General features: G+C 41.4%; 6 protein-coding genes across 8 annotated transcripts; 5 read left to right on the top strand and 1 right to left on the bottom strand.

The window, feature by feature from the left end:
• The first annotated feature begins 6,933 nt into the window (after positions 1-6,933).
• On the top strand, positions 6,934-8,255 carry LOC115785978 (immediate early response gene 5-like protein). Its single transcript, XM_030737945.1, has one exon. The coding sequence runs from the start codon at positions 6,950-6,952 to the stop codon at positions 7,826-7,828; it is 879 nt and encodes a 292-aa protein (XP_030593805.1). The 5' UTR covers positions 6,934-6,949; the 3' UTR covers positions 7,829-8,255.
• A 385-nt stretch (positions 8,256-8,640) lies between these two features.
• On the top strand, positions 8,641-14,585 carry LOC115785698 (carnitine O-acetyltransferase). The gene is made up of 14 exons (XM_030737497.1): positions 8,641-8,809; positions 9,919-10,188; positions 10,319-10,437; positions 11,061-11,114; positions 11,234-11,399; positions 11,547-11,721; positions 12,224-12,402; positions 12,500-12,600; positions 12,684-12,803; positions 12,890-13,012; positions 13,102-13,237; positions 13,326-13,388; positions 13,481-13,618; positions 13,733-14,585. Exons 1-14 carry the CDS (start codon positions 8,783-8,785, stop codon positions 13,946-13,948), a joined length of 1,887 nt encoding a protein of 628 aa, XP_030593357.1. The 5' UTR covers positions 8,641-8,782; the 3' UTR covers positions 13,949-14,585.
• adamts13 (ADAM metallopeptidase with thrombospondin type 1 motif, 13) lies at positions 14,579-26,271 on the bottom strand. Of its 2 annotated transcripts, XM_030737494.1 has the most exons (29): positions 25,919-26,271; positions 25,545-25,605; positions 25,284-25,417; positions 24,918-25,001; positions 24,577-24,701; positions 24,335-24,481; positions 22,479-22,613; positions 22,120-22,270; positions 21,935-22,039; positions 21,696-21,847; positions 21,538-21,601; positions 21,208-21,334; positions 20,970-21,118; positions 20,447-20,567; positions 20,189-20,269; positions 19,930-20,111; positions 19,668-19,824; positions 19,355-19,484; positions 19,098-19,277; positions 18,740-18,938; positions 18,558-18,660; positions 18,351-18,480; positions 18,082-18,258; positions 17,800-18,004; positions 17,227-17,536; positions 16,994-17,137; positions 16,731-16,910; positions 15,305-15,480; positions 14,579-15,203 (listed from the first exon to the last, which is right to left on the bottom strand). In XM_030737494.1, the coding sequence occupies exons 1-29, from the start codon at positions 25,991-25,993 to the stop codon at positions 15,048-15,050; spliced, it is 4,140 nt and encodes a 1,379-aa protein (XP_030593354.1). In that variant the 5' UTR covers positions 25,994-26,271; the 3' UTR covers positions 14,579-15,047. The 2 variants fall into 2 exon arrangements, with proteins under 2 accessions (XP_030593354.1, XP_030593356.1); XM_030737496.1 differs by lacking the exons at positions 22,479-22,613; positions 24,335-24,481; positions 24,577-24,701; ... (2 more) ...; positions 25,545-25,605; positions 25,919-26,271 and adding an exon at positions 22,366-22,470.
• A 6,859-nt stretch (positions 26,272-33,130) lies between these two features.
• Positions 33,131-49,452, top strand: ncs1b (neuronal calcium sensor 1b). 2 transcript variants are annotated; one of them, XM_030738315.1, is made up of 10 exons: positions 33,131-33,330; positions 33,995-34,116; positions 35,156-35,290; positions 38,423-38,447; positions 43,665-43,803; positions 46,472-46,550; positions 46,790-46,878; positions 46,970-47,047; positions 47,640-47,747; positions 47,861-49,452. In XM_030738315.1, the coding sequence occupies exons 2-9, from the start codon at positions 34,089-34,091 to the stop codon at positions 47,736-47,738; spliced, it is 672 nt and encodes a 223-aa protein (XP_030594175.1). In that variant the 5' UTR covers positions 33,131-33,330; positions 33,995-34,088; the 3' UTR covers positions 47,739-47,747; positions 47,861-49,452. The 2 variants fall into 2 exon arrangements, with proteins under 2 accessions (XP_030594175.1, XP_030594176.1); XM_030738316.1 differs by lacking the exons at positions 33,131-33,330; positions 33,995-34,116 and having other exon boundaries at positions 35,150-35,290.
• A 1,702-nt stretch (positions 49,453-51,154) lies between these two features.
• Positions 51,155-95,947, top strand: hmcn2 (hemicentin 2). The gene is made up of 81 exons (XM_030737981.1): positions 51,155-51,413; positions 52,937-53,007; positions 53,331-53,489; positions 54,013-54,135; positions 57,543-57,714; positions 57,834-57,940; positions 58,042-58,162; positions 58,257-58,520; positions 58,619-58,763; positions 59,163-59,284; positions 59,540-59,812; positions 60,248-60,389; positions 60,721-60,848; positions 61,530-61,643; positions 61,736-61,894; positions 61,991-62,185; positions 63,194-63,289; positions 63,425-63,552; positions 63,639-63,783; positions 64,458-64,570; positions 65,967-66,126; positions 66,227-66,386; positions 69,551-69,678; positions 69,885-70,136; positions 71,176-71,259; positions 73,082-73,273; positions 73,366-73,496; positions 73,670-73,814; positions 74,019-74,145; positions 74,258-74,415; positions 74,933-75,211; positions 75,302-75,444; positions 76,056-76,206; positions 76,307-76,525; positions 76,616-76,729; positions 76,810-76,997; positions 77,095-77,191; positions 77,287-77,448; positions 77,575-77,688; positions 77,886-78,082; positions 78,395-78,476; positions 78,590-78,721; positions 78,813-78,956; positions 79,036-79,195; positions 79,584-79,708; positions 79,785-79,968; positions 80,059-80,156; positions 80,237-80,515; positions 80,605-80,795; positions 81,116-81,197; positions 81,903-82,039; positions 82,147-82,288; positions 84,531-84,675; positions 84,786-84,913; positions 85,076-85,232; positions 85,343-85,464; positions 85,555-85,719; positions 85,812-85,919; positions 86,028-86,162; positions 86,409-86,543; positions 86,653-86,922; positions 87,000-87,190; positions 87,268-87,481; positions 87,594-87,728; positions 87,828-88,018; positions 88,654-88,735; positions 89,008-89,178; positions 89,392-89,544; positions 89,745-89,882; positions 90,279-90,400; positions 90,537-90,777; positions 90,871-90,930; positions 91,043-91,162; positions 91,315-91,449; positions 91,637-91,756; positions 91,913-92,038; positions 92,441-92,569; positions 92,659-92,952; positions 93,075-93,194; positions 93,280-93,406; positions 94,513-95,947. Exons 1-81 carry the CDS (start codon positions 51,155-51,157, stop codon positions 94,889-94,891), a joined length of 12,606 nt encoding a protein of 4,201 aa, XP_030593841.1. The 3' UTR covers positions 94,892-95,947.
• A 29,731-nt stretch (positions 95,948-125,678) lies between these two features.
• angptl2b (angiopoietin-like 2b) lies at positions 125,679-136,222 on the top strand. The gene is made up of 5 exons (XM_030738505.1): positions 125,679-126,144; positions 130,506-131,414; positions 133,145-133,338; positions 134,277-134,547; positions 134,639-136,222. The coding sequence occupies exons 2-5, from the start codon at positions 130,529-130,531 to the stop codon at positions 134,836-134,838; spliced, it is 1,551 nt and encodes a 516-aa protein (XP_030594365.1). The 5' UTR covers positions 125,679-126,144; positions 130,506-130,528; the 3' UTR covers positions 134,839-136,222.
• Positions 136,223-142,702: the final 6,480 nt, after the last annotated feature.

The following is a 142,702-nucleotide window of genomic DNA, read 5'->3' as shown; positions in this document are numbered from 1 at the left end:
AACATCCTATTTACAGCCTCTATTTCAGTCTGTAATAAATATACTTCTACTCATATGAGACAGTTGCATGTCTGTTCTATTGTCTGCCATAAATATGCTGGAAGGGTTGGTTAAATATTGATAACACCAATTTTCTGCCTCTCTCCTTACCCCGCACACCTTCTCTCCATCACCACCCCACACACACACACACACACACACACACACACACCACACACACAAAAAAAAAAACCCCAACCCCCCTCCTTCTTTCTCTCCCTCTATCTCGCGGTTATTTCACCCTCACAGTAACCTTGCTTATGCATATTGCATATGTAAATAAAGCACCCGCCTCTGAAGTAATTGTGTGCTTCTTCTACAGAGCCGCACATCTCAGCTAAGAGTTTAAGAGGAAGCACTGTGGAAAGACTGCATTCTCTTGTTTACTACTTTTCTGTTTGAGCCCATCCACCAGCTCAACACTAATCGTTTATCGATAAGCAAAGTATTTCAAGCGCAGTCCTATATCTGTCTTAGTTTTTCAAGATTAGTTATGGGTGGGGCTGAGTCCCTGTACACAGTCTGAAATTTAAAATAATCTTTTAATAGATTCTCAGTCAATGTAAAAAAAAAAAAAAAAAAAAAAAAATATATATATATATATATATATATATATATATATATATATATATACATTTTTTTTTTTTACAGGAACCATAGCAGTTCTAACATTGGTATGGCGATACAACATCTACTAACCAGAAATATAAAAATGCTTGTCTATGTCTATGTCTTGTTTATGTTTATTGTATTCTTGTCTGTGTTGACAAAAAAAAATAATTTTTTTTTGTAGTGCATCTGCGCTACCTGACACTGCATAGCAGGTATTTATAGTATTTTGTCCACACTGTGGGGAAATCTGGAAGAAAAATATCAGACCGTTACTGTTACAGTACACTAAAACCTAAAGTACAGTTGATGTAGTACTACATCACTACATCAACTACATCAACTTGTAAAAATACAAGATGAACTCACCATTTGATTTGGTGCTTTTGGTCTTCGGTGGTAAACTAGAATGCAGCTGTATGGAGTCACAACAAACCATTAATAAATAAAACAGCCTCACAATGTCACTTTATTATTTGCATATTTCCAGGTATAACTACTGTGCTTGAAAATGTCCCAAACATAAATGTGTATTTTTTTTGCTTTAGCACTTTTGTATTAAATCCAGTAAAACTGAGCAGTTTTCATTTTAAAATGACACGCCTAGTGCACAACAATGACATTTTATCAACACTAGGTGGTCTAATTTATCAGTATAAATGAAAAAAAAATTATGCAATGATATTGTACAGTTAGGTGCAAAATTTGTTAGACAAAGACACATTTTTTGCAGTTTTTGCCTCTGTACACAGCACAGTGGATTTTAATTCAAACAATCAAAATGTGATTGAAGTGCAGACTTTCAGCTTTAATTAATAAAGTATTTTACAAAAAAAAAAACTGCATTACCTGCATTAAACACTCACTCTTATTGAGAGACTTAAAGTAATTGGACAAACAAACACAAGTTTAAACGTAAGCATTGTTTTTAATACTTAATCCTGTGCAGGCTACCTGCTCGAGAGAGTTCTTCACTTGGTTAGATGTTGTAAAGTTGTTTTTCTTAACCATGTAAATAAGTGTCATCACCCACTTTAGCTGTCTTCTGTGCTCTTTCAGGACTTTGGGTGTTGCTGAGCTGGCCTGTGCATTCCTTCTTTTTTAAGAAGGTACCAGATTGTTGATTTGAGTACTCCTAAAGTTTTTGTTTACAGTGACAAGCTATAAAATACAAACTTTAAATTACCTTCAGATATTATATACTATATACTATACTATAGTTTGTGGTTGCCTGATTATGGCAAAAATAACTGAAAGTATGTTAATGTAACCCAATTGCTCAATGAGCTATTTTTAACATTTTTACGACTTTAATTTCAAACTTTTTGTCAGCAGCATTCCTTGAATTTAAATAAAGGAATTCCCCTGCTCTCAATAATTCAACTTAATAGAGTAAATAAATAAGAAAGAAAGAAAGAATGTGAACTGGGTCAGTTTGAGTTTGGGCGAGGGGAAATCACTATACTATACTATACTATACTATACTGGCTTGCACTAATATACTTCTTTAAGAGCCAACTTAGATGTGACCACATATACAGTGGATTTAAAGCACCTCTGTCCACAGTAAATTATGAATGTACAGTCTGACACTGACAATGATGTTATTAGGACTGCTTCTAATAGCAGATCTAGTGTGAATGAACTCTGATCTGTGTAAAAGCGCTTTGTAGAGAAATTATCTGACATCTGTGCCCCACATCTGTTTGTATGTACACATACACGCAGATGGCTGACATCATGCTGAACACCTGGATATGACTTTGATTTCCTGCCAAATAGGTGGATCAGGATGACAGGCACTATTATGGATATCATGCTCTGTTAATACTGTAAATTGGCTCAGGAATTCAGTTTAAGAGAAGAGGTTTAGATTGTGTTTTATGGTACAGAATGGAATGAGTTAATGTGGTACGGCATTGTGCTACACAGCGTTATATAATGGTGCAGGTGAGTGCTTTACAGTAAAGTGTAGAATGCCTTGTCAGATTGCATATACAATCATTGTATTGCATGTCTTCTGTGGCAGGAAAAAAACAACATATAATTATAGTTATATAGTATTTAGTTGTTGGTAAAACAGAAAAAAATTTCTTCACACTGATGTATAAAGTATAATCATATTCCATACTACAACCATTTCACCATCATTAAGAAACAAATAATATAAAATATAGATTCTTGACTGTTAGAGGTGCCTTACTTTAATCAGGGCATGGAAAATAAGTTTAGTACAAACTGTATTGATGTGAAATAAGAATAATCCTGTAGAGTGTAGCTTACTTCATAATGGGCAGTACAGTCTAGTGTACTGAAAAACAGAGTGAAAGTGGCTTTAGGCAAAATTGAGTGATCTGAAACCTGTACCCCCGAGTCTCTAAAAAAAAAAAATCACTGAGTACATTTGTAATTAATATACCTACACAAATAGCAACCAAACTAAATGTGCTGATGGGGTTTATGTGTTACAATCAGAGCAAAAATGAGGCAAGTGAACTCAATACAGTAATGTATATCAGGTTTTACAATATGTGTGTCTGGCTAAATGGCAATATGAGCTAAATGCTAGTGGGGGGGGGAAAGGAGGCACTTAAATGTCACAAAGGAAAAAAAAAATTGTAGAGGTGATTTTTATAGAGCATAAATGGAGAGAAACCATAATCTACACTGCCCGAGACTCAAAACCAAAGGTCAGATCAAATGTTAAATGGTCCTAGTATGAATTTGAAGGCATTTAGATATTTGCACAAACTTGTGTTTAGGGTAAAAATTCGCAAATGTATTGTCATATAGTTAGTTCCAGAATTTGTTGGACAAAGACACAGTTGTTGTAGTTTTGACTCTGTACATCGCTACAGTGGATTTTAATCAAACAACTAAATGAATGAAGTGCAGACTTTCAGCTTAAATTTGAAGGGTTTAACAAAAGTGATTAGGAATTACAGCCACCTAACCAAGTCCAGAATAGTCTTGAGGATGTAAGCGTATCATTGTCAGTGTCTACAATGAATAGAGGCCTTCGTGAATGGAATTACAGTGGATTTACAGCAAGATACAAACCACTGGTTACACTCATGAGCAAGAGGAACAGATTAGACTTTTGGAGGATACTGCACAGTTCTGGAAAAAGAAGTTATTTGAAAGGTGAAACCAAGATAAACTTCTACCAGAATGATGGAAAGAGAAATGTGTGGAAAATGAACAGCACATGATCTGAAGCATATCATACTTGTCAGACATGGTGGAGGCAATATTATGGTGTGGGCATGTATGGCTGCCAGTGGAACAGACTCAATAGTGTGTATTGATAGAAGTAGACTGCTGATAGAAGTCATATAATGAAGTGTGCTGAAGTGCACAGGGCTATCGTTACTGCTAGATTCGACCAAATGCTGCAAAACTGATCTGATTGCACTTGACAGTGCAAATGGATAATGAGCCAAAGCCGACTGCAAAAGAAACCCAAAAGTTTCTCAAGAAAAAGGAACGGGATATTCTTTACTGAGCAAATCAATCACTTGATCCCAACCCCATAGAGCATGTTTTTCAGTTATTAAATATAAAACTGAACGCAGAAAGACAAACAAACAAGTTGCAACTGAGTGTGGCTTCAGTAAAGACCTGGCAGAGCATCTCAAGGGAGCAAACGCAGCATTCGGTGATATCCATGAGTTCTACTTCAAGCAGTCATTGACTACAAAGGATTTTCACACAAGCATTAAAAACAGTTCTTATATTTAAAATTGTTGGTTTGTCCACTTGCCTTTGAGCCACTGAAAATGGGGGACTAAAAATACATAAAAATGGTTTAAATTCCCAAACAGTTAATGAAATACACTATATTGCCAAAAAGTATTCACTCAGTCATCCAAATCATTGAATTCAGGTGTTCCAATCACTTCGGTGGACACAGGTGTATAAAACCAAGTACGTAGGCATGCAGACTGCTTCTGCAAACATTTGTGAAAGAATGGGTCGCTCTCAGCTCAGTGAATTCCAGCGTGGTAGCATGATAGGATGCCACCTGTGCAAGAAATCAGTCATGAAATTTCCTCTCTATATTCCACAGTCAACTTTTAGTGGTATTATAACAAAGTGGAAGCAAATGGGAATGACTGCAAATCAGCTACGATGTGATAGGCCACATAAAATCACAGAGCAGGGTCAGTGGATGCTGAAGTGCATAGTGTGCAGAGGTCACCAACATTCTGCAGTTGCTCACTACAGACCTCCAAACTTCATGTGGCCTTCAGATTAGCTCCAGAACAGTGCATAGAGAGCTTCATGGAATGGGTTTCCATGGCCGAGCAGCTGCATCCAAGCTTTACTTCACCGAGTGCAATGCAAATGGTTGGATGCTGTGGTGTAAAGCACGCTGCCAATGGACTCTAGAGCAGTGGAGACGTGTACTCTGGAGTGACAAATAACACTTCTCCATCTGGCAATCCGATGGATGTGTCTGGGTGTGGTGGTTGCCAGGAGAACTGTGCTTGTCTGACTGCATTGTGCCAAATGTAAAGTTTAGTGTAGGGAGGATTATGGTGTGGGGTTGCCTTTCAGGAGTTGGGCTCAGCCCCTTAGTTCCAGTGTAAGGAACTCTTAGTGCTTCAGCATACTAAGACATTTTGGACAATTCATGCTCCCAATTTTGTGGGAACAGTTTGGGGATGACCCCTTCCTGTTCCAACATGACTGCACACAAGTGCACAAAGCAAGGACCATAAAGACATGGATGAGTGAGATGTGGAAGAACTTGACTGGCCTGCACAGAGTCCTGACCTCAAATCAGTAGAACACCTTCTTGTCCAACATCAGTGTCTAACCTCACAAATGTGCTTCTGGAAGAATGGTGAAAAATTCCCACAAACAAACTCCTAAAGCTTGTGGAAAGCCTTCCCAGAAGAGATGAAGCTGTTATAGCTGCAAAGGGTTGGCATATCATATGGAGACGAGTGAATACTTTTGGCAGTATAGTGTCACTTTTGTTAAAGCCCTTGAATTAAAGCTGAAAGTCTGCACTTCAATCACATTTTTCATTTAAAATCCATGATAGTGGTGTACAGGGGCAAATTTATAAAAATTGCATCTGTGTCCAAAAACATATGGACCGAACTTTGGTGTTAAATACTATAATATAGTATAGCATAACATAGTACAGTGCAGTATCATGTTTAATGATTTCATATATTGCTATGTCATATTGTATTGTAGCATATTGTATAGTATTTTGATTTTGTTCCTTCCCATAACCCAAACTTTCTTAGTTCACGTTTGAATTTTTTAAAATTGTATCTCTTTAGTTCAATTAGTTGGACTGGAGTAGTTTCTTGAATTAAGTTTAAGGAATATATATATATATATATATATATATATATATATATATATATATATATATATATATATATATATATATATATATATATATATATATATATATATATATATATATAAGCATTGGGTATTTTACACTATTGGATTAAATAATTATAATCTCAGTTTTGACCAGGTTAAGTGTGAAAATTATTTTTGCCATCAAGCAGTCATACAGTATAGTATAGTATACGTTGTATTGTGGTATAACATGGTAATATCAAATGCAAGTATACATTACATACAGAATATTCAGGATATAGACTAATAAGTTAATTTGCTGCAGATAGAAGAGGCTGTAAATAGAAGCTGAAGCTTTCTGGAACTGGCACTGAGTAAAGTGGAAAATGTTGATATTCTCAGGCGCAAGCTCCAAGCTTAACCTGGGGTTTACCCTGTTTTCTTGTCTCATCATCTCCATCATCTGTTTTAATGTTTGTTTGTTTTTTGTTATTATATGTTAACATATATATTTACACGTAAATTATCTTGCATTCTACTATTTTTGCGACCCTGCTACATCTGTTTGTTCTTACACCGTTCTTGCCTTCTCGGTTAAATTCCAGTTTCTATTTTTTTCTGTTTTAGCGTGGACTCTAAAATATCTTACTTGTCTGCACTGAGATTTAAAAAGATCAGATTTAGTGAAATCCAGCATGCCTGCTCCTACGTGCATTTTGAATGAGGCTAGTAGTGATATTTGCGTATAACAGAGGCACCTCCTCCCTCCCATTGGACAATGTGTACGTGAGGGCGTGGCAAGGAAAGATGAGAGTTGCAAATCCATGCCCTTACTGGGAAGACATGGAGCGCTATGGACACAGTCTACACGAATCTGATAGGAATCTCAACTAAAGACATCAATATTTCTCCAGTTTGGAAACAAACGATTTGAGAGACTGAGAGGAAAGAAAGGGTGGCCCGATTGAGGATGGAGTGTGCATTTGACGCACAGAATCTGATCTCCATTTCTTTGAGGAAAATCCAAAGCTCCAGGACGCAGAGAGGAGGCATCAAGCTCCACAAGAACTTACTGGTAACGTACGTACTGAGAAACGCCAGGCAGTTTTACATGAGCAAAAACTTGTCGCAGATGCAGAGGACGAATCCGTACGAGGATGTAGCTGTTGTCCATGAAAGGCAAGAATATCTTGAACTGACGGGGAGCTTCACGGAGTTGGCTGATGACTTCTACTGCAACTTTACTGGGGGTGAGTCGGACACTTGGCACTGCGGAGCGCACCAGCCCAACGGTCAGCCTGCAGAGGTGGCGCACCAAGGCGCATCTGCCTGCGCAATGGATTCACCAAGTGACTCTGACCTCATGGTTTCGGACGCCTGTTGGAGCTGTGCGGACAAATCCACCTGGGAGTTATCTATCCCGAACACACAAGCCAACCAAAAGACTGTCCTGGACTTGGACACCCATGTGGTGACTACTGTCACGAATGGATACTTCCACACAGACTGTTGCGCGCAGCCAAAACAGCCGCAGGGCGCGCAGTGCTACACTAAGAAGCGAAAGATAGACATAAGTTATCATATTGTTGATCCAGAGTTTTATTTGCCAGACTTTGCGCCAGTACCATGTAAAAGAATGAGGAATGATGATGATTCACATTCAGACTCTGACCAGTTGGACAGCACAAACATCTCCAACCTGATCTCGGTGCTGGGCTCAGGTGGACTATCTGAGTTTGTGAGTTGGCAGCAGACGGACCTTGAGCAAATATTCGCCACTCAAACAATTTGTTTAAAACACACGCTGTTAACGGGCAGCGGCTGGACCAGAGCAATCGAAGCATTTTGATATGTATGACTTATTTTCCCTTTGTATCGTTTTATTTTGTTGCTTTTAAATAAATCATGACACGACTGCAATTCTCTGACTTTTTATACAAAATTAGCGCTGAAATGATATAGAATGGCCACATGCATTTTTATTACTTTTGCACACTGACAGTTATCGTGCCAGTTGATATCATTTGTTCACGGTATGAATTAATTGTACCATTTATTTAAATATTATTTTGTGGTGATATTTTATTTTCGTTTTGCGGGGAAACCGGAGTCATTGATTTGTATTTCCTGGAGAAATAAGTGAACGCTGTTTCTCCGGAAAGATGTTGGACGACTACCACCATGTGGCCACAGAAGATCTGTGCAGCCCGGTGCAACAGCTCAACGAGAAATATACTTATTATGTAAATATATTATTTATATCAGGGCCTGCTTTGATTGATCAATAAAATTAACAGTCTAAAAACACAAATGCATTGGCTTGAAATTATAATTTCTGATCCCGATGACTTAGAAAGAGTGCGCAGCCTTCAGCTTAGAAGTACAGATTTTTGTTTTTTTATTCCTTTTATTATTTTCTTACATTTATCATAATTTTACTAACCTTTTGGTTTAGAATATGTAATTTCCTAACATATTAACCGGAAGTAAAAGATAAATGCTTAACAGTAGCTCTTATGGAGCATTAGAATCAACTTTCTCATAAAAAATGAATGAACTGAGGAAGTTTTGATGTGCGGAAAGGTATTGTGTAATTACTTGTTTTGAAACAGCAGCCTCGCGTGTGCCAAACTCCACCTAGAAAAACACTTTTCGTGGAGAGAGAGCGCTTGTTTTGCCTGGTGTATCCGAGGGGGGGCGGACAGCTGAGCACAGTGAGCTTGTCCTTGAGACATGACTGCCCGAGGGTTTCCCATCTATATTCCCGGGACAGTCCGAGTCTTTAGCGCGACCGTCTGACAAGATGCTGGGTGTTTTTGTCAGAGCCGCGGTGAGTCTTTTTTTTTAAACGTGTATTTTATGTGCGTGATAAGAAGCGCAGTAGCGCTACGTTTAGTTTTACGACCTCTGGTCGTGCGAAGAGGGAGGGGCGCTATGCAGGATAGCAACAATGTGGTAATAGTAGGTTAAAATTTTACTTAGGCTCACCCGACGTGTGCTTTCAAATTGTGCCTTACGGCGGAACATAACGGAGTGTTTCTAGTTTACATAATGTTAGCTTAGCGTAGCATACAGTAACTTCGTGTTAGCTCAGTGGCTATGCTGCAAACATCAGAAACAGCGACATAACGGCAGTTTTAATAGATTCAGATCCCTCCCCCCTTCATCCCCCCTCTCCCCCTCCTCCAGTATTATCCGCAATCATGTATGTTTTCTGTCGTGGTGTGCAGTAATTACATTTTTTTTTAAAGTCACTTTATTTTGATAGCGCTAACCGGAAGTTTGTTATTGTTTTCCAGCTTCACACGAGTATGTCTATATTTTCCAACCATTACGTATTTATTCATCCTTATTTAGAGTCATATTAAATCATATCGGATCCCATCTATTTTTTTTTTAATCTGGTCAGTAAATCACGTAAAGACGTAATATTGATGTTTTTGTTGTAGCTCCCATCCGAAGGTTCAACTGTGGCGACCTATTTTTAAACCGGCAGAGACTAACACCAGTTAGCTTCAGTCGGTTGTTTTGGTGTCCGTTTTCATGCACCAAATCATCATCTCACTGTAAAGCACAAGCCTGTCTAAATAATTTAACGTTGTTCACCTGAAACTGGTTCTTGCTTAAACCTGATTGCACCAAGTTATTTATGTTTGCAGTCTTCGGTTGCATACACTTAACAACATGTTGACACTTGAGGTTAAAGAGATTCAATTAATCTGCAGGTTTAACAAGCTCCAGAGAGATTATCAGTAAGATTACATTTCAGCATTCACACACGTGTATGACTGTATTGAGCTATTTATATATTTAACAGTCTGTTAGGCTACAAAATTGAGCCACTTAAAACAGCTGGCACTTTCTGGATTTCCTTTTCTAATACTCTGCATTTGTTATGTGTAATAACAGAAGTGCTTAACTTAAGTTGTTGTCTTATAGCTGCGGCCAGGTATGGTGAAGCCATGTCGCCTAGTCAGACCAGTAACGCAGATCCTAGCAAGGCCCCTGACGCACCAAGAGGGTTTGCCTAAACTACCTGTGCCACCCTTGAAGCAAACGTGTGAGCGCTACCTCGCAGCTCTGGAGCCCATCGTCAGTGAGGAGGAGATGGAACACACCAGGCAGGTGGTACAAGAGTTCCTCAAGGGTGGTGTAGGAGAAAGGCTTCAAAAGGGACTGGAACGACGGGCACGCAAGACGGATAACTGGGTAGATATTTGGATTTGATAGAAGCAGTCCGCACTGAGTCTTTTGTAGTTACATACACAAAAATGAATTTGACTGCAAATTAAAGCAATCCTTTTGTTGTATTCGTCTGACTACGGCTGTGTTTATGTAGTTGTCAGAATGGTGGATGCAGATGGCCTACCTGGATTGCCGTATGCCGGTGGCAGTTTATACCAGCCCTGGAGTGGTCCTGCCCCAAATGCATTTTCAAGATCGTCAAGGACAAATGAGGTGAGAAACCAGTATGCGCTCACAGTATCAAAACTGCTTATCACAATGATCACAGGTCTGCAAACACTTAGAAGACAAGCCAGTACTTGTAATGAGTGCTGTAAATTTGCAGTGCACCAGCTGTACCAGTTATAAAACTTAATTGTCTGAATATAAGCGCAGCCATTAAGCTGTTTTCAAAAGTGATTTACTTTGTGTTGAAGTTACAGTACAAGCTCATTTTAAGCTGACCTTTGCACAGTCTTCCCTCCACATGCTGGCTATTTAAAGCCCCAGGGCTGCTCATACCATTGCTCAGCTGTTTTTGACTACGGTGACCCATGGGATATGCAGTGAACATAGTGGCACCATAGAGATGTAGTGAATAATGATGATGATGATAAAAATATAGATGAGACTCTAGTAAAGCCAGTGCTTATTTTTACTTTCAGGGAACAAGGACTGGCATTTTCCTGCGTTTGTCTCCTTTCATAGTTGATGACTCATTTTGTTCCACCTTGTGATTTTGTGCCCTTTATATGAACACTAGCTTTGGAGCATTGATACAAAATAAAGCACAGGCTGTTTATTATGTATAGTAATATGCAATATTATTTTTTTTTATTTTTTATTTTTTTTTGCAGGTTTGCTGCCAAACTAATTTCAGGAGTTTTGGACTTTAAAAAAATGATTGACACGTGAGTTTGCCTGAACTCAATACAAACATTATACTGTTGTGGCAATAAGCTCATTATCACCATGACTTGCAGTTTGTTTTTAAAACTGCAAATGAATAATATTAGGTCCTGTGCTGTAGTCAGACTCTGCCTGTAGAGTATTTGAGTGGGAAGCCGCTGTGTATGGACCAGTATTACCAGATCCTGTCCTCCTGTCGTATTCCTGGACCAAAGAGAGATACTGTTGTAAATCACGCCAGAGGAAAAACACCTCCGACTCACATCACCGTGGTCCACAACTTCCAGGTACTCTAGATTGGATTGCTGTTCTTCCTTTTTGCACTTCTTTGCATTTCTAAAGCACCTGATATTTTTTTTTTGTTTTTTATGTCATTATGGAGAAAAAAAAAACCCTTAATCTGTTACTAAATCAGCTTGGCTTTTTTTTCACAGTTTTTTGTCCTAGATGTGTACAACAGCGATGGCACACCACTAACAGTGGATCAGATTTACATGCAGTTGGAGAAGATCTGGAACTCCTCTTTGCAGACTAACAAAGAACCGGTTGGCATCCTTACATCGCAGCACCGCAACACCTGGGGAAAAGCCTATAATAACCTGATTAAGGGTGAGCAAAAGCCGCAGTATCAGCCAGATGTATTCTCTAGAGAGAAAGCATTTTTTTTAATACCCCCTGTCGAAAGACGGGACTTATTATGTGATCACCCATGCTGGGCGGGCGTCCGGGCGGTGTCCATTGAAGTGTCTGCTCAGTAACTTGAGAACCATTTGGCCTGCACTTACCAGACTTCATGGGTAGATAGCTTATGGCCAAACAAGGTTGGGATTATGTATGGGGGTCACTGTGTCAGGGTCATATGGCTAAATCAGGTTTAGGAAATGGTTTGAAGGATTTTGATGAAACCTTGCATGATTATTCTCCATATCGGGGTTATGCAGATATCAGCTCCTGGAGGTCAATGTCAAAAGTCAAGGTCACATAATTTAAAATCTTTGTTTTTTATGCAATGACAGGGTTAGTACAGTGCGATGAGCGCATTTTTCCCAGCTAGGTGGCGCTCTTGTTAGAAAATTTGTGATTCACAGGTTTGTTGTTTGGTTCTGCTCAGACAGGACGAATAAGGAGTCGGTCCGTGCCATCCAGAAAAGTATTTTTACAGTTTGTTTGGATGCTCCAATGCTGCGGGTGTCTGATGAGCTATATCTGAGCCGTGTGGCTGCCCAGATGCTGCATGGAGGAGGAGCTCGCTGGAACAGCGGCAACCGCTGGTTTGATAAGACATTACAGGTCAGTTTAAGAGAACATAATGAGTTGAGGATCTAAAGTAATAAGCAGGACTCTGGCACTGGTTGAGAATTTGAATGTACTTGCAAATTGTCCTCAGTTCATTGTTGGTGAAGACGGTACATGTGGACTGGTGTATGAGCATGCACCTGCTGAGGGTCCACCCATTGTGTTTCTCATCGATTACGTTGTTAAATACATGTAAGTTTGTTTCAGATTTTAGACGAGTGTTTTTCTCATTTATAATGAGCTCACTCTGACTCGGTGTCACATTTTCTCAACAGGCAGAGGACTGAATTCATTCGCTCTCCCATGGTTCCCCTGGCCATGCCCCAGAAGCTGCGTTTCAACATTACACCGGAGGTCAAGAGAGATATTGAGAAGGCCAAACAAAATATGAACATGTATGTCATGCTGTGCAGTCAGAATGCACATTTTTGTTGTTTAGGCTTTGATTTTCTTTAACTCCGTCTTATCTTGGTTTCATTAGAATGGTGCAGGACTTGGATGTGAAAGTGCTTGTGTTTTCTCACTTTGGAAAAAATGTGCCAAAGCAACATAAGCTCAGTCCAGATGCCTTTGTGCAAATGGCTCTCCAGCTTGCGTACTTCAGGTAAGAAGTCCCCTCATGTAGTGGAAAATATCCCGTGAGACACAGACACCACTTTATGATACACTTTTTTCCTACATTTTTCAACCCAGGATCTATAATATTTGCTGCTCTACTTATGAGAGTGCTTCCTTAAGAATGTTCAAATATGGGCGAACAGATGCGATCCGCTCAACTACTGTAGACTCCTTTAAATTTGTCCAGGCAATGCAAGACCCAGCTAAACAGGTACTATTAAAAATAATTGGGATTTTATAACAGATATGACGTGTACAACATGTGAGACTTAAAACTGAGCGGTAAATGTTCCCAGCAGAGCTCGGAGACGCTGGCACTGCTGCAGAAGGCCGTTGAGACGCATAAAGAAAACACGTACAATGTGAGTGCCGGAGGTGATCAGTTTATAAAAAAATAAAAATAAAAAATCACTTGATAAATATCAGTGTAATGTGTTTACCTTTTCTTTTTCAGGCAATTCATGGGCAGGCCATTGACAGACACCTCCTCGGTCTCAAGAGGCAGAGTATAGAAGACCTGACCTCTATACCTGAGATATTTATGGACACCTCTTATGCTGTGGCTAATCATTATAATCTCTCCACCAGCCAGGTATATTTGCCTCTTAAGAAAACCCACATTCTGTTATTACTTAGCAAATGATAATGTGTTGTAATATTTGTTTACTTGCCTATTTGCCCTCATCCCTCCTGTCTCGGCATCCAGGTTGGCTCCAAGACAGACTGCGTGATGTGCTTTGGTCCAATGGTGCCAGATGGCTATGGAGTGTGTTACAATCCCATGGATGAGCACATCAACATCGCCATCACAGCCTTTAACAGCTGCGAGGAGACAAATGCTGCCAACTTTGCCGAGGCTGTAGAGGAAGCACTGTTGGACATGAGAGCTCTCTTGGAAGACACAGCTACAGCCAAGCAGTGATCCCATACAGGAACCTGGCATGGTGTTTTTGTGCCCCGCTGGGGTGGTATGGAGAGCTGGAACTGAACTTGGAACAATGCCACACTGACACAGACATGCAGTGTACTGAGTGTGTTGGAGCTAAAGGGGAAAACCTGTTTTCAAAGGGATTGTGGGAAGTGTAATGTGTGACTGTCAATGTACTGCCTTCAAGATATATATATAGATGTGTGTGTGTGTGTGTGTGAACTTTACATGAGCATCGTTTGCTAGTTGTAATGGTATAAATATGTTATGCTTTTTTATACTTATACAGCAGTTCGGTGTGCTATCTTCCACATGACTGTCCTTGCTTAATTTAAAAGATTTTGCGTGCTTTGGTTTGTTTGTTTATTTCAGGTCAAAATAATTTGCATATAGTTACAACAGTCAAAAACCAATATTATTTAAAGATCCTTTTTCATTTGACCCTCATTTGAAGGTATAATATGCAGTTACGAATCACAAGAACTGTGTGGTGGCGAGTAAATGTGCAGGGACGCAGCCTTCTACCTGTAATTTCTTACTTCAGGGGTGTAACCGTTGCACAGAGGGTGCGCGGTCTCTGACCATCAGCTCCGAATCTGAGGGTAGGCCTCTATAAAAACGCAGAACAAGGGGTGTTACTGTTGCTGTCTTTTTTCTCTGCTCTCTGTGTCATGGATACGTAAAGAAGCCTGTTTGACGGTGGGCCTGAGTGGAGCCAGAGGCAACAGCAGCCATCGTGGAGCATGCGCTTCAGGTGCATTCACACGAAACCCAGCAATGCAGCACCTCCCTTCACAGTAGTGCTTTAGAGGAAAAGTGCAGTGAAACCATCACGTTATCACAAATAACATTTCATTTCACAGCTATTTGATTCACAGCTTTGTTCTCGTTAACGCCGCTCCTTTTCACCTTTTCACCTTTTTAGCTCGCTTGAACGCCGCTGCTCCCTCAGGTTTTGTGGAGCCAGGGAGGAGGGGCCAAATATAAGTGTTGTGTTTATGAAGATAACCAATAACTGCTGCATATTATACCTTTAACTCTTTCTTCTCAACAGAGCAGAAGTAAACCGTGTCGAAGCAGTTAATATCTGACATCAAAGACGCATAAATGAATATTGAGCTCTGAAGCTCCCTTTGGAATGCAGGTAGTCTCCATGAAATTCAACCTCAGCCATATTTCCAGACGAGTGCCACTGAAACAGCTGGTTGCCTTTAAACACGTTGGTCTTTAACACATCCATGTCTCGGATCTGAACAACACAAGAACATTGCAGTAGTTACACTTGTGCACTTTTTTCCCCTATGAAATATGCAGCGTATTGAATCGACATGTTAGAGAGCTTGTTCGCACCATAATGTATGTAGACTGGGAGTTTGTGGTGTTGAATACTAATCCTATGTGTACTGCTTGGATTCTGATCTTCACTGAGGGAGGGGCATTGACGAGCACTCGACAGGTGTGGTTAGTGCTGGATGTTATTGGATTCTCAAACACACCGCTGGGGGAGAACAGCTGAATGTCGCAATCTGAGGGGCAAATATGAAGCAGATTGGATCTTTGGTTAACAAGTTATCAGTGGTGAAGTCTATATGCAGTGACAATTGAATTTACAATTGCCTAACAAGTAGTATTGCAGCTGTGAATTGATTATTCATAGCTACAATTTCACATCCTTACCACCTACATGGGTATTACAAAACAGCACCAGCTGAAAATCTAAAACAGTCTCAGTCCATCAAAAGCAAAAACAAAGACATGCAGTATTCTCATCTGAAGTTATTTATTTGCAGGGTCTTTGTGTTTGATTGCATTAGAATGCGGAAGTATTCTCACAACTTCATACAATACTGCGCAAAAGTCTTGAGCCACTCCTTATATATATATATATATATATATATATATATATATATATATATATATATATATATATAGCTAGGACAACAGGAAATAGGCGCAACAATTTATTGAAGATGTGCAAAATTACATACAAATACAGCATATAAGGCAAAAACAGAGTTTGTACATTTCTAACAAGTTTTGGTGTGACCACCTTTGTTCTTCAACACAGCCTGAACTCTTTTAGGCAGCTTTCTTGTAATTTCTTTTAGTCTTCAGGCTTTTTGAAGGAGATTCAAAACTCTTTGGATGTCGGCTCCACCATGTTTTACAGATGGCTGCAGACACTCACTGTTGTACCTCTTCCGATGACTTCTCTACATATTGACAATGATTTGAACTAAAAATGTCTGATTTGGATTCATCACTCCATCAGACCTCTTGCCACTGATTTTCAGTCCAATTCTTGTGTAATTTGGCGTACCTCAGGCTTTTCTCCCTGTTTCCCTTCCTTAAGAATGGTTTCTTCACAGTCACCCTTCCACTGAGTCCATTTCTGATGAGACATCTCTCAGGTATTAAGTAGCATAACAACAAAACCATTCCTCTGAAAATGGTCAGGTACATGGACTTAAATGAGTGACATAGCAGCAAATAGCCAAAGAAAAACATTAGAAGACCTCCAGAAAGCCTGGAGAACGATTGCTTATACCACTTCAAAAAATTACAAGAAAGTCTTTGGAAGCAAAATATAAAGAAATAAGGGGTGGCTCAAAGCTTTTGTACAGTCCTGAAAATTCAGTTTTGAACCCTGATGTCACAGTAGGCTCCAACACTCAGAGCCTCAGTGGTTGCTGCATCCATTCAAACAGCAAATGAAGGATTCTCTTTCATACATCATATTCCTGTCATGCTGTGCGACAAATTCGAGCTGTCTTACCTTGATGGTGGCTCCTCTTCTTATTTTTCTGTGAACTGTACGTAAACACAACCCCGTTCCCTGGACTGAGCAGATTTTGCCGCACCAGAAGGACATTTGTTCTGGTGGTCAGTTCACTACCTGCCACATGTGTGCACTTCCTCACAAATGCCAGTCGGTCAAAAAATGCCACATACTCCTCTGTAAACACACGTGCAGCTATGTTTACTTTTCTGTAGCAGCCTTAAGAAGTAGAATTAGTTACATAATTTAATATAACCTACTTTTTCTGCAGTCCAGGGAGCTGGCTACCACTCTAATGTGAATGACCTCATCCAGGGGTCGACCTATAGATACCGTGCAGCGATTTGTCACATTGGTCAAATCCACTGTTCCTGATTCCTCCAGCAGTAGCTGTCCACATGCACCTGGACAGGAGAAGATGCTGTTAGAATAATAATAATAATGTTCTACCTTCAGTTCTTGATGAGCTCTTAAAGTATTTATGCCTGCTAACTTGATTTATGGGTTGGAGTGAGCATTGTGGTAGTCATTTGAGTCACTGGGATGGCAATGGCCTCTGTTGGACTGGGAGGTAGTTGGCCCATTCCACTCTGGGCCATGTTTTTATGGCTCAGAGGGGAATGCAGGAGAGTGGGTGTGTCTGATGTGGATGGCACATCTCTGCAGCTGCCCATGTAGCAGACCTGGATGGTGATTGGCTTGGGCATGTGCATGCAAAGCAGTGGGCTGAGGGGCTCTGGCTTAGAGGGGCCCATGCAGGACACAGCTCTGGATTGGATACCATATCCACAGGATACTGAACACTTGAGAGGAACACAAAATGAATAAGACAAGGGCATGTGACAATGTTAACAACATCATGCTTAAAGAGATGTTAATATTAGTGTACAATAATCAGTATTCAGCAAAGTAGTGGACAGGGGAGCAAAAAAAAAACATGGGCACAAAAGATAAAAATGGACTTGCACACTGATAGCTTAAATATTTTATCCCACATCTGTCTATTAACCATTCACATCTACTCTCTTCATAATCCATTTCATTCTTTTCTTCTTATGATTTGTACCTGGCTCCATGGCTTCACCTCCCACCTGAAGGTACACACTTGCACCAAGCAGGGCACTGTGATGGCTGGTTTGACAGTTGTCTGGCAGTTTTCCTCTGCCACCACACTCTCTTTCCCATGTATGAATTGGACACAAGACACAATCCTCTGAGCTACACCCAGGTCACAGGAGACAGAGCAGGGCGAAGTCCTGATTACCTTCCACCTGGACAAGCGACAGAGGTGGTGAGATGATTTTGCCGTCACTAAACTGGATTTCAGATGTGCATTTGTGCGACTTACCTTGCTGGGCAGCTGTGAGTGTTACATGATACCACTGCTGTGGGTTTGTTAAAGTCACTGCACTCTGAATCTTCCACAACCTCCTCCTCCCCTTCTGCTTCTCGAGCACAGTACAGCACCCTGTTTGCCACCCCTCCTCCACATGTAACACTGCAGACTCCTTGCTTAGAGCGCCACCTGGTTGTTATAAGAAATATAGAGCTGTAATTTTAAAATGCTTATTTTAAATAGCTGTATCGTACTTATGCATTGTTAATATAGTGTCTCACATAGGAGGGCAGGGTGAAGTGCTGCATATCTCAGACTTAGGATGAGGTTTAGTAGAAGCATCGCAGTGGAAGTCAGGCACTCCCAGTGTGGTTTGATGGTCCACACAAGAAAACCACACCTGCAGGGTTCCTACATCACATAACCAGTGGGCTTTGAGCTACTATATAAGAGTAGACAGTGTTCCTTATGAGTTAAGGAGGACTTACCATTACCGCAGGTCTTTGAACACTGGCTAATAACGGGGCTCCACACATAAACACGAGGCTGACTAGAGCGTGGTAACAAACCAGACTTTAGGATGGGTTGTTCCTGGTCAAAAAAGACAATGTTTGTAGGGATGCTTCACATTTTTAAAAGACAGCGGGACTGAAGTTATTGTTGATTTTACCTTTCGCTCAGATTCCCACCCAATGGGACACACGTCTACCACGCAGGGCACAGAATCAGGTGGTTTAATCAGCTTTGAACATAAGCTTTGATCGACTTCAACAATCACGCCATCTTCAGGTCGGACACACGATATGATCCGTTTGGCTTCTCCTGGCCCACAGATTGCTGAACAATCCCCTGGCTCTGACACGTGCCATCTGTAAACACGCGTAAGAAGGATTTCACATAAAAACTCCATTTGAGACAGAAGAATTACAGTGCAAAACCTTCATACTGTGTGATCAGAGGATCAGCCGCACCCTTAATATTAAATAACTTTGAATCTAATGATCAGCATTACAATGCAGACATCATACCTGGCAGGGCAGTGCTGGAGATTACATTTTTCAACAGTTTGCGGAGCCGTATCAGGTGGGCATTCGGAATCCGAAACCTTTACCACATCAGATCCATGTTTCTGAACACACCTCACAGGACGCACTCTTTCTCCCCCACCACAGGAAGCGCTACAAGGCCCAAACTTCCCTGCAGTCCATCTGTAAAATAGTACGTTTCTCATGTACTGGTTTGTGCTGAGCTGTGTATGTCAAAGGAAGTTGAGCATGAACCCAACCTGGGGGGACAGGGTGCAAGATGGCAGGCTGTGTAGAGTGCTGTGGTCGGAGGAGGTGTCACACAGTCATGCTCCTCCAAAGGTTTGTTGGTATCTTCATCTACACAGACATAAACATGCCTCTGAGCACCTGTTGAGCAGTGAAAGGTAGAAGAGTCAAATGTTTTACATGACCTTGGATTCAAGTTGTAAAATCCATCTGCTCTCCAAACAAGAAATCGAACACTATAAGGTCTCTCAAGGTATCTAATGATCCCTGTCATCCCGGATATATTTTGTGACTTTCATTATGACTCTTCATTGAGTTATTTACCTGAGCCACAAGAGACAGAGCAGGGTGTTGTGAAATTGGACCATTTGCCTTTAGGTATGACATCCGTTAGGCTGCTGTTTCTCTCAGGCACGTAGAACTGGTAGCTGATGTTTGGATTTGTTTTTTCCCCATATTCTTTTCCATATTTGCGATAGATCTACAGTAAGAAAAAAAATCATTATAAATGCCTTAAGTTGCATGAATGGTTACAATGTTACAAGAATTCTTGAATAACATTGAATAATGTTTCATTTCTCCACACCTGTATTTTTATCTCCTGTTGCAGAGGCCCAGGCACGAACAGCTCTTCCATCTCAGGCAAAAGGTCAGGTGTCAGATGGATTCGGTACTCAAGGCGGTTTTCATCCAGCGGGGAAGGGTGGGTTGTATTCAGAGCCAAGCTGCCCGTTCCGGATACAATGTACTTTTCTCCAGCCTTTACAGCTGTGGGTGCAAAGTTTTAGTTCGTGTTAATGTGATCTTATAGAAATGTAAATCTCGCATCCAGTGATGCTACTCACCCATGTGAGTGAAGAGAGGCGCCTTGTTAACAATATGAACCTGTGTGGAATTCACTGGCACAGAGAGAAAGGTGGTGTACTCTGAAACACAAAACACTGATTTATAATGCATGGAGGACAATACAAAAAAAAAAAACATCCACACCCCAAAGGCACTTAATTTCCTGTCATATAAGATTTTAAAAAGCAGGAAAGCATCATATTTGCTTTACAAATTTGTTAAATGAACGTGTTCAACAGTTGCACTCCATTAGTTACCTCTGGCCTGACCACCACTGTAGGAGTCAGATATTAATCTGCAGGATGATCCATTTCCACCACACACCCCACAGATATCCCTTACTTTCCCAGAGTGCAGGACACCATCACAGCCAAACAGCTGATCAGAGACAAAAGAGCACAAAAAGAAGAAGAAGAAGAAGAAGAAGAAGAAGAAGAAAGAGCTTTATTTGTCACATACATTTACATGCAGTGAAATTCATTCTCTGCATTTAACCCATCACACACATGGAGTATGTAGTACACACAGCACAGCATGGAGCAGGGGGCAGCCAAAGGGCGCCCGGGGAGCAACCTGGGGGGGTGGGCTTGCTCAGGGACCCACAGTGATGCCAGCCCGAGGATTTGAACCAGGGTCCTCTCAGTGACGAACCCTCTTCTTCTCCCCTAGGCCACCACTCCTTTTTTTTTTTTTTTTTTTTTTTTTTTTTTTTTTTTTTTAGAAAAAGTGTGATATGGCATCTGATCGTTGATATATTTAGTCCCGTTAACCCATCCCTACCTGGCATTTGCCTCTTAGACAAGCAGCCGCAGCACCAAAGGGAGGTGGGCTGTCTGTCTCACAGCGAGTGCCATCCACAAACTGAGAGCCACGGCTCACTATGAAGTTTTCTCCATCTGACTGGCACATATATCTGCACTGTTCATCCCCTGGTTATAAGAAGAAGAAGAAATGTTAGCTGTACATTTTTTTTCCCCTTTACATCTAAAGAAAAAAAATCAAGTTTTCTTAGACCCACCCTGCGTAAAGCCTAATGCAGGGATCCATGTGTAGAAGGAGGCCCTGTTTGTCAGCAAGTAGAGGGGATGGGTATCTGTTTGGGAACACTGCTCTGCCATGAAATCCAGCTGAGTGCTCTCACAAGGCTACAATAAGGTAGATAGTAAGAAAAGTGTTATTATCTCCTAATAATCTATTGACAGGTTTGTACCTCCAAGCCCAAATTACAGTAGGAAAAACACAGGTTGTAAACTAATAATAAAACTCTTTCAAAAGTGGGTACAATGTTCCATTGATTAAACAATATTGACCTACTGTATGTGGGCCCCTTGCAAACATAAGCACTTACTTGCTGGTTACAAAGTTCAGCCTCAATATCTGGGCCCTCACAATCATTCCCTCCAAACGCAGGTCTAAAAATTAGACACGAAAGACCAAAAATCACACATGTTCTTAAGAAGAAGTTCAGCACCGTGTTTGACTGATGCTTGCAATGCATTTTTTAACCTTGGGTTGTTGCATTGCCGTGTATGAAGTGTGACTCCACCACCACATGTCCTCGAGCAGGAAGAAAACTCAGACCAGCTGGACCAGGAGCCGTGAACCACATCAGGAGAGCTGAGATCATCTGGATGCACACAGTGCCCCTTCAGACACCACTAGAAAAGAGGATAGCGTCTCGTGAAAAGCATGCTACGGTTTTTGAAAATAATGAGTCTCTGGGTAAAGTGCCTGCAGAGCAGTACCTGATTAGGAGCACACTCTGTCCCATCCAGCAGTGGGACTAGGAGGCGTTTGCAGGAGCTATCATCATCAGGATTGATGTGACAAGACAAAAAACGACAAGCTGGCTGATGGAAAAGGAAAACAATATTAACAAACTGAAAAGGCGGCTATGTGAATTTCTTGTTGTTTCAAGCTGGTGACGTACCAGGTCAGGATTGGAGAAAGAGCAGGCTCTTGCACTGCTACCAAAAGCTATACGACACTGGTCATCCACACCGTAGTAGAGCCCAGGCTTCCAGTCTTGTAAGGGGCCTTCCATTGCAGGGAGATCTTTGACACATTCAGCCTTCCCTTCACTGGGAATACCAATGCACGAGAAAGCCCATTCCCAAACTGCTGACATTACATTACACTGAAAGACTTACCATAAAATTAAGTTTTAAGGACTGACCTCTGTGGCAGATATAAAGACATGACTGACAGATGAAATATTCAATAGTGCCAGGTGTGCATGATGAATGGAAGATATTTTCTTGCACAGCTGCTCTGAACAGGTCGGCCCACCTGAAGAATGTAAGAAGCTGCTGTCTGCTGCAGGGAGACCAGGTCAAATCCACACTGTTGTAGCCTCCGTCAGAGGCCATCATGAAGCCACTCCTGCTGCAGGTGTTTCCTACTCCGTCATGGTTGATTCCAAAGCTGGGTGAAATACAATCAAGCATAAAAGATGTTAAAGTAACCATATTATAGGGTGCTCTTAGCATCCAGTTGTGAAGAGATGACATTTCCCCGAAGGTGACATTTAAAGGTATTTTCAAATTGCCAGGAATACCAGTGAAAACAATTATGGTAAAACAGTCATGAAGCACGTAAAGCATCATTCAAACTGTCAATCACAGTCCAGTATAGTGACTGTTACGAGATGAATTAAACTGCACGGTACCATTAAAGCTTTTTAATGGGTCTGTGATTTCTGAACAATTTCTTGGAAACACTGAAAACATTTCCTGGAAATACACAAATTGATCTTTGACTGAAAACTGAAAGAAACGCTCACTTAAAGAAAAAAAAAAGAAATTGAATTACATAGTTTTGATCATTTGAAAATTACAGAAGCAATAAGACATTGCCTCAATTGGCCAAATCTATAAACTAAAACATACACTATATTGCCAAATGCATTTGCTTGTCATAACTTCACATGCATATGAACTTGAGTGACATCCCATTCTTAATCCATAGGGTTTAATATGATATCAGCCCACCCCTTGCAGCTATAACAGCTTCATCTCTTCTAGGAATGCTTTCCACAAACTTTAGGAGTGTGTTTATGGGAATTTTTGACCATTCTTCCAGAAGCATATTTGTGAGGTTAGACACTGATGTTGGAGGAGAAGGCCTGGCTCACAGTCTCTGCCCTAATTCATCCCAAAGGTGTTCTATCGGGTTGAAGTCAGGAGAGGCCAGTCAAGTTCTTCCAAACCAAACTCGCTCATCCATGTCTTTATGGTGTGCAGTCATGTTGGAACAGGAAGGGGTCATCCCCAAACTGTTCCCACAAAATTTTGAGCATGAAATTGTCCAAACTGTCTTGGTATGTTGAAGCATTAAGAGTTCCTTTCATTAGAACTAAGGGCCGAGCCCAACTCCTGAAAGGCAATCCCACACCATCATCCCCCCCTCCACCAAACTTTACACTTGGCACAGTGCAGTCAGACAAGTACCATTCTCCTGGCATTACCAAACACAGAATCATCCATTGGATTGCCAGATGGAGAAGCATGATTCATCACTTCAGAGAACACGTCTCCACTGCTCTAGAGTCCAGTGGCAGCCTGCCTTAAATGTCTGCATCCGACACTTTGCATTGCACTTGGTGATGTAAGGCTTGGATGCAGCTGCTCGGCCATGGAAACCCATTCCATGAAGCTCTCTATGCACTGTTCTTGAGCTAATCTGAAGGCCACATGAAGTTTGGAGGTATGAAGTGATTGACTCTGCAGAAAGTTGGTGACCTCTGCACACTATGTGCCTCAGCATCCACTGACACTGCTCTCTGATTTTATGTGGCCTAACACTTCGTGGCTGAGTTGCTGTCGTTCCCAATCACTTCTACTTTGTTATAATACTACTAATATCTGACTGCGGAGTGAGAAGTGAGGAAATTTCATGACTGGACATGTTGCACAGGTGGCATCCTATCATGGTACCACACTGGAATTCACTGAGCTCCTGAGAGTGACCCATCCTTTCACAAATGTTTGTAGAAGCATTCTGCATGCCTAGGTGCTTGGGTTTATACACCTGTGGCCATAGAAGTGATTGAAACACTTGAATTAAATAATTTGGATGGTTGAGTGAATACTTTTGGTAATATAGTGTATATTATAGGTCCTGTAGATTATCTGACTCTCTTTTACCTGTGGCCAATTTCATGAGCGATGGTGATTCCCAGGTCGAAGCCTGTGTCCTCTGTGATCACACAACTCCATTCACTGGAGCAAGCCCCACCAAGCTGTGCTACTCCCCTGACCTGCTTGTTTCCATCAGGCAGCACCAGGTCATACCTGATTGCGATGGTAAAGTAAAAAAACAGTTTACTTATCTGAAAGATAATAAAACATCCACTTATAAAGCAGCCAGATACACATAGATAACATACCTTGTAATGTACAGCAGAAGATCTGCATGTAGTGGGTCTGTGTCATTTGAAGGGTTAATCCTTCTGCCCCAGTCACACACACTTCTTAGAGAAGAGGTGATATTGGTAGACAGTTGGATCTCTGGCTAGAAGAGGGCAAAAAGTAGCCAAAGAAGTAGGCCACACTCAGGTGAAATTACAGTTATAATAATGTTGCTCACATTTAGAGTCAATATGGAAAACAGCAGCAACTTAATAGCTATACATGTACACTAAGTTACACAAACACTGTAGGACTACACCTAATATTTAGCCATTTGTGACTCTATAATGAGCTGGAGGTTTAACAGGAAGCCACTTACCTCTGGCTCTGACAGGATGATCATGCGGACCAGGTGCACCCTCATGTTGGCGCCCAGGGTCATGTCTCTCAACAGCTCTGAGGCCTGGATGGAAATTTCTAATATAAGTCAAATTATTATATCTCATCATGTTGAGTGTAATGGGGCTATAGCGTTGCAGAGCACTTATACCAGACCACACTATGAAAAGAGTTCAGGTATATCTTCAAAACAGATTTCTCTCTATGACTTGTTGGTTTTAACACCTCTTTCATTACTTGTTGGTTCCTCCTTATAACATCCTCACAGTTCCATTCACAGATTGTCCTAGGAACCATTCCCATCCTTTAGCTGTAACTTTGTGTGCATATTTGTGACCAGACTTACAATGTTGAGGTTGGTGAGGATGTATCTTTCTGTGTCCTGCCTGTGGACCTGCTGGACATCAGGCCCCACCACTACCAGTAGTTCCAGATGGGTGATATCAGGTATCACAGCTGACCGACGCAGCCGCTCACTCACTGCGAGCAAGAAGAAAACAGTGCAGACACAGAATGATAACTTGACTATGCGCCAGCAGTTATACGTGAAAATGAAAAAGTTCTCATTGCATTATATGTGTTTTCAAACTTCCACTGACACCCATACCTGAGGAATCAGAAGAACCAGGATAGGAAACTACTCTCAGATTGGCGGAGTGATGAAAAGGCTTTTAAAAAGAACAACAACAACAACAAAAAAACATTTAAACTTTGTTTACATTTAGTATTTTTAATCCTGTGTAACTAAATTTAGATATGTGGGTCAAATACTAAAAGAACACGGAACTACTTTAAGGATTTTTGCTTGTTAGTGGTCATCATGTAAATCCAGTAAACCGTAGTTATGGCTCTCTGCACCTTGTGGGTTTTCACAGGATGATAAACAGCTTAAAGTTGAAGAGTTCAATGGACTCTGCAGAAGTTCCGAGCAGTGGAATGACTAACCGCAGTGCTCCTGCTCACCCGCAGCTTTCCACCTACCTTTTCCAGTGGAGAAATCATTAGAGCGCTCAAGCCAGGCCGCAGCAGCAGACAGAACAGAGTCATAAAAAACATGTTTCCCTTCTTCCTGTGTGTCTGCCTACTCTGCTTTAACACCAGGACAATATGTGATCCTCCTACTCAGGCAGGAGCGAGCCAAGAGCCTCTGAGTATCTGTTTATGTAAACAGTAGGGACAAAGTTGATGAGTGTCACACGTCATTTTCTGTTTTTTTCTTTTTTTCTTTTTAGAGACCAGGAGGACAGCTCTTATTGGTTGGCTTTTTTAGTGTGTGCTATGACTAATATGTGTCATTTCTTGCCTTTTGTCACTGACTGATAAAAGCTATGACAACCCACTGACACTTTTGTTTTTGTAGTGATGGTAGCTTCCATGCTTTATTTAGTAACCAAAATCTACCTTTAGACCCCCCCCACCCCACACACACAAACACACACAGAAACACACATACACCGATATTCATAGGCCAGACATTAACTTAATTCTGCTGCATTTATTATAAATAATCGTGCAGGTTGTTACCTGTTGTAGCCATTAGAGGGCACACATGATCCTGTGGATGAAATGAAACTAACTGGAAGGGAACAGGAGCATAAGGGATACTCCGCAGGAATGTAACAAAATAACATCCCTCATGTCCATGACAGAGATAAAAACCAGTGTTAAGCTGCTTATTTGGAGGGCAGAAGATTCACAGTGTAAGCAATAAAACAACTAAATCTAAGCAACACTAGACAATCTATTAACGGTGGTCCATGGCTATAATTAATTTCCTTTACAGTTTAAATTGGGTCAGATGAAAGACTTTCTTCACTCCAACTATTATTGGTGCTTTTTTAAATACTTGGTGCAGGAAAGCCATTTTAAATATAGCTTCATACTTTGCTATTCCTTTGATGATATGAATACAGTAACAATGAACCTATCAGATTCCATGCTGGTTTGCTCTGCTGATTAATGTTTTTCATCCTGCTATGAAAATGATACAAGTATAACCAGAATCTATTCCACATTTTACATAAACTCTAAAATGTTGTTTCACTGCCCTGCAAATACTGTTTGACCCCCTTCCTATCTCTGTCCGTCTCTCTCTCTCTCTCTCTCTGCTCCTCTCCATCCCCTTCCTTCCTCAGGGGGTATAGTTTATCTCTGCAAAGCTAGGATTCAAGCCCCATCTGCCATTAGTCGGCCAGATATCTGCCTGTTGTCAGTCTGAATTAACAGCTGGGTGTCACAAGCATTACACCATCATCGCTGCTCCACTAAAACCTCAATGCCATGCTAGATTTGCCGAGCACAACAGACTGTGATAAGCACTGTCGGATTCTCATGTCTGCTCACTCTGAGGAGGGCATGTATTGTATATTCATGATGTCCTAAATTATATATATCTAGCCATATGGGATACACAAGTGGGCAAAGCAGATGAAGCCTCGGGAAAATGTTGTTTGGTTGCAATTACTGAAGAAGGAGGAAGCAGTTTATGGCTTGAAGAATGATCAGAGAAAGCAATCTATGTTAGAACACTTTTTCTTTTTTTGCCCTGTTTCTAGTAATTTTATTGCTAGAAACTACATTAAAATCATTTTTGAATTACATGTCACGCATTACAACAGTCTGGAAAAAACATTTGGTTAACGGAGTTTGTCACTGTGAAGTCCAGCCTGGCAGTGTTTAATTTTGAGATGCATTTAAGCAGAGTGGCTCTGGCTTGTACATAAAGGGATTGTCATTCATCTGCCACTCTTTGTCATTCCATCCATCTGTCACAGAGTTGCAAAGATTTCATGTGCGTATCGCAACAACAGAAATGTTCACCTGCCTCTTTGTGACGCTCCATCGCCTAAACTTTGTGTTGAGGAAAAGCAGATCAAGTGTGTTAGTTTTAGTGGCTGGCACGGGAAGAAGGCTCATTGAACAGAATCTTCTGGCGTGACTTTTTCTGCAAGTTATCAGCTGCTACTATAAGCAGAAGTCCTTGGCTAAATATAGCACACCTTTCATGTCTGACTCAGTAAAGCTGCGTTTCTGTTCAGAGTTAAGTTCTGGACTATTTATAAAATTGTCACAGTGATGGATCAGATGTTGAATCAAAGTTGCCTCCATATGTAAAAGTGCCACCAGAACGGCCCCATAACATCTGCTTTTCAAACATATTGATGTTCCTCTCTAATTTATGCATGGGTGTCTGTCTGTCTGTCTCTCTTCAAGCTGTAATACTGGAAAATCTGTAAACCCGAGAATATTTCCTCCTGCTGGTGGAGTTTCTCCTCCCTTTTTATGTTCCATCTGCTAATGAAGACAAATATTGTGTTGATACTATATTGTCAGCCCTGATATGATAACTTTCCAGCGTTTGTAAGACAGCACAGAGGGTGCTGAAACTTGAAATATACAGACACTTTCCTTGCTGTGGCATTTATTCCAGGACCCCCCCATATGTTTTAGCATATGTCAGCATATCACAGTGATGCTGACGTTGCAGCTGCATTTAATGATGCCACTGCTCTGCTGATGGTGATGATTTAACGATCATGGTGTGTGGTTTCTGATAAGTGGCAATAATCTGCAAGAAATTATGAAGAATCATTTGCATTTTCATAACTCTGGAAGTCGAGAATTCTACAAACCACGCGTGGCCCGTGGCTTCCATCAATAACACAGCGATACACAAAAAGGAATATAATACATGCCTGAAAGTAACAGCAAAGACACCCATTTAAAAGTATATGACATCACAGAGCAGCTATGTGTGAACATACAGCTGGGTGGTGCAATGGTAATGTAATTGCCTTTCAAGCAGATCCAGACAATTCAACCCTTACCTTATTACCTACTGTAATACCTGCTGACGTTAACTTAAACACAGAAGCAGATTTGACAGATAATCTAAAATCTGACAAATATAAGATAGCATTAGATTGAACTTGATCCAAGACAGCTGAGTAAACTCATTGAGGCGATGCAGCTAGGGTTATAAAGTTCTAAACTATCCAGAAAGATAAAAAAAAATCTTAGAGCAATTTGCCCCATTTTTTTGCCATGGCCTCTTTCTCTATTTCTCAGCCTTGTTCTCTCTATTCCTACGGGGCTACTGTAACTGCAGTTGACTGCAATAAGGGACTGCAGGGAAGGGCACTGAATACTAAGCTGGCCAAGTCAGACAGCCTACATTTTGATCCAACCCTCCCATGAATTATCAGAAAGCTCCTATCAGGCTCTAGAATGATGGTGTAGCAGTTGTTAATGAACAAATCCAATAGCTGAACATCTGTTTACATGCTGCTAGAGGGAGTTCAGTTTTAATAAGCTACACATGGAAATGTCTGACTACAAAGTTTGCACTCAAGCATGAGTAAGACGGATCAGCAACAAACATACAAATTAGTCATCTGGTTACATGACTTGTCCTTGCATCCTTCAGTATAAAAATCAATACATGAAAACTGCAGAGCATTAATCTTTTTCTTCAGACCAATTAAAATTCCTTTCCCCATCTTATAGCAAGTAGAGTAAGGTATCTGAAATTATTTTTCCCTTATTCCTAACTTTTGCTCTTTCCCAGCTGGCCCTGCAATCGCCAGATCAGTAATTATAGTAGCCTATGTTTGGATACGCCTAACATGAAGTTTGCTACTATGTTGTCTCAATTTACAAGCCCGCTCTCAAGCTTTTAGTTTTATTTTACTTCTGCCATGGAGCTTATGTTTCCATTGTGATTTGTTTGTCTTTTGGCAGGACTGTGCATGAGCTAGAAGACACTTCCATGAATTTTGGTGATAAGGATAAGGGGAAGAGAAGGAAGACTGAGGAAAGGAAAGAAGGTGGAAAATACAATTTTAAATTAAAAAAATAGGGCAGATCATGCAATAATTTTTATAATATAAACTAATCACATACACAGACTGTACATAAAAGATGGACATAGCCACTGGGAATTCACCTATTGGTTGATGAAGTCTCATCCCAAAGGCTGAGCTGAAAGTTGCATTGTTAGCATTTTCAAACCAGTCTTGGTTAAATGTAGCCACTAACAGGCCCACTCACAGGGTGGAAAATTACCAGTCACAAGGTAGGCTTGACCCAAGGCACATCCTGCCTTTAGTGCTCTGTTTTTACACTAACAGGGAGCATCATTTATAAAATTAACATCGTGCTGTGTTCAATAAACTAGGCATTGAGACCATAAAACCCATTAAGAAAGTATTTGTTGGCTATAGATCAAGTGAGCTGAAGGATTATTTTCCCATAGACTTCTATACTATCACTTTTTTTTTTTTTTTGCCAAGAAGAGAAGTCACCCAATACTGGCCATTAGAAAGAATACAGGTTTAAGGCACTTTCATGTTTTCAGTCTCCTTTTTCAGACCTGGAAGTCAAGTTTATCTTTTAAATACAGTCTATGTTCACACCAGCAGCTTATGAACAGCTTTGGGCCCCATCACATAAGAAGGGATGGGGCTTCAGCTCCCCCGCATCCCTGAAAAGGTTAAGTGGAAGAGGATGGATGGATGGATGGATGGATGATATTCAGTTTTAACTTGGTACCAATCAACTTTTTTTTTAGCTTATTGACTATTTGAATATTAGAAATCATGTGCACTCCATGTTACCCCCAAGGCTAACAAACTTTACTCTCTAAACAACTAATGGATATCTCCAATGACATCTCACTAAAAAAAAATTCCCTACACGCCAACTTTTTCAGGCTGTGAGTGCATTACAGAGTTCTAATAAGCACCACAAGCTTTGATGTGTATATTAAGTTTTGTGAATGTATACAAAAACCAGCAAATCTGTGATTAGAGTCTGTGTGTGCACAGTTAGATTTGAAAATGCGTGACAAAAAAATCTCAATCTGTAAATTAATCTGTAGAAGCAGACACAAATCTGTAAACGTGTAGAAAAATCTATAAATGCTTTTCTAGAAATTAATTTGAGTATTTTTGGTTTAATTGCTGAGAAAAGCAGACAATTCAGGCCATCCTCTCAGTTGGCTGTAGCAGATGCATGTGTTGGATAAAGTTGCCTGCAATTACATTTTCTTTTTGCCCTAAAATTATAGTTTTAACGAACATTATTAAGCATAATTCATTATATTTTGAACCGAGATTGTCTCTGTAAAGGTCACAACTCATAAGTGATATACATGCGTGCAGATAGCTTATCCAGCAGATCAGAGATCAGTATAAGTATAAACTTGCTCACTTTTGATATTTGGCCCCTACACACGAGCAGTGTCCTTGGTCAAGAAAATGAACTATGTTGCTCCCGATGCCAGCCAGGCTACTTGGAATGCAGCTCCACGGCTGAGTGTGTGTGTGTGTCTGTGTATGGGAAATTCATTATAAAGCACTTATAGAACCCTCAGTGGCCCTTTACACATCTCACAGTAAAAGAGATGAAAGGAATACACAACAATACTGCCCTGCAATAGACTGGTGACCCCTCCAGAGTGCACCCTGCCTCTCACCATGACAGCTGGGATAGGCTCCAGCCCCAATGCGACCCTGAATTGGGTAAATGGAAAAAAAATGGATGGATGGATGAATGACCATTAGAGTACTTGGATTAACTGAACAGCTACTGGATAGTCTGGGTCCTGAGGAGAGAGCAAGTGAAAAGCAGTAGGTGCACACATTTTTCTTCTTAAAAAAACATATTATAACATAAACAGTTTCAGCGTCACTCATGGTTTTATGTTTAGAGAATGTGTGGACTTGCATACCTATCAAACAGTGAACTATGGCATCAGTAACATATTAACCAACAGGGGAACACACAGCATTCCCTCTCATGTTCTCATGGTGGGTCACGCTTTAGCTCGTGTTCTGATTGTGTCTAAAGCCCTCTAGTGAAGTTATTTTAATTTTGACCAAAGGCCTGTGAGTGCTAAAGTTCATACTCAGCAGTGATTCAGCAGCCTTTTGCCGAGATTGTAACGACCCACTTACACACATCATTTATTCACACCCCATTGTTTGAATGGCTTGCTGCCCTAGGGAGGCTTTGAGACTGTAGATGGGCTTTTTAACAAGCCAGAGGATCAGTCTCTTCAAACATGATTTGATGTTATCGTTTTGTAACCAAGCTTTAAAAAAATAGCACCAAACACACAAACTGTTTCAATGTGTAACTCGGCTACCTGTCGTGCTAGCAACCATTAACATTAAGTGTGATAATTCACTTTTATGGAAGAAAGAGCAAAGAAAGAGAGGGCGAAAGAGGCAGATGATATTTTAAGGGTATGCGCTGTGCTGCGCTGCTGCTGACATTTGAAAACCTTGAAAATAGCTTGCATAAATAATGCCATTCAGTTTAGTTTTTTTTTTTTTTTCTTTTTTCAAATAAGGCATTTAATATGTATGATGTGCTGATGAGGATGAGAAATGTCTTTAACAAATGTTAATCATTTTTGTGTTATTAAAGGTTGTGTGAGAATACTGGAAGTGCAGATATGGAACCGGATACTTTGCAGCTTCTTCTTCTTCTTTTTTAACATAGCCTAAAAATAAAATAAAATAAAATAAAATGATTTATTAGATTTAGATTATTTAGATTTAAACTTCACTTACAAAAAGTGATCTTTTTACAAACCATTGATGTTATTGGTGTTATATCCACTTGGGCTTAACACTTCTAGTGAAGTTATTTTAATGTAACTGTATCGCAGGACTCCATTCAGTGGCATTGTGGGAATTGTAGTGTTGCTCAAACTTAACCCAGACTGAGGACTAAAGCTTTTAGCCCCTTTACTTAATGAACTTTGGCACTTAGGCTGCAGATGTAGCTTAGAGCCACTAATATAGACCTTCGCCACAATTAACGTTTGCCCGTCTGAACAACAAGCTCAGAATTCACAACTTACAAAGGCTAACTTTGAATCCAGTGCAGTGATTAGGCAATAAAAAATAAGTCGCTGATTTGAGACTTATCATCAAGAAAAACAAAAGCCCCCCCGCCAAATAAATAAAATAAAATAAAATAAAATAAATAAATCTGCACCGTCTCAGTAGTTTTTTATAAAACTAGGCAAACAGACTACCTGTAAACACCGTTACATAAAATATGAATGTGAGTCGAAAAAGTTAACCTCTCACTGTGTGCCCAGTGACACGTGTAAAGGCTCTAAAAGCACACAAAGAGTCAGTGTGTGTCCAGCAGTGGTACCGCGACGTCAGTGTCTCTGGCACTGAGCTGAGTTGGTCGGGGCCATGCAGCAGCAACGTCACTCCCTGACGGCGGCGGCATCAGAGCAGCACGGACGGCCATCCGCGCAGCAGCGACTCGCTCGCTCCGGAACTCGGCGAAGGAACACAACGCTGGACTTCGGCTTTCCGCTCTGGGGCAAATTATTTGTTTCACCGCGACTTTCCGCTTTTGTGCCCAAGGTAACCAGAAACCGGTTTTTATGGGAACGTTTTTTTAAAAAATTCATTTAAAGGTGTGTTTTCCGTTGTTTTCTGTTATTTTATTTTTTTTGTCAACTAGCTACACGGAACAGCATGGGTACCAAACGTTTCGAGTACAATGACTAGCTTCCCGCACTGTAGCCATAAACTGAGGGTTGCTATGGTACTGCCAGGCAACATCCCACCTGCTGCTGCCGCGACTGTATGTATTTCTCACTGCTGTCAATCAAAACATGTTCAAATTAATGAAACAAAGCGCTTTTCGCGTGTTTTAATTAGGCTATACGTCTGTTAAGAACGTGTGCCTGTGTATATTAGTTGTGCTGTGTTGTCTTAGCCAGGCATTTCTCAACCTGACTTCATTTTCTGGTCCTTCAGGCTATGCTGATTTAACGCAGAATACTTTAATGCCAGCACCTACAGTTAATTTGACAACACTCTTCTAGCTGCATATTGTCTGATGCCTGCTGGCGGCACTCAGCAGTTTAGGCAGACAGCAGAAAGGTCGCCTGTTTTGGGTGTTTTTCCAGTCAAGTGCCCATGTGTCTGTGGCTCTAGGTGACAACCCAGTCCATTTCCACTGAAACACAGCACATGCCTGTCATTCCCTTTGTAACTGCTGTCTGTTTGTTTATTTTCATAGTGTCTAAGTAATACCCAGGACCACAAGGCTCGAGCAAACGCAAAAATGGTGATTACCAGCGTGACATCCCTCGGAAAGACATCGCTGGCTTTGGATGCAGAGTACAGATGTTTGCAGTGAAGGTGCATAGTGCGTACAGTAGTCTTCTATTCTGTGGCTCAGACAGCTGCTCTGGTTAACCGTCAGTGAGTGCCAACGCCCGGCCCACGGTACAAAGAAATTCCATTATCCCCATCTCTGTGACAGAGAGGAAGAAATCACCATGCCATGTTGTCATGAGGCCAGAAAAGGAGGGAGAATTATGAGTCAGAATGGAAGAGGGAAAAAAAAAGAAAACTGTCACTCTTCAAATCCACATCTAAACTTGGTAGACAGCTCACATGCTTATTTTAAGTGCGGCACCGGATATCTTTTGTGCTGTTCAGTTGGCATCAGAGCTGTAGAACTATGAACAGACCTGGCATCTTTCTGGTATCTTTTTTTTTTTCCCTCCTAGAAATGATTACTGAAACCTTTTAAACTGTTTCTTTACACTGTGATGTCTGTGTAAATTCCAAGGATTAGAGCTAATGTTTTGAGTGAGCGCAAAGTGCAGCGGGGTGCATCCAAGTCGAGCTCTGTTCATTGTATTTTAGTTTACACACCTCCTTATCTCAGCTGTCAAGAGGGAGGACTCTTTTCTACAGTAACTTACCCTGAGCAATAGAGATAGTGGTGGGAAAGGAGGGGTGGGAGGAGTGAGAAGAACAGAGAATGACTGTGAGGGAGTGAGCGTGCTTAACCCAGCCACTGAGTGACTCTTGTATCCAAGGACGAAGGTAGCAACGCATCCAAACGCCACTCTTCGCCCACGGGCTGCTGTGAAGAAATGAGGCGGACACATAGGCACTCAGCAGCGCTCATATAGATTCAACAACCTGCTGGGTCCTCTTCACAAGGCCCCTGGGGTTTGACTCGTCTGTGTGGAGTGCTGATGGCTGAGCAGATCATGACCACAGTCAGAGTGAAATACACAGAACGATAGAGTCAATTAGCTTGAATGGGAATGTTTATTTATTTTTGTCAAAGCAAACTCAAATAAAAGTGACTTTCTTTTATTTCACTCCTTTTCTTTGCACCTAAACTGGCCCACTTCTGTTGCGTGTTTTGGCAGAGGAGCAGACCAGAGAGGACGTAGTAACAGGTGGTACGTGCCAGCGTGGATTTGGAGGTGTGGAAGAGAGCTGAAGATCATGGGTAAATCCAACAGCAAGCTCAAGCCAGAAGTGGTAGAGGAGCTGACAAGGAAAACCTACTGTGAGTACCTTAAAGTGTTTCTCTCGCTCAGAGAAAACTTTGCAGCCACTCTTCTGTCACAGCCTGTTGGCCCTAGGTTAAAGTACATACATCATGCAATAGGAATATATAATAGAGTTTATTGCTGCAGTTTGCTAATCTTATTTTCCACCCACTGTGCACCACACAGGCTTTACAGTAAATAACCCTGCCTGCTGGGATGCATTGGGATGCTGTACATTTTTCATCACTGACAGAGCAGATGTCAGTTGTAAATGAGCTCCTCGTTTGTTTTAAATTTCTATTTGAATGGAGTGTAAATTGCGATGGGCTAAGGCCGATGGATGGATGGAAGGATGGATGGAGAAGCAGAGTTTGTGGCAGCTACAATGATAGCTTTTCTTTACTGATGAGCATGTGGTTTTATATGCTGCGTATATAAATGTGCTGCATGCTCTACATTTAATGTGACAGACTTTGATAAATATAAATGTACAAAGTGTAAATTGAGTCATTCTTGCTACACTTACAAACTGCATTCCTGCGTAGAGATTGACAGATAGGGAGGGCTCCCAGAAAGGGAATGACCCTTCAATCAAAACTGGAGTAAGGGTGTTACATTGGAAATATATCTTCTATCGTTGTTCCTGTTGATGTATTAGGGTGTAAACTGAGTGTATTTCTACCATCTTACCAGCAGTTACTTATTGATGTCTTCTGCTAAAAGAAAAAAAGCTGCAAGCTTTCATGGGAGCTCATATTTCTAATTACCACCAGCAGCGTCCGCACGGTATCCACTATATTAGCCACTTGTGTGTTATTTCTGGAGCACAGTGTTGTTGTTATTATTATTATTATTATTATTATTTGAGCACCGTGGTGTGCAGGTGTGGGTGGGAGTTGACATCCATTGGCTGCTTAATGACAGTGTTATTTGTGTGGTGGGTCTCTCCACAGCAGAACCAAGGAAGGCTGTTGTAGCAGGAAATTGCTGTGGAGGAAGATTAGACTTCATGCTGGGCTGGACTGCTTGCTGCTGTCCCTTTCTCTCTCTCCCTCCCTCCCTCACTGAGTGGCTTTCTCATTCTCTCTTAACCTTTCACCCTGTCTCTTTTGCTTTCCCCCTAACCGCCCTCTTTGAGCAGGGAATGGAATAGTATAATTAGGATCTTATCTGGTTAGCATCGCTCAGAGGGGCTCCAAGCTTTGTCTCCCAGTGTGATCATTCTCTCGTTGCTTCTGCTGTTGCTTGACTTGAGACTATCATTTCTGCTTTCCTTCATCCTGTTGCCTCTTTTTCTTGCTCTCCCATGAGAAGTGTAGTCTGCCATTTTAGTCAATGCTTTCTTTTGGTCTTTGACAGATTGGGGACTCAGTAAATTTCCCTGTGTGTGTGTGTGTGTGTGTGTGTGTGTGTGTGTGTGTGTGTGTGTGTGTGTGTGTGTGTGTGTGTGTGCACGTGTGTCTTTTTTTTCCAGCGGTAAAAGATGCAGGATGTTTTGCCCAGAAACTAATGTATGTTAAAGGGTAAACAACAAGGCCAGGCCAGAATTAAGGCCTGTTTATTTAAGAGGAATATATGCTGACATCTGGCTTTATTTTATGTTTCAGAATTCCTCACAAGCACATTTTTATCACCTTTTTATTTTCAATAAACTACTTTCAAAAACCGTATTAGGCTGTGCAGCAGCTCTGGCTAGAGAGTGATTTTTCTGCTCTTTGTGAAAACAGTGGGAAATGGTTGCAATCTTGCGTGTAATTTTAAAGAACTAGCCCCCCCCCCCCCCATAAATGCTTTCCTGAATGACTGTTCTGGTATTACATGCAAGGACCAGCAATCCTATTAAAATATCTGCAGGATGTAGTTCAGGGCCATGTAGCAGCATGAAGATTTTTATTTATTTATTTTTTTGTGAGAAGAGACTATGACACTCACAGTGATGGAGTCACGAGCTGAATGCGTTCTAGCAGACCCTGCAGGGCCAACGACTGAGTGGGCCCTGCACCCTCCTGCAACTGGCTGATTGCATTATTGCTCATTGTCGCTGACTGAGTTATGTAACACCTTATTTTATGAAATCGTAGCCATGCTAAATTGCCTCAATTTTTGACTGCAATGCCTTTTGAGGCCAGTTTAATGCTAGCTTGGCTTGGCTAAAAGTAGCGAGACTGACCCTGACATTTATTGACCAGAAAATGGTCAGAGGAGGAGTTTCTTGATTAAAATGCTGAGCAGAACAAATTGAGATGGAGATATATGCAGACCTCCTTATCAGTAGTCTCTGTATTGTTTTGCGGTAGAACTGCAGTAGTCACATTATCACATACATTGGGTAAATTTCATGTTTTGTGCTTCAAGTGTTTCCTTTTTTTGGCAAAAGAATGTCTGGCTTTGCTTACTCTATGCCCCCCCCCTCCCCCCTCCTCTGTGTTTTACCTAGCTAGTAACCATGACTATGAGTTACTCAAGGTTAAACATTATAGTAGATGAAATTAGCGATTAAGTTACTGTCTCTTTGTTGTGATTAAAAGCCTCTTACTTTGCCCCTGGCCAAACAGAAGTGGCGGTCGACGGCATCTATTGTCAGCTTGCTGCAGCAGCAGCAACATGAATTCAGAGAGCCTCTCAAAAGACCACCTGGTTAAACTAATGCTATTGATTTTTCAGCCCTTTTTTTTCATTAGTAATCCCAGGGGCCAAGAGGCCGAAAATTGCTTTGGTTACTTGAGAGAAAGTAAAGAGACCAGGCAAAGCCGTGTGGGAATGGTTGATTAGATACTGGCAGATAGTAGTGCTTGTGTGGGCATGATAACACATCCTGCCACATAAACAGTTCTTTTTCTTAAATCAGTGGCTGACCTTCATTCCCTCTGCTTTCCTCTGCTTTTTTTGTGGCTCTCTGGGGTTTACTCCCACTTGTCTACTGCTATACAGGACATACTAGAATTAATGAATTCTGCTCTCAGCAAAACAGAGGTATTTTCCAGTAATTGCATGTTGACATTTTTTTTTTTTCCCCAGAAACTGTGTTTGAAAATCATAGAAAAAAGTAGCGTGACAGACACAACAGAGGAGCCTGGAAGCCAATCATTTTGTTCCAATGTGTTCAATGTTTTTCATCCGGCTAATGTCACTCTTTATTTCTCTTACAGTTACAGAGAAGGAGGTGCAGCAATGGTAAGTGTGTGCATTCATTTTTAATGATTTTTTTCTTTGCTGATTGGGGGGGTAGTTAAATATTAGCAATTAGCAATGTCTTTGCCAACAAAGCTGGCCGGAGTCAGAAGCCCCTTTCAGATATACCCCTTTCCATTAATCTGGCAGCATCTGAATGTGCTGGTTTCATGTGTGAATGAGCATACTCTCATGTGAAAGCTGTGAAAGTAATCTTACTACATCAGACTTGGTAGGATTTCTGTATCATTTTTAACAGATTGGTGAGCACAAAATTATGACTCCCCATGTCTCTCCGTGAATTTTCTCAGCTCACTAATTGCACGATCGTTTTTGAGAATGCCTTTAATGGCAATAATAATAATAACGTTTCTCTCACCATCCATGTTTTTAATTCGCAAAAGACATTTGCCTGCGATGCACTCCTGATATTCTCCATCCAGAAGAGATCTCACTCTCGATCTCTCTGGGCCTTTGTGCGAGGGGCACGGGCAGCAATGTGCAGCATACATAAACAGACAAAAACATACACAGAGGCTGTCTTGTTGTTCTTATTGAGAATGGTATTCACTTAGTTAGAGTTGATGTTGAGTTGTCATTGCCACAAGTCAAACAAGTCTTTTGCACATAAAGTAAAAGTTGTGCATCGCCATCAATTAAACACGGTGACTTTGACCGACTGATGAGGTCAGCATTGTTACATATCCCATGTCTGAAAAGGGTCAGAGAGTCTTACCTTGGCTCACTTGGGAAAGCCGTTTTGATATAGTCTTTCTTAGGATTCGGTTTCTTGAGTCAGCAAACGGTGTAGCTGCGTTTGGTTTGGTAGTCGATTTGGAGCCATCTCCCTCACACTTCCCTGAAGGCAGATGAGTTCTGAAAATAGAATGACTTTGAAGCCTAACTGAGACAGAATGACTTTGAAGGCTGATAATACTGATACAAACATTTCCATGATGCATTCCTCCACAACCTTTTTGCTCTGTTTGCAAAAGGGATGTCTGATAACAGGCATAGCAGGGGGTGCAAGGTTGTTTCACTTTCAGGCAGTCATGACTGCTTGGCCACAGAACCTCCTCAAGGTTGCTCATTAGTAATCCTTCCCGTCAGATTTTGTACCTGTTAGTCAGTGTGACCCGCGCCAGGATCAGCTTGCAGAGGTCTAGTCTTTGTCTGATCCCAGTCTGTTTTAACAGTGTTAACACTTAAACTAAGTATGTCAAAATGAAACAAATTCGTAAAAGAGAAACACTTTAAGCCAGGATATGGCATGAAAGTGGGCCCAGAGCAGTCTGTTTTTATTGTTAAAGTGTGAATTTATGCATCTTTGTGAAGGGACAGTTTGACAGCTGCTGGAACGTGGACAGGAAACAATGCTTTCTTCATTAACATAGATGATTCAAGCATGAGCATAGTCATCTCCTTTGTTTGCTGCATAGTGCTATTGGGCTCTTATTTCTTTGAAAATCAAAAGTAGACTGTAAATCAGAAGAAAGAGCATCATAATAAAGTTGCCACTCCTCTGTGTTCACATTTTTAGTTCTCCTCCTTTTGCTTTTGCATTTCATGACCTAATGCACATGCATGAAAAGAGCTTTGCCTTTAGAGCTTGTTGCTCTCCATGTTTCCTGTTTGCAGGGGAAAGGAGCCAGGGTACATTTGCAGCCACACAGCAGTAGTACAGCAGCATTAGATATCACTGGACATTGGCAGGTCCAGAGCCCTCGAGCTGGCCTGTCTCTGGGGCTGCCTGAACGCACTGGGGCGGAAAACCCCCTCACCCCTCCCCTTTAAACCTCCACCCCGCCGGCTGTGCAGCCAGCTAGCTCACCATCACTCTCACTGTCTTTCACAGGAAAGTTTGCACGAGCCCTCACTTGAAGATCAGTAGCAATCAACACGGCTGAGTGTGAGGGATGAGAGGGAATTTTACCAGGGGGAATGCCAGATGGCGTGTAATTAGAGCACAGGCACAGACACAGAAGAATTAGCAGGGTTAGATAAATGCCTGTGTTGTGCATTAAATTTCTTCTCCTTTCTAATTCTCCTCTAAGGGAACATCATTAGTATGCCTGCGGCCTACCTGAAATCAATAACTAAATGCCATAGCTCAGTGATGTCCCCTGCCAGCTACGCAGGGGCAAAAGAAACATCATGCACAGTTCTGAAGCAAGCCACCATGGTAGATGCCAAAGAAAGGAACCAGTGCCAGAAAATGAATATCTTATCTTCATGCCGACACCCAAGTGTGGTCTGAGCTACAATGTCACGTCCCCACAAGTACAGTGCGTAGTTGCATTATTACACTGCTTCAAGTACAGGCTGAACGTGTATGTGTCTTAGCGCTAGTGTCACCAAGTGGGATCTCTTGTACGTGACGTGTTCCTGGCAAATGAAAGTGATTCTTATTATGAGACTGTTGAGCAGCTGACACTGCAAACATGTTTACACATTGGTGAAGCGCTTACTGTATCCACTGTATGCATTTGTTGTAGTATGGTAAATGGGCATCCCTGTTTGGGATGCTGTGTTAAGATGTCAATAAATTTGCAAGGAAATTATGCAAAGACAACATTTCAAGTTTTCTGTAAAATATTAATCAAAATGTTTTTTATGAAAGTTAAGAGTAGGATTAGTAGTCAGCCATATGCTTGCACATAACGTCTTATAAAGCAAATTAATGTTAGAGCTGAGTGGCTGTCTGGTCGATGCACAGTTGATTGCATTTGAAATCAATTAATTATTTAAATATTCAGCCATTAAAACTTAAACACTGTGTAGCTGTAATAATAATCATGAGATGAAATGCAGTACTGCATCATTAGAGCTTTATTTTACAATGTGTATGAAATAGTTTTTTAATAGTACACAGTTCAAATAACCTGCTTGCATTAACTATTTAAAGGTCAGCTGTACTAGTTTTGCATATGAGTACATTTACAGGACTAAGGGAATGCTACCACACACACATCTGTGAGAGACATGTACTGTATGTGTGCATGCCAGGCTTTCTATCATTTTGATACCTTGAAAATGTTGTAAATGTGCTAAATTACTGAAAGATGTTGAGTCTTTTCTAAGACAATAATTCCTTAAGATTTGCAAAAGGAAGAAAACACAACCTTGTTCAGGCTGCAGAGGGGTACTCGAGTGATTTTAGCATTGGATAGGATAAAAAAAAAAAAAAAAAAGAGTGACTCATCTGAAAGAGAAAAAATTTAAAACGCGTTCAAAATTAAAGCAGCAGAGACCGGCGTATCCTTTTATCCATCTCCCATAATGCAACTCAAAATTACCTTCCATTAGACTGCACTTGCATCTTAAATGCTTTCTTCTCTTAAATGCCATACCTCCTGCTTGCAGCCTGGGTTTTCTCTTAAATTTTAAGACTCAAGCCCAAGTCATGAAAACCCCAATTACATCATCAGGGTTATTTTTCTACAAAGTTTCTTTTAAACCACACAGGATGTGTTTTCAATGCTCCTGATGGATACACTGAACTTTTTAGTGGGCTGCCCTTCATTTTGCCATGCATAATGGCTCAAAACGCAGACCAACAGAGCTTCTGGATGACATTATTTTTGCTCATCTCTGAATTCATCTCAGTGAATTCATTCACCCTCTGGTCACTGCAAAGAAAAATATATTAAAAGAAAAAAAAAAAAAAAAAGCTTCTTGCCACGATTCTTAACACATTTCCAAACTGTGATTTCTGCTATGCAGTGTCTTGCTACATATTAGAAAACAGATGCTACTGTATCTTTATGCCCATATATCTAATATGGGAGTGATAATTTAGTGTTAGTGGTTTGTGATAAACTCAAATTTGCTGATGTTTGACCCACCTGATCTGACATTATTTAAAAAAAAAAGAGCAAACTAGATATATTTACAGAATAAAAATATTTATTTTAGATCGATTTTTCATTAATTCACATTTTTTATACACTGATACAGTCTTTAGTGCCTAAAAGATGTAAACTGAGAATCTGAATGGAAATGTACTGCTGTATGTTGGGGCTTTTTTTTACATATTAAACTGTACCCTTAGTGCTCTACACTTGAACACTGTATGTACAGTATGATGCTGCACATCAGTGTCTTCAGTCTTTTCCCTGTCAGGCATTAAAAATGACAAAAGAATTCAGGTGAAATAGGTCGGCTGTGGATTATGATATGCATTGTGCGTTCGGCTCTTTGAATACCAATTAGGTTATAGCCTGTATTACAGTTAAGCTAAGCTTCCATTTCTCTTCGTGTATCTCCAGATAATTCATATATGAGAATTACATGGTTCTGCTCTCTTCTCGCTTCTCTTCTCGCCGAACTTTTTCCCAGCTGCTCGTCAAAGCATCTTCCCTATTTCTTTGACTATAAGGAGCTGGCTTCATTATCTCCCAGGCAGATTAAAAGTAAAAGAGTTTAAGAGGAGTGAGGAGTCAGAGTGTGAGTGGAAAAGATTGGCCCTGGCCTTCATTCTTCATCAGAATGCGCTCTCTCTGGCCTTAATTATAGGCCAGTCTTATTATGAACAGCCTGAACCGAAGAAGAGACGAACGTGCAGTGCTCCCTTGTGTGAACTTATGTCATTTTTGCTGTTGATTAAGAGGAAAAGCTTTTTGCAATGCTTTTTATAACTAGAGTGTTATTATTTCCCTGTCATGTCCTCCTCCTCCTACTATTCATCTAACATTTATTTTTGTAAAGGCTAACACTCGCTTCCTTGCTCTCTAACCTGTTCCTGTGTAGATAGACTCTGTGGATGCAGTGTTCCCTTATGAAGACATACAAGAAAACTGCCTACCTTTGAGTGATTGCACTTGAAATTGCTTATGAAATGCTTCTATATTTAGGCTAATAGAGATGTTAAGTCCCTCTCCAGATATGGTATTTCCAGGGGCAAGCGGAAGCTCTGACTTATCTATCAGCTACGCATATTATCAAAAGAGGAGCAGAGAGTAATTTGATTAGAGTTAACCACCCTGGGCTTGCTATTGGATTAAGGCGATCGTCTTATCTGTGAATGAGACAAATAGCTTTGCACTTTACCTTTTTGATCTCGCACACTCTTTCAGACTGAATCAGTAATGCCTATTGTGAGAATGAGGAGGTGACTTCAGTCTACCACTGCTGGACGTTCTTGTCTTCATTCTGAATTCTCATTGCAGTAAATAAGGATGTATTACCTTTTAAATGATCTCCCTTTATTTTTCTTTTTAGGTACAAAGGCTTCATCAAGGACTGCCCAAGTGGGCAGTTGGACGCTGTGGGCTTTCAGAAGATCTATAAGCAGTTTTTTCCTTTCGGAGATCCCACAAAGTTCGCCTCCTTTGTCTTCAATGTGTTTGATGAAAATAAGGTTTGTAGATAAATTCATGTGTTTTTATTAGCCTATTAGCGAGCAGAAAAAAGATATTTAAAAACCCCCTATGTTACTTCAGAGGAAAATAATAGTTTTGGGGCTGGCATTGCTGCTAGATGAAGAGTCTAAGGGAAGAGCTGATCTGTAGGTTTGTATTCAGATCATGTCAGTTTGTGAGAACAGCATCTTTTTCCTTGTGAGCATCTAGGGACTGCTGAACAGAATAAAAGGGAAGCATCACATGGAAATCTTTCATTTGAATTATTATTCCAGGACCCTTCTTGTTGCTTTTTTTTTTCCCCATTAGAGCTCCAGTTGCTCAGATTTGTATACATGCAGTTTTTTTTCCTCCTTTTGAATGAGAGTTTGTTTTGGACATTGTCATGAAAATTCTTGGCCAAAGTGTAATTAAGCTATTCCCTAATAGGGACACGTACTATTATATACAGTTGAAAAGTCTTGCAGTGTCAGTGCAGAAAGTGTACTGATTGCTCAAATTATGTATTTTTGGCAACATTAACACAAACAGAAAGTTGATATATTTTACACTTATTACCTCCGCCAAGGAAGTAATGTTTTTGGTGGCAGTTTCATGCGTAACTGTGTGCGTGTCATTCTGCCTGTAAACACGATAGAAAGAATTCTGATAAAACTTTGTAGGGGTGCAGAGCGGGGTCATGTTAACAATCCGTTTTAAATTTGGCTTACATCCACCGAGGTCTTCAAGGCCAACTAAATGAGTGATTGGTCGAAAATGGACAAAAAGCTTTAGAACTTAGAAACTATGATTTGTACAAGTGTGGCGTGCATTGTCAACATATAGAAAGCAGCATATAAAATTTTAAATGTGTCACATTTGACCTCTGACCTCTGCTTCAAGGTCAGTATATTTATCTGAAGGTCAAAGTGATGATAATGTTATATAGAGCCAGTTGATGCCATGTTTCTTACTGATGTTTTTATTGACAACATATAGGCATATAGAAAATGATATATGGTGATTCTAAATATCATGTTACTTTGGACCTTTGACCTTTTCTTCAAGGTCAAATAAGGTCAAACCTTTTTTTTTTTTTTTTTTTTTTTTTTTTATTAAATGTCTTGTGTATATAACTGCTTTGTCATGTCATCATGTCGAGTATTTTAAAAAGGGCTTCAACAGGGCAAATAACAAAAGCCTGCACTTTGCACTTGTTTTTCCTGCACTATGTAAACAAAAATACTCCCAAAGTGAATACATACAAAATACAAAACTGTTCCCTTAAAAGTAAGTGCTGCCCAGAGAGTGAGCTGCCTTAGTGGAGGTTTGCCCTGTCAGAGTTCTTCTTGTTAGAAGATATTAACAAAACACTAGATTCCCCCCTTTTTGAAACTATTCTTGACCTGAATGTTGTCAGCCTATATTTTAACAGCGTCCAAAAATGAGTACTTTGCAGAGAGCTGCAGACGAGTCCTAGTGTCTGTAGTAACATATAATTTTAACCCAGTTTTGTGCTGGAAAGCAGTTTTTAAGAATGTCCCGTTTCCTTCATGGGGCGTACGTATGTTTTTTTTTTTTTTTTTTTTTTTTTTGGGAGGGTTGGAGGATGTAGTTTTAACCAGACAAACCTGTAACAAACGCCATTTGTCTGAAGTAATCCACCTCATTGTAGCCTTACGTGGTTAATGAAATTTTAGGGAGACAAACTGTAGAAGAGCAGCTTGCAGGAAGCTGCTGAGCCTCCGGAGGTGTATTGACTTGAGTTAAGAGGCTTTGTGTCAGGAAGATCACACAACCCCCTCATCTGATGTTTATCTGTGACCTTCATTAGTATTACGCACCCCATAGTTAGGGAGTGCATTGATCTTAACAGTTTTTGTGACTTGTGTAATCTGCAATACATGTCTTAAGCATTTTTTTTTTTGTCTAGTCAGCTGTCTGGTAGAGATAACATTAGCTGACCCTCAGGGCCATGGAAACACCTGGCATTTTTTCTTTAAAGAATATGGTGACTAAACTTGAAGTGGGCAGCTGATGTAGCAGAAAGCAGGAAGACAACAGACTCCTTCAGTTGCTTGAGACAGGAAGTCATAATTTGATGGATTGGTTTGAATTAATAGCACCTGAGAATCTTTCAGAGTTTTAACTTTATGTTTTATAATCATCCAAGTCAGCAGACTTTTTTTTTTTTTTTTTTTGCTGCACAAAGTGTGGCAACAGTTTTAAATGTGTAGTTGGTATATCATTGCATCATATTCTAACAAAGCTGAGAGAAAACTAAATTTCAGAGTGGAACAGTTCCTACCTTGTAGGACAGAATGATCACTCATGATGCGATATGATTGGAAAATGTGAGACGTCTTCGCTTCCAGTATGTTGCGGTTGTTGTGTGTTTGTATGCTGTAATTCTTAGGCTTTGAGCTGGTAGCATTCTTCTTACTAATGACCAGAGGTGACATATTTCTACCTCAGGAGAGAGCCAGGTGCGAGGCAAAAAATAGCATCTGACTTGGAGCAAACGTCTGGCCCCATTTTCAGAAGAATCCAGCAAGGACATCATGAAAGAACAGGACAGTTTGTGAAAGTACAGCTACTGCAAGTGTGAAGTGAGAGGCTCGTCTCTTCATCCTGTCTCTGGGCCATTTCCCTTCACTCTCTTTTTCTCCCCTCTCTTTCGCTCTGCAGGATGGACGCATCGAGTTCTCTGAGTTCATCCAGGCCCTGTCAGTGACTTCCCGGGGGACTCTAGATGAGAAGCTGCGATGTAAGAAGATGGAATCTCCTCTCTTGTTGTTAACATTTAAATGACAGGATTGAGGACTTCTAGAGAGTTCAGAGAAAATAACAAAACACTTAAAAAAAAAAAAAAAAAAAAAAAAAAAATCAAGCAGCCCGAAGTGTAAAGTGAACTTACCTTTTAAACTTATAACAAAGTGTGAAGATGTTTATCCCCCTCTTCACCTAGTGAAGCCCACATATTTTAACATTTTTATCTTCATATAGGGGCTTTCAAATTATATGATCTTGACAATGATGGCTACATAACCCGAGACGAGATGTTGAACATTGTGGATGCCATATATCAGATGGTGGTAAGTCCCCCCCCCAAACATTAAACATTTAATTCTGAATTGTTTAAATGCAAAGAAAGTATGAAGCCTAACGATGTTGTTGGTATCTTAGGGGAACACTGTAGAGTTGCCAGAGGAAGAAAACACACCAGAGAAGCGTGTGGACCGCATTTTTGCAATGATGGATAAGGTTAGTGTTTGAATATTAATGACTTAAGTGTTATAATTAATGATAATGCGCTGTCTGATGAACAGTGACAGTTCATTCTACAGTAAAACAACAAACTACGTCTGATATTGATAATTGGTCATGAGTTAAACATTAATAAGGTCTTCGTCTACCTTTGCTGCCACCCTCAGGGCTTTGATAAGTTTAGAGCCGTTAGCTGTATTCATCACAGCGTCTCTAACACCGCCTGCAGTCTATAAACATCATATATATATAGTCTCCTCCACCTCTAGCCCTCAGTACTAGTGGCCGCTCTGTCAGCTCCAAGAATCTACTCCGCTTTAGTGAAAGATGAGACGCAGCCTGCATGGGCATGTTTGTCAGCTCACTACTGCCAAGATCAGCCCATAGGAGTAACTGTGCAGCACAGCAGCACTTAGTGATTTGTATTAGCTGAGAGTGGCTACTGTCCAAGTGCACTGAACCAAACATCAGTCCAGCAGCATAGAACAGGGGTAACATGATATAGCTTGAGATGCTCTTTTGCCCCCTGCTGGTGAGTTTGTGTTTAAGCGTCACAGGGCCTCAACTTGATTTTTGTTTCACGTTGCAGAATGCCGATGGGAAGCTGACTCTGCAGGAGTTTCAGGAAGGATCAAAGGCAGATCCCTCTATTGTTCAGGCATTGTCGCTCTATGATGGACTTGTGTAGGGATGTAAGGTGAGTGGGGTATTAATTAGCTACTACTTGCATACTTAGTCGCTTGGATGATTTTTCAATCCCCGGCCATGCTTCAGCTTTACGATAATACTGTGTAATTCTTATTTCATCAGCGCAAAGAATAAAGAAAGGAACTTCAGTCTGTGGGTTGAAACCAAAGTGAAGAAACCACTTTCTGCTCTGAGTTTGTTCCTATGAATTATTCATCTGGCTCATTTGTTTACTGGCAATCAAATAGTCTTGCAGTGCTGAATGAAGAGCGAGACCGGCCTCCTCTCACTCCCTAATGTAATGCACTGGCCGCTGCCAATTGTTGCTGACATGCTGCTCAGCGTTTTGTCAACTGTGAAGTGAGCTTGTGAAGACATATTTTTTTGTAATGCAGCAGCTCTGTTAGTGATTACCCAGCATGCTCTGAACACAACCAGGTATCGTAACACAACCCTATTCACAACCCTCTTACAACTTCTCTGATGGATCCAATTCAGCATCCCCCTGTCCGTTACACGCCAGTGCAGCACATCACACCAGTAATGGGAGGAAGCCACATTTTAACTCGATCACCCAGAAGTGGACTGCAAACCCATGTCGCACTGCCACCCGGCACCTGTGTCAAGTATCTGCCCATCTACATTTCCAATAACGGACTGTGAACAAATATATCCTCTGATGTGATAGAGACCTCAAACCTGTCAGCAAAACCTTCAGTCATTCGTCTGTGCTTCTACAGCTACATGGCACTGCATACACCCTTGAGTACTGTGGACTGCGTGCAAACATTTCTGCAAGTGAAGTGTTGTAGTTTCCCCGTGGATAGTCCGAGGAACTGAATTCCCATGGAGATGTTTGTGTGCATCTTGTTCACATGCTGTAAAGCAGTGGATGCAAGTGAACTGCTCAGAGGAACTGTGCTGCTGCTTCATCACTACACAGAGAGACTCTAAACCCAGGAGAATATTTGGAGAGGGTTACTTTGGTGATAATGTGAACACTAACTTAAAGTTACAAAGCAGTATAGTGTGTATTATATAATGTAAATATAATGGTAATTTATTTTCTGCTTTTGCTGCGTTTATGGGAATTTCCTCATAAATATGGAATGAAGTTTTATTTTTTATCAAAGGTGTTGAAATTTATTGCACTGTATTTTTCATTATTATTGCCCGATTCTTATTTTCGTCACGCCCCGAGGTTTCCTTTTCTTGATAGAACAGGGTTTTTATTTGAGGAGGAATGTTAAAGTAGCACAGAGTTTTCTATGGATTGTGTTACCGTGTTTGCAGTCTGTGCATCCTGTCCTGGCTTCCTTTCCCCCATTTGCACGAGCGTCCAGTGCTCGTGCTGTTGCAGAGCTGCATCCCGAATGGCCCGACCAAGCAAAGCAGCCAGTTCACACAGCTAACAACTGAATCGAGGCTCAGTATTTGTTTTGAGAGCACCCTCTGCAACACAAAGCCCACAAAGGTCACTGAGAGGCACAAACAGACATAATTTCTGATTGTAAAGCTTTTCAAGCTCTGTGGTCACAGTTGTCTGCTTGGTATTTGTTCTCTGAGACCTGTGCATGTAATGATGCCCCCTACTCCATTTAAAATTGTTTTTTTTTTTTTTTTTTATTATGCCTTATGCAAATGATAATTTACAAAAATTTAAATGTCATTTGCCTGTTTAACAGTATAAGAGCACAGAATAAAATGCATTTAAGTGGCTAACTTTTCTATTACTGTATTCTTAGCCATATATATATATATATATATATATATATATATATATATATATCTTTTAGTAACTTTAATAGGCTGCTTTGTAGAATGACAGTTGTTCATGTGTTTATTTGTAGATTTCCCAAATCCCATTCAAGTCTCAAGAAGTACCCTACAATTGCTCAAACCCTAATGCATTGTGTTTAAAATGGAATCTGTTATCAGTCCAGTTTTGCACTGCTATGTCACTGTTAAGGTGTCATGTCAAGCTTTAGTGCCTGTAATGCTTTATAACACAGAATCTTACATGCCAGCTTGCTCTGTGGTATAAGCCTGCACTGTATAGTTGTGTAATGAACAATGAAGTGCATAAAACTCTGATATCTTGGCGTTAATGGGTTAATGCGATGGGCTTGGTGGCCTTTGAAGCTGCTGGGCTCTTCGGGCCTGCTCAGACCCGCTTTCTTTTTTGTTTTTGTCAAGGACATATGCAAGTGTTGTCAAGAGGAGGAAGGGTCTGGGGCCTTGACCTGAAACTGTTCTTTTGTTTGGGTATATGTTTGATTCATTTTGTATTCAGCATACGTTTCAAATGTAGCATGTGTAACTAAGTGCAGTAAAACACAAGTGTGTTTTCAAGTGAACAACCAGTTTCTTGTCTTAAAAAAATATTCTGGTTCTCTACAAAGTACTTTAGAATAAGGAGAGTCTGATCACATTAAACAAGCTATATTATAGCTGGCATCAAGGATACTGTTTAATGATCAATAACATTTCTATCCACATCAGCCAACAAAGGAAAAAAAAGACATTTCCGTGTGGCACATCAAGCTTTTCTACCCATTCATATGCCAAGGAGATATTAGTCAGGGTGGGCTATGTATAAAATTAGGTTGGTGTCAGCTGAATATAAACTATGGCTATTTATAAAAACGAGGCTGTTACTGAGACAATGTTCTCGACACGTTCAAAATACAGACGCCAGGCCCCGCTGGTACCATGCGTAAAACTGTTTAAAAACTGCGTCTCCAGGGGCCCACGGAGAATGAAGAGAAAATCAAACTGACGGGAAATGTTGAATAGGGTTAAAGAAGCCTGGAAGTCACAGTGGGGTCAAGTTACACATTCTCTCTCTCTCTCTCTCTCTCTCTCTCTCTCTCTCTCTCTCTCTCTCTCTCTCTCTCTCTCCTCTCTCTCTCTCTCTCTCTCTCTCTCTCTCTCTCTCTCTCTCTCTCTCTCTCTCTCTCTCTCTCTTCTCTCACACACACACACACACACACACACACACACACACACACACACACACACACACACACACACACACACACACACAGGGAAGGGAAAAAAAAAAACAGGTTGGGTCCCGCGAACTTTTTAATACCCATCTCCGCCCCCGTTTGAAGCGTCAGAGCACCAGCTCTCCTGGGGCTCTCCAACGCAGAGCCAGTCCACATGCTCCTCCAAACTTTACGCACGGATGTTCTCCTGTGGAAGTATTTAACAGCGGATTTTGATGTGTTTCAGCTGTTCCAAATGTCTTTTATTATTTTTTTTGTATCTGCTAGAAGCAGCACCAGAGTCCTTTGAGTGGCTTTGAAATCAAATCTTTTTAAAACTTTATGCTACTTCCTTTTTTTTTTTTTTTTTTTTTTTTTTTTTTATGATTCCTCTTATTCCAGCAGACAGATGCAGTAAATTTGGAAAATGGCCGGTGCCTTATTAAAGTGCTTAGTCTTGGCGCTCTGTATGAGTGCGCACAGGCTCTTGGCAGACCCCCGCGTTGAGACGGGTGATGAATCCGATGACAGCGCCTCGACCCTGGCCTTTGTGTTCGATGTTACCGGTTCCATGTACGACGATCTGAAACAGGTGATAGAGGGCGCCTCGCGGATCCTGGAGAAGACGCTCAGCCGGAGGACCAGGCCCATTAAAAACTTTGTCCTGGTCCCCTTCCATGACCCAGGTACTTAGCATAAGTTTGTTCTTTAAATAGAGCCACAGATTAAGAAACATTTTTGTGAAAGTGGCAGCATGGAATTATTAATGTTTTTTAATTAATGAATGTAATCTATTGTAGCATCTGACTTAAAAAAAAAATTATTGCAAAGACTTTGGTATTTTTGTAGTTTCCACGCCTTGCACTGATTTGCTATCTTCCATTTACATACTTGCAACACATCTCAGAACTTGTAGCACAGTGCGGTACTGCAGAGCTGCTTCAGTAGAAGCCCACTTGTAGAGACAAGCACATAAAAGTGAAACTGATGCAAGACATCACCCAGGAGTGTGTGAGCTTACATAGTGAGCAGTACTGGGAACAGGTAAGGCTCTTCACCCCTCCCAGCATCTCCCTTTCTATATGGAAAAGCTGCAGGATGAAAATAAGAGTGCCCAATGGGGGAGGGTGTTTGTGCATTGATGGGAAGCATATGCTGTCTGCTTGTGTGTAATTACCCCAATCGCCACCCCACACTCACCCCACCCAACTCCTGTCTCTCCTCCCTCTTTTGCCTCACAGCCCCCAGTGGCCAGCTTGGGGGGGTGGGGTGGGGGGTTGCCTACCCTAACTCCACACATTTTGTCTGTGTGGACCTGCCCTTGGGGACCTTGTAAACTCCCCAAATTGCAAAAGAAGCCCTCGGTGGCTGACGAACAGGCGTGCCAGCGCCGTCAGTGTTTTACAGGCACCCACGAGAGGTCGACAAGGACTTGAAAGCAGTTTGTAAAATACACCGAGAATGAATTAGAAATGTCATCAGCCTGACACATGTCTGCAAGCTCTGTATCATTAGGCTCACAAAGATACTTCAAAATTATATTTGACAGTTGGAATAACAAGCAATGACACACCAAAATCATGAGGTACACGGCACTCGATGAGGGTCTTTTTTTCTGTAATAACTGTGATGGAAAGCTCATGTTTATGGAGGAAAGCAGCACAATGCTTTTTCTCTGCACTGGTTAATGTTTACTGTACTGTATTTTGGCCCTAGAAGACATCCAAATAAGTGTCAGGCCCTGACAGGCTTTTATCCATCATGCTTGGGTCTGGAAAATGATTATTCTGTCATCATCCAAACTCTTGCCAGATTTCAGTGATTTGTGCAAAACAAAATGTTGCGCTGTAATTTTGTCAGCACAGCCTCTCTTGTGCCTTGTGATGTGATTGATATTCATGTCTTGCACAAAGGCTGTGGGGCATCATTCTGGCCTTGATAAACTGCACTTTAGCTTAATAGGGTTTTTGATGCTGTAGATGCTTTTCCTCTGCTCATGGGGGCAGAGCTGCTAAGAGGAAACAAACAAACCCTCTTTTTCCTGAAAATTCCAGACCATAGGCTTTTTGTGGTTGGGATGATTATCCTGTTTTGTAGGCATACACTCTTGTATAGAAATCAGAACAGAACTAGCTGACTGGATTTGATTTTCTTCACTCAAAGGCCTCTGTTTGGGATCTTTTCTGATCTATATTTTTAATCTTGACAGATATTGGCCCTGTGTCCATCACCACCGACCCAAAGAAGTTCCAGCAGGATCTGCAAGAGCTGTTTGTCCAGGTGTGGAAACAGATTGCGTGAATTCCTCATTCTGCAGGAATGAACACTTTAGACTATGGCTAACATTATGTGGCTTGTCAGTGCTTAAAACTGTAGTGTGACAAGCAGCACAACTGGTGAAAGTTAAAACCTCAGATTGTATTGAATTGAACGATTCAATTATTCATGCAAGGCACATTGTTTATGTGACTGGTTGTTTCTTGATTATTGCTGCTTTCATGGGTATTGTTTTAAATGTATTTATACAACTGCACGCCCTGTTCCAAAAGATGGAGTTGCTCAATGATAAAATATCTGAATGAAAATGTGATTCTATCACACAGGGTGGGGGTGACTGCCCTGAAATGAGTATTGGAGCCATAAAGAAAGCACTGGAGGTTTCCCTGCCTGGATCCTTCATCTATGTATTTACTGATGCCAGAGCCAAAGACTACCGCCTAAAGAGAGACGTTCTGCAACTGGTGCAACTCCGTCAATCACAGGTACAGATAGGAAATGTTACAGGATGCTGTGCAGGCTCTTTATAGATCAGGACAAAACTGATACATCAATCAGTCCAGTGTAAGTTCTTTTATTAGCTGTGAAACAGAGAGATGCAGGTTCCTCTTTGACCAGTTCTACGTTATGCAAACGGATACAAAAACATGCCTGCGAGCATCTCATTTGTTTTCATTGGTGCTGAATACTCTTGTAATGATCTAAATGCCATTTGACCAATGTTATCTGGAACATTGTTGAAGCTTTAACGCGAGCCCCAGCCCGCTGTGCTTAGAGTCCCTGCATTAATTGCATGTTGTCACAAAAGCAACACAACAGCATGCTGTAAAAGATCCGCATTCCAAAGAAGGATCAGCTGAGTGGAGGAAAGTTGCTCTGTCTCAGGCCCTACATGATGCATGACAATGAGCATTAGCCTCTCTTTGGAGCAAATTGGAAGCGACTCAGCAGAAAACAAACACTCAACAAGTGTAATCCTCTTAATTCCTCTGTCCTCTTTGTTCCCAGGTAGTATTTGTGTTGACCGGGGACTGTGGAGACCGCTCTCAGCCTGGTTACAGGGCGTACGAGGAGATCGCTGCCACCTCCTCTGGACAGATCTTTCACTTGGATAAGCAGCAGGTCAATGAGGTGAGAGCGCGGCAGAGTAAACTGCACTCCAGTGACTGGCCACCAAACCCTTATCAAGCCCTTACACATAATGAATTATTTCTTAAATTAGAAATCTCTTGTGGATCTGAATATGAACGAGGTTATATTTGCTATTAACAGTGGAGAGCAGGAACAGAACAACATCAAACCCCATTTGAACCACTGATAATAGATAATAATGAGGAATTCATTTAGTGTAATCAAATGATTCCAGTACTGATATTAAACTTCCTGGTCATATGATACGGGAGAGTGATTCTTTAATATCGGAAGCAGCATGTAACAGAAGCCGGGTCTCAGAAGCCAAAGACAGCGGGGCTCACTTCCCAGGCAGACGTAAAAGAAGCCAGAGTTTCCTCTGGAAGAGACACTGGTATCCTGCATGTCAACACAGGAGATGGCTGGGCAGTGCTGAGCTGGAGCCAACAGCTCTGCACACTGGTGGCCCACTGAACCTCTGAACTCAGATGTGTTTGTGTGTGTCTGTGGGTCTGTTTCCTGTCAAGTCATGCTTGCATGTTGCTAGACATGCCACGTCTGTGTGTGTGTGTGTGTGTGTGTGTGTGTGTGTGTGTGTGTGTGTGTGGGCAGCTTGTTTCATTATCACTCCATAACCCTACCAGCTGTTTAAGGAGTGCTTGAAAGTCATTTTAGTGTTGCAGCATTAAGGGAATAGGGGACCAAATACAGTCTGGCCCTTATACCTCAACTCCAGATGGCTTTATGCTAAAGTAGCCTGCAGTATTTTTGACATATTCTTTGTGTACATTTTCAGATAAACATGCTTTTTTTTTTTTTTATTGGATTTACACTGAGTTACTGTCAGCTGTCTCTCTTTTTTTTTTTTTAACCTGTGTGATTTTAGCTCCTGGGTGGCATGCTTTTACTAAATTAATGCAAATCCTTTAATCCTTTAAAATCCTCAGGAGTAGTACAAATCTAACCAAAATATTCTCCATTAATAGCAGTTTAATAATGTGCAGCCAAATGAAATATACAATGTCTTTTTGTGGTCTCCAGGGGGGCAGCGGAGAGAAAACAGACTGCTTATTTTACTCTCTAATCCCAGGATGTGATCGTTCATGGCTTCCCTTCTTCCAACACAGCTGCCCAGTGGAATTGGCTCCAGGCCCTCGCACAACAGCTTATTGTCAGCTCTGTGTAACACGCTCTATACGCTCTTTAAGTTTGACTGGTTGCGATCAGTGAGAGAAAGTGGGTAACATAGAGTGTGGACGATAAAACCACAACGATGTGCTGTCAAATGTTTAAACGGATCTGTGTGTTTCCTGTTATTGCCGCCCTTAGTAATCGGTGGCCTGAAGCACTGATGAACGAGATGTTTTACCTTCCAGGTGCTGATTAATGTGATCTTTGCAGAAAGACCTGAGATTTTATTAGGATCTAGCCGGTTGTTTTGTATTTCTAGTTGGTGCGCATATGCACAATTCGAGAACCTTGAAGAGTTGTTTATAACATCAGCCTCAGGGTCTTCTCTGTTTGCGGGTGCTGCATTGAGTTAAGGGAATCGTAATGGTTGGCAGGCATAAAATGAAATGTAGATAACATTTATCCACAGGCCTACTAAACAAAAGCGTTGCTTATAGTGTAGCTGAACCTCTCTATGTGGAAACTCCCACTGAGAAGGAGCAGGGGATCCATCTGGGACTTGTTCACTCTAATAACCTTGATTCAGAGCGAGCCATCTTCATGCAAATATCCTGAATAGCCTGTGTTTAAACCTGTGTAAAGGATAAGCTGACCCCTGGGAGGTTTGGAGACCTAGCTGTTCTGCCTAACTGCAGCGTGGTAATGTACCTGAATCAGTGTGGGGAATACAGCATCACCCCAGCTTTAGCAAACACTTCTCTGGCCCATCTGTCATGCTTCTATGAATAGCAGCAGGGGGTCCTTCCTGTTACAGCGCTGTAAGCCTGTTCAATTGAAACATGCTGGATGAGGTTTCACGGGACTTAAGATCCTCTGCATTCCCAGTGGTAGAGACGGGGAGAGGCTACAGAGCTCAGCGTGCTCTTCTAGACCCGCAGTGGCCCAGACAGCGAGTTGGCCCACCTCTGGGCTTCTTCTTCCTTTCATCTGAGGTCCGAGGGCAGCGAAATGCCCACTCCTCTCTGCTCTCCTGCATAAGACACAGACATAGATGTAGGTCACTTCTAAGCAGTTTCCTGCTCTGACGGTGATGGCTGCACATGTGGCAGACATTACAGCTGTTTCCAGTTGTAAAAAGGCAAGAGGAACCAGCTGCTGTCAGAACCCAGCAGACCCGATAGACATAAAGTAGAGGGCTGATAATGAAATTATCAAAGGCTTTCCCTGTTTCATTTTTAGTCAGTGTTGTAAAATGTGTTGGCGTTGGCTTCATCTCTGAAGGGCCTGCAGAGGAAAGGTTTTCATTTTGCTTCATTACAGGCACAGTTAAACTGCGATGCCTCTCCATATGAGGTGAAAACAAATATTAGACAGCAGTTGCTTGTTAAGCATTTGAAAGTTGGACGGCATTTAGTCTGTTGTGACCACTGAAATAGGACTCTGTGAAAGGTCAGTGGTTTTGCTGCTTCTGTTTCTACTTTAGAGAAAACAAAAGGAAAACGGCATTCTTAATCAATACCACACTAAAGATTATACCCAGAGGGCCAAGCACCTGTCAAAACTGAAATTCTATACCATCAGATATTCCTGTGGAGAGCTGCTGAGGGAAATTAAAGTCTAAGTAACGACTGTTTTTACCATTATGTACAATCAGCTTGTTCACCTTTGGGTAATCTTTGCACAGAGCGGTGGAATGACTAAGAAGCGAGTTTCCTGCAGTCCTTACGTGTCGCTCCATGACCTCATCAGGCTTCTTAAGCTTAAACCTTTAAGCAGAAAAGTGGGAAATGGCTAGCGTGGGTCTATAAATGATCTTTCCCACTTGATTCTGTTTAATACTTAGGTTTAATTTTAAAACACGGCTACCTGATCCACCCAAGCTTTGTCTTCTGAGGAACAAGCTTTATGATTCATAAAAGCTGTGTTGCTGCAGCGGGACTGCTGCTTGACAGACTTCCACCGTGAGAGACGCTTTTCTGGGAAGCCATGCTTGAGAGTGCAGAAAACTGTATGTTATCAGTTTGACAGCTGAGCTGCTTCACTTTTCCTTTGTTTAGGCAAAATCTGTCTCAGGAATAGTTTTGTGATGAAAGAATACTCCAAAGATGAAGAACAGGGTAAGCAGGGGGTTGGTGGGGGTATTCCAGAGAAAGGCCAGTGTGTCCTTTCCTGTCCGTCTCCTGCCGTTTGAAGTTTAGTTCTCTGACAGTTTGATTAATGCGCTCATGAATATCTTTCTTGGTTGTTGTTCTGCAATGTTGTTTCCTTCCTGCCAGGTTTTAAAGTGGGTAGAGGAAACTGTCCAGGCCATGAAGGTCCACCTTCTCTCCTCCAATCATGACAGTGCCCAGGAAAACAAGTGGGAAGTTCCCTTTGACCCGAGCCTTAGAGAGGTCACGGTGTCACTCAGTGGACCAGCACCACAAATCGAGCTCAGCGATCCTTTTGGTAGAAAACGCATTCCTGCCTTTTCAATCTATTCCTATCTATCCACAGCATTATCAGTGCCTTAAAGAAAGACACGTTTTACTCTGAAATAACATTTGCTTTTGTCTCCTTTTTTGAAGGTCGGGTAGTTGGCGTAGAGCAGGGCCTTAAAGAACTGTTGAATATTCCCAACTCAGCTCGTGTGATAAACCTCAAGTTTCCTAGACCCGGTGCCTGGAAACTGAAGGTAGTTATTTGGTGAATAATTCACAAATATGTTTTGTCTGACTTTTTTTTTGTTTGTTTATGACAGGGGGCTTATTAAACACTATAACTTTCTCTCTAAAGGTAAGCTGTACTGGGCGTCATACTCTCAGGGTTACAGGAGTCAGCAGTCTCGACTTCCGGGCTGGCTTCTCCAGCGTACCCGTTTCAGAGTTCAACCAAACCAGAGAGAGGCCGATAAAAGGTGCCTGACATGTGTCTGTTAGCTCTTTGTGCTTTTATTTGACTGAGACCATGTGCAGAAAACTTTTTCATGCCGGTCCTTCTTTGTCTTTCAGGACTCCCATCCCATGTTTTGCTAAAGTGTACAGGCCTGAAACCTCCGGGTCATCTGAACCATGTGGAGCTCATGTCAGGCTCAGGCCGCTCCTTGCGAACGATCCCTGTACCTCTGCCCTCTGACCTTGGCCAACAAGGCCTGTGGAGTCTCCCGGAATTCCGCACCCCTTCCCAGAGCTTCTTCATCAAGGTAACGGGCAAAGACGAAGAGGGTTACCGCTTCCAGAGGCTGTCCAGCGTCTCCTACACCAACATAATTCCAGGCAAGACATCCCTCTTCACCAAAGCCACTCTGCAGTGTCTCTCATACCTCATCAATCTCTTCATACCCTTTAACCTTTGGTTCCTCCCTTGTGTGTAGATCCCCCAGCTGTGAGCATGCCTGAAGTAGTGAGGGGTGTCTATATGCAGCCAGCGGTGATTGGCTGCTCCATAAAGAGTGACATTCCCTACAGACTAAGATTCACCAGAAGTGGGATTACACTGGGAGAGGAGAGGTTCTTTCAGTGAGTCTCTTCTCTATTTGCTCAGCACTCTGTAACATTTGGCTCACCTTCCTTCACACGCCTATTACCTCATTTAAAAACTCTAATTCAGTCACTCACTAATCTTACCAGTGGGCACGCCTGTAAAGCATTAGTGCTGCCTTGCCCTTCCATTTTATTGGCTCATCTGTCAACAAGTGGCTGTACGCTGTTAATTTTGTAAACATTACATATTCGATTTAACAAAGCAACGATTTGTTCTTGGTGTTGACGCTCTGGTTTGAATTACTTTCATGAAGTGCAGCTGACCTTTGATGAAAAGCATTTCCAGTGTGTGGACGCGCCAAAGATCCATTACATATGACAAGAAATAAGACTGTTACTGTGCCAGCCAATGAACCACACGTGTCTTTGTTTCAGGAATTCTGCCATGGCATCATGGGAGATTGCGAAGGCATCAGCCGAGGATGAAGGCCCGTATGAGTGTATGGCGCAGAGCAGCGCAGGGCAGGGGTGGGCTGTAACACAGTTAATTGTTAGAGGTATGTCACACAACAACAATGCAAGTGTACGCTGCTCTCCTTCAGTTCTTTAGAATTAATGCATCAAAGTCATAGCAAACCTTTGAAATGCATTCCAGCCATTTAGTTAAAAATCTCTGCTTCATTTCTTACAATTAATCTAGATAAAAAGCACGTCAGTGCAAATATTTGTTTTAAACATTGTCTTCACTGTTATTATTTTTTTTATCCACCTCCTGATAAGACCAGTTTGACATTTTGGTTCCATTAAAACAGATCCTCCTCCAGTCTTGAAGCCCTCAGTGAATGTGACATCCTCTGTGGGAGGCGTGGCTGTGCTGTCCTGTCAGGTGGAGGGCAACATGCGCCACAATTTGACCTGGAATCGAGCGGGTCACACCATCCAAACACGAGCAGGGAGGGTGAAGCTGATGTCCAACTCGTTCCTGCAGATCAGCGGGGTGCGGGCTCAGGATGCTGGAGAGTACCACTGCGTGGCCACCAATGCCTACGGAGACAGCAGAATCACCGTGTGGCTTCACGTTAGAGGTATGTTAGCTCGATACCCCGCAGGTCATCTGCATAAACATTTAACACACTGGGGCTTAACAGTTCTTCGGGGGCCCCCCCCGTCATCTGTTTTCCATTATTGCCTCAGCCTCCTTGCAATCAGATTATGCTACTTCCTTTTCTCATCAGTAAAGACTGAGCGTGTTGAAAAGTGATGAGGGAATGCACTCAGATGTTTGTAATGATTTCAGCAAACAACCGAATAAATATAAAACTTGTCTTCATCAATATCATGTAGTTATGATGTCAGATATGGAGTGTTTGGTAATTGTTTTGCAGCCCGCAGCATCAAGTTTACTCTTGTTAAACTTGTGATAGGGATGTTATAAATGACATCATGCAGCCGTGACAATGGCCTGAGTCATCGTCTGCTTTTTTTTTTTTTTTTCTGCCTGTGTTTGATTTCAACTGCAGAGGCTCCTTCTGTGGAAGTGCACCCACAGACTCGGGCTTTCTCCCGAGGCGATGAGATCCGCCTGGTCTGCTCGGCGTCCGGCTCCCCCCCTCCCCGGCTCTTTTGGAGCCAAGGCAACGTGTTCCTAACTAATCGGCCGAGGTAAGGGAACTCTCAGCCCACTCAGCACCTCTGGCACAAAGGACTTAGAGAGTCATTATATTCCACTTGAACTACATGCTCGTCGCCACATCTTATTTGTGTTGCTTTGAAAATTTGCATCTACTCATGTAAAAGAGTTTTTTCGAAACCACAAGTATTTTATATGTTAGCATGAAATATACATTAAACCCCCCCCCCCCCCAAAAAAAAAAAAAAAAAATCCCCAAACAACAGCATAACAATTCAGAAAGATTAATCTCTGTTTTACATCTGCACTTGTAATCAAAAACAAGTATCGGCAAACATGAATTCTGTCTATTGTGCGCTGCAGGTTCAGTCTGAACCAGTTTGGAGTTCTAACCATTAAAGGGGCCCTCCCAGAGGATGCTGGGAACTACACATGTCTGGCAAGCAATGAGGCTGGGACTGCCTCTCAGTCTGTGTCACTTAGTTATGCGGGTAAGTCAACACATCCCGACAGATGTCTGGTTGAGGATGCCAGCGCGAAGATATATTGTTGCTGGAATTAGCCTATCGTCATTTGGAGTTGTTAAAGTTTCTGTTCTGAATAATTGCTTCTTTTCTGTCTTCATTTTTTAACTTCAAATGACACAACACATTTTTTTTTTTCTGCCCATGGCGACTGTTTTTAAGACACATTTACTTTAACGATATCCTGTAGGATAGAGTTGAGTATGTGGCAAGCGAGCGCGGCTGCATACAGCTCTGTCTCACATGATGTGATGTTTCTCTTTTTGTTTGGTGAGCGCTGACAGTTGTAGGCCTGAAGTTTCACTCACTGCTGTCAGTTAAAGCGTGACAGAAACTGTAACGCTGATGGATTATGGCAGCCTTTTCCTGGGGCTTGCTGGTATTATACACACTTGTCTCTGAATGTCATTTTTAACAACAGTGATCTGTCAAAGCGGTGAAAACCTTATAGCACAGATCATCTCATCCTTTCAGCTCAGCTGTCTGTGTGCAAAGCATAAGCATCATTTGTACATTCACCTCAGGTTTTTCTGATGTTTTTGCCTGTAAACAAACATTACTATCTACATACTGTAGTACTGCATGAAAAACTGGTACATTGCTACAGACTAAAAATGTACATCTCACTTTTTTTTTTCTCCCCTCCAGAGGCACCGAGAATAACAGTGGTACAGCAGGTCGTACTCGTAACTGTTGGTGGTGATGCAACTCTTGAGTGTCAAGCCACAGGCTTTCCATCTCCCCTTGTCCATTGGTTCAAAGGTAAGTTAACTCCATACACAGGTCCTACATTAAAATGACCGTGGAGATGTCTTTGTTAGAGACCAACAGGCTCATTTTACTTGTGTTTGCAGGTGATCTTGAGGTGGGCTCTGCCCCTTTTGTTGAGCAGGACGTACACCGTGGGACGCTGCACATTCGAGGTGTGCAGGAGGTCGACGCTGGTCAGTACAGCTGTGTGGCGAGCAGCTCTGCTGGAACCTCCTCTGGGACTGTCAGTCTGGTGGTTGGAGGTGAGACCACACTTCAGTTTTCCACATCAGACTTGTATTTCTCTCAAATTTACACAAAGGGAAAAAAAAAAAAAAAAAATCCATCTTGCACCACAGCGGGTCCATTGTTTTCTGAGGCACCGGCTGACGTGACAGCCAACGTAGGAGAGAATATCACCCTCCCCTGCACAGCCCGGGGTTCCCCGCAGCCGACTGTGACCTGGCGCAGACAGGATGGCAGACAGATTCTTATGCGGACAGACAGCCACAGTAAAACAATGCAGCTGGAGAACGGACATCTTCTAATCCACAGTGAGTTATCCACGAAACACTATCACAGCAAAGAGCTTTGGTGTGCTGTGCAGCCTAATACAGCCTCACGGTTTCCCTGCACTAACTGGCATGATTCAAATTTTGTGAGCGTATATATAGAAGAGGTGCAGCCTTTCATATCAAATTCAGCAAACATTTTCTTAAGAGATGGAGGACAGGATGTCATTGCCACCGGTAAACTTACAGTAAACTGATGCCTCTCAAATATCCATCAGGCTAAAAGCATTACCTCTGCTCTGTGAAAGACTTTCCTTAAAATGTGCTACATCACTTTAATGCTGTTAATTATTTGGCAAGAGAAGGCGTCCCTCTTTGTCCTCATCAGGGCAGGAGGATCAAAGTTATGAACTCCAGAGATATTTCAGCCTGAAACACGACTATTCTTAGCCACATACCGTGATGCTTTGTGCTCCTGAGACTAAATGTTTATACTATGAAATATAATATTGGACAGGAACAGACATATTTACATGAGCTGTTTCTGTCACTGTTTCCATTTGCGGCTGCCCTCTGACCGAATTGGCTCCATCTGTTGCAGATGGTTTTTTTAGTTTTTTTTTACCTGCCATTGTTTTCAGAAATGTCTCTATTCATATAGTTTAACGTGCAAGCTCCACTCATTACATTTTATCTTTAATGCTTTATTCTGACAGCTCATATTTTCATATTTGCTTGAACTGAATTGAATTATATGTTGATCTTCTGAGATGTGATCTCCAGAGAATTTACTGAGTGGGACAGCAGGATCAGCAGCTGAGCCAAACCCATTAATCCTGTTATTTTCTATTTTTAACTCTTAATTACAGCACTGTCAAACCAATAATACCACTTGTTACTGAGTAGGGGTCTTAACTGCTATTAGCGTGAACTTTTTTTTTTCTTTTTTAAAGATAGACTGTTTTCTTTCTTGGTAAGTGTTGCTGTTAGTCTTAGAGGTACTGTACAGCACGGTGTGGTGCTTTTCTAATGATGTGTGTTTGACTATAGGTGTCTGGCTGGATGATGAAGGCCTATACATCTGTGAGGCCAAGAACCAGTTTGGAACCATCAAAACTGAGGCCAGAGTTAGTGTCACTGGACTGGGTAGGCTTATCTAGGCTCTTTTTGTGATCCTATATATCTGTTTATCAGAAACATACAGGAGGACACACTGGCTGTGAAACATATACCGGTATCCATGCTCTTGTTTAGTAGTCTTTTCAAATCCTTTTCTTACAGAGCCCCCTCTCTTGGCTCAAGTTGCCCCAGTGATCACCACCGGAGTTGGTCAGTCCCTTAGTATTCCTTGCATGCTGTTGGATGGAATACCTCTTCCAGCAAGACACTGGTCCAAGAATGGAAATCCTGTAAGCCTGGCAAACATTAAACTCATCTCTCACATGGATCGTATCCGTGTTCCTGTATGACGGGAATATTTTTTTGGTTTGCACAGGTCCAGCTCAATAGGAGGATATTCTTGAGGAGCGATGGCAGTTTGCACATTGAAAGGGCTGCCCCAGAGGACACTGGGATTTATTCATGCACTGCGGTTAATGTGGCAGGCTCTACGAACATCACAGTCAGCCTGGAGGTTCACGGTAGGAGAGTAAAGCAATAGTCTGCTATTTAGAGGAATACGAAATTAACACTTACATTAACTATTAAGTCAGAGTCAGCAGACAATTCTGAGGACTCAAATGATTGTTGTAAATAACCCCCTGAAAAAACTGTATGTAGTTTAGAGTCAGTCCAGTAATTACAATTTTTGGCATGGCCCACTTGTGTACAAGACCTGTGATGGGGCAGGTTAACTGTTTCCCTATTCTTCAAGTCTTTACACCAAGCTTCCATAAGCCAAGCTTAACTAAACTAAACTAACATCCTTTTTAATGTGCAATAATGAAATCTCAGCAAGAAACTATATTAACCCAATCTAAAAGTACTTCCTTTAAGTCATTGAAAGCACTTTCTCAGTGCTAAGTTTGCACCATGTTTTGGCCATTTAAGCCAAAAATGTGGCAACTCAGCAAGGAAAACACTGTTTGAATGAATCAACCACCTGTTTTCATCATAGAAAGAGGGCATGCTTTGATAAATGGAGTCATGAGTATGTAATGACAGACAGCCCCTGATCATGGTTCATCATCAGTTTGTAATGAAGAAATGCCTCAAATGCTGATGCTGCTGGCCAGCCAAGGCCAGCGATAATGCAGCGGATCATTTCTTCACGGTCAGTCAGACAGCTGTGTTTTATGACCTACTTCTTCCACAGTGCCCCCAGAAATCAGTGCTGGTCCGTACCACTACATAGCCAACGAGGGTGCAGCCATCCGACTATCATGCGAGGCCACTGGAGTTCCCAAACCAGATGTTGTCTGGTCCAAGGTAACACTCACAGCTTCGGCTTCATCTCAATAAATCAAGCATGACCAACTGGCTTGTTCTTTCACAGCACCATCTAGTCCAGGTCAGCCCTTAGTATCCATTCAGCTTAAAATTAATAATCATTAATACTTTGGAAATAAGTATAGAAGTAATAGCTAGTCAAGCTGGTCACGATCCACCAACAGCAAAGATCAGTACCCAGTGGTGATGGGATCTAAGTTGAAAGTGCGATTTATTTTTATTTATTCATTTTTTTTTGGACCAATCCAGTCAATACTAGCATAATGATATTAATGGAAACAGAGTCAAATCAGTAAGAAATAACTGATTATGAAAAATGTTTTTAATTTTAAGTCCATCCTGAGGCACAGTGAGAGGAAACATCTGTAGCACTTCAAATCACCTTCACTTACAGTGATTACATTTACATAAATACAATTACTAATTTTCTTGTTGGGCTTATTTAAGCAGTTTTGATTTGTCAGAGCACAAAAAAAACCCAACAAAAACAACAACAACAAAAAAAACCCCACACACCACCAACAATAACAGTTTCCACTGCAATCAAGACGTGATTAACCTGACCAGGGAGGGAAGTAACCATGGCAACTTTACTACATTGGTGCTTGACTGGTGGAAATCACTCTATTTTATTGTACCTTAGGAATCTATTTAAAGACTTTCCCGCATCCCTTCCTTGTACAACACTTCATCATATCACGAGAAGAAAACACAAAAGTTTATGTGCATCCAGGCAGCACTAAGGCAACACGCTTTATCCATCCAGGGTCCAAAAACACAGCAAAAACAGCAGCTACAATATTACTGATTAATTATTTGTGATGTTGCTATAGCTGTGAGATAAATATTGCAAAGCAAAAAATGTACTTTTGTACACTATTTGAGTATTATTGTATTCAATTATCTTCTACCACTGGAATTAGGAACTGCAGTGGTATCGTCTTTCCTTTAAAGGAACAAACGGGCAAAAAAACATGCCAGATTAAATACCCTGCACTATTACATACCCTTTGTTACTGTGTGAGGTCAGCGCGCTGTTTTTTTCTACATGTTGCTGAGCTGAGCCGGATTTATATTCCACCCTGCCTTTCCCCTAACATTTTCAGAATGTTACTCTAGAGTCAAGTAAATTTAGCTTGTTGTCAGATAAAAGTGGATCTGTTAAAGCACTTTAATGTTCAGAGCAAGTGGATGTGCAGCTGGCTTGATTCTTGTGTGCGCATACTGCAGATAGAGAGCAATCCAAAGGGTGGCCAGTAATTCCATTAGACATCAAAGGTTGGGTTGTAAACCTTGAACTAATCTTAGCATCCATGCAGCCTTGTGTGGAGGACTTTTATAATATAATATGTTCTGTCTGATCTTATTCTTCCAGGGGAGGCAGCCCCTGCCCAGGGACAGCTCCACTCTTCAGTCTGACTCTGAGGGACACCTCCACATCCCCCACCCCTCTGCTGAAGATGCAGGCATTTACATCTGCACTGCCACCAGTCCTGTGGGCTATGCTAGCCGCGAGATCCAGCTGAGTGTCAATAGTAAGGCAAACAGAGACAAACAGTTTGTGTTTAGAGATGTAAAGCGAGTTAAAGGAAGTGTCTGTATGGTCGTCTAACAACTTCTTTCTTTGTTTTCAAGCTGTGCCAAAGATAATGGGCGTGACTGGTCATGACAACACAGTAAACATGGCTGCAGAGGTGGGGACAGAGGTTGTTCTCCCATGTGAGGCTGAAGGAAGTCCTTCTCCGTTAGTCACATGGAGCCGAAACGGGCATCGCATTCCCCCCGTCACAGCTGGGTAAGAGGAAGCCTTACCTCACTCTGGGAGTCATGCAGTAAAATTGTTCAAATATAAACTGACAAAAGCCAGAAGTACTAACCATACCTTACCTCTGACTTAACTAACACCTGAGTCAGCTTTCACAAGGAGCTCTGGCTTTGAAAGAGCAGCTCTGCAGAGACAGAAGAGACCAGAGAGCTGTGTGCGGGCATCACTAGTTGGCTCAACTGAGGAAGAACATCTGGTCCCACATGGTTCCCTGATTCCTGGCTTTCATGTGTGGTCACTCTGGGCACAGACAGGGAGGCTGCCCTGAGACGCGAGCTGGATGGATGACAGACAGTCTCTTTGGGCTAGACACCAGGCCGAATTATTTAGTGTAGATAGAGGAATGACAGAGGGCGTTGAAAGCTGTGGTGACTCAGATACAGTATGACGTGTGTGGGGTCAGGAAGAAGGAAACGGGGGGTGGAGTATTGAAGGGGGGGGGTTTACCAGGAAGAGGGGCGGAAAGTGGACTGACAGTGGAAAAGATGCACGCTCTGTCTGTCTGATGTTCAGATTCCCTGGAGTGTTTCAGCAGTAAAACAACATGCTGACTCTTTACTATCCCTGTCTGATGAGAATAACACATCCCTGTGAGCAAACCCAGCGTCATGCTTTGCATGTGCAGGACCTATGGAAAGGGCAGGCTCTATAAAGGAACATTAACTGCTTCAAGCTACACTCCGCGGTTTAGAGGAAATGACTAGAGGGTGCTGATTGTTTAAATAACTTAAACTGTGGGGGTAATATTTCTCCCATATCCACGTATTCAGCCTAGTATCAGGCAGGGAATTTTTTTTTTCTTTTTTCTTTGGTCATAGGAGACCAAATCCTGATGAGACCAATTTGTCCCAGTTAGTCTTTGGCCAGTCACACTGTGTACACAGATGACTTGACACCAATGTGGGGAGTGATGGATGAGCGAGAGGGGTGGTTCATGTCATGCCGAGCAGCACTACAGTAGCCTGAGCTCAAATTAACCACTGCAGAGGCAGTCTTTGGGTTTTCATGCTGGATGTCGCTGCCTCTCCTACGGCTGTTTGAGGAGGCGGGGGAACGCCGTTACACCATATGTGCAGCTCAAATACAGAGCTCTTTGTGCTTCTAGCCCGTTTCCACTTACACGAGTGTGTTATTGTTAGAATTCAGTTGCTTAGCAGACACACTTATCAAAGATAAATCGCAGAGGTGTGTTTACATTTCTCTATATTATACATTTATACAGCTGGATAGCTTCTGGAGCATTTCAGGTTACCACACCCGCCTTTAAAGTTGCTGGCCCACATTTAACTACTTTAACCTACATTTGCCACGGCTGTTATTTTTTTGCAGCAAAGAATGACTTTGGAGTAGAGGTTGTGTATGGGAGTGTGTGTGATTGCCACCATCTGTCCACTTGTTTGACTTTGACAAACATCAATAAAACAAATGGCAAGTTGGGCCAAAGTGTTGCTTTGAACTTAGTTCATCTCAGAAGGATGAAACATTGACTTTGGAGACCTGCGTGACCTTTCATTCTAGCTCCACCATTAACCCGAACTTTCGAGTTCCTCTTTATCTGCATTTCCTGACCCCGTAGTCGTAAACACACAATAGCTGCACACGCAAACAGAAAAAAATGCATTGATCTTTTTGAACCTACAACTTTTCTCATGGTGATATTATCAGGTCAAACACTGCTTACCCTTTCACATTGTAATTATCCCAGACAATTGTAATTGTGAGAGCAGCAACTCAGAGTGCTTAAGCTCTGTATGAGGTCCAGACTCTGTTTAGTGCTTTCTTGCTCTTTGCTGACAACCCTCACACATATTTTGTTTTTCAGATTCAGTTGAAAAAGTATCACTGTTGGACAGTATAATTCACATTTACCTGTCAAGGTTGCATGGTTGTTATACAACTCCAATTCCAAAAAGAGTTGGGACACTGTGCAAAACATGGTTTGCGACTCTCATAAATCCATATTTTATTCACAGTAGAACACAGAAAACAAATCAAATGTTTAAACTGAGAAAAATATTAGCTCATTTTGAATTTGATGGAAGCAACACGTCTCAAAAAAGTTGGGACAGAGCCGTGTGTACTGCTGTGTAGCATCCCCCTCTTCTTCTAACAACAGTCCAGAAAGGTCTGGGAACTGAGGAGAGCAGTTGCTGGACTTTTGGGAGAGGAACGTTATCCGATTCTTGTCTGATACAGGATTCTAGTTGCTCTACAATCCAGGGTCTTCTTTGTCATATTTTTCGTTTCATGATGTACCAGATGTTTTCAGTTGGTGAAAGGTCTGTATTGCAAGGCAGACAAGTTCAGCCCCTGGACTGAACAGTCATGCTGTTGTAATAGATGCAGAATGTGGTTTAGCAATATCTTGCTGAAATATGCAAGGCCTTCTCTGAAAAATATGTCATCTGGATGAGAGCATAAGTTGCTCTAAAACCTTCACCCTTCAGCACTGATGGTGCCTTTCCAGATGTGCAAGCTGCCAATTCCACTAATGCACCTTCACACCATCAGAGACACAGACTTTTGAACTGAGTGCTGAGAACAAGCTGGATGGTCCCTCTCCTTTTTAGTGCAGAGAATGTGGCGTCCATGTTTTGACATTATTGTGAAACTGTTCCACAATTTTGTTGGCATATTGTTTTGTAGATTACTGAACCTCTGCCCATTTTTACTTTTGAGAAACTGCCTCTCTAAGAGGCTCTTTTTATACCCAATCATGTTATTGACCTGTTGCCAACAAAGCTAATTAGTTGCAAAAGTTTCCTCCACTGTGTCTTTTTTATTACCATTTACTTTTTCAGCCTTTTTTGCCCACATCCAAACTTTTCTGAGACATATTGTTGCCATCAAATTCAAAAGGAGTTAATATTTCTCACGAAATAGCAAAAATGTAAAATCTGGGTTTGTGAGACTTGCAAATACATGCTTGCGTGCTGTTTTTTATTTACATTTTACACATTGTTCCAACTATTTTGGAGTTGGGTTTAGAAATGCATGCTGTAAAATATAAATGACAGTAGAGAAAACAGGAGTACCTATTTTTGTCAGAACACAGTGTCTGTAGATCTTCATTGACTCAAAGTTTTGTGTTTTCTCTGTGTTTTTTTTACCCTTGACCCCTAACCACTCCCCAGGTTCACCGTTTTGCCTTCAGGCTCCCTGAAGATCACTGATGTGCGCCTGATTGACAGTAAACTGTACACCTGCACCGCTGAAAACCCAGCAGGCAATGCGTCCCTAAGCTACAATTTACACATTCAAGGTAATTCCATGGGGCGTCAGTAAAAGCTGAACTTCTTAGAAACTTTAAAGTCTGTTTACTCAAAATGTTTTAACTTCTTGTGTGAATATATCACTTATATGTGAGGAGATTGCCTGTAACTTGAATATGATAACAAAGCTTGGGTCAGTGTCCAAAACTAACTCATCTGTAGAGCACTGTATTTAGTATATTCATTTTGTCCTCAGCTAAACCCAGGATTCAGCCAGCACCCTCCCTCCTGAAAGCCCTGATTGGCCAAACGGTGACTTTACCGTGTGTAGTGCAGGGAGAACCGAGCCCTGAAGTCAGCTGGTTTCGTAATGGATTGCCTGTTGGGGTAAAGAACGCCACACCGCTGAGGATCCAGCAGGTCAGCCTTGCTGACCAGGGCACCTACCAGTGCGTGGCCTCGAACAGCGCTGGACAGGAGACCTTGGAGATCAAGCTGGAAATTCTAGGTGAATGTCATAAGTTAAATTCCTCACACTCTGCTTGTTCACTTGGAGAATAAGCAGGAATTACATCTTTGCAATATATTGTGATTCATGTTTGTTTTCTATGATATATCTGAATAACTATTCAATATCACAGGTCATATTAGTGTTTGTATTCACTAATGGTGCCCCTGTTCTAGGCTTTCTCATTGTTTAGAGATTCATTCACTTTGGGTGCATACTGGCCATACAGATGGTCAAATAGTGGGCTATTTGACCATCTGATTGGCATTTATGAAGGGGGGATACTTTAAATTAAGAACTCAGACTAGTGCCCATTTGTACTGAATCAATTCTTCTTTCTAGTATTTGTATGATGCATAAATAATACTATTCTTCCTGATCTGTCCCCTTTTATGTTTGCATGCCCTTGTTCCTCCCCGACACATGCTCTTACTCATCTTCAGTCTGTCTTTGATGCTTTCCCAGCATCCCTACTTAATCATTTACTCATTTTCAACATCAAGGAGACCAAGTGCACAGGGACATTCAGACTTCCGCTAAACCAAAAACGCATCTTTCAAAAACTTTTAAAAAACTGGATTTTCCCATTATTCTTAGAGATGTTCAAGTTTTACCAGCTGTTTTTAACAACTGCTGTCATTACTTTTATTCTCTCTGTTTCACCCTTGACTTTGTTTTAGTTCGACTTACACGTGCTGCTCTTATATGCTGTTTGTATGGTCGCATGACTTCAAGATTTTTTTTATGGGTCTTTCTTAAAAAAAATATCTTGATCTTAATATGACTATCTGATTAAAAAGATATGGCTGAGGGTGTTAAAGGATGATGCGCTCTCTGGTCATTAGGGAACTCTGTTGATCTGAGAGAATCTGTAAAGTCTTTTAAATCTTATTCCCACAAAAGTTGCTCAGATACCTTAAAGGCTTCTTTTTACTTGTTCGCACTCCAAAACCTAAAAACTAAATGTCATCACACCTTTGATTTATTAGTTGCCTGTGCACTTTGAAGTAGCACTTAACATATTTTTCTGTTCTCACAGAGGCCCCGTCCTTTGCAGAACCTGGAGATGTTATCTTGGAGAAAGTCGCAAACAGCAAGGTCACCATCCCGTGTCCTGCTAAAGGTATGGAGTGATTCACAGATGAGTCAGCCTGGACTCACTGCAAAGGTGCCATTTATAAAGTGTAACTTCAGTTTTAGAGCCTAAAACTGACGTGTCATTGTTCAGGTTTGTTTCTGTAACATAGCACAAAAAAAAGAATCTATTTTATCTGTAGCACAATGATGCATTTTTTTGCACAATCAAAAGAATGCTTCACTGTCACTGCAGTTGCCATCTTAAAAGGAAAAGCTTCTTTTCATTGCAGCACCCAGAGGCATGCTGTTGTCTCTATTTCCCAACATCTATTTGCAAACTAGAGGCATTCTGTAGGGATGTGGAGGACCTGCTGTTTTATCAAAACGTAGCGAGTGTCGGTGTGCGTCTGCGGATGCGCTGATGGATGCTCAGCGGCAGCCCATGCAAACAGGTTTTGTTTGTGTGGAGATGTGCCATGGTAACCAGCTCAATGAGAGAAGGTGAGGACTGTGTCTAATGTGGAGCAACAGCTGGAACATCAGTCTGCCTCCTGCCTCTGTGAGCCACATCTGCTTTCCTGTGTGTCGGGGCCTGCTGGGAGCGGAATCCTAATTACAGGCTGCTGCTGGCAGATAAAGGACAGAGATGTCTGAGGTGCGCCGTGAAGCACGGGAAGAGAAAGACGAAGCCTCACTGGCCCTTCTTTCTTCCAAGTCATACAGACGGGCAGACAGCACCGGCCTCAGAAGGCACAGAAATGCTTGATGCTCTTGACACCCTGGAGAGGCAGCCAGCCAGCAGCACCAAACAAGGACCCCCCCCCCTTTTTTTTTTCTTTGAGCTTTATCTGCATGAGGGGGGAAAAGCGCAGTCTCTGCCAGAAGGAGATTATTAATTCAGCAACAAGCACATTGCATTTGATGGAGGTAATTATTTGAGAAACACATGGAAAAGATAATCTCTGACTTCGTCAGCCCCGGCAAATAAATTCAGAGTCTACTAATGAGATCTATTAACATCTAAAACCCAACATCTGTATGCATTTCCCCCAGCAATGAGATAATGAATTTGCTTCAGAGCTCCTTAACTGTAAACACGTGTTCTGAGAGGAAACACACGGTAACATCACCTTTGGTTGTGCTGCGTCTCCTCTGGTTAGTATTTTTTTGGGGGGATCGAGGAACGGTGCTGTGTTTGGTTTTTCAAGTGGTGTTTGTATATGTAACACCTCTGTAGAGAGGGACAGAGGGAGTGTGGTGTTTGGTCTGTCCTCTGTGCTGCTCTGTTAGTCTGTCTCCCTGGTTTGTCCCTGCCTTAGGAATCTGTTGTGGGGAGTTTTGGGGTACAAAATTCGAACCTTGTCCCTGATCCTTTTTTCTGCTGTTGGCCATTTGTAGCTCTTTTCCACCCAATAATCCACAGAACACAGCTTCTTTTTTTTTTCCTGAGGGAACACAGCAGTGTCTTTGAACTGCTTGTTCAACCACTCCTTTCCTTACAGCTCTTACTCTCACTGCTTACTCTCATCCTAGTGTTTAGCAGTAAATCTTAATATCTGAATTTTAACTATCACATCCTGTGTCACTCCACTATGCAGCGTTTTTACTTTGTGTGACTTTGACCTTGAAATTTTAAGCCTGCAGGCTACAAGGACTCTAACCATTCTGGCACAGACTCCCCTGCTGTCCTGCTGTCCAACAGATAAATGTAGCGCTGGATTTTATTTTTTTTTTTGTAGTCTGGGCTGCTTGCCCATTAAGTTATCCTGTACAGAGGAAGAAAGATGGAAGTAACTTTTCTTTTTGTCCGATGTGATCAATAAAGCTCATTTTATACTCGCTCGTTTTTCCTGTCACTACACCTGCAGGTTCGCCTAATCCCAAAGTACGCTGGTTCAAGAATGGCCTGGAGATACATCCCGTACAATCTGAGTTTTCTGTGGCGAGGGATGGAGCTCTTGTAATTAGCCCAGCATCTGCCAGCCACAGTGGGGACTTCAAGTGTGTGGCAACTAATGAGGCAGGCTCTGTGGAGAGAAAGACTAGGCTGAAAGTAAATGGTGAGAACTTAAGTTATAGCTATTTTTCTACTGTTAATAGAATATTTTGTGCATTATGATAGCACAAAACTTTTCTTTCTGTACTGCTTTAGTTCCCCCTGAAATCCAAGATAACGGCCAACCGCTGAACCTCACTGTCACCTTGAAGCAGCCTCTCACTCTGGGATGTGATGCCTTTGGGATCCCGTCTCCAACAATCACCTGGACTAAAGATGGGAAGCCTGTGAGTGTGTCATCCTGAATTCCCATTTACAGACAAATCTAAAAGTCAGGTTACATGTTTTGACTGTGAATGGTATCCTGTTGATCTCTAGCATTATAATACCACCAAGTGGCAATTATGCTAACAACATTTAAACACTATGGATACACTCAATTCGATTTCTGTATATCCAGGTGGACAGCCCTGGGGTGTATCTTCAGAATGGAAACAGACTGCTCAGAATCTACAGAGTTCAGCCTGAACATGCAGGACAGTTTGCCTGCACAGCTCAAAACTCAGCTGGAGAGACACAAAGACAATACAACATAGTGGTGCAAGGTGAGCTCATAAACCTGCTTTCACATGGGTATTTAAGCAGAAGGGAGAGGATGGGATAAAAGATGGATTTGAGGATTTAATAATTAATAATTTTATGTACAGAGTTAAAAGAGACATGAAGCCAACATCAGTCATTCAGCATTTTAAGTATTTTGATTAATTTTTAATGCAAACGAGTTGATGAATATGTGATGTTTTTGCCAGCTCCACCTGTGATCTCAGGAACATCCCGAATGCAGGAGTTAACTGTGGTGCTGGGCCAGGAGGTGGAGTTCCAGTGTCGAGTTAGCGGGAAACCAGCACCAAGAGTGGAATGGAGCCGCGATGGAGAGTAAGAATCATTCAAGCGCTTTATTGATGTGACATTCAGCAGCAGGCACAGGATGCAGTATGGTGCAGGATGCACTGAATTGATTGGATCATCCTTTCCTTCCTTTCTCCAGGGTTCTGTCCCGTGACGGAGACCCTCATGTGGAGTTTGTGGATGAAGGCCAGGTGCTGAAGGTGAAGTCAGTAAGACTGAGAGACCAGGGCCTTTACCAGTGTCTGGCCAGTAACAATGCAGGATCTCAGATGCGCCAATTCAGACTCACCGTTCAAGGTTTCTGCTTTTGCTCTGACTTTTTTTTTCCCCCGAGACACAAAATGTGACCCCCCCCCAACCACACTGACCTGAATTCAACAATATTTATTGATTTCACACCTTTGAAATGGGCAGTAAGAATAAAAAATCCTATAAAATCAGGATATTGGGTCAACATTTTTCCCTAAATTGCTGTTATGGCAACATTCTCAGAAAGAAAATTACTGGGCATAATATATATAATTCATGTGAATGCCCAGCCTCTACAGTAACACAATTTGACATCACACTGCGTGGTCGATGAGCATATATTGAATTCTCTTTGTGTGGGATTCTGGGGATTTCTCTGTCACCTAAAGAGCATGCGCTGTAATAGCCCAAAGTACTGCATGCTGCATTTCTCTTTTAGAAGGTCTCCTACACAAAAACAGAGCAGTCCCTTGTGGCTTTATTTATTCTGTACTGTGTGCCAGTAAAAACTAAATTGGCTTTTAAACATTAATGTTTTTGTTTTTGTTTTGTTTTTTTACTCCAGCCCCTCCCACCATTAAGGGGACAACTGAGACGTCAGAGGTGTCAGTGGTGCTGGGTTTCCCCGCGGTCCTCCCCTGTGATGTTGAGGGCTCCCCCACACCCAGCATCACCTGGCTTAAGGACAATCAGCCTATTGTGTCCACTCCCCAGCTCACATACACCCGTGGTGGGCAGGCTCTGCGGCTAGGCTCAGCACAGGGAGACAGCAGCGGCCACTACACCTGCAAGGCTACAAATCCAGCTGGCACTGCCATCAAGCACTATTCACTCAGCGTTCTGGGTAAGAGTCATCTACATTACTAACATGATTAAAAACTCAGAGACAAATTTGATATATATTTTTTTAATAAGCTTTTTTCCATCTCTTCAGTCCCACCACAAATAGAAGGGGACTCTACAGCCATAACGTTTGGTGCTCAGGAACAGAAAGTGCGGATTAATGGGAGCTTAACTCTGTCCTGCCTCGCCAAAGGTTTCCCTGAACCTCAAGTCCAGTGGTTCAAAGACGGACAGGTTGGTGTGCATCCTAAAATCAAAATGGGTTTTCAGTGGAACAAGTTCTAACCTCTATCAGCCTCTGTTGGCAACTGGTATGAATTACAGCACCCCTCTTGCACAACCCACCTCCACTCTCCTTATTTAGTGTGATGAGTAAGCCAGTTAATTATAGACATAGAGGAAGAATCCAGTGATTAAACCTCAAGACATAAAACACTGTGTGATTTCTTTTCTTTTTTTTCCCTTGACCTGCTGTGTTTTGATGTGCCGTTTCATTTTTGCTGTTCAGTATGCGAGTGCTCATGTATGCATATTCTGCAGGACCTACAATATGAGAAGCAGAAATTGGATTAAGGCTGATGTAAAATATGATTTTCTTTCTGAATGTGGGTGGAAGTACTATATAGCTAGGGTGTTTTTAAGCCACTTTTCTAAATATTCTATTGACACAGTGGTTCACAGAGGCGAGAAATCGTAAGGGCACTCCTCCAAGCTTAAAGAGCACTTGTGTTACTTGTGATTGAACAATCTTAAAGTATCAGAGATGATGCATTCATTTGTTCTTCAACCCACAGATTCCTATGAGCAGGACTTCGCATCAACTATGTATTTTCTTTGTTGTTTAGTTGCTGACTGGAAACGTCCACGTTGGCATTCAGGAGAGTGGCCACTTCCTGCACATAGAGAACGCCATGCTGTCCCATGAGGGTCAGTACACCTGCGTGGTCACCAATTCTGCAGGAGAAGACAAGAGAGACTTTCGTGTCACTATTCAAGGTGTGTTCAGTGATTTCAGTGTAGAGTAGCTGGGAGCCGTTTCATATTAAACTTTTGAATAGAAAGTGACCCAGCCTCTAATGTGCCACCGTCTTTCTAGTCCCTCCGATTTTCCACCGGGTGAATAACAGGGAAGCATCCTGGGGTTTGGGACACGACGACGACGTTAACAATGAGGACATGGTAGAGAAGCGGGAAGTTGTCCTGGGCCATCAAATCAGCCTGTCCTGTGAGAGCAATGCCATTCCCCCTCCCAAGCTGAGCTGGTATAAAGATGGCCAAAAGCTCACTTCTGCTGATGGAGTGGTACTACTCCCAGGTCAGGGAAAACTCCTTCCAGTCTCATGTAAAACCATTAGTGTGGGTGTTATATGTAACTGAGGATTCATTTTATCGGATGGGTTGACAGGTGGACAAGTGCTACAAATTGCCCGAGTGCAGGAGGAGGACGCTGGAAGGTACACGTGTCAGGCTGTTAATGAGGCAGGGGAGGATCGCATGCACTTTGAACTTGAAATTCTAGGTGAGCAAGCACATATACGTAAGTTAGTAGCAATAAAATATATGAATATGGAAATAATTAATTGTTTTTAACTTTTATAGTCCCTCCTGTTATTACTGGAGTATCAAAGGAGTTTATGGAGGAAATGGGAGCAGTGGTTAACAGCACTGTGGTCCTACACTGCGATGTGACTGGACACCCAGCTCCGGTCATCTCCTGGCTGAGAGATGGGCAGCCGGTGCACACGGACTCTCAGCACCACATCAGTGAGGATGGGACTCAACTTCAAGTTAGTTATTGCTGATTTGTGCACTGTTGCCAGCATGTAGACAGATCCAGCTGTGACATCTTTTAGTGAGGAATAACACTTGTGTCCTAACTTACAGCTTCTCAGTGTCCAGGTTTCAGACATGGCTGGGTATTCATGTGTAGCTGAGAACAAGGTTGGCACAGTTGAGAAGCTCTTCAGTCTGACAGTGCAAGGTAAAAAAAAAAAAAAAAAAAAAAGAGTCTTTCCTGTGATTTTACATGTTTTTTTATGACTTCATGTACAGAACATCTCTATTTTCTTCTTTCAGTCCCTCCTAGAATAACTGGCCCTAAGGAGGAGGAGGTTAGTGTGACTGAGGGCCACATGGTGTCTTTGCTGTGTGACGTCCAAGCATACCCTCGTCCAGAGATCACCTGGACCAAAGATGGGCAAGTCCTCCATTTCAGCACCAGCATTCACATTCTGCCAGGTTAGCTCTCAATACCCAAATCCTTCAATCGGGAGCATTACATTTGGTGGAATCTAATTCTGTCACTGATATTATATTTCACATCATTATTCGATATAATGCCTATACTATATATATATATCATAGGTGGCCAGATGCTACAGTTGCCCCGGGCAAGACTGGAAGATGCAGGGCAATATGTCTGCACGGCCACCAACTCAGCAGGGCAGGACCAGAAGAGTATTCTCCTCAGTGTTTATGGTGAGCAAGCACACTGTGACCCATCTGCACAATTCAGCCACATATACAGATGATCAAATCCCAAAACACTGTCTGGCAAAAAAAAAAAAATGTTTATCTCAAGCCAGCTGTGACTGAGGAGAGTGCAGGGGTGAATCATTCTAATTCTGAATGAATCAAACTGAGATCATGTCCTCTTTGAATGTGCAAACCATCAGTCGTGCCAACTCTAAAGCCCCGGCATGATGCCGAGTCTGACTCAGCGACCCCTCAGGTTGGTTCCTCGGTCACCTTGCGATGTGAAGCCCACGGCGTTCCTGATCCTGAAGTCACATGGTACAAGAATGGGTTGCAGCTGGCTGCAGGGAATGGGCTAAAGATGGATGGACACCAGCTGGAGATTGTAGGAGTCCAGGTCAGGAAAACAGTTTTTACGTCACACATTTTTAAGGCTGCAAACAAAACATTAAAAAAAAAAAATTTTAAGGGGCTTTTAACAGCACTCATGCTGATTTTGAAGGACTTTGTATAAATACTTAAACTGCACTCACTGTTTCTTTCTCTGGTATGTTTAAAACCCTGAGATAATTATGACTCATTCTAACAGGCTGAAGCTGAGCTCACCCATCTGAATGCATCTGAAGCCAGTCACAAAAATCATGACTCCCTTTCGATTGTAACTTGTAATGAAAACATACCTCACCAATCTTTCCTTTGTGGTTACTAGATGGGAGATAGTGGCACGTACACTTGCAAAGTGTCCAATGTGGCTGGACAGGTGGACAGGACGTTTAGGCTGACAGTTCATGGTAAAAATCACTCTGTAGTATTTGTAATGAAAACACTGTAGACAACCATCTTTAAAATGGAGTAGCCACTCTTTGTTTTTCTATTTAATTGTCATACAAATATATATTTACAGTTCCACCTGTCCTGGATGGACCTCTTCGAGAGTCTTTAAATTATAGCCTGGGCTCCCATGTGGCTCTGCTATGTGAGGCAACAGGGGTACCAGTTCCCAGCATCACTTGGCTTAAAGATGGAACCCCTATTGGTAAGTGGGAGGGAGTGACATGGAAATGTGGAAAAATATAGACATGTCACGTGTGTTGCAGCCAGATTAAGTGGATCTGTTTGGTTTCCAGAGAGCAGTCTGCAGTGGCAGTGGTCTGTTCGAGGTAACAGGCTGGAGCTGGGGCCTCTCAGCCTGTCTCACGCTGGAACATACACTTGCGTGGCCAAGAACAGCGAGGGACAGGCGCAAAAAGAGTACACAGTCACCGTGCAGGGTAATGAGTTTTCTTTGCATGTCAGTTATTAGAGAAATTATTTCAAGAGGTGTTTAACAGTAACACTTGCCCCGCTCAGTCTCCCCCACCATCCTGGACTCTGACCTCCCATCTGAAGTGAGTGCACCCAGCGGAGAGGAGCTGACCCTGGAGTGCAGAGCCAATGGAATCCCCACACCTCGCCTCAGCTGGCTGAAAGATGGAGTGACTTTAGAGGGATCGGACACCCGTCACATTACGTAAGTCATTCCCAGACCCCACTGTGTGAAGCCTATGAAGTAATCATAACAATCATAAATGTTTGAATCGATTAGCACCATTCATTAAGGGTTTTGGAAAGTGTCAGCATTAATCAGTATCACAGAAAATGATGTGCATGACTAAGAGATGTGTGGAGGGACAAATGGTTTATAGACTCTTGCCCAGTTACATCATGAAAAACTGTAAAAGCAGCTGCTTCACAGCTGTTCGCCAGTTGATGCGGTCATCAGACAGCAAGCGACTGTGTTTGTGTATCTGCATGTGGCTGTGAGAAAACTGTGGGATGATGGTGATGATGAGAGAATTCAGATGTGGGCAAATGGAGAAAAATGGATGTGAAAACAAAGTGCGCTTGTACTCTGGCAGCGTGACCCCTGATGGCAGCACACTGACTTTACTGAGCCTGAGTCCTGAGGATTCTGGGACGTACACCTGCCTGGCTGTGAATTCAGCCGGCCAGGAGAGCAAAATCTACACCCTCTTTGCACTAGGTTGGTTTTAACACTTCACTTGTTTGTCAGTGTTAAGTTTCGAAGTGAGTTCTTCAGTCGTTTTGATTTGTCACAGTTCCGCCATCTATCTCTGGTGAGACCACCATCCCCAAAGAGGTGCAGGTCACACAGGACAGCGCTATGACGCTGGAGTGTCAGGCAGCAGGAAACCCTCCGCCTCAGATCAGCTGGTTGAAGAATGGGCGCCCACTGCTCCTTTCTCCCCGCACTCGACTCCTCTCTGGTGACTCTTTGCTGAGGTCAGTTAAGATAATTACAGCCTATTTTGTAAAGAGATTACAAGTTGGTGGATGAGCTCATTTTAAATGCTCTCTTTCTTCCTAAAAAAGGATTTCACCTGTGCAGCTGTCTGATTCAGGAGTTTACACATGTGTGGCACGCAGTCAAGCTGGCCTTGCAGAGCTCAGCTATGATGTCCAAGTCCAAGGTACAGTCCCAACACGAGATAACGTGATAACATAACGCGCTGGGTCAGAGGATTTCACACTCTGTGTTTATGGTCTGCAGTGCCCCCTGGTGTGAATCATGTTGAACCAGTGGAGCCAGTTACAGTAATCCAGGGATCCTTGGTGACTTTAACCTGTGAAGCGCGTGGCGTCCCTCCTCCAACACTGACATGGATGAAGGACGGCCAGCCGCTGTCCCTTCACCGCAACCTGCTGCTGGATGGACAGGAGACACGACTGCAGCTGCCTGACGTGGCCCCCTCAGATGCAGGCTTCTACAGCTGCGTGGCTAGTAACCAGGCTGGAAGCAGCACCAAGAGCTTCAACCTCACAGTGCTCCGTAATCCCACAAATGATCACTGTCATTTATATCCATAGTAAAATAACCAAACAAAAAACTGAGCTGATATATTCTGCTTTCTAATCCAGAGCCTCCAAAGATAGTCACCTCCAACTCACCAGAGGAGCTGACCATAGCAGTTAATAGTCTGCTTGAGCTGGAGTGCTCTGCTGTGGGAGTCCCACCTCCTACCCTCAGCTGGCTCAAGGATGGTCGGTCGTTGGAGAGAGCTGACATTGTTCAGCAGGATGGACACTTTGTCCGGATTAGCAAAGTTCAGGTATATATTACAGACTGTGAGTGTACTCCTGACACCAGTATATATGGGGGAAAAATATGTTTAAGAGAATGTATGTTGCTGAGAGTTTTTCTAAGCAACCACTCCTGTTTTAAAAAAAGAAAGAAAAGAAAATACCATGCCCAGTCTTTTCATTATGGATCTCCTACATGATAAATTAAAAATATATATAATTAATCTCTACAAACACAAACTTTAGTTTTAGCTGTCCCTGAGTGTGAAGTTTTAACAGCATCAATGCAGAGAAATAAAACATTGTCATGCAAGAACTACTCAAGCTGATTGACACTGTCTCTTTAAAGGTTGAGGATGCAGGTCTGTACACCTGCTTGGCCAGCAGCCTAGCTGGAGAGGATGGAAAAAACCACTGGGTCCGAGTCCAAGGTGACACAAGCTGTTCTTGGATATTAATCAGCATGGAAGAAATATTTTATGCCCCTCTTTCCCTTAACCTTCCCCTCTCTTTGCACCTGGTACTTTATGAATAAAACTGTGTACATTCAGGAATAAAAGTCTGCTTTTTTCCAAAAGTGCAAACAGACTTGCACAGCATTCATATTGTCTGCACTGTTTTGCACGCGATATGACATCCATGCAGCGCAGGGGCATTTTCCTGGGTTTTGATTGATGGCCCAACTTTAATTTATGACTGTGCTCTACTTGCCATTTGTTCTATTTGTTAATACTAGAGAAAAATAATGCTTTTATTATTATAATCATTCAAAACCACAGTTAATATCTGTCAAACTGCTTAGATTAGTGTTTTCCAAATTCGCCTTCTTGCAGCTGATTCAAAACCGTGTGGTGAAACACACATTTTTATAGCACATTCTTTTTTTAAAATGTCTTTTTTTAAAGTGAAAACACATGCTTTTTATATCTGTCCCTGATCTACATTCTGACTTCATCCGTCCCACATGGCCTCAGAACTTTACCAAGCTCTTCTTAAAGGAGCACATTAGGCACACAGTTCTTTCTTTTTCTTTCTTTCTTTTGTCCTTCCTTCCTTCTTTCCTTCCTTCCTTCCTTCCTTCCTTCCTTGATCACATAAATCAATGCAGGTGCCAAACCTTAGTTGTTGTGTTACAGTACCACCAACGCTCCTTGGCTCTGGTGATGTGAGGACATTGACAGTGCCAGTTAATGGTCACCTAACTTTGGAGTGCCTGGCTGACAGTGACCCTCCTCCAACTATAGAGTGGTACAAGGATGAAGCCAAACTGCAGGTACAGAATCTGAAATAAAAATGGTGCTCAACTATTGAAAGTATTGAGCTCCTCTCTGACTCACATATTCTCTCTTTTTGTTTCTTTCTTTCCGTCCTTTATAGCAGCCGGGTGGTCGTATCCAGAGGCTGGCAGGGGGTCAGTACCTGGAGATACAGGAAGTCAGGCCTGAGGATAGTGGCCAGTACAGCTGTGTGGTTACCAACATGGCTGGAAGCAGCAGTCTCTTTTTCACTGTGGAGATTCTCTGTAAGTCTACAAGTCAATAGAGAGATTTTTTTTTTTTTAATTCTATATATAAAAACACATGATAACTAAATATTTGACTCGGCAAGTTACCAGTTACTGCAGTGAGTAACCAGTCCAAGTTATCTGGTTGGAGTGGTTTGAGAAAACATCACGCAGCAGCAGTTTAAGCTGAGGAACGTGGGCCATTCTTTGGGGCCATGCCAAACACTGTGACAGTGGAGCTGGTTATATTTTGCATTAAAAACGTTAGTGAGTACCAAAAGTGGACTGCTGAATGTCTGAGAAAAGTGAATTTCTACATTTTCTTATGCTAAATTTTGTCAGTCTGACCATCTTCTCCTTCTGTTTTATTTGTGGTCAGATTGTATGTATTTTGGAGCTCAAAAATGATGGTTGTGGTCTGTTGGTCATCACGTGAATAAGGTTAGAATAAGGAGTTACAAGCAGTGTAGTTTCTGAGCTATGAATGGCTGGTACTTTCAGCTGCTCCCTTATTTATCAAGGCGTTGACACAGTAAAAATATGCACATATTTTGATTTGGCACAGATTTCTTTTTTATTTTTAACATGGGATGCACTTTCTGATGCGACCCTCCCATTTATCCGGGCTTTGGGATAAGATAAATAGGAGTACGGTACCTTGTGAGCCCCCGAGGCTGGATTTCTGTCTTTTCCCAGTCTCACACCAGGGATCTTTTGCATGCAAGGTGAATGTGTTCAACTGCAATTTATGTCCTCAGAATTAAACTTTCAGTATCTGTTTTATCCAAAAGGTAACGTTATGCCACTTCAGTTATTTTTTGCTGCAAAATGAGACTGTCAAGCATACCAAGCATAGACAAAAATTCATATTTGACAGAAATTCACCTTTAACTATTACATTTGGGCTCAGCAGCCTTCCTTTTCTATAAGAATATAACCCGAATACAACCAGCTGGCAGCCAGCTGAGTCGAGTCTCTTTGAGTTGTGCTCATTGACAAAGACTCATTCAGACTGATGGCAACATGTTGGCCATCTGTCTGCATTTATAAATTAGGCAACTATTTGCAAACCTTGGACAATCTCTGAGAGTGATTGCAGTCAGTTCATGTAAGTCAGGCTGTGACTGTTTGCACAAAGGTTGCCTCCTATCAGGCAACCTGTGCAATTGCCTTGTGATCAAAAGGGGTTGTGAGTGTGCAACACCCTGAAACTCTGGGCAACTATTTAGTTGCCGCAAGTTGCATTTGGTCACAGAATGTGAAAAAATTCAATACAATCACAAGGCGCCCACTATTTGTATTTTTTAGTAGATGCATGGAGGTTGCTGTATTTGTATGACTGAGCCGTTTGCTTACTCTGAATTAGGAAGTTGGTTTTTCAAGCTAAGCGTTGGATGGTTTTTCAGTTGAGCTGATTTAACATAAGTTATCTTGGCAAACGTTATCTCAGGATGGTGGTGCATGTTTATAGTATTCCCAGAGTATTTTAGTGTATTTAATAAAATATTGATATTTAGAATCCCTGTATCAATACAATATCACTACGCAAAATATTGCGATACTATGCTGTGTGTGTCACCACACCCACCCCTAATATCTGCGTTCACCTACTGTTTCAAAGCAAAGTAGTTGGTGTGAAATAAAAGTTTGGAAGGACTTTACAACATCTGTTGAAGATTAAAGACTCTTTTCATCCAGATGAACAAAGAAATCTAATTGCTTGAATGACTTTAAAATATTTTTTTAAGGAATTTAGTAATAAGTTAATTTTAAACACTGTTTACTCATCCTCCCAGGGGAGAGAAAGCAATTGCATCTCTGTGATGTATTAATTTAGAAAGGAGCAGCTTATGGGTAGCTTAGTAGAGCTCAGAGAGGCTGCATATGATCCAGATTCCTAACCATTTACATGTCTGAGGACTAAGAGAGATCAAACAGAAAATCTACCCTGCCTTAGCTCAAGTTTTAACATATCCACTTTTTTTCAGGTTGACTGTGTAGGTGGATAGCCGGACAAAGATTTAAAAAGTTAAGTCAGGAGGCCGAGTAAAGAATTAGATGAAAAGTAACATGTCATCATTTGAAGAGAGGCTTAAAAAGACCCATTTACTGACACATGTGTCAAGGGAGACCACTGTTTGTGCATTCAGGGTGGTTCTAAGGACGATAAGTGCTTGGCATGCTGTTGAAAATTTATGTTTAGGTGGAGGGTTTACATGCTAAACGTAAGTCACAACAAGATTCATCTCTTTACTTCTAGTACCACCCGTAATAAAGGAGAGCAGTTCGGTGGTGACTGTACATATTGGCCAGGATGCAGTTTTACATTGCGAGGTTGAAGATGACTCCTCCCCTGCGGTCATGTGGAGGAAAGACGGCTTCCCCATACATCAAGATAACAATAAGTATGTCCAAAGATTTCTAGCAGACGTCTGTAATTGTGTGCTTCACAGTCGACTGCATTTGTTGAACACAGACACAGTGTATCCCTTTATTCCTCGTTTGCATGTTTCAGGTACACCATATTATCAGAGGGCTCTTTGCATATACATGCGGCTCAGCTGAATAATGCCGGCCGCTATTACTGCACCGTGTCCAACCAGGCTGGCTCAGATCACCGAGGAGTAGATCTTCGCGTATTTGGTAAATATAGTATTTGCAGTACTTGGCTTATGGAGAACAGTGACACATCTGATTACCTAACTGTCACCATCTGATTTGATCACAATTTGTTATGCTTAAAACAGACCACAGTCACCGTGGCCAGCATTTCTATTGAGCTGAAGGTGTTCTGTCTCTTATTAGTGGGTCCCTCAATCAGTCCAGGTCCATTTAATGTGACAGTAACTACTGGTATTAGAGCTCTGCTGAGCTGTGAGGCTACAGGTATACCTCCCCCTAAAATATCCTGGAAGAGGAATGGCACTCCACTGGATATCAGCCAGCAGGCGGGTGCATACAGGTATAGACAAAGCTATGGCTGCACTCTTCAAATACACACCATTGGTATGCAGTACAGCTCATACAGCTATAAAAACTTCAAAGCTGATGCAGTTCTGCTTATCTGTTCAGGTTACTGTCCTCAGGGTCTCTGGTTCTTTTGTCCCCAGCCAGTGAGGATGAAGGTTATTTTGAGTGCACTGCAGTCAATGATGCTGGAGAGGAGCGCAGAGTCATCGAGGTCATCCTTCAAGGTATTGATTTTAAAGTTTTGCAAAAATCAACAGTCTGTAGAATGTTATCTCAGATATAGTGGCCCAACAGTTTGCTATTTTCTCCCGTAGTCCCACCATCTATCGAAGATGATGTCACGGCCGTTAAAGCTGTGAAAATGTCTCCTGTCGTGTTGCCTTGTCACGTACAAGGACGCCCCACGCCCACTGTCACCTGGACGAAAGGTGGAGCCAAATTGAGCTCCAGAGGAGGAAGCTACCGCGTCCTTCCGACTGGTAAGACAACACACCTGATGTTAAGTTTCCTTAAATTATTATACACCACGGTCCTCTGTAAACACATGTACTTTGCACTCTTTTTAATGCAGGAGAGTTGGAGATAACTGCTGCTTTGCCAAGTCATGCTGGCAGATACACATGCTCAGCCAGAAACCCAGCTGGAGTGGCTCACAAACACATCTCTATCTCGGTGCAGGGTAGGCTCTAAGGGACTTGTTACAGGCCAGAGTGCAAGCATTATCTAAATGTTTATGATAAAACCTATTAACCCATATGACACCGTGTTCGGTCTTCCATGCACATAGAGCTGCCAGAGATCAGGCCCATGCCAGACGAAGTGCAAGTAGTGTTGAATCATGGGACTGTTCTCCCCTGTGAGGTTCAAGGCTTCCCCAGACCATCAGTCACCTGGCAAAGAGAGGGAGTTCCAATAGCAGCAGGTAACAGTGCAAGAAATATGAGCAAAAAGATTTATCTATAATTGGACAGACAGATAAACACTGAGGCAATTATATACATTGCTATAAATTTGCATAATTTCATTGCGTAATACATTAGAATTCAAATGAGAATCAACCTTATAACTTTTTTAGAAAATTTTACAGATGGGACAGCAGATTATGCAGTGTGCTCTAATTTGACCCATCTTACACGGGACATTGATTTTTGTGTAATTGTGTGCTCAGGTCACAGGCTGGCTGTGCTCCCAAATGGAGCTTTGAAGTTCTCCCGTGTGACACTTGGTGATGCGGGGGCCTATCAGTGCCTGGCAAAGAATGAAGCTGGTGTGGCTGTGGGCCGGACAAAATTAGTCCTGCAAGGTAGTGCAGATTTTTGATTTCACTGATGAGAATAACATTACGTCATATTTCTGTCCCCCCAAATTTAGAAATTTGCAAATAAACATCTGCCTGTTTCATATTTCTCCAGTTCCACCGGTGCTGAGTATACCTCATGTTGAGTACACAGCTGTGCTAGGCCAGCCAGTCAGTCTGGAGTGCATAGCTGATGGGCAGCCTCAGCCTGAAGTTACTTGGCACAAAGAGAGGAGGCCCGTGCTCGATGGCGCTCATATACGCATCTTTGCCAACGGAACTCTGGCGATTCTTTCTACCCAGCGCAGTGACACGGGTCTTTACACGTGTACTGCTAAAAACCCCGCTGGCAGAGCCAGCCACGATATGAGGCTGCTCGTTCAAGGTGAGTGAAGGCAGTTCACAACTTCATCCTACGCTGTGTAGTAACGTGTTTATGTTAATAGTGGTGTTGCTTTTCAGTCCCACCCATGATTGCTCCTACGCAGACGAAACTGTCAGTTATTCAAGGATTCCAGGCGCTGCTATCCTGTGCTGCTCAGGGCTCACCAGAACCTAAAGTGTCATGGGAGAAGGATGGTGCCATGGTGCCCAACGTTCCTGGCAAATTCACTGTCCTGCGATCAGGAGAGCTGATCATTGAGAGGGCTGAGGTTAGCCTCATTATCTTTCCCACTCTCAGATCTGTCTCTAGTTCTAAGACTCAGCTGCCACTTCTTTCCTTCAACAGTCAGGGGATGCTGGTGTGTTTACATGTGTAGCCACCAATGCAGCAGGTTCTGCGAGACAAGACATCCAACTGACCATCAACATGAGGCCTGCATTCAAGGAGCTGCCAGCTGATGCAACGCTAAACAAAGGGCAGACTCTTGCTTTATCCTGCCATGCTCAGGGAACGCCTTCTCCCGTTATCTCCTGGACTGTCAACAACAGTCCCTATGCAGGTAGTTTTTTAAAGCCTAATTTAAGACAAAACTGTGTAGTAAAATTGTAATATTTCCACTACATATTATACATGAATTCATCTCAAGGTGCTGCTGATTAAAACTGTTCCAGGTGCTACTGAAGATGAGGCAGGCAGAAGCTCCATCATCATTGAGAACGTGACTCTGAGTGATGCTGGGACCTATGTGTGCATTGCAGCAAACAGCGTGGGTTCCATTAGAGCGCTCTCATTTATCCGTATCAGAGGTGAGCTTTTTGCCAGAGGATTCGCACTCATTGAATTTTCTATAGATATGTACATTATGACACATTATATCATAAAATATATGCATTATGTGTCTCCAGAGCCTCCAGTGTTGAAGGGTGAAGCCCACATGTCTCAGACAGTCACTCAGGGTAGCTCTGCTATGCTTGACTGTCCCGTCCACGGAGACCCCAGTCCTGTCCTCCGCTGGCTCCGAAATGGAAAACCATTACCTCGCTTTCTCCGAATGCAAACACTCCACAATGGATCTCTGGTCATTTACAGCGCCACTGTAAATATGGTTTTCTTTTTTCTTCGACTTTCTAGACTTTTAACTCGTGATCATGTTCCTAAACATGTTTTGTCGAGAAGACCCAATCACACAAACTGAAGAGAACAATGGAGCTGCATTCATCCCATCTGAGCCTCATCTACAATCCCCTTGGGTAGAGGAACAGCGTGTGACTGTCCTGTAGTGTCCTGCTTCCACCTAAATCAGATTCAGTTCGGCCAGAAAGGCTAACAGCATTAGGCACAGAGGGAAGAAACAAACAGAATGCTGTGTGCTCCCAGACTCAGCCCCTCTTTCCTTAGCCTGTAACCTTATTATGGTCTCTAACTGCCACTGTAATTGCACAGCCTGCAGCTGAGACTTTCTCACAGACAGATGACTGTCCTTCCCACAGTGATCTCATATGAAATTTCCTCTCTCTGGCCCTATATTATTATGACAAACAATTTAATGGAATAAAGTCAACCTCCCCATTGAAAAATTTTTTTTTTGTGTGTGTCTGTGTGAGAATGTTAACTTCCCTAAACTGTAAAACTGTACCTGATTTAAAGGCATTTTTGCAGTCCTATTAAAGGATAATTGTTCCTTAGAGTATACCAGTACAGCTAAATCTCCTCTACCTGGTTGATCTACAGGCTGCAGATGAAGGGGAGTATCAGTGTGTGGCTGAGAGTGAGGCTGGAACAGCTGAGAGGACCATTACGCTCAAGGTTCAGGGTGAGCTCTGTCCACATGATTTATTCAATGAGTGATAAAATAAATAACAAATTTATATCATAATGTACTTCTCAAACTGCCTGGCATCCCTTTTTAAGAACTGCTTTAAAATACTAGTTTCCCCTCACGATCACTTCTTCATGTCTGTTGCTTTCATGTGATGGAAGCGCTCATTTCTTGGGGAGGTTTTCTTGGCTAAACCAACATAATTTCTGCAAGTGAAGGCCTGAGGTCCTGCTCTTCAAAGTTCTTTTCTTCTCTTCCTCTCCTAGTCAATGGAGGCTACTCTAACTGGCAGGAGTGGGGCCCATGTAGCAGCACCTGTGGACAAGGCTTCCAAGAGCGAATCAGACTATGCGACAACCCAGAACCAGCTAATGGTGGCCGATCATGCAGTGGCGCCAGTATCGACTCTAGAAAATGTCAGGTCGGCTTGTGTCCAGGTACCGCTGTCTTTGTTATTCATTTCCAGTTTTGGTGTCTCCAAATGATATTTCTATCTTGTACATATGAGGATTTGAAATTTAATATACATGCATTACCTCATTACTTACAGTCTTGACTGTTGCCTACAATTACCAAATGTTTTTCATTATGTAAATGTAAGCACATTTAAAATCCCACTTTGTCTCATCTGCTGTGGTTGCTGGTGGCAGGTGAGGTTCCGCGCAGGACTAGAGGCAGCCTGATAGGAATGGTCAATGACAGAGAGTTTGGTGTGTCCTATCTGGAGGCCAACATTACTGACAATGAAGAAGAGGGGAGCAGCACTCTGCAGGCACGTCTTGACAACATCCCAACCACTGTGGGTGAGTGATGACATGTGCTATTCCATCAGTTGACCTCTGCCCCATTTTGTTTTTGTTAATAGTTACCACTTCATTAATAAGGCTGAATTGTACTGGAAAGGGGAAGAGTTCATTTTTCTTTTTTGGGATGCTTTCCCAGTCTTGTTCAAATCACACGCTGATCTGTAAGGAGCAAAGAGCTGATGCTGTCTGTGTTGTAGGTCCCCTGCTGCGGGTGCTGGTGTCTGTGTTTGCACCCATCTACTGGAACACCGTGTTGGAAAATGGAGCAGCCAGAAATGGTTACTCTTTCACTCAGGGCCAGTTCAGACAGGAATCTCAGCTGGAGTTTGACACCGGTGAGCTTTGCCCGCCACACAGTTATTGTTTCATGCATATGCCCGTTAATATTTTAAATGTTGGATTAATTTAAGGTGATGTCATGCATATTTAATAGATGAAAACACTAGGCTTTACATAAGTTTTGTAGATCTCTTTTTATTCATGTGTATTTTTCTGTAAACTGTGGTGTGTTTATGGAGAAAACAAGAAATAATAAGAGAATTTGTCATAATTTTTCCTGTCCATTATGCTCTCTTTTGAAAAACAGCCAGTAGATGGCATCACCTGCTAGCAGTGACATACAATACATAACTTTGTACATGAAGGCTTTTACTTCTAAGCAGTTACAGCACGCTCCCTTGTGGTTTTAAATGGATTTGCACTGTTTTTTTTTTTTAAATCTCTTCCAACAGGGGAAATCCTACGTTTGACTCATGTTGCCAGAGGTCTGGATTCTGAGGGTGTTTTGCTAATTGACATAGTAATTAACGGATTCGTTCCTCCTTCATTATCATCGTCTCATATGAGCCTTCAGGTGTGTTCACTGCTGTCATTACAATGTGCATTCAAAGGTCTCTCAGCAAATCTTGACTTCAAGATACACCGCTTTAGATTTTCACACCTCAGATGCTCGTCAGTTTGTGTGACCTGATTTCACTCCTGTCCTGCAGGAGTTTGATGAGTCATATGTGCAGACGGGCCAAGGACAGCTGTACTCGTGGTCATCGCAAACCCACCAGAGAGGAGGAAGCCCCATGGTGCTGCGCTGTAATCACACAATTATTTACGAGGGCCAGGAGGAGCGCAAGGGTCCTCTGCTCCAGCTGCTCAAGGTCTCTGGGATGAACAGTGCCTACAACATGTTTACTCTCACTTTGGACTTCCATATTTCTGCCAGCCTACACATACCAGGTCTGTATGTATACCATTTAAAACTCCACTTTACATAAAGTCCAGGATCTGAATGTTGCGCCAGCCAACACTGCTTGGATCCTGTGTTTACAGATGGTTATGAAGACGCGTGCCCTAAAGGTTTCACACTTGACACGACCTCCTACTGCACTGGTACGCTGGTTTCTTTGTGTTTTTAATGCCTCACTCATTTTTTTTGGCAGCATTTATTTGAACATTTGTGACTGCATTCGTTTATTATTATCATCAAATGTATTCTTATTAGATGAAGATGAGTGTGCACTCCAGTCTCCCTGCTCTCATTCATGTAACAACATTATGGGAGGCTTTTCCTGTTCCTGCCCCTCTGGCTTCACCATTTCTACAGACACCAACACCTGCCAAGGTGAGACAAAGAAAACCTGCTGGAGGATTTGTGATTAAAATATAAATATTACAAATACAGTGTACAATGATAATGCTCTACTTAAGTAAATTTAAAATGATCTAACTAACTCCTTTTGGCTTCATACCACTCTTTCACTTTATGTCATGCAGACATTGATGAGTGTTCCCAAGGCTCACACATGTGCCACTACAACCAGCAGTGTGTCAACACAGTGGGAACATATCGCTGCCAGGCCAAGTGTGGACCAGGATTTAAGCCCAGCATCACAGGAACCAGCTGTGAAGGCAAGCAGCTGTTAATCACTGTTAAAGGATTTCATATGGAGGCATGAACATCTCACATGGTCCTGTTTGTGTAATGTTCTATTATATTTGCACCTGCAGTAATAAGTAAAATCAGATTTCTTGCCAAATAGTTTATGTGCTAAGTAAGAGCAATAGACCCACTGTATGTGTTGAATTTGTCTTTTAGATGTGGATGAGTGCCAGGAGTCTGCTGTCTCCCCGTGCCAGCACCAGTGCCTCAATACTCTGGGTTCCTACCGCTGTATTTGCCACCCTGGATACCACCTGTCAGGACGCCACTGCATCGGTCAGTTTAGTCTTTCCACCCACCTTAACTTATTTGAATTCTTATCAAACTATGCTACATCCAAAAGTGTTGTTGTTTTGGTTTTTTTTACAGACTTTTTGAGTCAAATATTTTAAATTCACTAGCAGCTCTAATGTAATGGCTTAACTTTTGCAGACATCAATGAATGCACGAGGAACGTGTGCCCGGCTCACCAGCAGTGCCGTAACACAGACGGAGGATACCAGTGTTTCGACAGCTGCCCAGCTGGAATGACCAAAGCAGAGAATGGAGCCTGCGTGGGTTAGCTGCTTTCATAATTTACTTTTATCCGCTTTTATTTATTTAGACATGGCTACATTTAACATTTACCATACATTAAAATTAAATTAGATTAACCCAATCTACCTGGATGCATTCACATAAAAGAGGAAGTGTTTGCAGCCTATGAGCAATCACAAGCGTGGATGTGTGTAGAGCAGCATTTATTTATTTATTTATTTTTAAAGAGCAAACTAATTTCAGGAGAATTAAAAGCATAAGCACATAATCCAGGCTAAAATCAGCACAGCTACTTCATATTTAATGGAGGGAAAGCCCATGAAATATGCTATTAGTCAGTATAGCTGCCCTATCATTAAGGTACAGGTAGATATGACCATAACTCTATAAAAATCATGCTATTTTGATCTGCATATTTTTTAGATATTGATGAATGCCAGGATGGAAGTCACATGTGTCGCTACACTCAGATCTGTCGAAACACAGTCGGAGGTTATGGTTGTGTCTGTCCCCGAGGGTATCGATCTCAGGGAGTCGGGCGCCCGTGTTTGGGTGATTATCACTTTTGTCTGTTTTTATTTAAAAAAAAACAAAAAAATTAAACACTGAACACTAACTGGAGTCTTGTTTTTAATTTTCAGACATTGATGAATGTCTGCAAACACCGAATCCTTGCGCCTATCAGTGCCGCAATGTGCCGGGCAGCTTCAGGTGTCTGTGCCCTCCTGGTACCGTGCTACTCGGGGATGGGCGCTCCTGTGCGGGGCTGGAACGAGGGCACACCTTCACAAATGGAACCAGAGTCAGGGCGAGACTCCGCCCGCAGCTGGTGTCATCCCTCGGCAGGCCAATCCTGTCCCGTTCTCATGCCGTATCTCGCATTACCAGGCAGAGCTGTCCTGCTGGGTACACCAACAGAGACGACAAGTGTGTTGGTGAGTTTAAATGAAAATGACTTCAAAATAACAAAGAAATCTTACAATCTAAGTCCAGATGATGCCGTGTTGTCTTCCACTTGAATCCTTACTCTTACCCCCTCGAATTATTTTCTGAACAGATGTGGATGAGTGTCTGCTCAGGAAACCGTGCCAACACGAGTGCCGAAATACCATCGGCAGCTTCCAGTGTCTGTGTCCCTCCGGATACCAGCTGCTAACCAATGGCAGAAACTGTAAAGGTAAGTGTCACCTTAAACTGTTTCATAACTCCCACCCTCGCCTCAAATTATTACAATTATTATTTATCCCCTTTCTTTCCTTTAGACATTGATGAGTGTGTAGAACAAGGCGTCCAGTGTGGACACAATCAGATGTGTTTTAATACCCGAGGGGGATACCAGTGTTTGGATACACCCTGCCCTGCATCCTACCAGAGTGGAAGAAGACCTGGGTAATTTGCAACACTAATAAGTGTTGTACGGGGTTCAAAGACAACAATTAAAGCTGTGGCCAAAAGTTCTGAGAATGACACAAGTTTTCATAAAGTTTGCTGCTTTGGTGTTTTTAGATGAAAGTATAATGACAAACATTTCATATGTTTCAAAGGATTTTACTGACAGTTACATTAAGTTTATGCAAAGAGTATTTGCAGTGTTGGCCCTTCCTTTTCAAGACCTCTGCAATTCACCCAGGCATGCTGTCAATATAGCTGATGATAGCTACCTGTTCTTGCATAATCAATAATGGAGTTTGTCAGAATTTGTGGGTTTTTGTTTGTCAATCCACCTGTTGAGGATTAACCACAACTTTTCAATGGGATTAAGATCTGGGGAGTTTCCTGACCATGGACCCAAATTTTCAATGTTTTGTTCCCCTTATGGTACATCATGCTGGAAAAGGCATTGTTCTTCACCAAACTCTGCATGTACGGTTGGGAGAAAATGCTCTTGGAGGATGTCTTGGTACCATTCTTTACTCGTGGCTGTGTTCTTAGGCGAAATTGTGAGTGAGCCCACTGTGGCACTTGTGGCACTTGGTGGACTTTTCTTGGGCACCCTGAAGCCTTCTTCACAACAACTGAACCTCTGTCCTTGAAGTTCTTGATAATTAAATATATAGTTGATTTAGGTATAATCTTACTATGTAGCAGCAATACCCATGACTGTGAAGCCCTTTTTATGCAAAGCAATACTGCACGTGTTTCCTTACAGATAACCATGATTTAAAAAAATGGAAGAACAATGACCCACCCTCCTTTAAAGCATCCAATCAGCTATTCAAACTCTATCAGCATGACAGAGTGATCACAGCCCTGTCCATGTCAACACTCTCAACATACTGTCAACACAACGCAATTATTTGCAATTCATCTGATTCTTCTTAACATTCTGGAATAGATGCAGATTACCATCATAAAAAACTGAAGCAGCAGACTTTGTGAAATCCAGTACTTGTGTCATTCTCAAAATGTTTGACCACGACTGCATGTTGCAGATACTATACAAATGCAAAACTAAATTCACTGACATATTTTCTCTTTTCTGCTGACATTTAAAGGACCTGTTATAGGCCCTGTTCGCTGGATTGCGCCACAGGAGGCTCTACTCTGCTCCTGCAGTACAAGCTGCTCACTCTTCCCTCCGGCATTCCAGCCAATCACAACGTGGTACGACTGTCAGCTTTCTCAGAGTCGGGCGTTCTGCAGGAGCATACATCCTTTACGATACTTGAGCAAGAATCAGAGACAGGTGGGACAGAGCGGGTGTTTGGTATCAGAGACGAGGCCGGCAGAGGGATCATCTTCACCCTGCAGGTTCTGGACAGACCAGGATTGGTGCGTCTCAAGGTGCAGGCCACCACTATATCTCTGCAAGGCCGCATTACCTACCAAAGCATCTTTATCATCTATATCGCCATCTCACCCTACCCTTACTGACCGTCCATGCTACTTTCCACGTGACTCTGCTCCCCTGCCCCCCCACACGCCCCCACCCACATACCCGTGGCCTATGGATGCCTCCTACAAGGCAGTTCCCCCAAACCAAGTGCCTTAGACACACGCTCAAGACGAGGTCAGGCTGAGATGGTAAATGGATAACTGATGTGTATCTTGACCTGTGACTGAAACATAGCGTGAAAATTTTCCAAATGTTGCTTTCAGTGGGATCTTTTGATCACAGAGCAGAACGTCCTGCACTGAAGACATCTGAAGTTCATTTATTTACCATGTGCCCAATTTGGGGGGGAAAAAAAAGCCAACAGTGCTTCTATCTAATTCACATCTGAAAATTCAGAATGTATCAGGAACTACCGGGCACTGCTTTTGTATGTTCTGCTATCAAATATTTTGTATGTTAGTTTAAAAGGTTGCATTTCTAATACTGGGAGGGATTCATTTTCATATAAAACCGTGTTTCCAGCCTGTACTTGGAAATACGAGCCTGCTACTAAGCTAGTATCACCGCTATGAAACTGTACAATGTTTCCCCTATTATTTTAATTTATTTAAGTAATTTGAACACATCACTGGTTAATACAACTTCCTGTCACAGAGAGTTTGAGTTATTAAGGATCTACTGGCATTGTAATGGCACATTGTAACTAGCTAACAACAGTGTTTCATCTATCTTAATGTTTTTGTACTCTTTTATTTACATTTTCTCGTCACATAAAGTGTAAAGGTGCTATTCTGAATGTATTTCAGCGATGCCGTTACTACGATGTAATTGGTGCTGGTTTTACAAAGAAAATATAGTTATTAACAAAAAAATTAAGCACAGTTGGACTGCACTTACATTTTCTCCATTGTGGCATTACAAACTAGTGTGTCTCCCCTGCATTCACGCCACTGTACAGAACACTTTATTATAGTTATGGCTAGTGTTTAGTGCTGTCGATGTACAAATATGAAAAGGAACATAACCTGAAAATCATAAAATGCAGTTGAACTCCCTGTTGCTGTAAATGAATGTCAAATATTCACAGAAATAAAATGGACCACAATTTTGTTTTTGTCTGCCGTTCTTACTGCCATACCACCGTAGCCTTAATTATCGGCTATTGAGGAATCAAACCTCATCGTGCAACTCAAAATCAAACCTGAAGTGAGAGGCTCGTACTTAGAAACTGCTCCCTTTACCTGAGGCATGGAGAATTCAGCTTTCTAGATCCTTTCCACTGGAACTTTGACTTAAACATTAAAGCCTAAAATAATCTCATTATACACCCTGTTGAGTAGGGGTGGAGAAAGAAATTGATAGCGCACAGTATCTGTATTGTATTGATAACAGGGACACCAAATATTGATATTTTACTAAATAAAGTAAAATACTCTGAGAATACTCTGAACAAGAGGGCTCAGCTCAACGCCACCATCCTGAGGTCACGTTAGCCGAGCAAACTTGCATTAAATTAGCTCAGCGGAAAACCATCTAACATTGAAGAAACTGGCAAATTCAGAGCAAGTGACTGGCTCAGTCAATGAGTAAAAATAGGACAGCAGCCTAACAACCAAAAACTCAGTGGCTGCCTGGTGATTGTATTGAATTTTTTTCACATTCTGTGAAAAATTGCAACTTGTTGTGACTAAATGAAGCAGTGCTAGGGACAGAAATGTAGTATTTCTTGATCGTGACCTTTGTCTAAACTTTGGTTTAACCTGGATTTTATATATTATCACTGTAGCGTATCATATTTGATTCATGAGCTTTTGAAACCGATAATCAACATAATCCTTGTGATTTTTCTTTTCCTGAAAAACCTAAATAAATGTTAAAAAAAATATATATATATATATATAAAAAGTAACACTCGAGTTAAAAAAAAAAAAAAGAATTTTCTGGCTTTACAGGTTTGAGCCAAACATATTCTTTTATTTCAGTCAGCAAGCGGTAAAAAAGTATCACACAATCTGACACAAAAGGGTAACAAATGAAAGCAAAACACCTTGACCCCTACAGCGAGAGATTCTGGTCTCTCAGAAGGGAAAGTCGCTTTGAATCAATTCAAAATTAATCTGAGTGATCTCCTTTATTTTATTGCAAAACAATACTTCTGTACTAATGAGAATAATACTTCCATCTACAGGTCATGACAGATCATGATTTAAATCATACGCTCTTCTTCACAGAAGCCGTTTTAACAGCACATGATGACCCAACACCTGACCAAGACCCTTCCTGCTGGATTTTCCTTTAATTTGTCACCCATCTGCATCCCAACATTTGTTTGGACAAAATATGCTTTAAATCAAGAATCTTTCAGAGCAATAATCAAAGCCAGGAAGTCATATGAATCATAGGCTCTTCACTTTGGAAAACAGGAAATCTCTAGTAAATAGTCATTGCCTGAGGTAATACCCCAGCTGCTCAGTAGATGGAGCAGGATTTAGGTTGTCCTTAAAAAGATCCGCTCATAGATCATGTCCTGCACATCAAGTCCTCACTGCTGGGTAATGCTGCTCACTTAGCTGTCATTAATATCAGATGCTGAGCTGCTGGTTATAACTGATGAAACACAAATAAGACTGGGCAGCTCAAACTTTACAGGAGAGATGTTGATATTAGCCCCCCCACTCCCCACCCCCCAACGCCCCCCAGATAGTACACTGTTCCTCTTGAAAGGTTGAAAATCTTGTACAGTTTGGCATCTGGAATACAGAACTCATTTTTTTTTTTTTCTGTTCATTTCCCTGAAATGAGTAATAGAGAAGGTCAAGGAAAGCTGCCCTGAGCTGTACCGGGGAAGTTTGTTGATGCTTCAGCGTTTGTGTGTGTGTGTGTGTGCAGTTGCCTCAGGTTGTTTTCTGTGATGTGCTCATTAGCTGTGCCTGCATGTTAGGAATAGCTAGTGACTGCAAAGTTGATGTACTGTGTGAAGATTTAATACTAGTTATAAATTTACAAGCTAATTAATCAGCTGAACACATTTTGGTTCATTTGGTTGGTTCTGTTAAAGCCAAAATCTGTCATATCATGTCATATCATAACACTAACGTTACTATTATGTAAAAAGTGTCCTTTTTTAAAAATGTAGATCTGTAAATAGTGTCCCATCATGTTTTCCATGCTGCTTCAGTTTCTAAAACAAACAAGCATTAAACTTAATTCTTTCTGACTATGGTGCATGTGAGCCTAATTAAAACCATCTGTGCTGCATCTTTAATATTTCTGAGGCATGGGCAATAACTGAAGCAGTACCACCGCTGGAATTTTTAACAGATACATGTAAATAAAACAAGCAGAAGCAGAAGATAATTAAAAAATAGCATTAAAATTCATTTCTTCCAGAGAAAAAAACAGCAGGACTGCACACAAACTTGGAAGCTAGTCATTCATTAAGTACCACTAATTCCCTGTAACTCATGTAAAAAAAAAAAAAAAAAAAAAAAAAAAGCTGTAAGGCAGACTGAAGGCTGTTTCCCCTTTTATATAAAACACAAAGTATTAGTGGAAATGAATTCTTAAAGCTGAGTGATGGCTACCAGTACCATCTCCCCTACTGCTTTACACAGTCAGGATGTCAGGAGAAATGGGGACTTGCTGTGCTCCACTCGCTAATGAGCACAACACTGCTGCCTATTAGTAGGTATAAGCAATGAAGCTCAGAGCATAACCATAATTAACAAATTAAACCTGCAAACAAAAGAATTCTTCAAGTCAAACTCTTGTCAAACATTTCACTTTGTCCTAGATTCTGCTTCACATACAATGCCCGAATCGCTGTATAATTATTACAGAAAACCTCCACATCCTGAAAAATTAAAAAAACAAAACAAAAACAAAGCTGAACTATTCTATATTTTAAACAAAAATGACAGTGTGTAATATGAAGGATTATTATTCAACTCTCAAGTTAAGTACGGAGCTTTTTAGAGTTTTAAAGCTCTCTTTCCCACATGTAGGCAGCTGGTTTTATTAAAAACAAACAAAAAAAACTAAAACAATGATAAATGTATTTTAAACTACCTGACAAGCATCAGCATACTGAAAAGGTGAGCATCTGGTGAACACACTGGAATATTTAGCAGATAAAGAGATTTTCTAAGGAGCCAGTGGAATAAAAAGGACGATGAATGTCAGACATTAAAACCACTGACATGTGAAATAAGGAACATTGATCATCTTCTTACAGTGCAGTCTCTCTCTCTCTATTTCTTGTGGATGTTACTTAGGCATGTACCACCAAACTAAAAAAAAAAAAAGTGCTGTAGGAACCCAAACATGTAAGATCTCACTGAGATTAACGTCTAAGTGCCAGACACCACAGGGCACACCGGGACGTTCCTTTGGAACTGCTTTGGAGGATTAAGGAGACCTACACAATATTAGGCAAGTGATTTTAATGTTGTGAGGCACAACAGCAAAGAGACTGAATGAGCTGATCACTGTGATCACCAACCTCACATCAAATGAAAGCAAATGTTGCTCACCATCTGGAGGGTGTGTGAGTGATCTTTGCTTCTATAATACATTTTTATAAACTGATTATGTGTCAGTGCTGGGATTTTTACATCTAGACCAACAGTCCAGAAACGGCTACAAAAAGAGTTAAAGCAATAATATGTTACCATTTTACCTCCACATATTACACTCAGAACACTTTTTATGGTACACTGACTGAGCCAACTCCAGCTCCATGGACAGTAAATTAGACCTTCTTTGGCTGAGACTGAATGCACAAACGGAGATAAGGAATTGTTGTGCTTTCTTCTGACCAGAACCTGGCCCAATAAAAATTTGCCAGACCCAGCTTTTCTACTTGATGCTTCTTTTATGAGCAGACTAAGACTCAGAAAAGTTTTGCGAATTATGTTAGGGACTAACAGAAGAGGTTTACCAGTATGTTGTATTGTTGAACTTGCTTTAATGTTTGGATTTGTCAGCAAAGCTGCTGACCTGCAAAACTGCTGATTTGTATTCAGATGATTTTGTGATTAATGTGTGAGTAGCTGATTGACTGTCACCATAGTCAGCCAAAAGAGATCAAAAACATCACATTTAGACTGTACCCTGTAACAGCCATGGCCAGCTGGCATGTCTCTGCTACTGTTTGAGCAAAAAACATTCTACATTATATTTTAATGTATTAGAATAATATCAACACTTAGCAATAAATCAAGAATAAAAAAACTGAAATGTGTCAGTTAAATATTTTGAGGCATTTTATGTTTTTACCCCCCCCCCCCCCCACCCCCACCCCCCCCTTACCTCAAAAACTCTGGCCACTGTTCGTCTTTAGTGAATGTACTCAGATAGCAAAATGACTCCGCACTGGATCTGCCCCACAGTCTTTTGCTAACTGGGTAGGCTGTCATTCTGCTGTTCATCTCTGCTGTCAGTATGCAGGGTGAGAAGCATTCACATGTATTTACTCTGGAGGAGGCTTTGTGAAACGACAACAGCGACACTGAGGTGAGTTTTTGAGTATATCCTGAACTTTTCTGTCTGTAAGTGCTGCTGTTTTTGACGCTGTTAGCCACTGTTAGCCAGCATTGGTGAAACTTTCTTTGAAGTGGATGTTACATTGTTTCACTTGGACATTTAGGGAATAAACTCTCATATGATGTTATGGAGTTTTGCATGTCTAATCTGCTGATAGTAAGTATATGGGGCAATATCAGAAATAAATGAGCATGTTTATGCACTGTTTTGTGTGTTAGAGTCCTGACTTCAGCTCAGGAGATGAAGCTTGTGGTGAACAGGAAGAGGATGACATTTTATCCAGATGCCTTTCTTTGGCATTTTTGGGTCTATGATGACCCTTTCTCAGATGATAAAACATAGGTGATCCTTTATATGTTGAGTCTGAAGGCAGAGAAATAAATAAAAATTTGACTCCATGGACCGTGAACGCCTACAAGATCTCTTCTCTGCTTTTGGCTTACTGAATATGTGATCAGTCTCTAGCCACATACAGTACCATCAAAAGTTTGGACATGAAACCTTTGACCGGTACTGTGCATGAAATGCCATTAGGTGGAACGGCAACATCCATCTCTCAACATGGCTGCTTACACAAACCGGCATCTGCTTCTTTGTATTTTTAATGGATTCATTCTAAGTTTATGAGAATGCATACTAATCAATGTATATTTATGAGAACAATTTTTTTTTCTATTAAATAACTTAAAATAGCAAGACTATGCCTTTAAAGGATGAAGTCATCAATTTGTAAGTTTCAAAGCACTGTTGAGTCTGTGTGCTTTGAAAGGGCATATATCCATAAAGCAGAGATCATCATTTGTCAGAGGGCTGGAATTTTTCTTGGCAGACACTGAGGGGCCAGATGCTCTCGTAAAGTCAAATAAAACTAATATTGTATCCTAAGTAATATATTATCATTTGATATATTAATTTTCCTTTCCTTTTAATCCCCCCCCCCACACACACACACACACACACACACAGCAAAGGAGGTTCACCGACAAAAATCTTGTTACGACTTACTTTCTTTAAATGGCCAAGTTTAGGGATATAGAGGCTTTTGACAACACACGGTTAATTCAGACTAGTTAGAGACGAGTATTTAATGGGTTATGATGTGACATGATTTGATTGGCGTATAGCACGTGTGGAAATGTGATGTGCTCATTAGCTGTGCCTGCATGTTAGGAATAACTAGTGACTGCATGTACTGTGTGAAGATTTAATACTTGTTACAAATTTAGCCTCACTAGGCTAGTCTTGATTTCAGTAATATTTGGGGGGCCGGATGGAAATCTCTGGTGGGCCGGATGTGGCCCACTGGCCACCAGTTGACATTCACTACCATAAAAGTTGGTGCAAGGAAAGTTTCCAGACTTTTTTTTTTTTTAAGTTTTTCAATGAAACCCTTTTATTTAGCGTCAGACATAACTGGAATCCAAACCAGTAAGGAATATGACTAATGTCCCACATTCAGATGGTCACAACCATCTGTGGAGAGATTGAGTAATACTATGAAGTGGTGACTACTGGTAAATGTGTAATGGAATAGAATTCATGAGCAATAGTGTAGTTTGAGACAATGCACCAAAAATGGTGAGTATTCTTGCATGCTCATTATTGTTAGGCAGCTAAAAGTTCTGAGTAGACTGTCTGGTGCTAAATCAATAAGTGAAGTTGAAACACGGGATGAGGGTCACTGAAAGCTCAAGTAATGCAAATATAATCAGGCTGCACTCTGCAGTAACTGCAAGAATATCAAGATGCTGGCAGCATGTTTGAGAGCCATTAATACATTTAGTTAGCACACACTTTGTCAACATAGCACTCAAGTGTGGAGACCAGTTTATGAAACTGAAATATATTTTCCAGATGACATATTAAGTTTCTTGCTCCATATAGCTGTACTGCCAATAAATGTGATAATCAACATACATAGGCAGTATAGTCTTTAACCAGAGCATTACCCTATGCCCTGCTGGAAACTACTTGTGCACAGATGAAAAGCATGACAAGGCAATATTTACTTGTTACCATAGCAGCAGATGAATAAAAAAAAAAAATCTTTTCAAAAGTAAGCCAGAGGAAAATAGGTAAGTGTGGAATAATGCAGACATGGTCCATAAATGATAATTTGGGGGTAATTTTGTATTTAAAAGGGTATTTATAATGCACATGCACTCACACATTTTGCCTTTGTTCTGTGTTGCTAAATGAATTTTCTCACAGTAAAGCAGCTGTTAAAAAGGATAAAACACTGATATTTTTTTTTTCCAGTAAGGAAAAAGGGCTAAACATTGTCAGAGGCTGATATCTGGGGTAGACGTGTCAGATGTGTGCATGAGCTCACTGTGATCGGCATTACCAAGTCTGCACCAACATGAAATGCTGCTAAAATGGAGCATGACTCTCAAAGACATCTCCCCTCTCACTGCGGCAATAAAACACATGCTGTGTGGCATATTCCTTGACATCATTCTTTTCAGCCAGCTTGACAATATTTCTTGCACACGTAAGGGAACGGCGTGCCAAGAACATCAATAAGTTTTGAACTGCTGTTTACCTTTTACAGCACTGCAGAAGACTTCACATGGCTCTCTGTGGAATAGCCAGTGATATCATTACTGCAACTTTCTGCCAGCCACCCACAGTGTTCCTGCAGCAAATGCAACCGACACATCAGGTTGTCTTTATCTAGGGTAACACCTTCATGTGTTCTAAGCGTGTTGGCTGGAATCTAGCTGTTGGTTGAGCGAATGCGTCTGGTAGAGCTTTAATGCGAGCCAGACACTGACTTCATCACCACAACGTTCACCACAGTAGTTCCATCCATCCTGCAACCCAATCTGCCAGCCAAGCCCTGCTTCCTTCCATTACTCCCTGGGAGTGCAGATGGGAATAGGAGTTGGGGGTGGAGGTGGGGGGGGGGCACTGTACCAAATCAAACATTTTGTAGCTACAGATGGAAATAAAGAGGTATAAGGACCACCACATACACAGCTCTTTGGTTGCACTCTACACAAAGTCTCAAAGCTACTGTTTTGGGTTTGGTTCTACATTTAATGTCATTCACATCAGTCCTGGCATCACAGCGGGCCATCAGACGCCAGGTTTTCTTCTTCCTCGCACTCACATTTCTTCGTAGCAAAAGGACTTTCCAGGCTCAGTTGAATAAAACTGTTATATAACCATTTGGAGAAAAGGTCCAAGCAAAATAAAGTTAAGACAGCACATGACTAAGAGTATCAAAGTGCAAGTACTGAATTTTCTTGATTTAATTGTGCATAATTCAGTAACCGCGATAACTACATAATTATAGAGAATTACACTTAGACATTGAGACTTGGGGCCTTATAAAGCTGCTATAATCAATATAGAAATAAAACACTTAACTGGAGTTACTCCCTGAGAGAAACCCAGTGATAATTATGAGCCCTCTGTGCTGTTTTCTACCATCTCTAAGCTCGGCTGTTTTGGCTCCACTACACTTCTCTAATTAACGCCACATTCAACAACAGCAGGCAAGGAGTTTTCAGCAATAAAACTCTGAAAACCTTCTCATGATCACTCCAGCACTTTGATAGCCAGGTAGGTCCCTCAGTAGTGAGTGGAGACCAAATAAAAGTGAATAACTGACTTGGCCAGAAATTTAACACCAAACAAATCACAACAAAACTCTGCTTTGTGTAGATGTCTAGTTTAAAGCGCCAGATAACAAGACTATTTTATCAGCAAACTGCACAACTTGGAACCCCCGCCACCATGTTAAACATTTGTCAGCACAAGCGTGTTTGTTCCCTCAGGTTATTTTGTGGCTGCTCCATTAGTGAGGTCATACCCACAGTCGTTCACTAATCACTCGTGGATCTACAGCCCTGTCCAGACAGGTAATTTTCAATCTTGCTCCAGTGATGCCTTTTAGACACAACCAATGCTGTGCAGGACTGATACCAAAGAAGTACTTTACAGGCCAAAGTCAGAGACAGAAAAAAAAAAAACACCTATGCATCAAGTCACATGTTACACCACGAGTTAAAATAGGGTAAAATGAGACCAGGACCTGTAGAATAATGTATTTTCCCTAAATAAAACTGTGTTACAGAAATGTAGTATCTTACACATATGACTACAAATCAAGAATCACTGGCTGGGTAAGAGAAACACACTTTTTATAAATTTTATAAAATGCAGTACCAGTCAAAAATTTGGACACTGGTACTGCATATATTTTGTATTCTCAAAAAATATAAGACACATTGCTAGTATGGACATAGGTCACTTCAATTCAGTTTTACAACTCACAACAGGCACTTCAAGGTGCTTTAAACTGTAAGAAAAATTCCCTACAATATTAAAAAGAAACCCCAATAATCGGATGACCCCTATGAGCAAACACTTGGCAACAGTGGGAAGGAAAAACTCTCTTTTAACAGGAAGAAACATCCGGCAGAACCAGGCTCAGGGAGGGGCAGCCATCTGCTGTGACCAGTTGGGGGTGAGGGGAAAGAGAGGATAAAAGGTCACGCATGTAAAGCAGAATAAAGACTGATACCATGCACTGGGACGTGAAAACAGGGACACAAAAGCCAACTTATGTTCCCTGCTTTCAAGTTGGTGCCCCTCTGACCCACGTCTGAAACCACACAGTTGTAAAATGACTTTTTAAAAGGTCATGCTGTTAATTTTAGGTGTTTTTTGACAGCTGGTCCCCAATCTGCAGACACTTGCAAGAATAGCGCTTTCCCATTTCAAGATAGACATTAATACACATTCAGCACAATCAACACCAGTAAGCTGCAACTGGCAGGGAATGACACTCCATTCATTTCATTTACAGCCTGGAATGGGATGAAATGGAAATATCAACATTATAAATAGCTTTGCAACATAGAGGTACAGGAAAAGCCAACTGTCTTGATCCTCCCACTGAGCGGCTATGGGGAAAATGTGGTTATGACTTTGAACAACCTGTTGCATAATGATTTGACCAAAAAACTGGAAAGAAAAAATACTGTCATATTTTAGACAGTGCTAACACAGCTTTTAAATCATTTGGTAAAGTAACATGTGACACTCTGCTTTAAAAAAAAAAGAAGACATGAAATCTTAAAGAACTCTGCTTAAGCAGCAACAGTTGTAGCCATAACTGTCATTTCCTGCCTCTGATGAGAAGTGAGACACTACGTAGATCATCAGCAAATCTGTGAAGGGAACATAGAGTAAATTACGAGGTGACATCACTTGATACACCCCCTATATAACTGCAAACAGGATGACCTCATAAGAAAAGAATGGGCCTTATATGGTTCCAATAAAGACATGTTATACCACATCTAAGAGCCAGTCGCTGTTGTATATTTTTCAAGAAGCAGACTTGGAGAAAAGCAAAAGACAACATCCCTCGCTACAAATACTGTTTATCTTGGCAGTCATTCAGTGCAACATTTACATTTCTTTGCTTCGGCTCTATTTGACAGTTTATAGGATGTACCAGAGTTTTTCCCGTCACGGAGCTGAGAGTTCTGGTGGCTGACGTCCAGAGAGACATGACCTCCAGTGGTGTGACCCCAGGAAATGGGGTGGCACTGGAGGGGCTGACAGCCATCCATCACAAACAGCGCCCTGGGACCAGCTATAGTGCGCTCTCTGGCTTTCCTCTCAGCACTGGCCATTTCATGCTTCTTGAAATCCAATACACATTTATATTTAGCTTGTCCTCTCTCCATTTTACAACATGGACAGGGCCAGCAAAGACTAATGGCTTGATATGGTATGAGACATAACTGTTAATGGCTGTTGTATGAAATCATGTCCATGGCAACGGACTGCAATTGCTCTGCTGTTTCTTTGTTGTCGCAAATGACACATAGCAGCGAGTGACCAGAGAGATAAACAACCAAAAAAGAATGACAAATGGAAGTCAGCTGTGGACAATGAATCAGCACACTCGGGTAATTATGTTGGATTCTTTTTATTAAAAAAAGAAAAAAGCAGTTAACATTGTCTACACCTAAAACATTTCATCAACTTTATCATATAACAGGGTCAGCACTCGTAAGAACTACTCAGAATATCCCCTGGAAAATAGAGAAAATCTTTGCTGCACATTTGGCACGAGCAGTGTTTAATCTACCAGACAATTCAGAATGACTAAATAACTTAATTTTAATATTTGACTTTGCTACATTCCTCCTAAACAACCTCCATTTGAGTTCAGGAGATGCACTTAATAATTCAAAGCATTACTGTGGAGGTTTAGAGAAACATTTAACCGGTTCAGCTCAACCTACACGTGAAGGCTGTAAGTAAATGCTGCTACATTCAGACACTGAAATCCTTTCACACATGACTTCACGAGCTTAAACGGATGTGAACTTTGTTTCAATAACACATTATTCCTCACTTCAGAAATGCACTGATTTTGAAGCGCAACATTTTTCCAGGATTATTTAGTAAATAAGTCAAAACTGGTCAATATGATCAGCGATCACACAGCTATATTCGCCAAGAGGAGAACTTTACCCAAATACTTCAGATAAACAGCTGACTTGTTTTGAAAACTCCTGCCTGAATGATTATAACTACTGGCACAAGAATAATCTCATCCAGCCCTCACATGTCCTCCTCTCCATAAACATGAAAACATACAAAAGACTGGAAACAGCATCATGTACATGTTTTTAGATTTTGACAATCAATTACTTTTACTACAGTAAATATAAACCAATGTCTAGTGATTATAGAAGCATTTAGAGTAAACAACAACACAAATCAAAGCTGAAGAGGCCAACAAAGTGCAGCATCTCGGTGAGATCCCACATGGAGAGGGGTGATCAGCACCAACCGGATCAGCACCAAGACGACGAATACGCTGTCTCAGAATTAAATGCTAACATGCTGTGCATGTTTGTCCCTGTCTTTGGTGGGTATACCGTTCACCTCTTATATACTCTGGGATTACATCTGGTTAACAGCATAAGCTGTTATATTTCACAGAGTACTATGAACCTTGTCAGTATACAAAATCTGAAACTGAATGGTTTTAGCCAGTGCTTACACTACCCTCAACTACAAGTCGATGATTCAAATTTTACAACCTCAATAAAGGCTTCTCTCAAGCTAGGTCTTACAATCATTTGATACACACCGTGGGTGCTGACACAAGCACGGTTCTTTTACAGTCTCGATGTTAGCGCACTAATAAAGTTGGAAGTCAAGAAATTTAAGCTTCTTAGCTTTGTTTCCAAAAAAAGGAAAACTTGGAGGAGTTAGGCTCAAAACAAACAGGTCAAGTACTCTGACCTGACTTTTACTTTACTCTCTGGGACATTCCTCCAAAATTACCTCATTGGGGGGGGAAGCAGGCCTGGAAAGCAATAAAACCTGTCTCAGTAGTGATGGCTTTTCCATCAGCTCTCCAGCTTCATTGTTCAGGGCTAAAGTTCCAGCCTGCAGTGTGGGGCTCCTTGTAGCAACTTCATAGGGCAAATGTAGTCTAACTCTTTACACCCGAGTTAACTAAATGTTTAACTTTGGTTTGCAGCATTTTGGTGCACATGCGTGGGGATAGGTCGGGTTTCAGATGTCAAAAAGCCATGCTTAAGCAGGGGTTTCTTCAACTACAGGAAATAATTAAAAAAAAAAACTACAAGCCATGTGTCCTGCAATTATTTAAATCAAACTAGTAAAAAACACATGATGCATATACACCGATCAGGCGTAACATTATGACCACTAACAGGTGAAGTGAATAACACTGATTATGTCTTCATCATGGCACCTGTTAGTGGGTGGGATATATTAGGAAGCAAGTGAAATTCGGTCCTCAAAGTTGATGTGGTAGAAGCAGGAAAAATGGGCCGCATGAGTGAGTTTGACAAGGGCCAAATTGTGATGGCTGGATGACTGGGTCAGAGCATCTCTTGTGGGGTGTTCCCAGTCTGCAGTGATTAGTATTAGTCAAAAGCAGTCCAAGGGAGGAACAGGGGTGAATCAGTGACAGGGTCATGGGTGGCCAAGGTCAGATGAGCTACTGTAGCTCAAATTGCTGAAAAAGTTAATGCTTGTTCTGATATAAAGGTGCCAGAATACACAGTGCATCACAGTTTATTGTGTATGGGGCTGCATAGCTGCAGACCAGTCAGGGTACCCATACTGACCCCTGTGACCCACTGAAAGTGCCAACAATGGACACATGAGCATCAGAATTGGACAACGAAGCAATGGAAGAAGGTGGCCTGGTCTGATGAATCATGTTTTCTTTTACATCATGTGGATGGCTGAGTATTTGTGCTTTGCTTAACTGGGGAACACCTGCACTGTAGGAAGAAGGCAAGCCAGCAGAGGCAGTGTGATGCTTTGAGTAATGTTCTGCTGGGAAACCTTGAGTCCCGCCATCCATGTGGATGTTACTTTGACCCATACCACCCACCTAAGTATTGTTGCAGACCACGTACACCCTTTCATGGAAACTATATTCCCTGATGGCTGAGGCCTCTTTAAGCAGGATAATGCACCCACCACAAAGCAAAAATGGTTCAGAAATGGTTCGAGGAGAACAACGTGGAGTTTGAGGTGCTGACTTGTCCTCCAAATTCCCCAGATCTCAATTCAATTGAGCATCTTTGGGATGTGCTGGACAAACAATTCTGATCCATGGAGGGCCCACCTCAGAACTTACAGGACTTAACATCTTGGTGCCAGATACCACAGCACACCTTCAGCGGTCTACTGGAGTCCATGCCTCAACTGGTCAGGGCTGTTTTGGCAGCAAAAGGGAGACCAACACAACATTAGGTAGATGGTCATAATGTTATACCCGATAGGCATACACTGCAGGGCAAATTAGTTGTTTAGATCCTTATCCATCACACAATACAATCAAGGAGGCATATGACTATCAGTCCTAAATTCATTCTGATCAGCATGCCAACCACACAGCCAGACTCCAGCATTCCAGCATGGCTGAGCTGAATACCTGCTGCTGTTGCTTTCTTTACTCTAAATAGTGTCTCTGGAGGTTCCATAACAAGGGCACCCTTAATTTGCACCAGTGCTGTTATGCAATGGTAAACAGCTTGTGGAAGAAGAAAATTTTACTCAGGTCAATTCACTTTATCTAAAATATCTCCTATTCACAGCAGTAGTTTCATCAGGGCCCTTTACATTTTTAGCCTAACAATATCACAGAGAGAAACCCAACAATTCTTACTGAGCAAGCATCTGGTGACTGAAAAAAAAAAATAAGAGGGGGGAAAGGAGGTCAGAGAAATAAAGTACTGTGCAAATGTCTTGAGCCAACCCTAATTTCAGTGTTTGGAAAATTGGAAATAGGTGCAGCAACTTATTGAAACGTGCAAACATACAGTACATGGAAATATAGTATTCAAGGCAAAAACAATTCTAACCTGAAAGCCAATATTTTGTATGACCACCTTTACTCTTCAACACAGCCTGAACTCTCTTAGGCATCTTTCTTGTTTCTTCAGGAATGGTTCTCCAGGCTTCTTGAAGGACATTCAAAGCTCTTCTTAGGATGTTGGCTGCCTTTTGTTCCATTCTCTGTCACGATGATCCCGAACTGCTTCAAAAATGTTGAAGCCCCGGCTCTGAGGAAGTCACATAGCGTTCCATTGTATGTTTTTCTATCCAGGTATGTTTTTACTGCATTGGCAGTGTGTTTGGGATCATTATCACGCTGAAAATTGAAACTGTTGCCAATCAGATGCTTTCCAGATGGTATTGCATGGTGGATCAAATTCTATGTGTATTTTTCTCTTTTCATAATTTGTTCAGTTTTGATAAGATAACATCCCCAACACCACTGGCTGAAATGCAACCCCAAACCAAGCAGAGCCTCCACCGTGTTTTAAAGATGGCTGTAGACACCTCGCCTCCTCTCAACTGACGCACTCCATACATATTGATGGTGATTTGAAGCAAGAAAAAAGCAAAAAACAAATTCAAATTTGGGTTCATCGCTCCATAAGACCTGTTTGCCACTGATTTTCAGTCTAGTTCTTGTGTAATTTGGCATACCTCAGCCTAATCTCCCTGTTTCCACTTGTTAAAGTTTCTTGACAGCCACCCTTCCACTGAAATAATTCCTGAGGAAGCTTCAGTGAACAGTAAATGGATGAAGGGTCAGATACATCTCACATATCCTCTGTTAGATCTTTGGTGTATTTTTCCCATTTCTTAAGCACATGACTTTCAGATACAGTTCATCTGCTGTAGATACAAAGTGCCCAAAGATACCACTTAAAATTGGTTCTTTGCCAAGTTGTCTGTTATGGGAGACACAACACTGGTTCGTCCCTTCAGTTAGATTCCTTTCTCATATTTGAATGATTCATAGGTCAGTTTTAAGTGGCTTAACAAAAAACACATTCCTCTGAAAATGGTCAGGTCCAAGGACTGGACTGAAAATGCTGTTGAAAGACCTTCAGAAAGCCTGGAGAACTATTGCTCAAGACCACTTTAAGAATTTATAAAAACATTTGGTGCCTCGGAAGCAAAACATAAAGAAATGAGGGGTGGCCCAAGATTTTTGCACAGTAATGTAATCCTCTCTTTCCCTGAGAATTAAAAAGAAGGATAACAATTAAGAAAATCTGCAATATACGGGGAATATCACAGAATTATTTAGCTGAATGAGCAGACAGCTGTCTCTTGTTGACTTCCTTAACCAGTTCCACATGTTGTTTAGGAGTCAAACAGCCACTGATAGCTGCGATTACCTAGAACTATAAATGATGGATTCACAGTGAGGTCTGATTCACAGCTTAATTAAACAGTAAATGCACACATGCACAGAACTAAAACATTTAAAAGGAAATTGGTTGAAAATGTTAAAGCAGACGACTGGAAAAGCTGGCATTAAAAAGTACACTAAGTACACGTAAATACTCTGAAACTGGTTTAGTAAAGCGCATACAGTAGATAACGGTCTTTGTCACAGATGGCAGGCAGGCTGCAGACTTCCATTCAAAGTCATATGCTGAGAGAATACTCAGCGCTTTAACTCACAGTGTTTACATAATCTGAGGATGTTGACCGAACAGACGCACTAGTGTAATACTGTCTGTCTGGGACTCCAGTCTTTTTAATGGCAATGCACTGCCTGACCAGTGGAAATAGTTTGCTAAATATTGGCAAAGTTGTTAAGTCTGGCTCAGGGAAGCCATGACTGACAAACATTAGGTAACTGTGGTTAAGCCCCTTCAGTTTAAGGTATTAAGACAGAGCTAACACAACACAAACATAATGATCCACATTTAAAATAATCTTTATGCAACAGGCTACCAGCAATGTTTTTGTAACTGAATAGACCATCAATTACTCTATTCTTCTATTCCACAAATAGGGGTGCAATCAAGTATAACATCTGCTATAAATAACTGCGCAAATGAGTGTTTAGTTTTGATTAAGTGTCCGACTAGAGCAATGGTTGAAACAAAAGCCATGAAGTTTTTGCGTGAATACACTGAATTACCTTAAGGTCATCCAAGTAAGGTTATACGAACAGAGCTCTTGGAAAAGAAATTTGCTGCATTGCACTGGAGGAACAGCAAATGTTATAAAGTTTCCTTTAGAGACAATTCAATCGACAGGCACCCTATTGTTCCACTGTGAAACTGGCTGCCAGTTCTGTGAAGGGAAAGTACCAGTAATAAAAAATTTCATTTGATTGCTGTTGCCGGATGAATGTAACTTTTGAGTAGTTTCAGCAGGCGTTTTATGTCACGGCGTCAGGTCCTCGGGAATGACATGTGACATTTACAACGACCTGTCAAATGGACAATAATTATGGCTACGCGCTCCGACACTTGGCGGAAATTAAACACTTGACACAGTAAAGTGTGCGCTGTACACATTCATCTGCAGGAAGCCAGTGGCACGAGGGTGGGGTGGTGTTGGGGCTTTTCAACAGTAAACAGTTGACACGTCAGGAAATAAAGTTTCCACTTACAGAGATGACAAATTGTCCCTGAAATCCGCCTCCTCAGTTAAACAAAATAAAACCGACGGGTCATCTCGGCCACGATCACAGCAGCAGTGAAGAAGAGGCAGAGCTAAAAGACTTGACCTTGCATGTTCAGAAATGATTCCAACTTTCAAACTAAACACGCATGTTTAATGCAAGACTGAAGGACTGGTCTTATGTGGCAGCCTGAACGAACGAGACAAAAAAACTCGCAGACACTCAGCCAAAATTATGAGCTCAACACTGGCCTCTGAAAGCAGTCTGCGCTGAATGGGGAATTAAGTGTATACATATGTTTGTTCAGAAGCGTGTGGTAATTAAGCTTGTCTCGTTTTCTGATGTGGTCCAGGAAATGCCTCACTGCTCCACTTGAGCCACGTTTAGGTTACAGGAGTAAACATTTTGTATCCAGATTTCTTCACACTGTAAGACTCATGGTCTATAAGAGTCTTATAAAATCTTTCCAAAGGCATCTACTCATTACTAAAACTATAAAAAGTGAAATCGCATTACATCAGTGTGAGCTGTTGAAGCCAATAAACTAAAGGAGAACATAACCATTTCTCCACCAGTAGCTCATCTGTAGTAACTTTGTCGTATAAAACTATTATTTAAGCCCCAAGCAGACATGCGTTCTCCCAGTCATTTTTGTGGTTCCTTTGGCTTTCTCCTGTGAAATTTGGGCCCGTCTTTGAACCAAGGGCAAGGAGCATGCTTTAATCTGGAAAATATTACCGGGGGTGGAAGAACATGGGAAACAATAACAGTAAGAGGATTCCTCCTCTTCCATCCTCTGGGCTCAGTGATTAGGAGATATGCTTTAGTCTGCAGTTTTAACTCACCACAGCAACCCGCTTCAACCCCATCCTCCGCTCCTCTTTTTCCATCTTCCTTTAAAGTGGGCTTTTGTATTAGACGGCACATTAGACGGAATGACTGGAGCAGCAAAAAAAAAAATCCCTCAGGTAATGGTTATAATAGTCTGCACTACCCAGACCATTTAAAACGGGACCGTTCAATTAGCTTTAAGCCTTCAGGTGTCTACAATCCTCCTGCCAGCAGAGTTGTAATAGGTGACACTGGTGTGTCATGAGGTTTCGCTGCCCTGCGTGGAGATGTTCAATTGAATACTTGCACTTCACACATGGAGAAGTAATCAAAGCAAGTGGAGCAAATAGTGCTTCCTTCAAAGCAGAATGAGTCCCTTCTGTTTTTGACATTGAGACAGCCAAAGCATTCCGGCTACTGATTAACTACTGTTTTCACAGAGGAAACCATAACAAATGATTTGTAAGCTGTCTAACAAAAAAAAAATTACCACGGGGACAGTAAACAGAAATCCACTTTTGTTTCCTGCTGGGTTGTATTGTGGAAAATGTCTCATGGAAAGGTAAGGCTACTGGGAAATGGAAATATGTACAAATCAGCGCCAATAGGCTTGATGTCTTTACATAATTACTGAATAGTCTGAATGTTTGTGGACAGGCCCCACTCAAGGTCCTAACGGTACTTAGGAGTGCTGATTTGTCACTCTTCATGATTTTTTGACTACGCAAAGCACTTTACGCTACAAGCCACATCCACCCAACGATACTTCAGCAAGCATGCTGGAGGTGCCAGACTGGAGGGAACAAACCACCAACCTTTTGAATAGTTGACTAATCAGTTACTCTACCTCCTGAGCCACAGCCTCAGGAGGTAGAGTACACATTTCCTTATGAGTGGTATATGTTATTACAAAAGTCACTATTTTGGGGAAAATGCTTATTTACTTTGTGGTGGGAGGACATGATTCTCACCCCAGCTGATCAAGATAGATGGCTCACCCTCGAGTCTGGCTCTGTCAGAGGTTTCATTTTTCCTCCTGACTGAAGTGCTTGCCCGTGGAGAAACTGTTGGGTTTCTCTCTGTAGTGCTTTTTTTCCTGGTTAGGAACAATCAGTGCATGTCATTTTTTAAAAATCTGTTTAATTAATTATTTAACTATAAAGCAGTTTAGCAGTGCTATATGAATATAATGCACACAAAACAGAGCAAACTGGAAATTTGGGAAACAACGAGCCTAGATCTGTCCGGTGGTAACAAAGTCCAGCTACAAACAACTTTAAAGTTTCCTAAGGCCTAAAACACACAGGCCTAGAAATTGGAAGTCAGAAGTCAGTGACTCCCTAGCAACCACTGGTTGTTAGGGAAAAATGTGTATTCCCCAACCGGTTGGCGTGTGGTCTCTGGAGGTTTCTGGCACTGGCATGAAATCAGTTGCAAAAAAGTTATTTGGTGTTACTCTGAAAATCTCCTTGTGATTGCTGTGGTGGCCAGCAGTTCACATAGAAGACAAACACTTGTCAAGTGTTAGTGAAACTCTGAACTTACTTTGAAGGCAGATGTTCTCTGTCTCTTTTTCAAGTTTAGTTACAACTCAGAAAGTAAATGGCATCTTCCATTCAGGGTGACGTTTTTGATCCAAAGCAAAGATTGAATACAATGAAGAACAAAAGATGTAATTCATGAATAAATTTCCGTTTTTATTTCATTATTTAAAGATTTCTGAGATTCCGCTATTCAGATTTTGTTAACAAAAGCCAAAAGATGAATCCCCCCGTGCTGTTCATGATTCATCATAATCACGGAGTGTTAACGTTTTAAGTCGAACAAGATGGCCTACGTTCAATGATGTGTTTACAACCGCCTTTCATGAGGACAACAGGCGAGCACGACAATCTGATAACGATCGAAGCAGTGACAGAGAGGTTTTTGGTGCAGCACCCTTCTTTGCATCGCGACAGCCAGCAACCACTCACCGCCTGGTAGGAAATGCACATTTTTCCCAAGCAACTGGAGCGCTGACCATTCTCTAAGCATGTGTGACTGAGGCCCAAGTAACACTGTTTAATCAATACAAGATTGCAACATGCTCGCTAAAATGAAAGGTTGCCCTTTGTTGCTTACACTTCAGATGTCACTGCATTCTGTGCAGCCCCTGAATAGACAACAACACCGATAGCTCAAAAAAGCCACAACACGGCCTCTTTTTAACGCAGTCTTTATGCCAGACCCATCAAACTGTTAAATCTGATAATATTACGTGACCTTGTTAAAATTGCCAGGTGTTAGCATTCAGGCAGTCCAGTAATAAGATGAAGTAATAATTTCAAAAAAAGTTACATTAATGTGTAAATCCACTGTTTATTCTCCTCAGAAGCCTGGGCATGTTTAGGGAGTATCATTTAAACCAATAACAATATGAAAATCTAAGTTCTACTTTTGCTTTCATTACATTCATTTCAGTTGTTTTATGTTTTATTTACTGTGTCATTCATAATTTCTCCTGTGTGAATATTTTCGCAGTATGGTACTGAGTTGATATTATGGAAATTGCCCTCATTTACTGCTTTTATTTAACATTTTCCAAGCTGGTTGAGGTCAGATATCTGCTTAAGAACATGAAAATTCCTGATTTCACAAGCTGCCAAGGCTAACCAGTGGCGACATTAATCCCGGCTGGTAGACTTTTCTTAAGACCTTCTCATTTGGGTATCAGGTTTGGATTCAGGTCATTATCCTTCAGCACTCAGAAAGCTTCACATATGTTAAATGCAACAGCTGCTCTGAAGACGGCTGGTGGTCCCACGCTTTACTAAGACGTTTTTAATTTGTTATACAAGTTCAAGCTTTAGAAAGCTTGACAGTAAAACGAATTTATAAACAGCATCCACTACATTTTATTTTAACAGTGCTTTAGAGATCATTGGCAGTGTAACTTATTAGTCTCATACATTCAAATTTACTAAGTTACCAAGAACTAAACACTCACAGCAGGGTCAATGTTTTTACTAAGATCATACAAACCCACACATACTCTGCTGAAACACGGGGCTGGAAAAGGCCACACTTGACTGAATTTAGTCACATAAACTGGAGCACGAATTCCCAGGGAATTTCAGGTCAGTGGCTTCCATTTGGAAACCTGGTTATGGCTGAAGTTTTTGATACAAAGCAAAGATGAATAGAATTAAGAATAAAAGACAGAATTTATGAATAAGTTTCCACTGCTGTGTTTTGCTTGTTCATTAATCAAAGTATTCTGAGATTCCACTATTCAGATTTTTTTTTTTAAAGAAAAGGCAAAAGATGATTATTCATCATAATCATATAGTGTTAACATTGTAAGTCAAACAAAATGACCTACATTCAATAAATGTGTTTACAACTGCCTTTGATTTGTGGAATAAAAATAAATGTGTAGGCATTTAGTTGATGTAAACATCTGTGTTTAACTCGGCACCTGTTTTCTCCCTTTAAAAAAAAAAAAAAATGTGTGTATTCAGGTCTGTGATTGCATTTTTAATTTTCTAAGTCTAAATCTAATGTCTGCTTTTAAGGTGATGCCAAGATTTTAATTTGCAAATGTCAGTTCCATCTCCTTGAATACTAAAAACTGGTATCTGATCCATTATATCATGTAGCATGAAGGTGTAGAAAGCCTGACAGGAATTCTGTGGTTTGTCATTGGGCATAGTTTCTGAAAATGGAGAGGTGGTTGAATATTTGGACAAGCACATGCTTTATAATGTGTAACATATGTAACACCAAGTCTTTGCCCTCAAAGGGGTATTATTTTGACGTGGTGTAAATAACTTCCTACCGGTTTTCTCATCGAGGAAATTATCAGGAAGAACTTCTCTGACAGACTCCAAATGACATTTTTTTGAATAATTATTTTCAACACTGTTGCCCAGAAACTCGATGAATTCCTGACTTCTTTGACATAATGCCTCCCTAGTGCTGCTGCTAACGTGTTAGGCAGTATAGCATAGCTTTATGGTGTTTAAAGGCACCCAGGGTGTCTGGGGTGGCCCTGCTACCATCAGTATTTCCATAAACAGCAATGAAATGAGCTATGGGCTTTGCTAAGGCAGGGTGCCTTTCCAATATTTCTTCAGGCTGTTCTTTATCCAGAACTTCAGCCATTAAATCAATTGGACTTGGAATATAAAAACATAGCTACAGAATACAGTTTTCCTGAGTAAAGGTGCTGAAACTAGAGGGAACTAGACATTTCCAAGATTGCATGATTTACTCCATGTCACATCGAGGTTGTGAAATGTATCCAATAAATGTTCAATGAGATTTGAGAGAGACAAAAGCATGGCACTTAAACAGTGATCATGCGTTGGTGCAGCAACATGACTGGCTCCTATGTTTGCCACTTTCTTTTTTCTTTCTTTTAAGCTTCCTTTTCTCTATTCTTTGAGAGCCTCTGTCTATAATGGCTCAGATTACTTATTAAAAGCAGAAATACCACTACGGAGGGTTGTCTGCTATATAATGTTTGAATTGCTAGTAAACACATCAGTACACACGTCTTCTTCTTCTTCTTTAAGAGTTGCCGCTGTGGACCCTCTGCATGTCCACCTTCACTACATCCATGAATCTTCTCTGTGGTCTTCTTTTCCTCCTGCCCAGTAGCTCCATATTCAACTTCCTTTGACCAGTATTCACTATCCCTGCTCTGCAGAAATCCAAACCATCCCAGCCTTCCATCTCTAACTTTGTCTCCAAGGCGCTCAACCTGAGCTATCCCTCTGATGCATTCATTTCTAATCCTGTCCATCCTGGTCACTCCCAGTGAAAACCTTAACATCTTCAGCTTTGCCCCCTGTCTTTTTGTCAGAGCCACAGTCTCCAAACCATACATCAAAGCGAGTCTCACTACCATCTTGTAAACCTTCCCGTTCACTCTTGCTGCTATCCTTCTGTCACAAATCACCCCTAACACTTGTCTCCACCCTTCTTCACCTCTCTTGTGCACAGTCCATTGCTTTGGCTGGTTGACCCCAGGCATTTAAACTCACCTCCACCTTCACTTCACTTCTACTTCTTGCAACTTCACTCTTACACCTGGCCCCCTTCTCATTCACACATATGTATATGTATGTCTTGCTTCTACTGACTCTTATTCTTCTTCTCTCCAGAGCAAACCTCCACCTCTCCAGGCTCTCTTCCACCTGTTCCCTAGTCTAACTACACATCACAATGCCATCTGCAAACATCATAGTCCACAGAGACTCCTGCCTGACCTCAACATGCCTTACCCTTTTTTCCTCTTCCTTTGTCTTCAGCCAACAGTTGCACAGTTTCCACCCGCACCCTGTTGGCCAAAAGCACCGGAGGTGCTCGCTTTTAACCAGGGCCCTGACCGCGGAAATCCCATTCCTGGTGATTTTATGCCGGATGGCACCCCCCACCCCAGTATATTTATCCATATATACACACACATGCATATTTATACTGTATAAGAGCAATTGTGTAATATGCTATGTTTTCTACACTAGGTCAGTTTTAAAGGGCGTTCTCTGTATCTGTGCAAGTAATGGTCACTGGGCTGAAAAAGTAGGTCAAATATGCTTATGACATAATTCACGCAGAGACTCACCAGTTTCATAGTGAGCTGTGAACCCTGAACTGTACCACAGTCAGCCTGCACTAATAACAGCTATATGTGTTACGTGTGAAACTCAATTCCTGTCAAGCTTTTGACAGGCCACCAGGTCAGCCTATTAAAACGTATCCATGTGTAATACACATAGAAAACAAGTGAGGTGGCTTTTCACCAGCACGTTAGGTCACACTTAATTATATTTTCAAGTTGATCTTTTATGGCATAAACCTCTATTTGTTGTACTGCTCTGTTTCCATGGATCCCAAGGCACTGCACCTGCATAAGCCCTTACCTGAGTGCTCCTTTGGATTCTTTCCAAGTGATGTAAAGAAGCCCAGACTTGTAAAACGTGTCTGGAAACCCAAACAAACAAACCCAAACAAGAACAAGCCACAAGAATCTTTAAATTGCAAAATGTCAAATGATATATATATATATATATATATATATATATATATATATATATATATATATATATATATATAGTTTATTGAGATTATTTGTGGTTTCACTGTTAACGAGAAATAGGGAAAAGGATGAATATCAGGGAAAATAAGAAACTTTGGAATTCCTAAGGTTTGGTCACGAGTTGCACATGTGGACGGATCTCTTAATGTTATTAGCAGCAAAAGCATTGTTAGACCGTTACACTGTTAAATCACTGCATGAATTATATTGGGTGAATTTCAGGCAAGGCCACACAAGCTGCTCATGCTTTCAACATCAACATAATGAAGTCTGAATGAAATCCTGTTCCTCTGAATTCTCACACGTTGCATATTTACTAGCCTCATTTGGTGGTTTCTGCAACAGTTGGGGTGAGCTCGACAAAATCCGGAGCCAGTCCCATTCTTTCCACTCACATCATAAAACTCAAAGTTTTCCTCCCAACAGAATGGTCCTTGTAGGCTCAGCCACAAGGAACAGTGAGCCCTACACAGCAAGACCATGGAATAATTAAGCAAACTCTTTCCATGCCACATCACATTTATGAAAATATGAATATTTCTGTATTAATAGCTTTGATGGAGTGCCTTCTTATTCATAATACGGCCAGAGAGATGTGTCCAAAAAAAAGCTCTGTTACAGCAGCAGTTCACAACGGTGAATTCACAGTTGTAATAAGACTGTCAATCAAACACAGATAACAAAGAAGCAACAGTAGATCAGAGGTGACAGGGTCAAAGCAGGTCACCACAGAACCATCCATCATGCCTGGCAGACAGGGGGGGGAAGCTGGCCTGTACAGGACTGTGTTTAAACAAAGATCTCTATGGAGGTGCTGTTACCAGGCACACGCACTGCCAAGATACATCTGAACCCATTTATGAAAAATATAACATGGATTATATTGTATATAATATACAATATATACCAAACAAATGTAAGAATTAGAAGTATTCATGATTTGCAATGAATTACTGACAAATGTTATGCCAACATATTTATATCTTGTCAAACATGGATAAAAGTAAAAGGGCCAGCGAGCTGAAGTACATCTTATTTTTGAATAATTAACTGCTGGCTTGAATGCAATAGTTCATTTATAATTTCAGCTGAAAATACATTAATTGGAGAGCACTAGAAGCATCTTCCCTTCTAAGCTTTAGTTTAGTTAATGACTGCAGATCTATTAATATCTGAAGTTGTACAATTAAGAAGAGAATCTAAATTTAATTTGTTTAGGTTTAACAGCCTGTTTGATATCCATGAAAACATACAGGAGCATTTCCCCATGAGTCCACTGTCCTTAACGAGTCTCTTCTACTTTATTTATAATTCCTAACCTCTCACAAAGAGCAACGTGGCACAGCTGGTTCTGGGATAATTTAACTGTTTACAGATTCCTCTGAGAATTTGCTTCACTTAAGTTCATATAGCTGGGCCCTGTATTAATACAGTCTTATGATCTTATCTTCACAGGGGCCTTGTGTCAGACTTGTAAATAGTAAATAAATACCACAATAATGATAATTTGCTTCATCAAACAGTCTTACATACAGTAGTATACTAAAAACCAGCTGGGTAGCAGAAAAAAGCTTCTGGAAGAGTATATTGGAGAAGGATGCATCACACAGCACCAATGCTCAGTGGCTAGTGGATCTAAGAGCAGACCACAGCAACCTCCATGAACGGGATCTAGAAACCATCACAGTGGCAGACACCCAGGAAAGAATCTGACACATGAAGAGCTGAACAGCACCAGGCCCTGATATAATTCACACCTACTGGCTAAAGAAGCTAAATGCACTCCATGAGTGCCTGGCAGCACAAAAGACCCAGCTGCTAAAGATGAGTGGCACAATACATGAGCGTAAGTGACAGAACCACTATCCTGGATGAAACAACAAAGATCCATGAGTACATCAGGAAGATGGCCACAAAGAGGAGCAAGACCAGGCTGGCTGGACAAATCTGGACTGACAGACAGCACAGAGGCACTAATCACGGCAGCACTGGAACAAGCTCTAAGCACAATATCAATAGAGGCTGTGGTCTACCACACAAGCCAAGACCCCAGGTAAAGGCTGTACAGAGATGCCCCTGAGACAATCCAGCACATAACAGCGGGGTGCAAGATGCCAGCAAGCAGGACATACATTGAACGCCATAACCAAGTGGTTGGCATTGTATACAGCAGAAATCCTCAAATCCAGGCCTTGAGGGCTGGTGTCCTGCAGCTTTTAGATGTGTGCCTGATCCAACACACCTGAATCAAATGGCTGAATTACCTCCTCAGTATGCAGTCAGGTTCTCCAGAGTCCTGCTAATGGCTTCTATATACCCAGGTCTTAAAATCAGGTAAAAGCAATCCCAAATCAACACCAAAAGATAACATCTTACTCTGTGTCATTATATATTTGAGTCAAAATACAGAAGCAGTGTGTGAAAAAATAAGTACCCCCTTCCTGCTTCCATAGAAATTAAGAGGATAAGCAGCAGCCTGGTGCTGCTAACTGTTCATCAGCAATATGAGCACCTCTATAAAACCAGAGGTTTTGCCACTTTGCTGGTCTGGAGCATTTAGGTGTGTGTTGACACAATACCAAGGAGAAAAGACATCAGCAATTGTTGCTGCCCAACAGAGAAGGGTTATCATTTCCAAACAACAGGAAGTTCATCAGTCAACAGTGAGAACCATTTTTCACAAGGGGAAAAAATTCAAGACAGCTGCCAATCTTCCCATGAGTGGATGTCCCAGCAAATTGACCCCAAGAGCCCGTGCAACGCTACATCTCAGACTCTCCGTTAGCATGTCAAATGTTAAATTTCATCACTCCTTAGATTAACAAAGTTGCATCTGAACAAACCACAAGACTTCAGGATCACTGCCCAGACAGTTTGGCCTTAACGCACAGCGCCACATTTGGCCTTTTTGTACATTTTCTGTACTTATAATGTGTCACTGCTTTACTAAAACATATTAATGTCAAACTCTCAAAGGTTGAATTCATTCCACAGCATGCTATGCTGTATGAGCGCTGTGATAAGATTTAATTGCCTTTAAAGTTATGAAAAATGGGGGGAAAACATGATGTCATGCTTTTCCTTTTAGTTCTCGAGGGAAATTGCTGACGATGAAACATCAGTTAATGGGGGGGGGGGGGGGGGGGGGGGGGGGGGGGGCAGTCTGCAGTTCTCTCTGAACAAGCTTTCATAATCAACAACATTCAATGTGTGCGTTCATCCTTTATGAACACTAAAAGAGTTTGCTTATATGAAAAAGCTGTGTCTGATGTATAACAGTGCTTCAGTCCCACCGCGGTCCTCTCCCTTCTACTTCCCCATATCTATATGGACTTTTTTTTTCCCCAACTTGCTGCAGGGACATTCATGACTAACAGAAGCAAAAGTTTTTTTTTTTTTAGTTAAACAGGGATCCACAAATCCATAATTTTCTATAGAACAGTTTACAAAGTTTACTGCATGTCAGCAAAGAGCACCAGAAAAATTTACCTTTAAATCAAGATTCAGCCACTGTTAAACTGGCCTTAATTTCTAGTAATAACAGCAGCGTTCCTGCTGTGAAACCTAATGCGCTGGCAAGCAACCAGGCTCTCAAATTATTAACTCATTCACAACACAGGAGGCCATCTGTGAAACATTTCCAACCTGAAGATCCTTTCCACAGTCGCTCCCATGTGGTAGCAGTTTTAAAACGCATCGATTGGTTACCATTTCAATATGGGTGTAACATTTTCCCACTGACTTATGATTCAGTGTCCCTCCACCTGCTAGAGATTAGAGGTGGAAAGAGAGCTAATCATTACACCAACACCATGGTTTTGGCTGAGATTCAACAATGAGTCACTCAAAACGCTGGAAGCGCTGTCATTCATGTGCGGACCACACTCAGCTGCAGCTGTCGTATAAGAGAAGGAAGAACGCAAGGAAGGCATAAAACAACACTAAATGCCAGTACAGCATGTGATACATGAGATCTAAGTGTAATCACATTTTCTTTGATCACAAATCCCTTTAAGGGATTACTTTGTCAAATGAGTGACTACTCCATCAGTCAGGCTTAATCCGGGATGTTGCTGGTCAAGTATCTTTTGCCAGGAGCTTTATTCCGTAAACCCAGTTGTACATTCCCACTGTATCCTCACGGGGAACATTTAGACAGTTCTATTCACCTAAGGAAGAAACTAAAATCAACATCTGTCTGCCCGTAAATACTGAACAACACATGATCTGAGCAAGGAAACCAAAAAGGAATGCGAAGCAAATATATCAACAGAACCACGCTTCTTATTGTGGTGATGTGGTTAACCGTTACACATATTTAAATATTTGTTGTCTTCTTCTTTATTTATTTCTCTGCATGTGGCACTTTCAGCACTCAGTTTGCAGTAATTTCTTTTATTAACTACAAAAATGCTACAGCGGATGACATCGGCAAAGTTAAAAAAAAAAAAAATGCCTGTTGTGAATTGCTTTTCCTTTCTTACTAGAGTTATTTAATAGTGCACTGAAACATTTCCCAAAACTGAGGTATGACTGTTTTATGACTGGGCTATTCCTTGGAGGGGGAAAAAAGAGACTGAAAACTGTACAACAGCCTTGATTTCAGAGGTGCACTCAAGCCAGTGTTTAAATCTACAGGCTTGAAGAGAACTCAGCATGGATAACTAAATAACACAATAGAAAATGCTGATTTTAGGATACACAATTACCGGAACAGCTGCATACATAGTTAAGAATAGAAAAAAAAAAATGGGGGGATCATATAACTGCAAGAATTCAGCTATTAACTTGCACACCATTTGTGCCCCTCAATTTAGAAAGACTGCATTTGTACAGTAATGGGGATGCCTGCTACTTAACTATGAAATTAAAGCTATGTTGCAGAAACTTCATTAATTTCTTCCACATTCTTTCCTTTTTTACACGCATCCCAACAGTTTACAGGTTCATTAACACACATAAAAGTTAGTCACCATCTGCAACATATTCAAGGTTTATGTTCCAGAAGGGAGAATCAGACGTCCTGTAAAACAAACCCAGCAGCACAACTTATAATTTTAGACGACAAGAGTCACAATAACACACTGATGTTTGCACATATACTATTTAATTAACTGAAGGACAATAAGATGAATACATTTGTTTACTAGGGCATATAAAAGCTAAAACCCAGTTAAAAGAAGTTGATAATGATGCCCATCTAGTGGACTGACAAGTTTAGAGATGCAGCAATCTGTCAGCCATGACACAGTTGTGGCTTTGCTGACTGCCACTGAAGAAGATGTGTGTGTCACCTCCATGTCACACTGGCTAATGCTAAAAAAAATGCATTGTTACTGCCATTGAATATTGGCCAAATTTACAGTTAGCGCATCATTATAATACAAGGTGGTTCTAAACAATTTAAATTACTGACACTGTTAATTCTGTTATTATGGTACTGTATGAGTTTCTATGGCATTTCCATACTTTAAATAGAAAATTATGGAATAGTAGATCATCTTAGTAGAAACAGGAAACGCACACTCCTGGCAGGGCAACATGCAAAACAGGAAGACAACACAAAAACAACAGACAACAGAATTGAAATGCACATGAGACCAATTGAGGAATGTGCAGATCACTGGCAGTGCTCTCCACACTCACATCATCATGTTTTTCATATCCTCTTGTTTGGCAGTACATTGACACAAATATACGCAGCTACACTTGTAAATGCATTTTCCTCTGAGCAACATAGAGCTCACAATGCAGAGATCCTCTCAGTTTCAGACATCTCACCCTCAGGCTGTAAAACAGTCACCCACCCAGACCTGTTTTTTTTTTTTTTTTTTTCTTCAGACACCTGGATCTGCTTCCTATCTTGTCAGCCTCTTTCTCAGGGCGGGCGTTCATTCACGCCCAGTTAGGATGTGATCAGTTTAACGTCCCTGCTGTCCACCACCAGAAGAACCGTGCAATCCAAGCCAGAAATAGTGGTGGTGGTGAACCAGTAGCCAGGGGGCAGGGGTTAGAAATTTGAGTAGCGTGTGTGTGTGTGTGTGTGTGTGTGTGTGTGTGTGTGTGTGTGTGTGTGTGTGCTTCTTGTTTTGTGCATGATTGTGAATCTCTTCTGTGCCATTGGGGGAGGGGTGAAGACAGAAGGCTGTTGCTTTAAAAAAGAATGCGTTCATTTTAAGGGAGTGTATGTGTGTGTGTGTGTGTGTGTGTGTGTGTGTGTGTGTGTGTGTGTGTGTGTGTGTGTGTGTGTTGGGGTGGGGGGGGGGTGGCTCTGCCTACTGAAACACAGCTACAGGATTTTTCATCATTTGAAAGCACCAAGGAGAGAGAGAGAGAGTGGGAAGGAGAGAGAGAGGTGCAGTTGAGAGAGACAGCCTCTTAGAGCTGTGAGGCAGAAGTGATGGATTCAGCCCACAGGAAAGTGACAGTCCTCTCCTAACAGGCCACAGGCAGTACACAACCTGCCTTGGACTCTCACTGTTGATCAGGAAACTACCTCTGCCACCTGGCTAAAGTTACCAGCTGTTGCTTCTGTCTCTTCCCAACTTTTCTTTTTTTTTTTTTTTTTTAAAGTGGATTTTGGAGCAATCTGCTTCATGTTTGAAGATTAGTTTCAACTTGAAGTTCTGTTGGGCCGCAGACAGTCTTTTAATAATCACAATAACAGGCTTTAAAAACGCCACCTCTCCACTGGTGGAATGGACTAAGGTGACAAAGTGTGAGTAACTAAACGGGCAGAGCGCAGAGAGGACTACGCGGGGGTGCAGACTTCACACTTGGGATGACGTTCAACCACAAGAAACTTCAGGCAACTCTGGAAGGAGGGCAAAGGAACTGAAGGAGCCTCATCACTATTGTGCAATTGTCTTGTAAGCGTGATGTAACCTTGTCACATATCTACAGTTACCTTATCGTCTAGTTTATTTAACAGGGGCACTGCATGTTGCATTTATTCAAAAGTGACTTCAGTCATTACGTTAATAAATTCTCCACACTTGTACCAAGTTATCTTACAGAGAGAAATGAGTTACTTTTCTTGGTGTGACGAGTTGTTAGTCATTAAGCAGTTCTAGCCGAGTGATTAAGCTCATTGTGCTACAGCAGACTGAAGTCAGACTTCTGCACTTCATTTAATGATTTTTTTTTTTGCTTAATCCTGAATTCAGCAGTCATCGTGCAGCATCTGTCATCTGACTCACTGTTTGTAGCCAAAAGGTAATTATACTTTATGGTGACTAACTGGACTGATGCTGACTATGACAGATTTGGCCAAGGGGAGGTTAATTCAGCACAGTGGGATGCAGGAGAGTGAGCTTCTATAGTGAAGTGCCTCTTTACTACTCATTAAAAAAAAAAACCTCCGGTTGTCAAAACACAGGAGGCTTAAAGTTTAAAATGAAGGCACATGGCCAGTAAGTGTTATATGTATGAAGAGCCCTTTTTGATGCTGCTGAAAACAAGACTTCTTTTTATTATCTATAAATAACCATTTATTTATAAAAAAAAAAAAAACAAGAGAGGAAAAAAGATACAACTTTACTGTGTTAAGCATGCCGCAGCTTCAGGATATTCCCCTGGACTCAAGAGGACAGGGAAGCAGGCAGTTGAATCCCCTCTTTGTTTCTGTTGCCAGGGTGGTGTTTGGATAAGGGGGCTTTGAGGTAGAATGCTGGAACTTATCGAAACAATTCCCCAAGACCCCCTGCCTCCCTGTTTGAAACCACAGGAGAGGTACAAGAAAAGAAACACATGCAGCAAAAGTGGAATAAAACTTACATTTAAAAAAGAAAGAAAAAAAAAAAAAAAACAATTCGAGCTGGTAGCTGGGGGTTAATCACGTTCCAAATGATATGCTACACTCTTGCAAGGATTTCATGCTTGAGGAAAAAATGAGGTTCCCCTCAAGGTAAAGTAATAGTGCAGATTACCATGAGCAAATTGAATTTGACTCTGATCCAACACATATTGGGTGTCATGTAGGAGCCTCTGCCAGTTCTCAGCAGAGATGGCGCTAATTTGAACATGCAGCACAAAGCCGTCCTGCAAAGTGCCCGCTTCTTTTTTGGCAACTGGCAAATGAGGTGCTGTGTAGCTGTGTTGTGATCTCCTGTTGCTGATGATGATGATGATGTGATTATGAAGCATTCACACAGAAAGTAGGGCACAGAATGAACTGGGTCAGCAGCTATGGAGCGTCTTATAGGTAGAGGATGGGGGGGAGGTAGCGGTCCTGCATCTGCAGGGTCCAACACTCTCTGTCCGCCACTGCCATTGACTTTCCATGTGAGTATGGCAGCTCACTCTAATGAGGTGACGAAGAATGTTTGGAATGCCACGCTCACGCTGAAATGAGAGGGGCTGGGGTGAGAGACACGAACCAGTCGGAGCAAGGCTGCCCACCTTCTAATTAATATGTGGTGAGCATGACCAAAAAGGCTGAAGCACAGTGCTGGTCAGAGACACACTGACCTTGCCCCTGCACCCACCTATCACACTTCATTTAACACTGAGTAAAATCCAGAAAGAGGAGTCATGTAAACACAGACTTACCACCTGAAAACAGTAAAACCAAAACATGTTGGTGTGAAGCAGACTTGAAGAAATTACCTAAGAGGAGCTGCCAGTCATACTTCAACGAGAGGGGTTACTCATTGCACTTCAGTCTGATGTCTTCAGGCCTAGATTTGCCTGCATATATATATATGGCACTTTTTATCACCCATTTATAATTGCAACTTTTGCTGGTTAGTAACAGCTTGTTTAGATGAAGTGATTTTAGGACATTAAAGAGCCACGGGGGCTATTAGAAGATAGAGGCTTTTCCGCTGATCCCCCTGGCAGACTATGGATAGGTTAATAACAGGCTGCCTCTGCTAGGGCAGATGAGACTGGCTGTTGTCCCTGGGATATTGAACCCTGCAAGCATTGTTATTAGAAAACACATTAATGGAAAAAAAAACAAAAACAAAACACATTCACAGACATGCACAGACTGCATCACACTTGCAAACACACGTTTCACGACAAGCTGCAAACATTTTCCCCTCAGCTTTGAAGTCTAGCGAAGCCTAGAGCAGGAGATTCCAGGCTAACTGCATCCAAAATGGGAGTCCTCCACAGCAGGGGCAAATCACACGGCATTTCTCTGAGACAGAGCTCATGTTCCAGGGGGAGAAACCGCAGGAGCCATGGACAAATACAGTCATCAGCACATTGCAGGACGGGCCCCAAGCTGCTCTATTATCATGCCACGGGCTTACTTGTAAGCTATTATTAGTCACTTCTTCAGGGCTCTATGTGTAAGACTTTAAGACCACGTCCATCAGAACTGATAATAAGGATCTCTTTGCGTAGTGTGAAAAATATTTTGATGCTACAATTTCAGCATCAATCAGCACTTGCAGAGATGCCATCACTGAGGCCGGGCTTTGTCAGAAGGATTACTTTTTTTGAAAGGCAGACGACTTTCATATTTGATCTAAAGCGGAAACTGCACACTTATTATTTCCAAAGGTGAAGAGTGTTTTAAACTACTGTTTTACCAAATACCTCTAAACCTTATGCTCTTTTGTACTCTATGTTTTTTACTCCCTTTTCCTGGCAGGATAAACTATGATATCAAAAACATAGATTACACAAGACTACCATGAACCGTGCAGAAGACCCTTTCTTTTCTTTTTTTTTCCTCCGTAAGAAAGTGTTTACACATTTGATCCTAGACAGATAAAGCCAGAAGAGTCAAATATGCCAGGGGTCATGTTCTTGGACAGTGCTGCATTTCTCTTCTCCATGTCTCCAATCTAATGTGCTGGCTACACGCCCGGATTAACGAGACAAAAACATTTCTGCTCTCTTCCCAATTTTGTGCTCACCATTATATTGCAGATGGTCTTTTACACAATGATAAGCAATAGCAAATGTGTAATGGAAGCGCTTGTAAGACTGGCAATCCTTATACAGCCAATATAGGCTTCTCTGTAATGCTTTATGATTAGGCAGGCCCACTCTGACTCTGGGGAGGTGTTAAACAGGACCCCTCAGTAATCCAATATGCAGCAGCTTTCAATTATGCTGCCCTAGGAGTTCAAGGCCTTGTTATCCTTGCACAGGAGTTACGTTCACCTTAGCAGCCACTGGCATATCCTCCACTTCTTAAAACACCATAACATCTTCAAAAACTCGCTATACTTATTTTGTTTAAACATAAATTCATCAGAGGAGAATTCCTACAGTGAATTCCCATGTAGCTGAAGCCTTCCAGCTACACAGGAAACAGAATTTAAAAGAGATTCTAAAATGACCTTCATCTCAGACTTAATCAAGGAAAGATAAGGATAATATTGTCTAACTTCATTCATTCGTCTCCACGCTGAATGCTAAAGTAAGCTTTCAGTCCCACAGTCAAAGCAGAAACAGACATGTTCAAAGTCTGCAAATTAAGATGAATTTCCTTTATGATTATGATTAATTGTCTGAATGCAACCAATTTCCCGCTGTTGGTAGGAGATATATATATACACAGAACTGATGCAACATGTTCAATAGTTTAAACAGTGCCTTGAATAACGTCATCTGGTAGTGTCTCACATTTTCCATGAACAAAGATGTCCAGGCCTGCAGAGTGGAACAGATGCACGTAGGAGTGTTTCTGTGCGTAAGGGACAATCAGTGGCAGTCACTCAAAAAAAACCTGAGCCAGAACAACAAACCAAGTTAAACACATGCTCCTATGAACTGACAAAAGAGATCAGCACCTCACTGTTAGGGGCAGCGAGGGGCATTAGTAAATTACAAACAGCGGGTGCATGTATTGCAAGACTCTGATAGAGACACTCCGTTTTATATATATTACACATTAATATAGTGCATGCAAATTTGCAACAGCCACTGCTGCACTCAACAGGGCAAGTGAGCAATTCATTTTCAGATCTCATCTTTTTCAGCATCTTTGACAGCTTTAATGAACTCCAACCTTGCCTGAGTTAACGTCTGTTTAGGGGGTTTGCTTAATGAAGGAGAGGACCAGTGTATCTTGATGGGCAGGCATTTTCTGGTAATAGGCATAAGTTATAGTAAGGTTGTAGTCTATTCCTGAGTGCTTTTAATTGTAGAAGTAAGGGGGGAAAATGTGCATAGGTGTAAGCAACAGTCTTCTGCTTAACATCTACAACAGTGAGTCACTTATGATCATTTCTTCTTAAACTTCTCCATGTTCTCCATTTTCTTACAGTCTTTAGAGTTGGACGCTAACTCATGGAGCCCCCTTCAATGATCCTGCTAGGGCTCCTTCTAGTTTATGGACTAGCCTGTGGAGTCCAGCAGACGCTGGGGAGTCAGTCAGACGGCAGCCGTGGCAGGGGCGGCACCCAAGAATTTGAGAGCAGTGAGGATGGTCTGGAAAGAGATTTTATCTACGCTGGAAGGAGCAAACGTGCTGCAGCTGACCAGCAGCAGGACAAATGCTCCTACACGTTCATTGTACCTCAGCAAAAAGTGACTGGAGCCATCTGCGTCAACTCCAAGGAGCCAGAGGCCATGCTGGAGAATCGGGTCAACAAGCAAGAATTAGAGCTGCTTAATGTGGAACTGCAGAAACAGAAGAGGCAGATCGAAACCCTGCAGCAGTTAGTGGAGGTGGATGGAGGTATTGTCAATGAGGTCAAGCTTCTGAGGAAAGAGAGTCGAAACATGAACTCCAGAGTCACTCAGCTGTACATGCAGCTGCTCCATGAGATCATCAGGAAGAGGGACAATGCTCTAGAATTGGCACAGATGGAGAACAAGATCTTGAACCAAACCTCTGAGATGCAGCAGCTCACCAGTCGATACAAAGACCTTGAGCACAAATACCAGCACTTGGCTTCTTTAGCCACTAACCAGTCAGCTCTTATTGCCTTGTTGGAGGAGCAGTGCCGGAGTCGACCTCCTCCTCGTCACGTTCCTGTCCCCCAGCCGCGGCCTCAGCCACCACCACCACCACCATCACCCCCTATTAATAAGCCTTACCAACCACCTGTCATTCCACGTATCAACAACCCAATCAGCAATGAGATCCAGAGCGACCAAAAGTCTCTACCACCACTTCTTCCAACAATGCCTGCTGGTACACATAGCCCATCCACCACTGACAAGCCCTCTGGTGAGTCTAACAAAGTCCAGCAGAAAACATTTGTATTTGATGCATTTGTCCCAAAACAAACCAGCTGCCATGACGAATACCAGTCACAAACAAAGGCTGTGTGTGTGAACCGCTTAATCATTAACACCCATTCTCCAAGTCACAGTGAATTTAAATTTGTCCCACACATTCCTGGACAAAAGAGCTAGTCGTGAGAACAGAAATGCTGTTGTCTTCTGCCTTTTGAGATGCATATCATCAAATTGCCATGATTTAACCCGCATAAAAACACAAGCACGGCTAAGTATGTGTGCCTAAATGGATACCTGGCCCTAAGCCCACTGTTCCTTTGAACACATGTTAGGAGATTTAAAATCGATGTGAAGTGCATTTGGTTGGATCAGTTGCAGTGAACAGTGCACTGCCCTTCCCCTTTCATTAAGTTTGGTGGAAAACAGTGGATCTTTCCCAGCATTTCCAGTGGGAGCTTTTTCCATTGGCATTTCATGCTACTGCATGCCATTTTCACTAGGCTGCATGTGAACAGTAGCCTTTGTATGAATTTTTGAAAGGAGGCAAGTAATTTCCTGCACACGGTCATGCAACTAACACCCCAAAAAGTTATATAAAACCCTTAACACAAAAAAGAAAGCTACAGACCATGCAGGCGTAAAGAGAGGAAGAAAGGGATGTGAAAGACAAGCAGAGAACAGGATGAAGTCTTACAAAAAAAAAGTGGGAGGGTGTAACTACAAACAGAAAGAGATACCCTGAGTCAATGATGTCATATGTTCCAACTGAACCAGGCAAGAATCAGTCATATGTTCCACTAAAGAAGCAGACTTTATCAGGCAGAACAGAGCAGGGGCAGGGCAGGGCAACTTTCTGGCTTGTATCGGCTCAACACAGACATTCCTGAGAGTAAATGGGTGGCTAAGTGTGGACCACGAAACAGATATCATCCAGAGTGATTTCTTGAAACCAAAAACATGTGTATATCAACAAGCTCTCATATTCGTCCTCTTTTTACCTCTTGTAAACTTTTGATACACCTCATCCACCACTTCCAATGCTCTGTGTGGCCCCTAATTGTCTTTCTCTTTTGACTTCAGTGTATTTAAACACTTTGTAACACGGGCCACTTAGCAAACCACTCAAGCGTGTAATCTCGAGAACTTAAAACACTTTCAATTTTTTTTTTTTTTTCAGAGGAGCAAGGTGCCCATTAGTGTTTTTTTTTCCATACCTGCCAGGCTTGGAATAAATATTGGCGCCTATGAAGACTTAGGTTTCAGTTAGCGTAGACACTGCTGCTGAAACACTGCCGTTTTGATGCTGTGCAACTGCTCAGGCAGGCTATTGAGTGCAGTTTCTTTCCCCGCTGCAATAACAACAGCTGGATAATATAAACACATACAAAAAAAGTTAACTCCAACGTATTATACGCGACTGAAACTTCTTGGTATTGTTTCATTACTCAGTAGTCAGGATTCCCTTTGCCCTCATGCCAGTGTTTCCTTTGGCTGCACAATCAGCAGCCATTTCCCCCTGTGATAGCAGAGGCCAAAGTCAATTGTACTGTTAAAATGAGAGCCTGTGCAGAAAAATGGGATTCCCTATGGGTAAAGTACAGTAATTCTTTGTGTCACTGTGAGTTTTTCTCACGTTCCTTCTCTTAACCTTTGAGCAAAAACTTGTAACTGAGTGGGTTTTACATGCTGCACACATCACGCTGTAATCTTTTTGTTTAGGTCCATTTAGAGACTGTCTGCAGGCACTAGAAGAAGGCCACACAGCCAGCGGCATGTTCCTGGTCAAGCCGGAGAACGCCAACCGACTCATGCAAGTGTGGTGTGACCAGAGGCATGACCCAGGTGGCTGGACTGTGATCCAGAGGAGGGTGGACGGCTCTGTCAACTTTTTCAGGAACTGGGAGACATACAAGGTGTGACAGCTTCACACCAAATCAAGGACTTCATAGTTTGGAGGGAAGCTGGTTACTTATGTAGGGTGTTCTGACACTAACCAGATGTCAGTGACTAATGAATAGGTGATTGTGAAGCTCTCCAAGTGTCTAATGTGGTCAGATGTAGCACCTGCCTAAGTCACAGCTTCATGACTCATTCATTTCAGCAACATTCATTGGTCTCGTGAGACAACTTCATACATACAAATTGCACTTGGAAGTCATGTTAGTGTGTTGTATTAGCATTGCTGACATTCTGGAAAAATAATCTTGTTTTCTGAATATTACATCAGAACTATCTGATAAATGTTTGTGGAGGGCTGTGGAGAACATTATTGCTTACCCAGGGGGACTAATTTCCTCTGTACTTTAAATGGGAAATGTCTTACTGTGGAAGAAGTTCATAGGTAAACATTTATAGGCCATGACTCCTGATTAAATCTTAGCTTAGAGGAACAAAAGAAACTTTTGTGAAAAACGTCTCAACCACATAAAAAAATTGCCTTTACTCACTCATCAAAAGAAGTGTTTCCGCAATTAATAACACCACAAACCAACTTATAATATGACCAGAGCCAGAAAAGAGCTGTAAATATGTTGAATTCCACACTAAATGCACTGTATCCTTCTGCATTCTCAATAACAAAACAGTGGTGGAAATCTGGAAACCTGACTGAAGCTATAAACTTGACTCACGGGTCCATTTACAATAATGTTCCTTGACGACAAACAGCCACAAAAAAAAAAAAAAAAAAAAAAAGAAAAAGATAACACCCATAATTATCTCGAGAGCAGGAGCAACGACCCTGAATCATCCCCCAGCCATCCAAACTGTGCAAAGCTTTTCAAACAACATTCAGAAAGGATTTACTAATTGTACTGATAATGTTTTTTTTTCTTATCACTGCACTTCACAGCAAGGTTTTGGCAATATTGACGGCGAGTACTGGCTGGGCCTAGAGAACATCTACTGGCTGACTAACCAGGGGAACTACAAACTGCTGGTCACGCTGGAGGACTGGTCTGGCAGAAAGGTGTTTGCAGAGTATGCCAGCTTCAGGGTGGAGCCTGAGGCCGATTTCTACAAGCTGAGGGTGGGCCGCTACCATGGAAATGCTGGAGACTCGCTCACCTGGCACAACGGCAAACAGTTCACAACACTGGATAGAGACCATGATGCATACACAGGTAAAAATCTGGATGCCACAAAATGTCAAACTGATACAATGTAGCAGATTCATTCTAATGATTTCTTTTATTTCTTTTCCAATTTTTCAAGGAAATTGTGCCCATTACCAGAAGGGAGGTTGGTGGTATAACTCCTGTGCCCACTCAAATCTGAATGGAGTTTGGTACAGAGGAGGTCACTACCGCAGCCGCTACCAAGATGGAGTCTACTGGGCAGAGTTCAGAGGAGGAGCTTACTCGTTAAAGAAAGTAGTCATGATGATCCGTCCAAACCCAAACACCTTCCACTGAGCATCTAAGGAACATATACCATACTGTATGCCTCTGTAAACAAAAATATTTACAGGCTTTAATTTTTTGTTTTATTTTATTTTATTTTTTTTTTTTTTTACATTTTTGGAGTAGTACCAGGTCAATGTCAGTTGACAAAGAGTCAGACAAAAGTGCAATATCAAAACATTAGGGCAACACTCATCTCCATAACACAGCCCAGTATCAACCCAGGCAAAGCGTGCAATGGAAATGCAGATCCACTGAGTCTGTTTCATGCTTTGTCTCTCTCTAGATGTGAAACGTAGACACATGCTGAATTTGCACTAAGTTGCAGTGAGTTGCAGTACCAGCATGGGGGCAATATTTAATTTCCAGCCAACAACATTCTACCACCTTTCTCCTGATTATCAGCCATTTAAACGATACTACACTATGAGTATTGTTTAATAAAAACAAAAGACGATACGATAGGATTATGGAGGCCACATTTGTATGCATTTCAGCCATCTAGCTTGTTACCTTTAAATAAAATGTCACACCCTGGTGGTACTGCAACTTACTGCAGCTTCAGCATGCGTGTCCATGTCACGGCTAGGACAGGCAAAGCGTGACATCCGCACAATGTCGTCTAGTGCCTGGGCGGCTCTATCACACGCTTTGCCGCGATACTGGGTTGCATAAGAAGCTCACAAATTTGCGCCCTGCTTTTCTAAGGTGTGCACATTCTTAGCATAATATATGAGACAAATTAAGGCATGCTCATTGCTCAGGAGTTATTTTCGATACGCAAGAACCGTAGGTGATACTTTAGGATGTGAAGGAGTAAGTAAGTAGCTTTGAGATAGGAACCCTACAATATATAAAGCTGACACAGGAATTGTATCCAGTGATCTTTTCATTTCATTTGTTTTTCAAAAGTGCAATTTGTAGGAACAGTTACATTTATTAACTTGTAATAGAGCCTTGATTTTTGGCCAGTTTTTTTTTTTTTCATTTAGAAAAAATGTACAGTTCATATACCCCACAACCTTTTTTTTCCCTTTCCTTGTCTTTCTTATTCTTTTTTATTGTTTTTTAAGAAAACTAAAACTGTCAGTGAATATGAATACCTGATTGATAGTATTTTATGGAACTTTTTTTTAAAAAGATGAACTCAATACCAAAATTTGCAGAGGTACATTCTTTTCAACCTCCTGTTTTGTTTTTAATACTCGTTTTGAAATCTTGAATAGCTTGAGCAGGTATCATAAATTTGCTTGTATAAATCAAGCACTGTATTTACTGTATAAATCTCGCGGTTTGTTGATGTCAACAGATCCAACAAATGGCGTTTGTACATAAGAAATCTGTAAAATAATGTATTAAAAATGTGTCATGACACTTTAAATTGCAATAAAATATGTACAGCTCGTGCATGTTTCTGTTATTTGTGTCTCGCGGTGTAAAATTGGCTCCATATAGTGAGATTTGTGCGTGTGCGTGCGTGTGTGTTAAGATATTACTGGACAAGTATGCATGTAAAAAACATCACTTTGAGTTACAAGCTTGCTTTTGGAACAAAAACAAAGGGTGTCACTAATGAATATAAATTACAATTCTATTTCAGCATTAGGATAATATATTAAATTTTTCCTCTAGGGAAATGAGTGTTCCTTCATTAGCACTCAGAGGGATTTGGTTTTCAACAATCTATTCAACATGTACAGTCAAATAGGCAAGTGTTTTTTTTCCTCTTTAAATGATTTTTAATACAACTTTCTATGATTAGCATTCTTCTAAAAACCCACCCATCACTTAGTGCATAATCATTACATGGCAGCTTATAGGATATAACCTAATAACTGTGCAAAATACTGCATGCTTGTACTGCGGATAAATACTAATCTAAGTAAAAGGTTTCAAAGCAAATTATTCCAATTAACTGACTTGTAAGTGGAGTGCTGTTCTTTTAAACTTATTCTGAGTACCATGCATCGTAAATGCCACCTAGCAGCCATCAGTGCTTTTCACAAATTTGCTTTTAATTATTTCTTTCAGTGCAACAACCATATCCTATTTTACCTTCATTTGCTTTACCTTCTAAAACAACTCAACAACTTGTGTAACATTGTTAAAAGGCATAAAAACGAGATGCCTGAAACACTGTCGAGCAAAGCATTTGCACACACCGCAGAGTTAGCGTACCAAATAATGAGTAATGAAATGTGACAGGCTTGTAAAACTAATGCATCCAGCAGCCTCCTGCTCTGACAGCAGAAACCACCTTTACTTCACTATGTGTCAATGAGATTTCCAAAGACAGCTGGAAAACAAGGTAAAAAAATGACTCAACACTGCAACAAATCAAGCTCCGTTAATGCCAAACCTTAGCTGCAAAGGGTTTGGATTGAACAGAGAGCATTTGAACTCCATTTCAACTAAAGTCCTGTGACGGACAACTTCAAATATGATCAACGACTGTCTATAGAGACCAATTATCAACAGAGCAAACCTTTGTGTCATTTAAATTAAGTGTACGATCTTAAGATTTTATGTCGCCAAAGTAAAAATATATGAATATGTGACAGAGGCCAAAACACTTGTTCAGCATTAAATTGACAAATGTTGGCTGCTATGACTGACTTATAAGTCAAAAGCTAAAAAAAACTTCCTTCTTTATGACAAGAAGGCTTTGGATGGAGCAAAGGGAGTAACTGTCACTCCCATAAGCTGTGTTCTTACTAAAGATGGATAGAACAGTAAATTCCACTCTGTACCAAATCCTTTAGCTTTCCCAGTTAGATCAAAACTTTTTTCTTTTTTTTTTTTTAAACAGCTATTACATCTTAAGACCAGTTTAACTCTGCTTTGTCAATTAACCTAATCGGGGTAAAACAGAGGATGGTGTTTCATCGTCTCCATAAACACAGACGACAGACTCTCTGGATGTCGGGTATGTCTGAGGACTCACCACGATGGAAAACCTACAGTAAGGGTGGCCCCAACTCCTCAACCAACATGGAAAACCTTGAGCTGACACAGTGCTCGCTCAGCACAAAAAGAACCACATTTCCTGAACCTTCAAACCTGAACCTTTATACTTGGCGTCTATTGTTGTTTCACATCTGTAAAAGTCAGTGTCCTTGTATTTTCAATTGAAAAGCGTTTTAGTTTCCTGTGCCCCCCGCCCGCCCCCTTAGCCGTTTCACATCAACATAGGAGCTAATGCAGCCATACCAACAAAAAAACCACTGAGCAAATTTTTCTCCGGGGAAAATCAACCACGCACATTTCATGCTTTTACTCCGAGCAAAACAGACTCATCCACCGAGGCGACCAGCCAAGTCGCATAACTTGTAATTAACTGCTAATTATTTAAAGCTCAACCAAACATGATGAACAAATTGAGGCAAATTATAGGCTTAAAAAATTCTGCTATTAGAGCTTATATGTGATAAACGTTCTGAGCATAAAACTGAATTGAAGCCATCAACACTTATGTTCAGGATGTTAAATGTTTTGACATCCAGGATTATGAAAGGACTGTGAAGGGGAGGTGACTTTTCCACTGTATCCTTTTTCCATTTTCCAGTGGCTGTGAGCCAGTGTCAGGGTAAAACTGCTTTTTTTGTTAGAAGAAGCCAATATTACTACAAAATAGCATTGAATTTAAAACACCCTGGGACACTGTGCAATAAATGATTTATTTCATTAAAAATACTACATATACAACATTAAATGTTTAAAGTGAGGACTGTGATGTGTTTTTAAGGAAAATATGTGCTCATTTTGAACCCATTATGAAACTGTGTCTTTCATTTTGAATTTCATGTTAGCAGTAGGTTTCAAAAGAGTTGTGACGGGGGCACACTCCCCTCTGTGTTGCATCATCGTCCTCGTTCAGCAGCAAGTGAAAACATTTGGGAATGAGGAAACCAAGTGCTCTGCTTTTGAAACCAAAAGGCTAAATCATGTGAGCTCAACAGGATTTAGGTTGGTCAACAGTTTGGGGTCTCTTTTGTCATATTTCTGTTTCACCGGGTGCTAAATAATCTGAGTGGGTCTAAAATCTGCCTAAAAATCAGTTTAGCACCTGGATTCTTTTACTTCTGAGGCTGTGCTACTGCTGCGTCAATACAGAATCCAGTATGGCATCATTGTGCTTTACTATGTATGGAATGGAGATGAGTCCTGGCTCTGAAAGCTTGATTGAGTATCGGTGAAAACGGGCTCAATGGGGTCGATCTGTTGAACTCAGCTCTGCGCCGTTCTCTGTTTAATTCATAATGTGTCAGCAGCAGGGCACCACGTGGACCATATGGAGAAAGCAAACAGGAAAAGGGTCAGCAGCTTGGTGATATGTCACGGCTGCCACGCCAACAGCTTTTCTTTGCATGTTTACAAAAGTTTTCTTTGCCCTAACCGCAAACTGCGGTCAAGTGAGTTACCCACAGTTACCCTGTCTGCTTCTCTCTCTCTCGCTGAAATCTCACAGCAGGGAAAGGACAAAACTGTGCGACTGTAAATGACAGCAGTATGCAGTAATGACTCTCACACTGAGCTCAAATGAGGCTTGTGCAACTAAGTTAGGTGAATAACGTGTTTTTTTTCCCCAAAATTCATTGCTTTACTACCATTGTCATTTATTTATTTTACTAACAACTTAAAAAAAAATCTGTAAATCTGAGAAATACTGTACTGTGCAAAAGTCTTGAGCCACCCCCCATTTGCTTATATTTTTTGCTGAAAGTTCTCTTGAGCACTAGTTCTCCAGATATTGACTTTCAAACTCTGTTTTTGCCTTCTATACTGTATTCCCATGTATGTTTGCAGGATCTTTGTTTCAATAAACTGCTGCACCTACGTTTAAATTGAGCCTTACACAGAAAAGAATGACTCCCAGTTTCTTCCTCAGATCAATGAATACAGTTTTAGTACTGGTATCAGATCCCTTACTGAAAGAAAAAAAATCTCAATAGCAGCGAATGTTGCTCTAAAACCTGCACACTCAGTATTAATGGGGCTGTCACACTAAAGGAATTTTGCCATCACAGACACTGGTGTTAGAACTCTGTACTGATGCTCTCTCAAGCCCGGAGGACACGAGTTCCACAATTTCCAAAGAGAAGTTCAAATTTTGATTGCATAGACCACAGGAAAGTTTTCCACTTTGCCTCAGTCCATTTCATGTGAGCTTTGGCCCCGAGAAGGCTGGATCTTGTTTTTATATGATTTTTTTTTCTTTGCCTGACAGAGTTTTAACATGTATCTGTGGAGCGCAGTACAATTGTGTTCACTGACAGTGGTTTTAAGAAGTGTTCCTGATCCCATGCAGTGATTTCCAAAACAGGACCACGTCTGTTTTTAATGCACTGCTGTCTGAGGGCCTGAAGATCATAACCTTTGATTCTTGATTTTTCTTTGCCCCTCGCACACAGCGATTTCTATCAATATTCTGTTATTCTTAAATTCTTAGGATGTCACTTTTATACCCAGTCATATCACTGACCTCTTGCGACCTTACCTTATTAAGATTTACCACTACGTGTATTGCTTGTCTGTTTGCACAACTTTCTGATAATTTAAAAGTTAAACCAAAGTAATCCTTCTTTTCCTGTCTGCCTTCTCTTTTTTTAATGTGACCATGTGTCAGATATAGTGAGGAATGAGAGCTATGCTTTCATTTCAGAGTCTGTCTCTGAAATCACTGTGCGCCTGACATCTGTTTAATGGAGCATTCCTCTGAGGTGACCCGGCTGTGACTTGAGTAGAGTCCATCACTGTCACTGTCTCCCTGGCAAGTCAGCAAAACTCAACTTTGTGCACTACACCATACCAGAGAGCAAAGGAGGAAAGAGGTTTTTCCAAGTCATTTATTTGCCCCCTCTTCTAATTGCTGATGTAAAACGATTGTGATGCATATGGGAGTTATTATAGATGCTTAAAAATAAAAACACACAATAATGTGGTGAGGCTTTTCTTTGGAAGAATAGTTACATCATTGTTTATTATATGTAGTCAATCTAACTATGGTGGATTAAAATGAGGTTTTTTTCTCTGTGTTTTCCCTGTTTTCCAAAAGCTCAGCGTATGAACTCTGGAAATGTGCAGATTTACTTAAAACTTTAGAGCACATATCATGACCATTGTTTCAAGTTCTTCCAGAATGTCTACAAATTCGTGAGCAGGGCTCTTACAAGAAATTTATCGGGATCAACACGAGGAATTTTCCTTAGCACAATGGAAATGTTGTTATGCAATGCAATACGGAGGCTATCCCAAAAAGAAAAAGAAAAGAAAAGAAAAAAACTGCAGGCATGGCATATTTAATGTTGGACAAGTAAAAAAAAAACTATATCAATTTAATTTATTGTATCTTTGAAGATAGAGATACTTCAGTTTTGTGCATGTTAAATTTTTTTCCCATGTGGAACCAGTGACCTCTCAAAGCCAAACCCTGTTCTTCCTGCACTTTTATTCCACTGCTCTCTCAATCAATAATTGCTCGCAGATGCCGGATCCAAAGACACACATACAAACTACTTTATTATTTTGGCATTAGCTTGATAAACTCATTTATGAGAAATTATTCAAGCTGTGGAGGGCAATTAATTTTTTCGCTGCATTCAAAATCCTAAATACCACAGAAAGCTGATGTTCTTGTATTAGTATGGGAAAACTAGGATCAACAACCAAAACATGTACCGCTGCATGTCTGTTGGAAAATTTCATTCAATATCACAAATATGACTTATTTCTGCCAAATATCAAGTTAATCAAGCTCTCAAAAAAAAAGTACTTATTACTTTGGTTGATGACTGCTCTATAAGGAATAAGCTGATCAACCAATCATATGGCAGCAATTCAATGCATTTAGGCATGCAGACATGGACAAGATGACATGATGAAGTTCAAATCGAGTATCAGAATGGGACAGAAAGGTGATTTAAGTGACTTTAAGCATGGTTGTTGGTCCCACACCGGCTGGTCTCAGTATTTCCAAAACTACTGATCTACTGGGATTTTCCCACACGACCATCGCTAGGGTTTACAGAGAATGGCCTGACAAAGAGAAAATATCCAGTGAGCAGCAGTTCCCTGGGAGAAGATGCCTTGTTGATGAAAGAGGTCAGGAGAGAATTGAGAAAGCCAACAGTAACTGAGGAGCACCTCTGAGCACACAGAGCACAGAGGAGCAGATAGGCCACAGCAGCCGAAGACCACCCCAGGTGCCGCTCCTGTCAGCTACGAACAGGGAACCAAGGCTACAGTTCACACAGGCTCACCAAAACTGGACATCAAAAGATTGGAAAAACATTTCCTGGTATAATGAGTCTTAGCCTCTGATTAGTATTATTATTACCTTTATTTTACCAGAAAGGGCCACTGAGATCGCAATATCTGGCCAAGATAGCAGTCACATAAACTCAAAAACATCTCAAAATACTACAAATACAACATAAAATATAAATCACAGCAATATACAATATAAAATACACATAATATAAAACACTAAAACTGTGACTTCTCAAAAGAAACATCTACAAGTCTCTTTCACTGCATTCCTTATTATGCATTTAAATTCATCAATAGGTAGACGCATGTTTAAATTGAGGTCTTTCTGTAAATTATTCCATGTCCAAGGTGCATAGTAAGAAAATCCTGTTCCCCCAGACCTGTCCAAACTCTAGGTACATCAAAAAGCAACCATTTAGAAGAGCATAGCTGGTAACTATAGGTACTAGGGCAGAGAGGGGAACAGATGTAAACTGGAACATAAAATGGCTTTATAGAGGAAAATATACCAATGCTGCTTTCTTTGAATGGGCAGTCATCAAAAACCCACAAAATCATAAAGAATGCAGTGCTAAGACAGCGACTATATACACTGCTCAAAAAAATA

This window comes from Archocentrus centrarchus, chromosome 9 (genome assembly GCF_007364275.1).
Source record: "Archocentrus centrarchus isolate MPI-CPG fArcCen1 chromosome 9, fArcCen1, whole genome shotgun sequence".
Classification (NCBI taxonomy): domain Eukaryota; kingdom Metazoa; phylum Chordata; class Actinopteri; order Cichliformes; family Cichlidae; genus Archocentrus; species Archocentrus centrarchus.
The sequence above is the reverse complement of the archived record's forward strand: the minus strand, read 5'-3'. Positions and strand labels throughout refer to the sequence as shown.

What these genes read in the sequence shown, in the direction of transcription:
- LOC115785978 (XM_030737945.1), top strand. Translation starts at nt 6,950, where the DNA reads ATGGAGTGTGCATTTGACGCACAGAATCTGATCTCCATTTCTTTGAGG.
- LOC115785698 (XM_030737497.1), top strand. Translation starts at nt 8,783, where the DNA reads ATGCTGGGTGTTTTTGTCAGAGCCGCG. An exon ending in CTATAATAACCTGATTAAGG is followed by an intron (nt 11,722 to 12,223) that starts GTGAGCAAAAGC and finishes GGTTCTGCTCAG; the next exon opens with ACAGGACGAATAAGGAGTCG. An exon ending in GGTTTGATAAGACATTACAG is followed by an intron (nt 12,403 to 12,499) that starts GTCAGTTTAAGA and finishes AATTGTCCTCAG; the next exon opens with TTCATTGTTGGTGAAGACGG.
- adamts13 (XM_030737494.1), bottom strand. Translation starts at nt 25,993, where the DNA reads ATGTTTTTTATGACTCTGTTCTGTCTGCTGCTGCGGCCTGGCTTGAGC. An exon ending in TGGTTCTTCTGATTCCTCAG is followed by an intron (nt 25,418 to 25,544) that starts GTATGGGTGTCA and finishes TCTTGCTCGCAG; the next exon opens with TGAGTGAGCGGCTGCGTCGG. An exon ending in AACAGGAGATAAAAATACAG is followed by an intron (nt 19,825 to 19,929) that starts GTGTGGAGAAAT and finishes TTCTTACTGTAG; the next exon opens with ATCTATCGCAAATATGGAAA.
- ncs1b (XM_030738315.1), top strand. Translation starts at nt 34,089, where the DNA reads ATGCAGAGTACAGATGTTTGCAGTGAAG. An exon ending in GAGAAGGAGGTGCAGCAATG is followed by an intron (nt 38,448 to 43,664) that starts GTAAGTGTGTGC and finishes TTTTCTTTTTAG; the next exon opens with GTACAAAGGCTTCATCAAGG. An exon ending in ATGCCATATATCAGATGGTG is followed by an intron (nt 46,879 to 46,969) that starts GTAAGTCCCCCC and finishes TTGGTATCTTAG; the next exon opens with GGGAACACTGTAGAGTTGCC.
- hmcn2 (XM_030737981.1), top strand. Translation starts at nt 51,155, where the DNA reads ATGGCCGGTGCCTTATTAAAGTGCTTAGTCTTGGCGCTCTGTATGAGT. An exon ending in TTCCTAACTAATCGGCCGAG is followed by an intron (nt 60,390 to 60,720) that starts GTAAGGGAACTC and finishes TGTGCGCTGCAG; the next exon opens with GTTCAGTCTGAACCAGTTTG. An exon ending in TCTGGTGACTCTTTGCTGAG is followed by an intron (nt 79,969 to 80,058) that starts GTCAGTTAAGAT and finishes TTCCTAAAAAAG; the next exon opens with GATTTCACCTGTGCAGCTGT.
- angptl2b (XM_030738505.1), top strand. Translation starts at nt 130,529, where the DNA reads ATGGAGCCCCCTTCAATGATCCTGCTAGGGCTCCTTCTAGTTTATGGA. An exon ending in CACCACTGACAAGCCCTCTG is followed by an intron (nt 131,415 to 133,144) that starts GTGAGTCTAACA and finishes CTTTTTGTTTAG; the next exon opens with GTCCATTTAGAGACTGTCTG. An exon ending in AGACCATGATGCATACACAG is followed by an intron (nt 134,548 to 134,638) that starts GTAAAAATCTGG and finishes CAATTTTTCAAG; the next exon opens with GAAATTGTGCCCATTACCAG.